Here is a 131,061-nt window from a genome sequence, read left to right as displayed (position 1 = left end):
AGTTCACCTCGCCTCAAGCTCAAAAAACACATTTACTGTTGCAGGCAGTGATTATATGCAGCAGCAGCAGGTTGGATCCTGCACCAGAATTGGGACTAAACGGCTGAGCATAGCCTAGGATCCGTTTGAGCTGAGAGTGGATCCTTGCCTGTATTCCTGGAAGAAGTCGATAAGGGGAAAGCTTTCAGAGTGCTACACCAGCAGCCTATGTCTGCGCTGGCGGCACCAGTACTGGTCTAGGGGACATCCCATCTAGGGATACCTGCCTAATGCAATTGAATTGGTCTCCAGAACCAAAATAGCAGCTTTTAATCCTCCCCCAAATCAATTTTAAAGGTTTCTAGCACACACAAAAATCCTGAACCTATTTGTCTGAAATTTGGCAGGTTTCTTACCCAGTGGCATCTGTCTCATGCCTGTTATTTTCAGACCAATTGTTTACAAAACACTAGGGGAGATTAAGTGATTCACTTTTGTCTCCTCTCCAGTACTGGAAAGATTGAAATTCTGGGGAAATCACTGCATCCCTCCTCCTGGAATTTGTCAGAATTCACCTTCAGATTTAATCCAAACCTGCCCTCAAAATGAAAAAGTTTCTTTAAAATTTTATATCAAAATGTAAAGTTATCTAGCAGGAAAACCCCCGCACCAATCTGCCTATAATTTGGCAGGTTTCATACACTCTGTAAGGGCCACACATTTCATTCACTTCTGTCAAAAGAAAAGAGGGAGTGGGAGGAGGGGAAACGAACCCTCTTTCTTTCTGAAATTGACTTGGACCCAGATCCTGAGTCTAACCAAGAAGCCTCTGAACGTCTTCAGATGAAGTTGAGCTGTTTCCCAAGCACCAATGCAGTCCAAACCAAATATTGTGATTGGTACACATCCCTAGACTGGAGGTCACTTCATAAAAGCTTGATTTGGCTTGTCAGGGAAACAAACAAAAATTAAATATACCCCAAACGAAATATTATTTTAAAAAATGCAAATCAAAGGAGCAATCCAAAAATGGCTGTACTAACAGTAAATTGTAGGAGAATGTGTTTGTATGCATGCATGTATTTTAATAAAAAGATGAGAAACCTCAACCTAGAAAGTGTTTTATGTGCAGTGAAAACTGAAATTAAAACTTGCTACATTTTCTGTTATGTGATATTATATTGAATTATATGACACTTCCCCTTATCCCACTGCACATGTTGGCTTAGTTCTAAACTCTTTACTCACACAACTATGATTTGCAAGGTGGATGACATTGTCTTGGCAGTACAGAGTCCTTCTTAGATAGGAGAGCCCATGAGAAAAAGAACCAAAAGCAAGGATTAGTGAGGAGTGATCTTGCCTGCCTTTAGCCATCAATACTCACCATTCCAAAACTAGTTCTACACCATTAACAATCCTTTTGGCACTGAAATTTAAGGCTCAGAGACTCCTTCTGCATTGACTCTTTGTGCTCTCACATATGTTTAAATGGTTGTTATCAGAAAACAAATATGCTGCACATTGAAACTGCTAAATTATTTCTGTTGGATGAGTTAATTGTCAAAATGTTAATTTGTCAGATGGATATGGTGAAGACTTCTGCAGCTTGGGAGTCCCAGTTGCTATGCATATCACCTCTTTGCCTGTTGACCAGCACAAACATTAAAGCCCTTCAGGTAATTATCTGGAATTTCATCATCAGGGGGTTGAAAGGCATTTGTTATGAAGAGAGAAAGTGGTGCAGTGGTACCTCGGGTTACATATGCTTCAGGTTACATATGCTTCAGGTTACACACTCTGCTAACCCAGAAATAGTGCTTCAGGTTAAGAACTTTGCTTCAGGATAAGAACAGAAATTGGGCTCCAGTGGCGCAGCAGCAGCAGGAGGCCCCATTAGCTAAAGTGGTGCTTCAGGTTAAGAACAGTTTCAGGTTAAGAACAGACCTCCGGAACGAATTAAGTACTTAACCCGAGGTACCACTGTATTTAAATATCTACTTCCTCTAACCCATCAGACTCCAGATATCCTTCTATTAAAACCCTGAATTCCTAAATTAGAATTAAATGTAAAACTATGAGAAGCGAAAGCTTTCATGTTCAAGTTCTGAACAAAAGAGCTGCTATGGAGCTGCCACAGCATGGAATGTCAACAATTATCTGATCAGCAATAAGTTTCTTTAAAGGAACCCCCAACAATGATGATGGGAAAAGACCCTCCAACATACCTCAGGTCAGCCAGCTAATTTAGGTTGCACAGTGCAGGCCGCATAGCAAACAGCGCTTTGCCGTCCATTGCCTTAGTGCTACCGCCCTTAGCAGAATCTGCCACGCAAGGCAGCGACCTCACTCTGCCCAATGGTAGGGCCAGCCTTGGTTCATAGAGTTCAGTACTGTCTACTGTCAGGGAATGGTCCAAACAGGAGGATTGGGAAGGGTATCTGCAGTCAGATCAGCTTCTCTCCGAAGGTGGGGGGGGGGGAGAGAGAGGCTCACCCCCCTTCTCCCCAGTAGTTTCAGTAGGAGAGAGAGAGGAGAATACTGCATAGCCTCCACAGGAGTTACCGAGCTATGAGATAGTGGAAGGAGAGAGGGGAGGGAGAGAACAGCCAGCAGAGACATCCCTAGAGAGCCTGGGCGACCCCTCCTCCCCTCAGGCTCGTAGGTCTCTCCATATTAGGGAACAGAGAGCGCGGAGAGGCGGAACTTCCTGTTGGTGCCCAGGATGTTGCTGGGGGCGGAAGGGGAAGGGATCAGAGTATCCAACACCTCTCTTTGCGAAGAGATATGAATTCTTGCTTTGCAACCAGATGACTGAATAAAAACGACTATAAAATACAAACTGCTTGTGATTCTCGCCTATGAAGTTACCGGGGGAGGACAGGACTCTCCACACATGACACCTACACTGACAGGCAGCAGCTGTCCAGGGTTTCAGACAAGGGACATTTGCAGCTCTACCTGGACATTCCAGGGACTGAACCCAGGACCCTTTGCAAGGAAAGCAGTTGCTCTGCTGCTGACCACAGCCCTTTCTTTAAACGTGGCACCAATTCAATGAGGCTTTCAACCTCTGAAAGCAATAAATATAATAAGAGAGAAAGCAAATGTACTAATTGCTCCAAAACCACCTAGTGTGGGTTTTCTATGCATAAGTAATCATGTCACAACTTTTTTCAAAGTTAGGTATTTTTCAATTTTACAGAGCTAAAACACCTGTGTGTTCATGTGGGATTTAAAAAAAAAAATCTAGTTGCTTAACTTTACTATTCCTAAATCACCATGCAGTGGGGGGGGGGGGGGAAGAGTCACAGCTGCTATTCAAGGTGCAAGACAGTAATATTGTTTAGTTTTGGCTTCAGAGCAATGAAAATTTGGCAGCTTCAGAGGTAGGAATGGGAGGAGATGGGTGTGCGAGAGAGCCAGGGCTTGGCATGAAGATTTCATCACTGGGCTAAGAAAACATCAGACAGAATGGGGTCTTCTGCATGCGAATTAGACTGCAGAAATGTATAAAGCTGATTAAGGTATGCATTAAAAACTGCAAACCCGAGCCTCTCAGTTTTGACATACTGATTTTGCACCTAATCCTAACACTGTGGTGGCAGCAGAGCCATCTTTCCTATTGGGCTTAGTGGCGCATTGCGCCAGGGCGCTGGCCTCTCAGGGGTGCCCCAGCAAGTGGGGGAGCTGCGTGGCTTTGCTGGCGGCCTCCCCTTTCCCTGCACACCCACCAGCTGTGCCCCGTCAACCATATGACTGGCGGGCATGCAGCTTGCCTCCAAAGCCTCTGTGGGAGGAGAGTGTTCCCTGCAGAGGCTTAGGATGGAAGCTGTGCCCTGCCAACTATATGGCTGGCAGCAGCAGGAGCAGTAGCAGCAGCTAGGCGCTCGCTCGTGGATGCACGCGCTCTCCTGTCCATCCATTGGTGCCCGCAGGAGCCTCTGTGCGCTCGCCATGGTGGACAGCATCTACCGGACCCGCTCACTGGGCGTGGCAGCCGAGGGGCTGCCGGACCAGTATGCCAATGGCCATGCAGCACAGGTCTGGCAAATCTACATCGGTGACACGTGGAGCCGCACTGCCGAGTACAAGAACTGGCTGGTGTCACTGCTGCATGCCCAGCGCTGCAATACGGTGCTCGACTTGGCCTGCGGCACTGGGTGAGTCACACGGCAGGAGGAGGACGCAGTGCTGGGTGCTGGATCATGACCCAGCTTGAAGGCCTGGGCTCCCTTCTCCCCAGGGGGGTTTGTGGCTCTAATCCAGATCTACGCATGCGGCAGCTGATCAGGACCTCCCCCCTCATTGAAAGCACATGGCTCCACACCCCGCACCCAAGATTTCTGGAAACTACAATTCCCAGCGCCCTCTAACAAACCACCACTTCTCAGGATTCTTTGAAGGCGTGTGCTTCAAACGAGTCGGGTGTGATTTAAATGAAAGGAAAGGGCCCCCGTCGCTTTGTTGTGGGAGAGGCTCCCCCCCCCCCCGGTTAGGAATATGACACGTGGGCAGGAGGAGAGCGATCCCCACACAGAGGCTTGGGTAAAGGTCGACAATTCTGGGAAATGGGGGGGGGGGGAGAGGGATCTTTGCACCACAGCACCTGATATGCTTAAGATGGCCCTGGGTGGCAGGAAGTTCTCCTTGCTTGCCAGTAGGTGGCAACATCCACAGAGCTCCACTTTATTATCATCATTCACCCCTTCTAAACGCTGCAGTCATTTGACTAAGGGCCCCGAAGAAATTGCCATTTAGAAATGGTGTGCAGTGGCTAAGTGTGTTTGGTGGGAGCCTAGAGGTCCCTGGTTCAGATCTCACAGCAGCCACAAGCTTGCTATGTCACTTTATGTCACTGGGGAACATGTTGCAGTCTGAGGGGTGCATTATTCCCTTTGCAGCAATATTCCGAGACCAAATGCCAGTCAGCTGCAGGCATGGCGACACTCTTAGGTTTAAGGGTACAGAGAAACAGTACACAAATAAAGTGACTATGACCCATGAGGCAAGGTGAGGCAACCATCTCAGGTGGCAGGATCCACAGAGGCAGCAGATCCCATTGTAGATCTTTATGCTCAGCTTCTCGCTATAATGTATGTCTTCACTCACCCCCTTCTTCCCTGCTGGGGAAGGGGGGCACTGTTTTGTGGTACGCTTCAGCATACCCTCCAAGCGTACCCCCTGTGCCGCCACCAAGGAGGATGAGCAGTGGCAGCGACACTGAGCAGTGGCAAGGGAGCACCCCTTTGCCTCTCCATGGCCACAACTGTCAGCTTCCTCCCTTGAACAGCTTGTAGCAGCTGCTGGAGTGCAAGTGAGGAGCAAGAGAGAGTTGGCAGAAGGCAGGGCCACTCTGGGCAGGAAGAAAGGAGGAATGGAACCCAAGAAGTTTTGATTATTTTTTTCTGCATCCACATCTACTCTTGCCCTCTTGTATAATTTATTTATTGTTGCATGTTTTTCTTTTTGTAAATCTACCAAACAATAGAACAAAACAAAAATTTACTGAGCCAACCAAAAGAAAAATGTGTATAATTTGAGGAGAAAGAAAGAGGCTAGTTCTTTCTTAGGTCATGCCTTGAACATAGCAGGTTGCCACCTTCACCCTCCCCTGTCTTGGCTTAATTATTATTATTTATTATTATTATTATTATTATTATTATTATTATTATTATCATCATCATTATTATTATTAATTTATTTATTCCCAGCCACTCTGGGCAGCTTCCAACAAAATATAAAAAATACAATTAAACATCAAACATTAAAAGCTTCCCTAAACAGGGCTGCCTCCAGATGTCTTCTGAAAGTCATATAGTTGTTTATTTCCTTGACGTCTGATGGGAGGGTGTTCCATGGGGCAGGTGCCACTACCAAGAAGGCCCTCTGTCTGGTTCCCTGTAGCTTCACGTCTCGCAGTGAGGGAAATGCCAGAAGGGCCTCAGAGCTGGATCTCAGTGTCCGGGCTGAACTATGGGGCTGGAGATGCTCCTTCAGGTATACTGAGCCTAACAGAATTAACCCATCGGTTATAGACTGAATGATCTCTGCTGTTGCACTCCCAACACTGGGCAGCCTGGTGATTGGAAATAATTGGTTTCACATTCTTGAGTTAAACTCAGATCATGAAGGCTGGCACTCATCTTTGGGAATGTTCGCATCTGGTGTTAGCAGCTCTTCTGGCCCTGATTCATGGAGCAAGTAGGTGGCTGGGTTCTCCATGATCAATGCCAAGAAAAGGGAGAAACAAAAGAGAAACAGTTTCATCTGTATTGTAAGCCTCACGGGTGGCAGACTCTGCAGCCAGAATGTGTGAATGAAAGGAAGGATGGAGGGGAAGGAAGGGGGTCCATCCGCACCGTTTTTACATTCGATGTCTATTATTCAAAATAAGGGAGGCAGTTTTATAAGGCCTGCGAGTGCAGATTTCCTAGCCTGCTTCTTCTAAAATTACCAAGAATGCAAAAAAGGAAAATAAAATAAAACCCCAATAGTTTGACCTCTTAAATCACAAATTGGATAGGTTTACTACTAAAGTGCATTGTAAATATGTTTCCCATTATTTAGCTCATTTAGCATGTTCAGCAGTGAGCATTCGGATGTTTTGCGTCTTATTATTATTATTATTATTTCATAGCAGGCATTTGATGATTTTCCAAGCCATGGGGATATTTAAAAGACCTGAACGCAACTGGCACAATGCTAATAGGTCATTGTAAGCCATCTGGATGCAGACAAAGAAAGATGAAAGATGTAATAGACTCAGATCAGGCTGCTTATATTGGAGCCCTGGATGCTAAGATACTTAACATACTCAGCATTATGTTTAAAGTATAAAAAAAAAGGCTGAATAGCTCTTACATATTTGTTCAAACCTTATGGAAATAGCCTTTCTGGTATTGTTTGTGACTGCAGGCCTCACTCTAATTAAGTAGAGATAAATCTTATGGACAATACCCAATGAAGTACCTCTTCTAGGGATTTCTGCCTGCACAAGGGAACTTTCCCTTCCTCTCCTGTTCCCATGTGCTCCTGTGCCCTCCCTCTTCAGGAGGGCTGGAGGAAACTCCAGAACAAATTTTGGGGTGAGTACAGGGTGAGTAGCAGAAGAGAAGTTCGACTGCACAATCAAAAGCTAGAGGAACTATTTATTTGGATACCACCTTAGCAAATTCTATGGTGCTGTGAGCAAGATTGTAGTCTTTGCCCAAATCCACAGAGAAGTCTTTATACGTTTGTGTGCGTGTGTGTGTGTGTTTATATGCATATGTGCAGCAGTGTGGTGCAGAGTGATCTACTACGACCTGGGAGACCAGTGTTCAGATCCCTGCTCAAGCAAGAAGCTCACTAGGTTACCTTATGTACCTTAGGTAGGCGAACCTACCTCACAGGGTTGTTGTGAGGATAAAATGGGGAGAGGGAGAACCATGTCAACCACCTAGAGCTCCTTGGAACAGAGGCAGAATGTAAATTTAATAAATGAATAAATAACAGTAATAGAACACAGTCATGCTATTTAACCCTTCCATATTGCAATACATCCATACTTTATACAGTCACAATTTTCTTGTTATACCATTAACATAATATAATGCATTTTTGCATGTTGTTCTGACTAATCTATGCATTTTTATGTACACTTTTCCCATATGTATGCTTTTTTTAAACACTTTATTTGCTTGGAGAATGGCATCATAAAATTCAGAAAAGCGAGGATTTCAAAGGATAGCTGTGTTCTGGATTGTGTATTTCAGGAAGCCGGAATTAGGTAGATTTGTGTTTTTAGCTAAATACCACCCCCATCCCTAGTCAGTACAGCAGGCAGATGATGGGATCAGAGAGAGAATCCAATGGGAGAAGCTGTCGCTGCCCCCCCCCACTACATTCAAAGTTCACTACATTCACACCTTCTCTAGGATGTAGCCTGATTCACATCTGGACAATATTTGGAGGACGTGAGATCACCTGGGAGCTCCATGTATGCCACTCTGGAGTCCTCAGAGAAAGACAGGAATGTAACAAACAAGGAAATGTGTGTAGCTGAAATCTGTAGCAAAGTGATGTCTCATTGCATGGCGTAAGAAGAAGAGAATGAATTTCTGTGACCAACTTTGAAGGAGTTTTTCAGAAGCATTTCCCCTTGTCCAAGAGGTCTACTTTTAGCACTTATTGGAAACCATATACCGTATTTTTCGCTCTATAAGACGCACCAGACCACAAGACGCACCTAGTTTTTGGAGGAGGAAAACAAGAAAAAAAATATTCTGAATCTCAGAAGCCAGAACAGCAAGAGGGATCGCTGCGCAGTGAAAGCAGCAATCCCTCTTGCTGTTCTGGCTTCTGGGATAGCTGCGCAGCCTGCATTCGCTCCATAAGACGCACACACATTTCCCCTTACTTTTTAGGAGGGAAAAAGTGAGTCTTATAGAGCAAAAAATACAGTATGTAATGGCACACCACAAAATAGTTATAATGCCTTCTGCCTGCATTGGATTACAGCCCAAGACTCTTGTAACACTGACGCATAGGAAGCTGACTTATACAGAGTGAGACCACTGGTCCATCTACCTCAGTACTGTTTGCACTGACTGGCAGTGCCTCTCCAAAATTTCAGATGGAGTTTCCCCCCCTGGCCTACCTGGAGATGCCAGGGATCAAAACTAGGACCTTCTGCACACAGAACAGATGCTCATCCACTGAGCTATGGCCCTTCCATGTGTTTTAGCAAGGGACTATGGGAATACTGTAATGCTAGATTCTACCGCTTTGGTTAAATAAGAATTACTTTCATTTGCTTTTATTCTTGATAACTAGAGTGGGCCTATTTCCAGATTTTCCAGTGGATTTATTCCTTTGCATTTTAATGTACATCAGACTTCCTTTGCACTGTACTTTTTACATATTTTAAGCTTGGAAAAAAATGTACTGGAACAATAAGGATAATGGAGCAAGGAGAAAGGAGTCCCAAAAGCTGCATTAAGGGAATATGCATGACTTTCAATGCAAAAGCCAGTGACTGCAATCCTGCTCCATTAATATCCATGGATTTTGCCACTGATTCCTAGACGTGCAGGATTGCACCCAGAATAAACTAGCTTAGCACAACCTGAATACCACATAAACCTTGCATTTAAACTGTCTTAGTCCCCCCTGGTTTAAGCGCAACGGTACTGCCTTTTGTCCTTTGCAGATGCCAGACCCGGGTCTCAAACGGAAACAGAATGAAAAGCCCTTTCACTAATGATCCATGGATGCTTACAAACTAATAGAGCATCATTGGCCAGCTGCATCCATACCTAAATGGCGCATATGGTGAGCAAGTTCATGCACTCTCCCAATTAGGCCCTGTGTCTTAAAACTGCAAACCTGTTTAACAGTTAGCCGGGGAGTAGCTCTGTGAATACAGTAAAATGACACTTATGCTGAAAGTGGATGCTAGACTTCGCAAAAGGGTGAATTTATTGATCTATGCTTCTAACTGGACACAAACTGGAAGAATTCCATTAAACCCAGGAATCATATTAGCCTTCAGATGGCACAAATGGCACTCCCCATTCTTTTTGTTCGGACGGAGAAACATTATATAGTTGTGATTGACCCCCCCTCACACGATTCTCCCTCATACACCAAGATGCTGTGGGCTAGTAGAAGATGCACAGGGACCATATAACTCGGAGGATATCAACATGGTGCCTTCCAGAGTCTAGCTCCCATTAGTCCTAGTTCAGTACAACTTTTAGTGAAGGATGCTGGGAGTTGTAGTCCAGCAGACACCATATTAGCTACCTCTGGTATAACTGCTGCCACAGGAGTACACAAAAAACAGGTGTCCATGCAGAGAGAACCAGGAAACTATCCTTAACTCTGGCCAAAACCTTGTCAAATGATTAGGGCTATACTAAATATTCCCTAATATCAGTGGTGTAGTAGTTAAGAGTGATAGTCTCACAATCTGGTGAACCGGGTTTGCGTCTCTGCTCCTCCACATGCAGCTGCTGGGGGACCTTGGGCTAGTCACACTTCCTTGAAGTCTCTCAGCTCCACTCACCTCACAGAGTGTTAGTTGTGGGGGAGGAAGGGAAAGGAGAATGTTAGCCGCTTTGAGACTCCTTCAAGTAGTGATAAAGCAGGATATCAAATCCAAGCTCCTCCTCCTCTTCTTCTTCTTCTTCTTCTTCTTCTTCTTCTTCTTCTTCTTCATCATCATATTTTCTTTGAAATTAGCCCAATATCTACAGCCAAACTAGTTGCTGGAAAAGGTAGTTACGTAACTTTAACTCTCTTGTTGTTTCAGTGCTGTTTGGCACCCCTTTCTTCCCGGGCTTTTTTACTGAAATTCTCCTACTTCACTGTCTGTGATCCCATTTGTCCTTACCACTGTTTAATCTGTAGTGATTTGTTCAAATCCATTGTACTAGCAGTTGCAACATCATCTGTTGTTGTTGTTGTTGTTGCTGCTGCTGCTGTTAAATTTATATACCACCCCTCATCTGAAAATGACAGCACAGTTTACAACATAAAAAACACAAAATCAAGAATACATAACATAATAATATGTACATATACATAATTTGGTACCATGACCTTGTCTGCAAAATGACATAGGTCACCACTGGAGATTAACTGCCAATGAGGGCAAATGAGGGAAAGGACAGAGAGGGCAAATAAGAATAATAATTGTGCTGAGATCGAGCAACAGGCAGGAGAACAAGTTGGAGCCAAGCGGCATTGAAACAACACAGTTTCCCAATGAATGAGAAATATCAGACAATGCTTCAATAATCTGACTGTAAAAGAATTGCTGTGGAAAAGTGTTTCCTCAAAAGCTGAGGTAATATCTCAAAGCTTGCCATATATACCAGAGGGTGGAGAAGGTGGATGGAGAGAGCTGACAGGTTGAGCTTGTAAACAGTGAAAATTATTTTACTTGAAAAGAAAATCCTTTTTAATTCTCATCCCACCCCCACCCCACGAAAAACTTTAGAGGTTTCTAGTATATAAGGCCCTGGACCTATTTGTAATTTAGTAGGTTCCTACCTAGGGGCACATCTCTCATCTCTACAGTTTTCAGACTACAGTACTTCTCCACAAAGCAATAAGAGAGATTAAGTGATTCCTTTCTTACTCACTGTAAGTCCAGTCAAAGGGTCATCTCGCTTCAGGCTGAGGGAACCAGCATTTGTCCACACACAGCTTTCTGGGTCATGTGGCCAGCAGGACTAAACCACTTCTGCCACAAGGGAACACTGTGATGAAAACCAAAGCACATGGAAATGCCATTTACCTTTCCACCACAGCGGTACCTATTTATCTACTTGCACTGGAGTGCTTTCGAACTGCTAGGTTGGCAGGAGCTGGGATAGAGCAATGGGAGCTCATCACCATCGTGCAGATTCGAACCACCGACCTTCCATTCAGTGGTTTAGACCACAATGCCACCCACTCTCTAGTGGTTTAGATCACAGCACCACCCGCTCTCTTTTAGCTTAACTAGACCCAAATCACGCAGTCCATGAAGTGCCTTGGACTAAGGAGCATTATTTTCCAAAGCATTAAATTGGGCTCTTGAATCATGTGGTGAGTGCATTCTCTCACCTCACTTCTTTCAAGCACACTTTGTACCTTTCATCCTCCTGCTTGGGAAATGGGAGGGTTATGGTTGTCCTGAGGAGGTTAAAGAATGTTCCACTGCATAGCAATCTATGAAAGCAGCAAACAGGATTTGATGTTCATTACTCCACGCCATTCTGACATCTGAGGTGCAAAGGGATTTTAGCAAGTGTGAAATGTCTTAAATTCCTTAAGCCTCACACAGTTAGAGAGCTACCAATATTAACTAAAAGAGCAACGGTGTGAAATTACTTTTGGTCACTTATAATCTATCCAGACTCTAATGCTGTGTTTAAAATTAAGCCCTGATTGCAAAGGATAAGAAATGTTCTCCTCTAATTTCTCATCTGGGGAGATATAAAGTGACTTACGGTTAACCAGAGGAAATGAAAGAGGGATGAGCCCTACAGTTAGAAGTCCAGGTGGTTCTACTGCTTTCTTATTTTTCTTCACTTTTAGATTTTTTTTCCTTCCCTCTCTTCCTTTTGTTTGCGTGTGTGTGTGTGTGTGTGATTTAAAAAAACCCCGCTTGTGATATTGTGAAGGGAAGAATGTAACCCTTCCATTTTATTTCTCCGCATATAAAGGCAAACGTGTTTCATTAAAACAAGATTCCAAACGTGTTTCATTAAAATAAGATTGCTGAAAAATGCTCTGCTGATGACTAGATCCTCAGCGGCAGATTAATGGAATGTATGCAGTTCTTTACAAACAGATAAAATGTTATCTGCAATTCTTAACCTATATTGCAGCAGCAGTACGCAGGATGGCTGTCCTTTAAAGTTCTCTTGGTTACGCATATGGGTTAATATAGTTACTGGGGGTTATTGTTCTAAGGGGAATTTGCCTGTGAAATGAAAGACATGAAAAGATAATGATAAATCTAAATTATGCAAGTCTGTTTAACAGAAATATGTGGTGAAACGCAGCCAATGGGACATTTCTAAACTGTGGGTTCAGTGTTATAAAATATGTGAGAGCTGCCCAGGCACTGCAGAGCTGATGGGAAACATGATCCAGCCTGCAGCACCAGTCCAAAGACCAAGGGTCCCTGAGAGTCGAAAGCACCTGCCTCCAAGGAAGAACATTGTGTCAAGGAGAAGTATATGCAGGTGCCAGGTGGCAGAAGAACCGACCGTCACGACAGGTTGCCAGGAACAGATAAGACAAGGAAAAGTCCTTGCCATCTGCTTTTATTCAATATTTACAGAGAGAGGCTTGAGAATGCAACCTCTTGGAATAATAGCGTTGTCCTGTCCCCTCTTTTCTCCTACTTCCTCATCCATCACCTTCTTCCCTATGGGTGGCGCTGAGGACCCTTTGCTTCTGAGCCCTTTGCTTTCAAGGCTCGCCAGGTTCTGGGGGTGGGTCTGGAATGCTTTCTAGACATTGTGTCTGTCAGCTGTTGCTCTCCTGGTGCTTCCTCTCCCATTATTTCCCAGCTTTCCCCGTCATCTGAGCTGTGACCTCCCTCAACCCCTGTTGCAATTCTGAACAGTCTTCTTCTCTGGAAGGGTCAAGCTTGGGAGGCGGTCTCCACCATTCCTCATCTGCCCAGTCCCTGACAGGAGGATACTTGGGCTCAAGTACCTGCAGAAGCATCTTCTCTGATACCAAGTGACTTGATCCATAAGATTCTGGTGTGTATGTGCTCTGCTCATGGTCTCTGTGGGGATTTCCAGTGAGAGGGTGGTTAAAAGAGCATTCTCCATAGCAGGGCCTCAATTTTCGAATGATCGCGCCCTGGAATTTGATCTGCATTCTTCATTGCTGGGATTTTGACAGCGACTGAAGGTGTTTTTCTTCACTCAGGTATTTTAATGTAAAGGTAAAGGGACCCCTAATCATTAGGTTCAGTCGTGGCCGACTCTGGGGTTCCAGTGCTCATCTCGCTTTATTGGCTAAGGGAGCCGGCGTACAGCTTCCAGGTCATGTGGCCAGCATGACTAAGCCACTTCTGGCGAAACCAGAGCAGCGCATGGAAATGCTGTTTACCTTCCCGCTGGAGCGGTACCTATTTATCTACTTGCACTTTGACGTGCTTTTGAACTGCTAGGTTGGCAGGAGCAGGAACCGAGCAATGGGAGATCACCCTGTCGCGGGGATTCGAACTGCCAACCTTCTGCTCGGCAAGCCCTAGGCTCTGTGGTTTAGACCACAGCGCCACCCGTGTCCTTGATAATGTAATGTTATCATTAATAGCATTTTCTGGATTGGGTGGTTTTTTTTAATGATTGCCATTTTAATCAGCGTTTTGGTGACTTATTTAGGGATGCATTTTGTTGGCTTATCTTGTGCTATACATGGTTTGGGGCTCTGAGGAGGAAGGTTGACTCATAAATATAATAAAATAAGTAAGAGCATAAGAACAGCCTTTTGGATCAGGCCAGCATCCTGTTCTCACAATGGCCAACCAGACGACTGTGGGACCTGAACACAAGAGCCCTCTCTCCTCCTGTGGTTTCTTGTTGCCTCTCACCATGGAGACAGAACATAGACATCAAAATCAGTAGCTCCTGGTCTCCTTATTTCCCAAGAATTGGGCCAATCCTCTTTTAAAGCTATCCAAGTGGTGAACATCACTGCTTCCTGGGAGAGCGAGGTCCATGGTTTAATTATGTGCTGTGTGGAGAAGAACTTTCATTTATCTTTCCTGAATCTTCCAGCATTCAGCTTCCTTGGATATTCTTGAGTTCTAGCATCTCATCACTCTTCCCATGCCATGCATCATTTTATAAACTTCTGTCATGTCAGCTCTTGCTCACCAGTTCTCTAAACTAAAAAGTCCCAAATGCTGCAACCATAGCTGTCAACTTTTCCCTTTTCTTGCAAGGAATCCTATTCAGAATAAGGGAATTCCCCTTTAAAAAGGGGAATGACAGCTATGGCTGCAACCGTACTCCATAGAGGACCATCCTTGCCCTATCTATAGGGTCGAGAAAAAGCAGCAGGAGGGTAGATAATATCTCTCCCCCCTGCCCTTTCTCTGCCAAAAAATGAACACTCCATTCCAACAGTCAGTTGCCCTGGGGCTGTGGAGCAGAGGAGAAACATATGCTGCCCCCATCCATGTGGCACACACAAACACATACAGATTTAATGATCATTTTAAACAAACACATGGGCTTGCAAATGTCTAATATATTTTCCCCTCCTTTGAGATGTCAAACTTCACTCCCCCCCCCCACCCCTTTTTGAAAAAAACAAATGTGTGTGTTTTGAATACAGTGCCAAAGAGGCTTGGTGCTCGAACACACAATTCCACTTGTCTATATGGGACTGATAATGTGTAATAAGATACAATGCCATCTTAAGCAACTTGCACAATGGACAAGAAAGGATTCTGCCACCTCAGCTTCAAGATCCCTGCCTCCATCTGACACTTTCGACCGTCCATAGTAATGATGCTCACTCAGCAAGCAAAATCTTCCCGTAATCCTTTTACCAGCCAGTGTTTTGCGAGTGATGACAGCTGCCTGCTCTTTCTGGGTTACTAATGGCCTCGGATACAGAACAGGCTTTTGGAGCGCTCCAGTCCCAATGATATATACATAAGAGTATCCCTAGCAGACAGTTTCTGCATCGGTAGGTGTCTCAGGTATCTCGCAAGTGTCTCAGGAGGGATGCAGGAATTCGGAGATGGAAAGATCCTTCTGTAAGCAAGGTGAAGTCCTGACAATCTGTGCCCTTTAGGGAACAACCAGAATATATCTGTTTACTTTGAAAAAGAAACCAGCCACCTTCTGTAGTTGCTGGCCTGCAGTGGCTATCCTTGTCCTCTCACTGCCACAGTGCTCTCGTAACCTCTGCACCTTCTCTTCTCTTCTCCTTTCTTTTTTTAAAAAAATATTTTGTTTTACATTTAAATCAAGGAACAATGAACATCGCATTTCCAAAACAGGAGCTGTGCTTTTGATGTACTGTATGCTGCAAGGTGTTCTCGCATGGAGTCTTATATATGTCCATATATTTCCTCTTCACAGAAACCCTTAAATGCCACCCAACCTCTGTTTGTTTCTGGGCGTCCTGAACACTCCAGACTCCAGATTCACATCAATATGGCCTCTGGTACCTTTAGCAGCAACTGTTGTAGGTAGAATCAGCCAGGGCTCCATCCTCCCAAGCTAGATGGAAATAGGTGGCAAAGCTGAGGGTACGTCTTGCAGAAATCACATCAGTGTCTGTGTGTGTCTGTGTAAAACTCTTTGCGAGGGATATCAAATGCATGGATGTCTGCTGGCGAAATACTGAGGGGGGGGGGCAGACACAGCCCCATGTGCCCTGCAGCTCCCTCCATGTAGTGTCTGGATGGGCCTTTGTGAAGCCCCTTCTACTGTACCAGTCTCAGTGTGCAAAGCTGTTTCTTTTCTTATTAGTGCTTCATATCAGGCACAAAGGGCTTAAAGGGTTTAAATTTATCTGGGGAACCAGCTCATTTGTCTGAAAGCTCTTCCTCTAATTTGTGATGTGTGGGGTCTGAATGCTGTGTACAGTAGCACTTTCAGCTATTTTTATTTCTCATACTCCAGTTATAAGACCTGGCACCGGACACAAATGAAAAGGCTGGATTTGGATTAGCTCTAGAACAAATAAAACTCAGATTCTTCTGCAAATAAGCCTTAAATTTCCAGGTCATCTGAGACATCAAACGAAGCAGGCTGGAGCCTACAAAATCTTTTGGCACAATGTGCTTCATAGTCTTTAAAGTGCCACAAGTGTCTCAAATATTGACCCAGTCCTTAAGGCTGAACCAAATGTGATTCTCTCTCTCTGTGTGCGTCTGTGCAGGCCCCCAGGATTATCCTTAAGACCTTAGCAAGCAGGAAAGGGGAAGATTAACCCTTTCCTTTCCCATCATGGCCCTGAGGAAAAATACCCCCTTTGTGGTTCTGATGAAATCAGTATATGAGGAAAGGCCCAAGCTCCATAGTGGAACACCTGCTTTGTAAGGTTCAATCCCTGGCATTTCTATATAGGGCTGGGAATGCCCTCTGTTTGGAAATCTACAGAGCTGCTGAAAGTCAGTGCAGACAATACTAGCCTAGACAAACCAATGGTGCAACTCAGCTTCCTATGTGTCCTGCACCTGCTATTCACTTTTTAAAAAAAAAATAAAAAATGGATGTGAGTGTAAGTTATACATTATGGAGGTGTGAACACTCATTTACTTAGCTCCAATGTGCTCCCACTCCTGGTTTGGGAAGTGGCATACATACAACATTACCCACAAGTTCCACTGTGTCCCATGTAGATGTGTTTAGGATTGCAGGCTTGGCCTTCTAACGTCAAGTCTTCGGGGAATTACGATTCCTCCCCCGGTGGCAGTCAAAAGGCAGATAACCGAAAGAGTTCTTACCACATGATTTATTCAGTATTCACAGAGAGAGACAAAAGAACGCTGTCTCTAAAATGATGGCGCTGCTCCAACTGAGCTCCTCCCCCCTCCCTTCCTAGCAACAGGACATCCCCTTATGGTGGCCACCAGGGGCTAATTGTCTTGGAGTCCCTCACTCTTCCACTTTCAATGCACGTTGAATTCTGGGAGGAGGGGGGCCAGAAATGCTCTCCAGTGATAATGTGTCAGCTGGCTGCCCTGTCTCTGTCTCCCCCTTCTCTTCTCCCAACACCTCTAACTCTTCTGTTCACCTGTCTCTGAGCTGTGACCTTCCTCAAACCACTGCTGTAATTCAATACTGCCTTCCTCTTCCCTGGGAAGTTCAGGAGGAGGGGGCGGTCTCCACCATTCCACCTCAGTCTCGTCCCTCTCAGTCCAGTCCCTGACATATAATCACATCACCTGGTAGAGTTGATGTGTCACTTAGCGGATCTGGGTAGGAAGCTGCATCCCTGTTTGCATTAGAAGTCACATCCCTCCAGTTCAGTGTGATCTTCGTGAGCATCATGGTGCACATGCAAACCCAGACGTCCACCTGCACCTTTCTTGCACATGCAGTAGCTGTGTCACACACCTTTTCTGAAAATATATGAGACTTGGTTGTAGTTTCTTTTGATGTTGTTGTCCCCCCCAAAAAAGTCAATAGAATAACACGTTAGATGTTGCACGCAAGGCCCAAGAGGTCGTTTCGCATAATTGCATAAGGAGATGAAAACCCCACACCTGTTTCTGCTCGCTGCGGAAGTGGCATCAAGTACAATGGATTGCAAGTGAGCTCTGAAAAAAGGTAAATGGTCAAAAATCACCAAACATGCTGAAAAGTGGAAATATTGAATTTCCAAAGGTGGCTTTTAAAACTGAATGTTTCCCGTTTTGTTTTGTTTTTAAATGCCATGAATGAAAAGATGTCATGCAACCAGACTTCAGTAAAACAACCTTGTGTTGGGGCAAAGCTAGTTGATGGAAGTTCTACCTCTGTCAACAAAACAGAATCCAGGTGAAGCTTTGTTGACATTAATGTTAGTTGATTTGCTCATTCTTGTGGGTAAGAGCTAATAATGGATTTCCACATATTCAAGGAATGCATTTGGATTTTAAAGACAAACTCTTCAGCAATTCCCTTTATAGCCAAATAGCACATTAATGCAGAGAGTAATAGTGTAATCAAATCCTGCTATGAGACAAAGGAAAGTCATTTTTCTTTCCTTTCCTTTTTTTTAACCGTAGGAATTTAGCAGCCTCCAGTAATCACACTGATATACTCTAGACTCATACTTACTCCCAGAGAGAGAAGTCAAGGGAATAATAACAGATGCAAGGCTGGGTATCAGTCTCATGTGAAATTAAAAACAACATTGACAGTTTCGAGTGGGGAAGGTTTAAATTCAGAAAGTGTTGGAAGATCTAGTTGAAGATTAGTATTAAACCTCATGTGGGGGAAAGGGAGGTGAAGTCTTTTCCATAAATCATCCAGATACTTAATTTGATATCAAACATGAACCTTAACATGTGTCATATAATCTGGCTTAATACACCCGGGGCTTATTAAAATGGTGTGAGCCAAAGAGTACAGTTATTTAGACAAGTTTGAACAACTCCAATGCAAGGCAGAAAATCTACCTTAATTTGAAATCATCTTGGAATTGTCTTATGTAAGGAAAAAGAGGGAGGGAGGGAAAGAAAATGTTTACCAGTTCTGCTGCTATGAATTTTGATCCAAAAAGCAACAATCTTGAGACCAGCAAGATTATTCTAAGAAAAGGTCATGAAATAAGCTTTCAGAGGTAGAAAATGTTTTGCGGTTGCCCTGCATGTCAATTTTGGAGAGAGAATAGATGAGGGCTGAGAACCATCCATGCCACCATTTGGTAAATCATTTCAGTGGTAAATTCTGAAATATAGGAGTTCATTCTCTTCTGAAAGTGCTCTGGGGCTGAAGTGATCCTGAAGGATATTTTCTTGAAATGATATCACTTCAATGGAGTCACTCTAGACTAGACCAATGTACTGGTGTTGTCCCAGATCTAATTTAAAGTATATTCATGGCAAAATTACGATTGAATGGTGAACAGGGGTGAAGTTTGGCATGGAGTGTTACAAAACTATTCTATTTGCCCAGCATCCACTCAGTGTGTATTTACTGCTATGATTTTCAAAATAAGTTTGCTGGAAACCTTGAGAATTCCTTGAAAAATCCACCAGGGCTGCCTCCCTCAACCTAGTGCCCTCCAGATGTTTTGAACTACATCTCTCATCAGCCCTTGTCAACATGTACACCTGAAGGAGCATCTCTACCCCCATCTTTCAGCCCAGACTCTGCGGTCCAGTTCTGAGGGCCTTTTGGCAGTTCCTTCACTACAAGAAGTGAAGTTACAGGGAACTAGCAGAGGGCATTCCCAGTAGGGGCACCAGCCCTGTAGAACACATCAGATGTCAGAGAGATGAACAATTATACGACTTCCAGAAGACATCTGAGTGCAGACCTGTATTGGGAAGTTTTTAATGCCTGCTGTTTCATTACAGACACACACACACACACACACACACACACACACACACACACAAGCCACCCAGAGTGGCTGGGGCAAGCCAGTCAGATAGGTGGCTTAATAGTAAATTATTATTATTATTATTATTATTATTATTATTATTATCACTTTGTAGTTCAAGCCTTTGCAAGTGCTTGACTCCAGCAAATTACTGTGCTTTGAAACACTGCCCTGAGTTACCAGCTGCTTTTATCTTTTATGGTTTGAGTGTTGGATATGTATTTTTAAATGGGCTGTATATTGCCTTGGAGCTGGTGTAGGAGGCGGCATAGTAGTGTTAACATAATAAAATAAGACATTATTGCTAATTTGTCCTAAGCTGATCAAGATGCAACGAAGAACCTTGTGGTGCAATTATGTCTTGTTTGAGGAGAACAAGTGGAATTTTGAATCGCATTAAACAGTCACCAAACAGCGGTAAGGCAATCAAGTTTAATCACATTTCCAGAAACTCATACCGACGTTCCTTTTCCTTTTGGGAAGCCAAATTCAGTCACAATTGCATTCTTCTCCATATAATTCTTTCAAACCTCTCTGCATCAATGGATACTGGCAGCTCTACAGTTTCGGCATTGCACCCTCCCAAATGATAACAGCAGACATTCAACAAGTTTTGTAATGACCAGTGATGACAGATGTAGATGCATCTCAGGTGCATATGGAGAGGGCAAAGTAAAGAATGAAGATGTCTTATAAGGTCTATTATAACTACAAAGAAATGTAGAAACCAGAACCAAATATGAGTTTTATTTGCATGGGGGGTGGAATCCATTATCTCCATGAATGTTAATTAAGCAATATACCTTTTAAGTATTGGTTGACATTACATGTATTCCAGGAGAAAATTCCACTAGATATGAACCATGATTCCTAGTTGTGTCCTGTTGTCCTGTTGTTCAAGCCATTTTTATTTTTTTCCGTATATAGTGAATGTATTTTGCATTATGACATAATACGTTTATGTTGCTATGGAAGCACACAGAAATGTTGTCCTAGTTGTCCTAGGAAACACACAGAAACAGTTTCTGATAATGGCTGTCACACTGTAGCTCAATCCAAACTTTTTCGTTCTTTGTTCTTCTAAAAGCCAGGATGTCGTACTGAACCTTGAGCTACAGTACTGAAGTCTTAGTGCAGACCACACACAGCTTAATCATGAGGGAGTTGGGTGCAATGTTTCCATGAATCCAGTGCCTGCAGCCTACCTTTGTCCCATCCGCTATAATCACCTGAGGGGATCATTGGAAGACCAGAATTTCATGGCTGGCTTCTTGCTTTGAGCATGGAAGAAGGGTATACTCATGGTGTATTCATATTTTCCCTTGTTTCCCACCCAGTTGCTCTTGTTGGTCTTCTTGGCTTGGATATGAATGCTGTCCCAGTGTTGGGAAGGTTCAACGAGCTATAGTGTTGCTTTGTGCGTGAGCAAGAAGAACAGCTTTTGTCCAGCTCTTGTGGCTCTTCTGGGCGTGGTACCTATTCCTGGCTGAAGCTTTCCGTGGACTCGGCATTGGGAGTCAATAGCGCAAAGCCCAGCACATCTGCATTTTCTGGCATGGGATGGTTGACTTCATTACTGGTAGTTTGCTACATCCATTTGGGGAGAACAGGGAATCTGCTCATTAGGGGAGGAAATCCAGTGAAGTGATTGTGCCAAATTGAATCATCCAATTAACTGCGCAAGATTTAACAGTCTCAGTGGTACCAGTTCATTTTCATACTAGACAGCAATTAAGGATTGCTATTATTATTACTATTATTTACCTTCCCTTCACTAGAAAGTCCCAGGGTGGGTTACAGCGATATAAAACACATCATTAAAACATTTTAAAACAAACTACGCTCGCAACTAGAGTGGGTCCTAAAAAATATATAACTCAGGTGTCCAAGCCCAGGTTAAAGAGGTGTGTCTTCAGTATATGATGAAAGCAGTACAATGAAGGGGCCAGACACACCTTTGTGGGGAGGGAATTCCATAACGTAGCAGCTGCTACAGAAAATGTTCACCCAGACTTCTGAGGATGAATGGAATACTATGTGCTTCCTCGGGTGTATGGCTCAGCCTACCGAATTCAATGGAGCAAAAAGTCGGGCTATACATGCATTTGTTCATGCTGCAGAATATATTTATTTCCACAACACATTTTTCTCCACTTGTTTCGACTGCAACTTTTGAAAATCCGAAAGTTAATAAAGAACATTTTTAAAAATAGTTAACAGAATAAAGCATAAAAGCAATTGCATTTTTAAAAGCCATAAAAGGAGTGTAAAGCAAACAATTTAAGCAAAAATACTGCTTTACCCACTATCTCCAGAGCTCTAAAACTGAACTTACTTAATTCCCACTTGAATACATGAACTAACTGCAGCCATCTTGCTATAAAGAATGCATAGAAAGCATATGTGGCAAAAATAATATACTAACATCCAAGGTATCATTATAATTTATTACATGTGTAATAAATTATACTTGTAGGTCTTGGGGCAGTTCACAACAAAAAGTTGCAATATACAAAGCACAAAATAAAAATAATAAAAACTTAATCAAAAATAATCAAAACAATTAACAATACTAATGTATAGACACCACTAAACAAAACACTCCCCAACAAAAGGCCCTAAACAGTACTCCAGCCTGCAAATACAAATACAAGAATCCGAATTAACATGTAACATTTAACAGCAATTTAAAACAACCCCACCCTCTGAATAAAATGGCTGGCAATGCCCCAGCAGCAACTTCAGATGGTCCCCTTGGTGGGGGAGATGGCAGTCTCCAGGAAAACTGTTTTGCAAAACTGTGTATGTTGGGCAAAATTGCAAGCAAAATGTTCATGTTAGGAGAACTGAAATACTGGTGTGTTCTCATGAGGACTTTTTTTTTTAAATTAAAAAATTGCAAACTAATGTGGAAATGTGACTGGAAATGGGCGGATTGGCCCATCCCTAGCTAGCAGTAGGTTCTTCTTCCTTTTTCCTTTTCCAGAGGTTGCTATTGCTGGAAGGCCAGAGCCATAGAAAGCAGAGAGGCTCAGATCGTCTCAGGTAAGCTTACATTCCAAGGCAGGGCGCCGCTGAGAAGCTATTTCAGACAAAGAAAAATGCTCCAAACTTCCTTACATGAAGCTTCTTGATGGATGTGCAGTGATTTCAGATGTTTTTGATTACTTGTTCAATAAATGCCAGCTCCGTTGTAAATTCCTTCACAAGGGAAAGATTGTTTCCACTGCCTTCAGTGAAAAATCACTAAGCCTTTTTATGCTTGGTGCCCTGCCGTTTTAAAGTTTGGTTAGTTTTATACTGCTGATTGCTTTTGAATTTTTCATAAACACATATAACTGGAACTGAGGGGCAGAGAGACAGCCCCTGTTGCACATGCAAGTATTCAGGCTGCAAAAATTGGTGGGTTGTTTCAGCTGGTTTCAGGGGTGGCAGCAAAACTCATCAGTGAGTTTTGGCCACTATTATTGTTTCAAAGAAAAATGCCCAGCATGATATTTACATCATGACATAACACTGCTCCAAAGAGCATTATTTGGGGGGGGGGAATGTTGTCCCTCACTGGCAGGTGCCATTAATATTTTGCTTACTTGAAGTCATGGCTCTCTGTGTGGTATCTGATTCAAATAGTTTTTAAGATGAGAAATCTCACACAAGTCTTTACAAACTTCGAAGCGGTATGACAGAAAGAAAGAAAGAAAGAAAGAAAGAAAGGAAGGAAGGAAGGAGGGAAGGAAGGAAGGAAGGAAGGAAGGAAGGAAGGAAGGAAGGAAGGAAGGAAGGAAGAAAGCCAGACTTCCCTCACCTAAGAGAACACAACTTTCAGTATGAACAAGGTTTGAAGGCAAACTCTGAAAACAGATTAACCATCTAGTCCCCTAGACAAAAAGTTGAGAGTAGAGACAAAACCTTGTGCTAATGCATTCCTTTCACAGAATAAGTCAGTAACTAAGGATGCAACTGCAGCAATCACAGACTAATGCAAAACACGGGATTGGCTGCAGTTTAGCACACTTTTAAGTAATGGGCAAATGTGTCGCCGTCCCCCATTTATGTACTTACGGTTTTCTGTACTTACACAGAGAGTTTGTGCTTTGGGTCGAAGACAAAATCTGGGTTTATGCTGGAGGAGAAACAGCCAATTCCCCTTTTCTCTAGTGAGGCATTGCTGTTCACAAAAGCTCGTTTCGAAAATTCATTTAGGAAATCAAGAAGAGGCAAAAGAAACTGCTTGGGGAAGGGTCAAATCTCAGCGGTAGAGAATCTGCCTTGCATGCAGAAGATCCCAGGGTCATTTCTCAGCAACTCCAGGTAGGCTAGGAGAGACTCCCTGCTTGAAACCCTGGAGAGCAGCTGCCAGTCAGTACAGGCAACACTAAGTGAGATGGACCATTGGTGTGACTAGGTATATGGCAGCTTTCTCCAGTCCTAACTTTCTGAAAAGCAATATGCTCAAATTGTGCATTTTAATATATTTCTTTAGAATAATGTAATGGTAAACACGAAACAAAATGGGTGCCCCCTAGTGGCCATATACTAGCTCTAAATCCTTGTAACATTTAATCAAAGATCAACAATTGGCCGGTGGAATATAAAAATCACTCAATAAACTGCCAAGTAACAATGTTTCACACAGGATGATGTTTCAAATGTATTTCACACACAAACACACACCCAGTCTCTCCCACTATACTGTCTGCTTTTGGCTTTGATTGTTACGTCTTTATTATCCGACACACAGCTAAATCATTGCCTTCCTGTTGTGTTGTTTATTTTTATCACTTCCACCCCATACAAACTGTGTGTGTGTGTGTGTGTGTGTGTGTGTGAGAGAGAGAGAGAGAGAGAGAGAGAGAGAGGTGTTCATGGTTTCTTTCTCTGATATGCATGATTAAACAATGCTCCTACAACCCGTTACCTTATAGCATTTGTTTTCCTTTTACAACGGAAGTGTAGAATCTGTGGCCCTCCACAGATCTTGAACTCCAGCCCCCCTCAGCCCCAGTCAGCGTGACACTGGATGATGGGAGCTGGAGTCCAGCCACACTTGCAGAGCCACAGGTTTTACAGATTGCTAGAGGGTGAAACCACGTGAAAACCACGTGGGAGAAAACCAGAGAAAAACCACGTGAGACACCAGACCTTCTTGTACAATTCTTTGTCAGAGCAGCCATGGGAGAGAGTGAAAATGGGAATTATCAGACCATACCATTTTCCATATTTAGATCATTTCCCCACACTGCTGTTTGTCCCTCTCTAGTCTGAATCAAATTATCTCAGCTTCTTTTGAAAGAAATTGAAATAGACATGGGGTCCAATTATGAATCCTCGTCTCATTTGAATTTAGTTGTCAGGGAGTCAAAAATCCATGCCAAGACTAACGGGTTTTTCTTTCATGTCAGGGTAAGTGATTATATACATAAAAGATGACTGTGTTGTTGTTGTTTTTTTCTGATAAATGAAGATGTCAGTTCTGCGGAGAAACATAAGGCAGCTTCAGACATTTTTACCTGCACCAAAGATCCTGGACTATAACTGCCTCCATTATGTTCATGATGTGATTTGTGAGAGGGGCACTTTATGCGGAAAGCATGTGTCCTCCTTTTCTTCCCACTTTTTAGATGAGAAGAAAGTTAAACAATTCAGTATCTGCATGGAGTGTCCTTGTCACAGTCACACATCTTTGTCACAAGCATGGAAGGAGAGGGATGAATGGGAAGAGGATGGTGGGTCATAGTGTGTGTGTATATATACAAAATAGTCTGCAGGTGGAGTACAATTGGGGGAGGCAATTAAAGTTCCAGCATACAAAAGATGAACAGGTTAAATCTGTAATGATACACTGGTACCGGTACTGTGTGTGCTTGAGTAGCCCCAGAATAAAAGCACTGACTGTACCCATTGCATTATTGGAATACGTTAATGGAGCTGCGTTTTCAGGTGGAATAAATGAGCAATGCTGCTTAACTTCTGCTAATGCTCAAATTACTGAACAAATAGAACAACAACAACAAAAGGAGGATGCATTTGTGTGGAGGGAAGCGTGTCTCTAAGTGGCCAGAAAGGATGTGCTCTCAATAACAAACATCTCTAAAAGAAGATTTCCGTTTCTTAAAAGCATTTGATGGTGTGACGTGCAGCCCGAAAGTGGAGTTTCTGTGCATTTCATCACAAGGAAGACAAATTTCGTTGACGGAAAGACAAACATCTTTGAGCAAGTCCTTTAAAATGAAAGAACATATGTTATGATTTGTACATATATGGCAATCCTGCGTGACAGACGGCCTGAGAATGTGAAAGGAGCTTTTGGAGAGGTCTGCTGCTGAGAGAACATTAAACAAACACTTAGACCAAGACAACGATATCTCAAGTCTGCTACTGACAGGATGAGAAGCCTGAAGTTTTCACTGCCTGTCTTCATTCCTTTCACAAGCTCGGGTCTTCTGCGATCCTCCCTAGAAAGAGGGAGTTAGAGATGCAAGTGTTAGGTCTCTCTCGAGAGAAGAAACTTGAGATAATCTGAAATGAAGAAGGGATGGACTCCGGTGAATTCGCAGTGATGAGTTGAAGGCACAGTGCACCTACAGATGAGTTTAACAGTTGAGCTCCTCAGGAGTGCAAGCAACTTATTTATGGCAATGCAGCTGGAGGCTAGAAAACCTAGGGATTTAGTAGGCTTTAGTAATGGAAGTTTGCACTGACAAAAAGTTGGCCAGCAATTATCTTACAGGTAATTCAGACTGTCACAAGACTGACTTATTGGACTGGAAATGGCCAAAGCTATTAATTGTAAAGGAAACTCAAGGTATGGTTAAAAGCTTGACAACACAGGTCTACTATTTGACCAGTTTGGGGCTTTGCCACCCAAAAGCCGTTTTGTGGTCACTTAACATCTCTCAAGGCCCTCTGTGGTTAAGTTGCCCCACAATGAGTCAATGCATCCCATTCTGCTTTCCTCAAGTCACCCGCCAGCAATAAGCTATTAGCTTAACCTCGTAACTGAAATTAATATAGAATAAGGAGAAGCAAGACACTGGGGGAGTTATTATCTGTCTTCCAGATGCGGAGGGTGAGGAAAATATGGGAGGAACTGTGCTTTTTAAATAAATAATAATAAAAAATCATATTCCGATGGCCACAATCCAGGACCTGACTAATGACTTTGAAATGCTGTGGACAGAAGTTAAACAGCCATCTCGATCTGGATGCACAAGGGAGCTCTTGATCAAGGACTGGAGAGGGCCAAAAGCAAGGGAAGCTCTGCAATTTGAAGTCCTGCCAGAAGCATAAAAACCCACCAGGTCTGTGCCTGTTGCAGGTACTAACAAAGGGAAAGTAGCCCTATGAGAGTAGGAGGTACAGTTTGAGGACAGAGAAATCAAGAAACAAGGAGACTGAGAAGGTACCAAATGGCCTTGTATAGATCAACAGGATGCTTTAGCTGTGGTGTCAAATGCTTCGCACCACAAAGCTTCATTCTTGATCAAACCTATCTAAGAGGGATATAGAGATACATGCAGTGCTTTCCCCCCCTAAAAAGATGTTTAGGAGTACTCTCATTTTGACTCAAGAAAATCACCATTCTATAGTTCAAATCAGGGAAAATAAATACAGTAAGAGGACAAAAGTACAAAGATTCACAAAATGTTTAGGGGTATGTGTACCCCTGTATACCCCCAGAAAAAAGCACTGGATACATGTTAAGTTTCTTCCCAACACAATGACAGAAGGTCATATCATATGGAAAGTGGGGTGGGAGAATCTAAAATGGCTTCCCCTGAGAATTTGCTCTCAGCATTGGGTGTTTAAGAACTCCTGGCTCAGTTGAGTAAGGTAGAAAGTGGTAGGAAGTTGGAAAGCAAAATATAAGTGGAGGAATATGGGATTAAACATATTGAAAGTTGGGATTAAAGGTGACTCTTGATTCTGAAAAAGTTTAAGACCACGGCACTATACCCTATAGCCTGATCCTGTTTTATACAAATTATTGGGCATTGTAAAATGTCTTCGTATTATATTGCGAAAAATCATTTGGATGTATTAATAATTAATCTGATGCGAAAGGTTGTTATTAGAGATGTTCTACAAATTGGCATGTCAGGTCATTTGTCCTCTGTTTTGATCACTCAAATGCTTAGCCAGAAAGTCAATTGCTTAGCACAACTAGTCATGGCATTGAGAGAATGGCATGTTACCTGTTCATTTTCATCATAGCAACTGGGGGGGGGGGATTTTTAATTGGGAAAAGGTGGAGCTGGAAAGCAGAAAATCTGATCACTAATCTCATGATTTTTTTTTTTTTTTTTTGCATCCTTAGATAATGCAATAAAGATTAATTGTAAACTAATTGTTAAAATACTTTTAAAAAAGAAAATTAAAGCCTTCTGTGGAATCTTCTGCTGCAAACTAATATTAAGAATTGTTATCATGCAAAAAAAAAAAAAAATACACATTCATTTGGGAAGTGTTATAAAAATTACAAAAAAATCCCCATTTGCAGTAAATGGCATAATCAGAGAGTTAAAGTCCCAGAATTTCCCTGTCTGTCTAAAAATGTGCAGGTGTGCAGTTTCTAATCGGCATTGCAACTGGCTCACTGTTCCCCACAATGCAAAGTCAACAGGTCTGTAAAACAGAATGTCTCAGCTTATTCATCACATCTCCTTGTGGACTGTGTTGTAGGGGTCATAAATGAAATCATTCTGCTCTACCGAGTGATAAATGTTCTGTTCATGAGAGCCTGCTTTTCAACTTTGATAAGCCTGGGAGGCTAGGAGTCCTTTTTTCCATTTGCAGGTTGACCCACAATTCCTTGAAGGCTTCTTCATACTGGGGCACCAGTTCCCCCATAGCAGTACTTTCAAATTTCTACGGGGCTCATCCTGTCTCCATGTCTGCCTGTTTCTCTCTCTCTCTCTCTCTCTCTCTCTCTCTCTCTCTCTCTCTCTGTCTCATCTTCTCAACCCAAAATCTGGTATCTCAAATCCAGAGAAAGTTAGGAGTCCTTAAACCTTATTGGAATCAGTTGCACAAGCTGTGACTCATTTATGTCTTATTCATTTCAATAGGACTTTAGGAGAACTTTATTAGTAGTATTATTTCAGCCAATATGTGTGTTCTTCTTGAGCCCCCACCCACCCACCCATTTTTGACCTCCTCACCCCGTCCAATAAAATAAAAGTCTGCCATTTGGACCAAAGTTGACTTGTGCGGGAAGTTTTATTTTTTCTGGCAGTATGGCTTGGGCCATTGAGCATCATACAAGCTGAATATTTTACCATCACATCATCAAATTAAGTTCTAGTCTCTTTGACTGAGGCTGGATTCAAACCAGGATGATTTGAGTGAAAAGCCACCCATTCTCTTTGTAAAGCACTCCATTACTTTTCCATTTCTTAATGGATGATCGCAATGTGGTCTGGGCTGCTTCTTTGCAAGCATTGAACTTGCTCTGTCTGCAGCTGGCAGGTCAAGATTGCACCTGTCTTCACCCTTTGACAACTGACGGCAGTTTAATTCACAAGCTCTTGGTCTTCATTCAACAGGGCGAGTGGTGGATTGCTCACTTTTTCCAGACAATGGCTTGAAAGTGATATTCCAAACCATATTTAGCATATGACTATCATGCATCATTTCTTTTGAAATATGGGGACTGGAAGTCCCATCTACAGCATATCCACCTTCCTTGCCGGGTCCGGCAAATGCAATTTAAATCATGGCAGCACTTTAGGAGCATTTTAGAATCCCAGCTATATTAAATGCATCTGGTGTCATGTGGTGGGAATGGAGGCTGCTAAGAACTGGGCAAGCATTCCGCTTGATCCTCAAAGCTCTCAACTGGTGCCAGAACTTTTAAACTGAGCCAGGGTGGTATACGGCACATGACCACAAATTGCACCTTTGGGACAGTGCAATCTGCAGCTGTGGCCAACAGCAGCTTGTGAGTTTTGCTGAAGGCTTGGCAGACTGACTAAACCTGTGAGAAGGTTGAAATCCACAATGGATAACCACATAGACTCACCTTTGAATTGCTCGGTCATATTCTGAAAAGCATCTTTGCCCATTTGTCATGCTTATTTTCCAGTATATTGCACCATCTTGTCCTCTAGAGGGCAAGCATTCGCCAGGGGGTCCAGTTTGACCAAGAAATGAAGGGAGACCATTGCCATCTTCATACAATTTGATAAATGCCGGTTGTGTGGAAGCACAGCACACCCACTGTCCTGTCTCCTGTCTTCTATGCTCATTCAGCATAACCTCAGAAAGCAGTTCGTAGAATCTGCCCACGCAGCTGATAAATCCTGAAAAGGGTATGTTCTCTAACCAAGAGAAAACATCACATGAGAGTAGAATTTGTCTGCATGTAGGAGGTGGAAGAAAGGTTGAAGGCTTCAATCTCACCCCCTACCTCTATGGGTACTCTTGGTAATCTGTGAAGAGACTGTTGTATCTCTGTCAGGAGTTTGGCCTACACTCGAGTAGGACCCTGACAGAGACACATGCCCCTACTGACATGTTCCCTCTCACCTGGTTGATTGTTTGGGAGCTTCATAAGCTTCCTTCAGCCAGAACATCACAGCGACCGATGCCAACTGACACCGGCACACTTAGGGATCCGCAGAGTTTGCACACCTGCGTGCAGACCTCAGCAACTCAGCGTTTTGGCTAATCTACTTTACAGTCATGCCTCAGGTTAAATATGCTTCAGGTTGAGCATTTTCGGGTTGCGCTATGCGGCGACCTGGAAGTAATGGAACGCATTACTTCTGGGTTTCGCCGCTCGCGCATGTGCAGACGCTCAAAATGACGTCACACGCATGCGCGGAAGCAGCGAATCACGACCTGCGCATGCAGAGACGTGGGTTGCATTCGCTTCAGGATGTGAACGGGGCTCTGGAACGGATCCTGTTCGCATCCAGAGGTACCACTGTATTTACATATAAACACACACGGAGCACTGCAACATGGCTCCCTCTCTCTCTAGCATCAGACAGCAAAGATAAAAAGAACAAAGGACAATAGTCCCACTTCATGGAACACAGTAACACAAACATCCTGTCTCCGTCACTTCCCACTCTGTGGAGTCAAAACATATACCGTCATGTGATAGACAACAATCCTATGACTGCAATCATGGAGCAGGAATTCTAACAGGAATGCCCCTGGATGCTCCAATGAATTGCAGCTGATAGGAACATAAGGAACAGGATCATAAGGAACATATTGCATTAGACCTCCTGTCCTCCTTCTCCCCTCCTTCTGTATGCAACCCCCCATATGCTCTGGAGAGTGGGAGAACCCCTCAAAGTAGATTTGGGGAGGGGTGCATGCAGGGAGGAGAGGGAGGGGACATTCTGTGCCACAAGCAGACATCATCCCATGAGTGCAATGATTTCATTGGCTTCAACCATTGGACTTTTTTTTTTTTTTTTGCCAAGGAGTTCCCGACAGTAGCTCTCCATGGTCTTCCCCCATTTTGATACCTTTGAACTTGAGATGCCAAGGACTGAAACTGTGAATGTTCTCTGTCCCTGAGCTGTGGCTTCTCTCTGGGACTGCTCATCTCTGTTTAACACACTTCAGGCAGGGTCAATAGAAGACACCAAGGGTGTCCTTCCAACTGCTGGGTAACACTAGGATTACTGGCCTGTCTTTGCTATAGGTACATTCATTCTGTGTGTTCTCTCCCCCTAACTGTAGAAGGTGTGTGGGATGCAAATGCTAAACAACTTTTTCATACCTGTGGGCACAATTGCAATTTTTTTAGGGAGTGCCATGGGTTCAACCACTTCTAGCCACCTCTAGTAGAATACAGTGGTACCTCGGGTTAAGAACTTAATTCGTTCTGGAGGTCCGTTCTTAACCTGAAACTGTTCTTAACCTGAAGCACCACTTTAGCTAATGGGGCCTCCTGCTGCCGCTGCGCCGCCGGAGCACGATTTCTGTTCTCATCCTGAAGCAAAGTTCTTAACCTGAAGCACTATTTCTGGGTTAGCAGAGTCTGTAACCTGAAGTGTCTGTAACCTGAAGCGTCTGTAACCCGAGGTACCACTATAAGTCCAAACCTGGAAAAGTACATAGAGCTGAAAGAGGAAGTGGGAAAATGTCACTCTTCTAATTTCCTCCTTCAGCTCTATGTACTGTTCATGGGAGAAGAAAGCAGCAGCCCACACCATCTCATGGCCAAGGAGACATTAGGGGGATCAGAGGTTTTGTGGGCACCAGGGGAAGACCTCCAGGGTGCCATTTTGACAATCCCTGTGCTAAGCTGTCAGGTACAGCACCCCTGCTCTGCAGTCACAGTCCCCAAGGTAATTGCAGATGAATTCTTCCCCGTGGAGAGTAGCATGGATGATTCGGTTGTTGCTGATAGAACAACAATGGAAGGAGCAGAAATATGGAAGAAGCAAGCCTATAGACTAGCTGACTGCCGCTTGTAAACATTAACAACACATTGCACATTGCTACCAGGGGTGATGCCAGATTCAAAAAGGGAGAGAGGGAGAGAGAGATTCAGCACAGAGCAGCAATTTGAACACTGAAGTGCTATATAAATGATAAGCATTATTATGATGGATGTGGTCAATTTCTTTCCCTTCCTGCAGTAGTCTCTTGCATGTGTTCTAGGAGGGATCTGCACACAGAAGCCTATTTCCGGGCACTGATCTCGTCTCTCTGGACCAGGGCCAATGCGTTTAGGCCTGGGAATGTTAGAAGTTTAGGCCAAACTGTCTGTATTCAGTAATCCAAGAATGCATCTAGCAAACACTGCTCTCTTGGCTCCCCCCTTTTTTTTTGTTTCAGTGACTTTGATTCAGCTCTTGCAGGTTTCTTGGTCAGACAGATTGGGTTGCAGTCCTGCCGTGGTCAGGAGTGTCTCATGAAACCATAAACCAGAAAAGGGAACCTGAACTGGGACTGAGAAAATGTTGATTAGATTTGAAGCGCTGGATGGATGCCTCTTATTTGTGTTGCTTTCCTGACATGTACAATTATGATGATGACATTTGAATTGTCCAGTCCAAGAGTTCAGAAAACACAAGGTTAGCTATATATGAACTTAGATTTCAAGCCACTGCGAAGAAGAATGAAAGGGCTTACTGAATGCAAGATTATTCTTTTTTCAAATGACTCCAAGTCAGCTTCCATTTTGTACAGGGGAGATACAGAAGATCATGTTGCACATGGTTGCCTTTGCTCTGACTGAAACTCTTGCCCTGAGTTCCTCTTTGCACTCTGGACTTCCCTTAATTTAGCCCAATGCAAATTTCTAGGTCACAACCTCAGGAAAAATGATAGGAAGTGTTAGATGTAGTGCTGGACTTGAGAAATGATAGGATCAGATAAACTAATGGGGAGAGAGGTTCTGGAGGTTGCCAGAAAACCAATAACACAAGTTTCTGGCTTTCAGTTTTGGCCACAAACTCCACAGTATCATTTCAGATCTTTGTCTAACTGACAGATATCCTGTGATTTTTGCAGCCAGCTGTTCACATAGTACTAGCGGCAACTTGAAGTTACCTCTTAATGTGTTTTTATTTGACTTCTGTTAAGTTATTCTACCCATTGCTTAAAGGTGATGAACCAGACGAACCATAGCACTATCTATTGGTACAGTGGTAAAACTAAAGCTATATGTGACATGAACTATGTAAATATAATTGGCAGGAGTAATGAGAAGTTCCCCTTGATGCCTTGGTGCCAATAGAAGCTTCCCTTGAGATAGAAGTAGCTGGTCCAGAGAGGAGATTGTTGTCAGGACTGTAGCAGAGAGAGAAAGAGTTAAACTCCCCCTTGCTACCCCCCATGGTATCGAAGCTGCCTGGGCTTCCTCATGGCTGTTATTAACAAAAAAATGCAATAACATCATGTCTCATTTGGAGCTAAAACAAGAGCCCCAGAGTTTATCTGCGTATTGGTCAATGTGTTGATCTATTTGTAGAATCAGTGACTTTCACCAGTGAGCTCCCAGCAGTTGATAAACTCAGCTGTTTAATCAAGGTGCTTGAGCACAACCTTTTGCACAAGAGATGGGATACTTAGAGCTGATTCTTAGTTTTGGTGCTGCCCTGGGTACCTTGGTGTTAGCCAAGGAGAATGCATAAATTGTGAAGAATACATCTAGGTATCTATACATGGAGTGGGTGTGCAGCAGGAATGTGTAGCCAATCACAGCTGCCAATACATGAGCAAGGAATGAAGCCATGCTAAGCAGCCACACCTTTGATGTCACTAGCCTCAACCCCTGGCATCTGCACACACAGCTGCACACAGTGCAAACATCTGCAGGCAGATGGAGGCTTGCATGTGATCTGGAACCCCAGTTGCTCAGGGATTCAAATTGTGTGGAAGCCTCTGTAAACGTGAAAGCTCTCTCCCTGCTGATGTGTTGACTGAATGAATAAACATTGGGGGATGTGGCTAGTCAGCACAATGACATTAGAGGTGCATGTTTCCAAGCACAATTCAAAGTGTTGGTGCTGACTTATAGAGCCCTAAATGGCCTCGGCCCAGTATACCTGAAGGAGCATCTCCACCTCCATCGTTCAGCCTGGACACTGAGGTCCACCTCTGCGAGCCTTCTGGCAATTCCCTCACTGCGAGAAGTGAGGTTGCAGGGAACCAGACAGAGGGCCTTCTCAGCAGTGGTGCCATCCCTGTGGAACGCCCTCCCATCAGATGTCAAAGAAATAAACAACTCTCTGACTTTTAGAAGACATCTGAAGGCAACCCTGTTTTGGGAAGATTTTAACATCTTATTATGTTTTTATATGTTTGGAAGCCACCCAGAGTGGCTGGGGAAACCCAGCCAGATTGGCGGGGTATAAATAATAAAATTGTTGTTGTTGTTGTTGTTGTTGTTGTTGTTGTTGTTGTTGTTGTTATTCTTATACATGGCACAATGCATGAGTAAATCACCTGTGTAGGACTAAATCAGGGAAGAGAAACCTGTAGTCTTCCAGATGTTGCTACACTCCCAACTCCCAGTAGCCCAAGCCATCATAGTCCGTGGTCAGGGATTATGGCAGTTCTTGTCCAGAAACATCTGGAGGGCCACAGGTTCTCCATCCCTGGACTCAACCATTTATATGAATCCTTCTAAGATTCATCTTCAGTTTGGAAATTTTTATCTTTCTATCCGACTGGAAATACTATGAAGAGACAGAGTTCCCTGAGCTGTTTTGGCACACCTACAGCTTTGGCTCGAACTGGAAAGTCCAGAGGTGCAGTGAAATGAAAACAATGTGGTAAAGAATATATCATAACTGTCAGTGCTAGGCATTCAATGGCCCATCAATACTTCATGGTAGCAGCAGGACAGGATGAAAGCTTCCCTAGTCTGTTCTGTAAAACAACAGGTCCATTTCTGAAGAGAAACCACTGATCATTAATGCATGCATGCATACCGACAGAAAAATACATATGTTTCAGCAATTTCTAGAAAATGAAGCTTTAGGGGATCGGGAGACAATGTTCATTGGGACCATGACGCAGGGGGCAGGGCTTCCCTTTGGGTGCTGTTTAAGAAATTAAACACATACATAAACACACATGGAATATAATCACACAGTTCACATATCATCTGGAACAGTGATGGGGAACCTGTGGCCTTCTGGGTATTAACTCCCACCAGTACTAGCTAACATGGCCTATAGTCAGGGATGATGGAAGTTGCAATCAAGTGAATTGTCCCTCTGGCCTTTTGTGAAGAGATCTGGAGCTGCTCTCAGAGCTTTTCTGAAACCCTTTGGTAAACTGAACTTTGTTTTGGGAGTCTTAGCCCATCAAGCCCATGTTCAGCCCACGTCTTCAGAGCCTGCATGGGCTGGGCGACGGGAGCACCTTCTCTGACCTTCCGATCACAGGAACGCAGGAACAGCAACACACCATTCCTGAGGAATAGGTCCTCGTTCTGTGGACTCACATCTGCTCATGTGAGCACCCAAATGCTGCAGAGTAAACGGAAGCAAAGCTGTGGAGGTTTTGTAGCATACCTAATTTATTTCTCCTAATTAAGCAGATAAAAGAACATAACAAACATGTACGAGAGAAGCAGCTCTCATACAGCCATCCTGTCTCTAGACAGATCAAAGGAAAAGTCTTGCATTACTAGAGATAGAAGTCTCGAAGAGTAGCTTCTGCCCCATCCTTTCTCATAGAATGAAAGTAAAACAACATGATCAGGTATCCTTGCAATGGGAAGGATGAAAATACTGACACAAGGATGGGGCATGAAGCTTAATAGCACTTGTACATTATGCACTTGTACAATGGTACTTGTACAATCAATGGGGAAATGAGCTTTGAAGCTGACTGTACCAGGTATGGGTGTTGATTGCTAAAGTCATCTGTGCTAAAAGGAAGATCTCTCCCTATAAGAGATGGCGATGTCCTTTAACAATATTCACTTAACCAGTCCAGGCTCAGATGCTTATTGTTTTTGGGGAAATTGTGGATGTGAGAAAGTTATGTTGATATGATTAAGTCCAGAGCGCTTGAGCTTCTGGCACCATGGGATCTGTTTTGATATTCAGATAAATGATATATAGAAATTAAGGGTGTGCATCAGATACCAGAATCCAAAATCAGAAGTCAAAGAGGGACACTTGGGAACGAATCAGTGCTAGTTTAAGCCAAAGCAGGATCTTTCTGAAGTGCCCTGAATTGAATCATTGAACACTGCATCAATTCAGTCAACTTCTGAGACTAGAACTTGGTGTGTGTGTGTGTGTGTGTGTGTGTGTGTGTGTGTGGAGAGGAGGCAGGATGACATCTATCCTTCTGAAACATTGCAAATTTCTTACCTAGGGGCGTCTCTCTGATGTGTGCTCACAAAACAATATGTTTTAGTCTTTAGTCTTTTTTAAAAATCACCTCAAAACTGTAAATGCTGCCATTGCAGGAAAATTGCTGTGACTATCCTTCTGCAATATGGCAGAATTCATTCCCATGTAGGAGGCCTGCAAATGTAATCTAATTTGGTCCGGTTTTTTGTTTTAAAGACAAATTAAAGTTGGCTATTTTTTTTAAAAAAAATAATGTTTGGATTTAGCAGGCTTCATCCACCCTAGAGAAGCTAAAATGCCTACATTCCCCCCACCCCAAATTTCATCCAATCTTGTCAAACAGTGAAAAAATAGACGTTAAAAAAATTCCCCATGATGGTGAATGCGGAGTCATGCAATTGGAATTTTCTGAATTGTGATTTGGATTTGGATCTGAACCAAATCACTCATCTTCTGAACTGGCCTGAACCAAATCAAGCTGTTTTCCAAAGCACCAAATTGGGTTCCAAACCAAATCTTGTGGTTTGTTATAAATCTTTTAAAAAGGGGAACTATCCATCAGAACAGTTCATGCCCTCCTTCTCTTGACAATAAAAATTTAAAGCTCAGCTGTGGTATTTTATATTGTGCTGCAAGCCAGTGTAAATTCACATGTTGCTATTATGATGCTGCAAAAATATAGCAATAAAATTGCCTTCTCTGGCTGTTCCAGCAACTACCCATTTTCTCTGGCAACATCCGTGTTTCGTAACACTTTTAAGATCAATAGGAAATATGAAGAGCTGTCCAGAAAAGAGTAGATGAACTTTTAAAAACTACTGTTTATTTTCCTGTTGCCTGCTATTACTTTTTCTGTCATCTTTTTTTATCCATGTGGGTCCTCCTCTATTTACTTAAAAAGTAGTCTCTCTGATTCAAGATCATATTCTCTTTCAGGAGAAACTGTATGCAACAGTCAATTCTCCACAACTAATAGTGGGCTTGTATTTAGTGACACAGACATTTATTTCTAGGAGGGCGTTGCAAGTAATTACACTCATGCAACAGTGACAAACTCTCTAAATAACTGAAACTTCCAGAACAGGGGGAATAAGCTCTAATTTATCAATAATGAGAATATGCACTCTCCCCATGCTCAGAGGAACCTTTTCTCACATACTCCAGGAGTCAGTACTGGAAACAGATTCCACATTTTATCCCTTTTTTAAAGGGAAATTCCCTTATTCCAAATAGGATTCCTAAAGGGAAAAGTTGACAGCTATGTGGGTAGCCCTGACACAAAGGAAGCCATGGTGGTGGCAATGCTCAACCCCACCACAGTTTGGTTTGGTTTTCTTTCTTTTTCTTCTTAGGAAGTCTCTCTCTCTCTCTCTCTCTCTCTCTCTCTCTCTCTCTCTGTGTGTGTGTGTGTGTGTGAGGGTGTGTGAGTGTGCATGTGAGTCCCTTGGTTTGTATCTTAAAGGAAATGATCACTGAATGGCACCTTTCTCCTGTGTGAAGACCCAACTGCATGCAACATGGAATAGCTCCTGCTGTTTATACTTTTAAAATAGCTATGCAACAGGGATGGGATGCAAAGGCTGAATTGGTAAAAGTCTATGTTGCCAGAGATTTGTTTATCCCCCCCCCTTTTTTGATATTTTCCCAATCAGCCCCCACTGCCCTGCTAAGATTCTGTATTTTCCCCTCATTTCATTTATAGTTTGGTCCCAAGTTTCTATACCAGCTGGTTTAACTCGTGAAGCAAGGCTGGTGGAACTTTTCTTTGTTGATAGCCACGTTCCTTTTCGGGTTAATCTGTCAGGGCCATAGATGGCCACCACTCTTATCTTCTTTTTCAAGCAGATATGAGGGCTTGGTCACTAGCCAGGCACACAAAAGATTCCACCTGTACTTCATACCCCTGTGATTTCTGCTCCCCCACCCCACAACAATGCCCTGAGCCTCGAATCATGTTATGTATTAAAGTTCTCACCCTGGCCACCAGGGGTATCGTGTATATAGTTTTCACTCAGGTCCACATCAGTTAATTTAGGCAGGAAACCCTGGGTTGTTGCTGTTACAATGTTGACAGCTGGCTGCCTATAAAAGCAGGCCGGCTGAGCTGTTTGCTGTTCAGTTCAGTTCCAACTTACTTATAAAGAACTACTTGGAGAAATCTCTGTGTCGTCTGCTATGTCCACCCACTATTTAATAAATCATATATCACACAAGAAACTACTCCTGGGTTTCAAAAGTGGTTAGGTGGTTAAGGAGAAGAAGGAACAGCTGCAGAAACTGGGTTTGCCATATTTCAAACAGAAGCAAAATAAACAAACATGGTGTGCAGGCAGATGCAGTAATTTTGCAACCTGTCCCTCAGGCAGCCAGTGCTGCTGACCCCTCTGCCATTGAAGAAGAAGCGTTTGGATTTGATATCCCGCTTTATCACTACCTTAAGGAGTCTCAAAGCGGCTAACATTCTCCTTTCCCTTCCTCCCCCACAACAAACACTCTATGAGGTGAGTGAGGCTGAGAGTCTTCAAAGAAGTGTGACTAGCCCAAGGTCACCCAGCAGCTGCATGTGGAGCGGGGAAGCAAACCCGGTTCACCAGATTACGAGTCCACCGCTCTTAACCACTACACCACACTGGCTCTCACATTGCCCCCATATCTGCCTCTGGGAACACCATGTGGTTTTCTGCATATATGCGACATGCTCAAACCTAGTGGTGGTTAGTAACAGGAGTGTGACTGTGTGAGGGTGAGATACCACCAGCAAGGGAGCCAGGTTTAAAGCTACATTTCCTGCTTTTATCAAATTTCCTGCTTGGCCATTCATCTGTATTGCTTCTTGGATTCCGTTCCCTGATTGCAGTCGAAAGTGGTAGGATGTTGGGTTCCTCAGACTAAATGTTGAGAAGTACCGGTAGCTTTTTATAGCAGGAATAGAGAATGTGTGGCCCCTCAGATATCATTGGGCATTAGCCATGCTGACTGAGGCTGGTGGGAGCAGGCCATCATTTCTTCAACCCTTTATAGAAAATGCAGTGGCTACTCACTCCAAGGAACAAAGGACAACTGCAAGTTCGTGGCTGTTTCAGAAGTCATTTGGTATTAAATGTTAGCAATTTCCTATTATCATCTTTACCTCCGATTGTTTCAAAGATATGTGCCAGCACGGCGTCTAAAAATACATATCAATTTCATGTCAATTTCGTGCCATTTTCTTAGCCTTCTCCAGAGGTCAAGCCACAGGAAATGGATACACAGCATTCCAAGGTGATAAAAGCAACAGAATGGGGCTATGTGGTCCAATCCTTTTCATGCTTAGCCAAAGCTGTTATTATTTGAATTATTTGGAACTTACACCACAATAAGTAAGCACAGAATTGCAGCCTTACAGTGCAATGCTGCTCATGTCTACTCAGAATTAACCCCATTGAATTCATTGAGGCTTATTCCCAACTAAGTGTTTATAGGTTTGCAGCCTAAGCCACAATTTTAGAACTGATTTTGCAATGCTGTTCTTAAGTTTAGTCCTGTTGACCATAGCAGGACCTCAGAGTAAATATGCATATAATCTGGTTGTAATGTAGATTATAGAGCGCAAGTTGGGTTGCTTAAAGCATTAAAACAAGGACAGCGGTTTGGGGGGTCAGTTCATACAGAGCAAGAATCAGAAATCCCCACACATATATCATCAGGTTTTACATATTTATAAAGTGTTATGTGCTCATGTAGTAATTAATATGACTATCACATTTGATGATTTACATATGGCAGTTGTGAAATGTCCTACACAGAACTGACTTTTCACATAAGATTTTCATAATGTGTGGGGCAATTATTGTTCACAAAGCACTTAGTGTTCAGACAGAAAATATATTAACCACTTGAGGGCTAACAGTCTGTTGTAATGATTAAAGGAACCCAAGGCTTCTGTTTTCTCTGCAATAAGGTTGTAAGTTCAAATGTTCAAGTCAAAATATTTTCATTTTAAATGTGTTTTATAGGTTGCATTTCAGGACCAGAACCAAGATATTGGGGGGGAGGTGTTGCTCTCTTCTAAATCTTCCTTGCAATTGATATAATTTGAACTGCTTAAAAAACTGTGACAAAATTTGAATCCCACCTCCCACCCCCCAGCCACTGAGCTGAAAATGAGCAGAGACATATTGCTGGAAACATATTTATTTATGAAAATATTTATATTTCCAGCCCCATTCCAACATGGCTCACAAAAGCCAGTTAAAACAACATACAATTGGTAAAGCGATTAAAACAAAGAACCCAGATGAAAACCAACAACCAAATGTTAAGATTGCAGAAGGGGAGAAAGAAACGAAGAACACTGAATGAGTCAACACAGCAAAATGCCAGTAAATAATGAGTCGGTTGGGCTTCTTGCGGAGCATACCGTAATTCCGCAATCTGGGTGCCCAAACTGAAAAGGTCCTGTCCCACTTTCCACCCATCTGAGAAATGGCAATAGGACAAAGCCTCTGATAATGATTGTACTTTTTGACCAAACTTATGTGGGAGAAGGCAATTCTTCCAAGTTGCCCACTCCCAGAGTTTATGACTTTATATAGCTAGGGACTCAATTCACTGAATTGTGATTGGAAATGCCAGTGCAATTTGAATGGTGTCAGTTACACCCTCTGAAAAACAGGCCCCAGACAAAACGTATCTGCATTTAGTTTTATAAATTTGATGAATATTGTTTGCACAGTCTATTGCTCACCATACAGCTGTCTTGTAATATTTCCCTTTGTCTCATCTTCATCAAATTAGTTACTGTAGAAATCAGTCCGTGTCGGGGATGATCTTCCCAAACCAAATAGTATATGTTTTGGATTTTGGATTTTTTTTTAAAGTTAAACACAGCTTTTATGAAACTTGGGGGTTCAGTTTGAGGGAGGGAGGATGATGCCTGACATAGAGAGAAGATAAGTCTCAATGATCTGATTGTGAGTTGTTTGAAGTGTGCAGCCTGTGGGCTAAATCCTGATGGGTCTTGCTCTTGTGGGTTGAAGTCAGAAAGAAATAAGGCCCCTTTTTCTTCAGAATCAGATGCATTCCATATGGCAATACTGGGAGGTGCAAAGATAAGGGTGGTTGTTTGTACAAATATTTTGCACAAATATTTCCCTGGCCTTGATGTTAAAACATGCTTAAATTCTGAGCCCAGGGGTACACTTAAAAAGATGGTAAACAATAAATGATGTTTTCTTATTTGCAGTGCAACTGGGGTTATCTGAAGGAAGTCCATGTTTGTTTGGGAATTAACAACAGCAGTAGGAAGCGTATTACTCCTGTCCACTCTTCTCTGTTGGCAAGAGGAATTTCACAAGCAACGAAAGCTTCAGCCTTCCAGCTCAGACTTCCTATTTAGATGGGGCGGCCACATTTCTAGGTGGGGCATTTGAGGGAGGGAGGTGGGAAGGATGTGAGGGCCAGATCAGAGAAAGGAAAAGGCGCTCACTCCTCCTCCATGCAGAGAGTATGTTAAAAATCTGCTGACTGGCATAATTTGCTCCTCAGTGGGAGAGAAATTGGATTAAAACAAAAGCAAACCAGAAAAGGACAGAGGAGAGGAAGGCTGTTCCTATCATTTCACTTCCACCCTGCCAAAACCAGCTCAGTAAGTCATTGGATTTGTCCACTTTCGGTTCTTCCTCCCCAACCGGCAATAATAATAATAATAATAATAATAATAATAATAAATTTTATTTATATCCCGCCCTCCCCAGCCAAAGCCGGGCTCAGGGCGGCTAACAACAATCAAATAATCAAACAATCAAATAATCCAACATTCTAAAAACATTTCATTATAAAAATTAATTAAAATCAAATTAATGGCAACCGTTAAGCAAAATTCTGTGCAGGTTGCCAGAGGAGGGAGTCAGGCTGGGCCCTGACCAAAGGCCTGGTGGAACAACTCTGTCTTGCAGGCCTTGCGGAAAGATGTCAGATCCCGCAGGGCCCTAGTCTCTTGTGACAGAGCGTTCCACCAGATTGGAGCCGCAGCCGAGAAAGCCCTGGCTCTAGTTGAAGCCAGCCTAACCTCTCTGAGGCCTGGGACCTTCAGAATGTTTTTATTTGCAGACCGTAGGTTCCTCTGTGGAGCATACCAGGAGAGGCGGTCCTGTAGGTACGAGGGTCCTAGGCCGTATAGGGCTTTAAAGGTTAAAACCAGCACCTTAAACCTGATCCTGTACTCCACCGGGAGCCAGTGCAGCTGGTATAGTACTGGATGAATGTGATCTCGCAGCGAAGACCCCATAAGGAGTCTCGCCGCGACATTCTGCACCCACTGGAGTTTCTGAGTCAGTCTCAAGGGCAGCCCCACATAGAGCGAGTTACAATAATCCAGTCTGGAGGTGACCGTCGCGTGGATCACAGTGGCTAGGTCAGGGCGAGAGAGACAAGGGGCCAACTGCTTAGCTTGGCGGAGATGAAAAAATGCCGCCTTTGTTATAGCTGTAATCTGCGCCTCCATAGAGAGGGAGGTATCGAAGATTACACCCAAATTCTTAACGGACGGTGCTGGCACTAATTGCACCCCCGCAAGAGATGGGAGTTGCCCCCCCAATCCCATATCATCCCGTCCCAGCCAGAGGACCTCTGTCTTCGAAGGATTTAACTTCAACCGGCTTCCACGTAACCATCCAGCCACAGCTTCCAAACATCTGGTCAGTGTGTCTGGGGCCGAGTCAGGATGGCCATCCATCAACAGATAGAGTTGGGTGTCATCGGCATACTGATGGCAACCCAGCCCAAAACTCCGGACAAGCTGGGCGAGGGGGCGCATAAAGATGTTAAAAAGCATCGGGGAGAGAATCGCACCCTGAGGCACTCCACACACCAAGGAGTGGCGCGATGACAATTCCCCCCCAAGCGCCACCCTCTGTCCCCGACCAGAGAGAAACGAGTGCAGCCATTGAAGGACTGTGCCCTGGATCCCCACGTCGGCAAGGCGGTGGTCCAGGAGTTCGTGATCGACCATGTCGAAGGCTGCTGACAGGTCTAGAAGAATCAGCAGCCCCGACCCGCCTCGATCCAGCTGCCTGCGGAGATCATCTGTTAGGGTGACCAGAGCCGTCTCAGTCCCATGACCAGCGCGGAAGCCGGACTGGAATGGATCCAGAGCCAATGTTTCATCCAGAAACCTACCAAGCTGTTCAGCAACCGCTCTCTCAATCACCTTACCCAGGAATGGAAGATTCGAAACCGGGCGGTGATTGGATAGATCTAAGGGTTCTAATGATGTTTTCTTTAAGAGCGGGCGCACCACTGCCTCCTTCAGTTCCCCTGGGAATATCCCGGTGCCAAGGGACAAATTGATGATATCCCCCAGGGGGGCCCGCACCTCGTCTGGACACGCTCTAATCAGCCAAGACGGGCACGGGTCGAGAGGACAGGTGGTGGGCTTTCCAGCTCGGAGAAGTCTGTCCACATCGGCTGGGGAAATCCGGTCAAAGTGGTCCAATACTGGACGCAACCCCATTTTAGGGTGACAGCTCAAGTGATCTTTGTTTTTTAATTGTTTCAGCAGTGGAAGAGGACTCTGTGGGTACAGGGAGGGCCTCAGGTGCTGCATTGGCAACGCCCCGAATGTGAGGAAATGAGCAAAAAATACAAAGACAAATGTGGGCAAAGGGACATTTTAATATATTTAATCTTTTTATACATTTCTTTCTAAATTACAAAGTCGACAAGTTGCAAGTATAGTTTGCTGCAAAAAGCTTTCTGTACGAAATATCTTCTATAAGAAAATACATCTCATTAAACATTTCCTGTAAATAAATTACTTCAAATGCTAGTTCTTGCAGGAGAGTTATGGGAAGGGCATGCAGAAGCCATCAGATAATGCTTAAATGAGTGGGAGCTTTACTTTGGCTGCGCTGAGGGACACCAACTCCTTCCTGTAGTCTCACAGAGGCAAAAGGATTTCAGATACGCACTTCCATCCCTTAAGGGCGGTCAGAAATGAAAATGTCTTATTGAAACTGTACATTTTTCCAGCCTTAGTCTTGTTTTCATTGCAGTAGAGCCATGGCGGAAACCTGTAGTTCTCCATGTGATGCAGTGGGGAGGAAACTGGGGCTCTCTACCCCTAGACAGCACAGAGACAATGGTAAGAGAGGCGGAAGAGGTTTCCCACCTCTCCACTAAAGTAAGCCAATTACAGTTTCCTGTACTCAGCCTTAAAATAAGTCCCAGTGAGATACAGAATTAAGCCTTTGCTTTTTGGAGTTTACATAGTCCTTTCTAAATAATATTATTATTTAGAAAAATATAACCATGGGCATAATCCCTCTGGCCTAATCTTAGTTAGTTTGCTTCTGTTCTTAGCTACTGATATGTTGCTATCAACAGGCAAACTACATGTTGTACACAAATGCTAGAAATGAAGACCTAGCTGTTTTTCAATGAAAAAGAACCAGAAGGCTGAATTTTCGAATGAAGTTGTGCATGGAAAGAGAGAGGTCAGTCTGCCATTTTCCCACCACTGTTTTCTCACTCAATATGCTCCCCAAGCCGCTGGTCCTCCAAATGTTGCTGGACTTCAACACTCATCAGCCCAGACAGCATGGCCAAGGGTCAAGGAGGATAGCCATTGGTAGTCCAGTAGCACTAGGCAGGCCACAGGTTCCATGCCCTATCCTGAATATTGTTCAGTGGTGTTGAGGTCAAAGGGCTGGACCCAGGATATATATGCACTATGCTCTTAAAACTATTTCATTGTCATGGCTTTCTTTGAAGTCCATCAAAGTAGAATCTTAGAATAATTTTCAGCACTCTCCCTAAAGGACAGTTAGTAAAGAAGCCTTGGCAAATGGACTGGTTCAAATCCAGTTTCTATTTGTAGTGTAGACACATGCTCCTAGATAATTTTAGGTACCTTCCAACCCTGTGGTTTGATAATGACATGATAAATCATTCTCCTTATTCACAAATATATGAGAGTTACTTTTTAAAAAAATAGAGATAAAGAAAATGTAGCATAAGGCTTGCGTTTACTGAGAAATTTCGATACTGGTTACAAATAGACCATAATTTTAATGGCACATTGTCATAAGGTGGCTATGGGAAGCGGGGAAAATATGGCTTGTGGAAAATGAGATAGCCAGGGAACCCCTTTTTCATTAGACTGCTTCAGATGCGTCATTTTCACATAGATACGATCACACTGCTGTTGCAAATGGCACATGGTAGCAGGAAAAAACTCAGTCTAACACACACACACACACACACACACACACACACACACACACCCCGCCTCTGAGTAGCATTTAAAAAAGGAATACCCTTCTCTTCTCCAATCAACAATATTTCCTGGAGAGTGATCCTACCCCTTTTCAAGGCTCCAATGCTTACACAAATAACACATTTGAAAAATAAGTGAGTATAGTAAAAGAAAATGCAAGAATGTTAGAAGGGTGGTGGTAGAATGATTGAACAGGTCACCATTCATCTTTGTCAGTCCATTAATACTGTGGCGGTGATAGTGAACACTGGTATCCACTACAGTCAATGGGAATCCAGTATCTAGTGATAATATCCACATTCCAAATATTTGCAAGTCTGAGTTGTTATATTGTATCATGTGATGTCATTTGCTGATCACACTTTGGGCCTCCATGTCCATCTTGTTTTCTTTTCATTCCACCCCTGTTGCTGCTGGCATAGGATGCTTCCATTTTAAGTTCTCCAAACCACAGAAGATCTGTACTGAAAGCCCTGTTGATGCTGTTATTTAGTAGTACACACAGTCAATGGACGCTGGATGCCTCCGCCAGAGGCAAAGCTGAAAAACAGTTCACAATACAACCCACAATTCCCCACTATTTACAGCTAGCAGCTCAGCATACAATTCTGCTCAGAATGCATTCATGGACACTTTGCTTTTTTCTTTGTTAGCCCCCTGTGTGCTAGCAGTAAACTGAGACAAAAAGAAGCCATTGGCTATGAAGATAAAATTATTTGGGTGTTGTGGTCCAAATGCTTAACAGTATGCAAATCAAAAACATCATGCCTGCTTTATTACCTCTGTTCAAGGCAGATTTTGCCAGGCACGTGTGTTGTGTGTGTTTGTGTGTGTTTGTGTGTGTTTGTGAAATGAGTGAGATTTTTCTATTTGCACTGCAGTCTTCCATATGTAGCCCTTGTTTGGCAGGAAAAGATTTCTCATTCAGGTGACAGCCTTTGGTTGTTCATGGGTAATGTTAACAGATAAAGACATGTATGGTAATTTTCCCCTTGGCCTCTGATAGCTTCAGTTTACTAACATGGTTTTTTGTTCAGTACCCAAGAAGGTGCCGATAGAAAAGTCATTTGGCAAAGCACTGCTTTGTGTTGTAAATATGTCATATAGCAATATTTTACAATCATAATGGGGGGGGGGGACCTAACCACAACCAATGTGGAGAATTCACAAAGCCATACGTCAAACATGAGTTAAATGTCAAATGTCATTGGCGCGGCGCTTTTCCACAAATGTCTGGCAGCATTGGCAGAGAGGCACCACGTCACAAATCAAAGGCCAGCTGCCACCGTATTCACCTCCAGGGCAGAAATATAATTCAGTTTGGGGTGTTGTTTCTTCTCACGACAATGGACACTTTGGCAATTTGTTTCTTATTTACAATCCTTGCATTCTACGATGCTGCAATGTGTACATTTTGCCAGTTCTTCACGGCCTGTGAATGACAGTCTCCCAGTCCACCATCAGATCTTCTGGCACACGTGAAGCCTCGCTTTGGAAGAGTAAGTGGCGTCTTTCCAGATTTTGCATGACAGCCCTTTGGCACAGTCACATCGCTGGAAAATCTCCAAGCCGTGGGACCCCTTCTTGCGTTGCTTGGTGCACACCTCCCCCTGGTGCAAGACGGGCTTGCAAATTTTGGTCCAGAAATGGCGAGCACAACAAAAGCCCTCAGTGCAGTCGGAAGACCTTAAGCAGGAGTCTCCTTCATGGCCTAAAGAAAGCAATTGCATAGTTAATATACAGGGAAGAAGAGCACGGAAAGGAATCAAACATGGGCTTTCTAAAAACAAAACTCGCAACACAATACAATTTAGGGAGAAACAATGCCAGAAGTGGGACCTGCGATGAAATTTTGTGCTATAGGCTTACCCACCAGCTGGAAGGATCCAGTTTGGATGACTTTAAAGAGGATTAGACAAATTCATGACTCCTGGCCATTATGGTTATGGTGAGAGTGTGCTCTTGTGCTCAGATCCTGCTTGCAGGTTTCCCACAAGCATCTGTTTGACCACTGTGAGAACAGGATGCTGGACTAGATAGGCCATTGGCCTGATCCAGCAGCCTCTTTTTATGTTCTTTAGCACCTTTTCCAGGCAATTTTACTCAAAGGTGACACAGACTTTAATGCTGGTAAGTGTGTCTAAGACTGCAACCTACTAGTCCAGTCCTATGCATGTAGGTTGCTAATTATTATTATTATTATTAATTATTATTATTATTGTTATTATTATTTATACCCCACCCATCTGGCTGGGTTTCCCCAGCCACTCTGGGCATCTACCAACCAAATATTAAAAATAGAATCAAACATTAAAAACTTCCCTAAACAGGGCTGCCTTCAGATGTCTTCTAAAAGTCAGATAGTTGTTTATTTCCTTGACATCTGGTGGAAGGGTGTTCCACAGGATGGGTACCACTACCGAGAAGGCCCGCTGCCTGGTTCCCTGTAACCTCACTTCTCGCAGTGAGGGAACTGACAGAAGGCCCTTGGCACTGGACCTCAGTGTCCAGGAAGAATGATGGGGGTGGAGACGCTCTTTCAGGTATACTGGGCCGAAGCTGTTTAGGGCTTTAAAGGTCAACACCAATACTTTGAATTGTGTTCGGAAACGTACTGGGAGCCAATGTAGGTCTTTCATGACCGGTATTATATGGCCTCGGCGGCCGCCCCCAATCACCAGTCTACCTGCCACATTCTGGATTAATTGTAGTTTCTGGGTCACCTTCAAAGGTAGCCCCATGTAGAGCACATTGCAGTAGTACAAGTGGGAGATAACTAGAGCATGCACCATGCTGGTGAGACAGTCTGCGGGCAGGTAGGGTCTCAGCCTGCGTACCAGATGGAGCTGGTAGACAGCTGCCCTGGATACAGAACTGACCTGCACCTCCATGGACAGCTGTGAGTCCAAAATGACTCCCAGGCTGCACACCTGGTCCTTAGGGGCACAGTTACCCCATTCAGGACCAGGGAGTCCTCCATACCCACCCACCTCCTGTCCCCCAAAACAGTACTTCTGTCTTGTCAGGATTTAACCTCAATCTGTTAGCCGCCATGCATCCTCCAACTGCCTCCAGACACTCACACAGGACATTCACTGCCTTCACTGGTTCTGATTCGAAAGAGAGGTAGAACTTTCTTCAGTGGGGCCTATCCAGGTAAGTGTGCTTAGGACTGCAGCTTTGATCAATTAAAAAAGACCTCATTCTTTCCCGTCATATTTATGAAGGAAACTCATTGCTGAATGTATGTATCGCTATCGCTGTATACAAGCAACTGATTAATTCAGTACGCTAGAATGGAGTAGTTCTGCATCTTGTGAAACTAAAGATTACGAAATGCACATTGCAAAACACTCACATGGCATTTTGGGGTTTTGAGAAATACGTTATAACCCACCCCGAACATTGTTTTTGCCATGGAAGTATGGGATATAAAGAGTTGTAGCCAAAGTTAGTTCTACTGAGAGATGACGCATTGAAACTACTAGACGTGACTGAGGTTCACTAATTTCAATGAATCTTCTTGGAATTGGATTATCGTTGGATGCAACACTCATAAACAAACAAACAAGCTTCCCTTGCCAAGGCACGAGACATCACAAAAGTGGGGATGATTCTTCTTTCAAATCAGGTGGCCACAGAAAGTTAAGATATGTCTCTGCAGCGGCACTCCTTGGGCTGTTCCAAGTCATCGCTCGCTTGCTTGGTGTGGGTGTCTTGTTTATGTACCAAAGAGGTGCATTACAAATGTGTCATTTGATCCTTTCAAGCAATGTGCTGCACGACTTTTCCACAGTAAATACCATTTACTGAAAAGGGGGGAGTGGGAGCATGCTGTTTTAATTCTTAAAAGTACACAGAGGAACAGAACGAAAACATGGGGAAATGGGAAGGGAGAGAGAGAGAGAGAGAAATCCTAGCCTAAACAAAAGGCTGCAAATAGTTACATAGGTGGCTATAACTGCAATCATATGCTCACTTTTCAGGGCATAAGCCCCGTAGGATGCAGCAGGGCTTTCTTCTGAGTAAATGCACTTGCATTGCAGGACTGCACTTTTAGGTCATTGTGGACACAGTTCCAACCACCCAAATTCTGTGGTGTGCACACACCCTTCCTTGGCTCCTCTTAGACACTAACCAGTTTATTACAGTATGAGCTTTCATACGCAAAAGGTTGCATGCTTAAGAGGGTTCACATCAGTACAACACAAGCTGTTACTAAGCTGGCTTTGGGGGCAGGTGTCTCTTTTTGGCTTGGCTAACCCCTAAACAGCATCTTAAAAAGCAGAGAAATCACCTTGCCAACAAAGGTCCGTATAGCTAAAGCTATGGTATTCCCAGTAGTGATGTCTGGAAGTGAGAGCTGGACCATAAAGAAGGCTGATCGCTGAGGAATTAATGCTTTTGAATTATGGTGCTGGAGGAGACTCTTGAGAGTCCCATGGACTGCAAGAAGATCAAACCTATCCATTCTGAAGGAAATCAGCCCTGAGTGCTCACTGGAAGGACAGATCCTGAAGCTGAGGCTCCAGTACTTTGGCCACCTCATGAGAAGAGAAGACTCCCTGGAAAAGACCCTGATGTTGGGAAAGATGGAGGGCACAAGGAGAAGGGGATGACAGAGGACAAGATGGCTGGACAGTGTTCTTGAAGCTACCAGCATGAGTTTGACCGAACTGTGGGAGGCAGTGGAATACAGAAGTGCCTGGCGTGCTCTGGTCCATGGGGTCACAAAGAGTCGGACATGACTAAACGACTAAACAACAACCACCCCTAAAAAGTAGTTCACCATTGTTCGTGTTCTTCCAATGGCATTTTTTTTATCCCCTTCTTTAAATTGATTTGTTTCTAACCTGCTTTCGGTCTTACCATGCAATATAGTTTTTACTAATCTTTGAATTATTGCTTGTCATTGCATTCATTGTCTTTAATAATTTCGTAAGCAGCTAGAATTTTTTTGATAAATGATAGAAATGCTTCAAATAATTAAGTAGAATATATGAGCATGTGCCCAAGACCATTCATGGAGTTTGATTTGAACTCAAAGCTACGCTGGTTCACCTGCTCAAGGGAACTCATTGCCAACTGATGTCATGCCCTCACCCTGATGCTCCTCCTCCATGTTTACTTGTTTGTTTACCTGCTGTCTCTGAGTGAGTAAACAGTGGCAGGAGAAAGGTAGAAGAGGGGCAGCCAATGTTTGCCTTCCCTTTCTCCTTTCAGAGGAAGAGGCTGCAGCTCAGTGGTAGAGCTGGAAATGGCTTAGGTTGGAAACCTTGCAGACCCGCTACTAGATAGGACAACACTGAGCTCAGTGGACCAGTGATCTGACTTGGTATGAGTCCCAGAGGATTAGTCCCAGAGGAAGAGGGCAAACAAAATGGGAAGCCAGGTACAGCCATACTGCACTCTCTCTCTCTAATGACAATGTTAAACATTTCACAGCAAAAAGCTTTTCAGAAGACCATCTCCTCAAGGCAGTTTATGGACAACAGGGCCTTACCCTTTGTGTGTGTCAGCTTGGTCTGCCCTTTCCCAAGATTTTGCCATCCCAAGTCCTTAGTGGGATAATGATTATTTTTCTTGTTGCGAGGTACTTCCAAGGCTGGGATGTGGGGAGTAAGAATGCTCTCAGTTACTGGTATACAAATACCTAGAAAGATGAACAGAATGAGTTACAATGGACGGGCTCTTGGGGGAATAGTATGGCAGAGGGCAATTTTCACAGAATGACACAGAGAAGAGCCTCTTTGCTGAAAGAAAGTACACTTACTTACTTATTTATTCATTTATTTATTTTCCTATATTGTCATTTATTTATTTGTTTGTTTGTTTGTTTGTTTGTTTGTTTATATGACAGTATAGGAATCATGAAATATCAGGGTTACACCATTAAAATCCTACAGATAACCATTAAAGTGGCTGGCTGGCTAAATAAATAAATAGCTAGCTAGCTAGCTGCAAAGGCATAAAAAAGTCCTCAAGAGACGCCTGAAAGTCAAAAGTGAGGATGCCCATTGAATCTCTGCTGGAAGAGTATTCCACAGCATGAGACAGGTGGCACTAAATCCCCAAGGTAAGTCCAGTTTAAGTTAAGTCCAGTCAGGTCTCTTTAACATGGCAGACAACTTAGCATTTTTTAGTATTAATGTGGTCTGAAACACCTGGAGGGCACCACCTTGACTACCCTTGGTATGGTAGATCGTTTTGTATTCGGTATCTCCGCAGTGCTTCACCCAGTCTTGTAAACGCTGGCCAGTATTAAATTTTCCCATCTAGCAGTTGGGGGTATTGAGAGGCTTGCCTAAATCAACCTCATGAGTTTGTGACTGAGATGAGATTATAATTGTTAATAATAATAATTCATTTAAATGCTGCCCATCTGACTGGGTTTCCCCAGCCACTCTGGGAGGCTTCTAACAATTATAAAACTACAGTAAAGCAACAAACATTAGGTCTACAGGATCTGTCTATTGATTCACCTAACAATCAGTACATAGGTACTTAAATTTGGTATTTCAAATTTGACAAGCTAACCTTTCTTTAATTTTTTTAAAAAGTTAATTTTACTTTGTTTTACCATTGGCAAATCAACAGGGCTCGTCCCTTCACTAAGTCTGTCTCCAGTTTGAGAGAACATGCTTTTATGCCTCCTTGCCTCTGAGAACCCTGCCTTAACGGGGTTTCTAATATGGAGGAGATTAGCCAAATGTGCTTCCAAGTCCATTTCAGATCTTCATGTTAAATAAGCGAAGGTCAGGGATGAAGGAGACTCACTTGTCAGTACTGGGGGCAGGTTTGATGCATTCACCCCATCCCTTCCCACTTTAGCCCTCACATGAGCAGGTTGAGCACCCGAAGAGGGCTTATATCTATGATTGTTAGATGAATCCACAGACAGATCCTGTAGACACATGTATTTCAAGTACACTTAATTAGTATATTGATTGTAAAACCCCATATTGATTGTTTTTATTGTTTATGTAGAGAGTTATGCAGAAATTCTGGTTTAATATGCTGGCTGTTTGCCATAATCAACAGTGACTGCCCAATCGATCCTGTAGACATCAGTTTTTGTGATTCTAGACTTCCCTACTTATTGACTGCGCAGTTCTAGAGTATGTGGGCTGAGCGTTGACGGAGAGTTAATACATTGAGCCATTCATGTTGTTAAAAGGGCATCAAAGTGGTGCATATAGTAGATACCATTGTTGCAGCGGTTCCCAGGGCAGCACATGCCGTCTCTGTGACAACGCTTCTTTTTCCTCCTACAAATCATGCAGGCAGACGTCGCTTGATGGGGACTGTGGCAGTATTTCCCAACTTCACACTCCTTGTCATTGGTGCAAGGGTAAGCCTGGGTGGTAGGAAGAAAAGAATGCAGTGATTCATTAAGAATACCTTGCCAAATATAAAATGGAACAAATGAAGAAACAAGTTAGAGTACAACCCAGGGTAATTCCAGATGTGAAACTTGAATGGCATTCAAACTGTAAAAGTTTAATGACACTCCAAGTCCTCGATTTATGACCCTGTAATCTTTATTGGTCATAACTGATGGCACAAAAACTTGCAGTCCAAAAGTATCCTATGTATTAGAAGACTATCAGAGATATGGAAGTTGCATTGGATCAGAAAGCCATTCAGGGTCAGATGGATTGCTGTTTTACTGAAAATATGTACCCACAAATATTTTTGGTGCCCCTTTGTGTTTCTCCAACCAATGGAAGGCAGACAACTTGGGCTGAAAGCATCTTGTCAAGTGGCAAGACTCATTTGCTCTCAGAATTAGTCACCAGTTAATAAATTCATATGAACCAGAACATGACAGCAGGAAATTCAGAGTCCAATCCTTAAACACACACACACACACACACACACACACACACACAGACACCATGCTCTTCAAATTGAATAAACAGTGCAAATTTCACATGTTTCTAACTATTTGATTCAAACTCAAATCACATGGCTTGCTTTGATAATTTGTACATGGAGGGTAAACAGAGAGTGTCAAGTGGTTTTTCAGAGAATAAGACATATAAGGAAGAAAATCATTCCAGGTTACATACATGGACAGGTGTTGCAAATGTAAGTTGTATTGGTCATTTCATATTGCTTATATTTTACAGATAAAACATTACCCCTATGTATAGTACATTTGAACAGATTTCTTTGTATGCATGAAGGCATGGCATGCACATGCAATACACAGCAGGATCAAAGTGATTCCCACTACATTGGCCCTAAAGGCAGGAAAAAAGAAAGTTAATTGTACATGTCCCACTGAAACTAAGTTGTGGTGACAAGAGACTTTAGAATGATATGCCACACTTTCCTAGCAACTATGAAGCCTTATACTGTATGTAGTCCTCAGAAGCAAGTCCTAATGCCTTCAACCAGGATTACTCCAAGGAAAGTGTGTGTGAATTTTCAGCCTTTGTTCAGCTTGTAGAGCATTTGGCTTCCAGCAATAATTGTATCCCAAAGACTCCTGGCCACTTATGATATCTAGCTTTCCAGGAACAAAGCAGGATCCAGGAGAACCTCAGGATTTGAACCTGCTGTGACAGAGGGAGCAACCCCAGCGGTGGAGCAAGCCGATTGGGCGCCTGGGGTGGTATGCATCCAGGGGCGGGGCCAGCCACCCCTGGGGTGGGGTGAGCTGGGGCAGGACACTCCGTGGGGCCTCCAAGGAGTCTGCCTGCCTCCTCCCACTCAGCCGCCCTACAGCTGGGAGGGAGGCAGTGGGTGGACCGTTTGGGGCAGCGCGGAATCTGCGGGCACCCATGCCACGCGTCACTCCCAGGAGAGACGTGTGGCTTGGGCGTGTTGCAGGCTCTACGGTGAGTGCCACCTGGCATTTTGTCACCCCCCTCAGTGGTGACACCCGGGGTGGACCGTCCCCACCGCACCCCCTTCCTCTGCCCCTGAGCACCCCACCCTGTGCAAGCATAACAACAATACATTCACAGGCTTTAGAATTTCCTTTTTTTAAAAAAATAATTTTTATTAAAGTTTTAAACAACAAAGAAAGAAAAGAAAAACATACACAATACATATAACAAAAACACAAAAAAAGAAAAAAAAAGCAAGATTCAACAATAAAAGTACAAAGAACATAACAATTAAAAACAGTATCTCTTTTCCATTTCCGTTTTTTAGTTACTTATTTTCTGGACTTCCTCATACCTCCCTCTTTTGTATTCCAATCCAAATTATTTGTCCAGCAATTTCTTTTCCACTTTTTTAATCCCAATCTTTAACTTTAATAAAATATTGAAATATATAACTTCAATTTCTTTAAACCTGATCTTTAGTCTTGGTATCATATAACGTTAAAATTTTCCCTCTTAATGTCAAATTTCCATTTCTTTAAACATCTTTAATCCTAATCTTTAATCTTAGTCTATCATTAACTTTAACCTGTACAGCACGAAACCGCTTATTTTCAGTCCAACATCACTCTAACATTCTTTAATTTTGCAATGTTTCTGAAGATAGTCTTTAAATTTCTTCCAATCTTCCTCCATCGACTCTTCTCCCTGGTCACGGATTCTACCAGTCATTTCCGCCAATTCCATATAGTCCATGAGTTTCATCTGCCATTCCTCCAGCGTGGGAAGTTCTTGTGTCTTCCAATACTTTGCGATGAGTATTCTTGCTGCTGTTGCTGCATACATAAAGAAAGTTCTATCCTCTTTTAACACCATTTGGCCGACTATGCCCAGGAGAAAGGCCTCTGGTTTCTTAGGGAAGGTATACTTAAATACCTTTTTTAATTCATTATATATCATTTCCCAGAAAGCCTTAATCTTTGGGCACGTCCACCAAAGGTGAAAAAATGTACCTTCAGTTTCTTTACATTTCCAACATTTATTATCGGGCAAGTGATAAATTTTTGCAAGCTTGACTGGGGTTATGTACCACCTCACAGGCTTTAGAATTTCCCATCAGTTTCATTTGTGTCATGATTCAGCTTCAGATCATTTAGCCTCGTCTATTCATCATCATTTTCAGACAGAGGATTAAGATAACAATACCTGAGTATTCAGATAAAGCAATACAGAGCAACTGGTGACTAAACTATTTTATGGCAATATCCACACGCATGGAATGTGAAATTTACTATTTATTTGCCAGCAGGAAGTTAGCAAGAAGCCATCTTACAGTTTTCCCACAAATCTTTAATATCTGGATAAATTAACAGAGCTCCCATTATACAGCATGCCTATCATTCAAAAGACCATAAGTAATCAGATTTCTCTTTCGTGTATTTGACATGGTTGAGCCTAGCTGGCCCTGATCTACGTTTAGAAACAAATGACAAACCACAAAAGCTTTGCATTCATAGATGAGTACTTAAAAGCTATTAACGTTGCATAGAAAATGTTATTAATCAGTTAAGTTCCAGCGTTTTACCCTCTTCGGTTTCTGTACATGGAAATGCCTCCTAATGTTCTCACATAAATCTCCTCCTCTACCAACGAGCCCCATTTTGGCAAAACATTATAAAGTTAAAACACTTATCTGAATTTATTACAGTGTCTTTGATCTAGAAAATTTGGCAATGAGAACCAGTGGGCTTGTGAGAATCCCAGCAGGGTGCTTCTTAATTTGAAGAGAGCAGGAAACACTATGAGGAGAGTGTAAGAGACACCCAGAAGATTCATTTTTAAGAATATATACATTAAAAATAGAGTGTTTTAAAAAGATAATTACCGTAACTTCTTGGGTTGTTGGCAAGGTCTTGTCATTAACTCAAGAAGCTGAAAAGACTAGATGGATAGATTTTTTAAAAAAAATGTGTGTGTGAATGAAAGAAAAATATCGGGGAGGGAGCCTTAACTTTACATTACAGATTTCATTGGTTTGTGTCACTTTATGATCCCCCCCCCTCTCTTAACAGGGTGGAGTTTGATCTATATTCCAACAATCTGCCTGGAGATGCTGGATTTAAGAGAACCAGCTGTTCTTTGGTGGTGTCTCAAACTACTGGGAATATATTAATTTCTCAAGAAGCATCTTGATATTCTCATGCAGCAAAAGAAACCAGTCCATATACAAGAGCTCAGCCATCAAAAGCTATATATCGTGAAACATTCTGTCCGTCTGTCCATCCCCCAATAACCATAAATGAGCAAGCTCTGCCCTGTTATTGTCTGCTGGGTTCACATAACTAACTTTATGGCTGGAAATGTACCAAAGAGAAAGCCCCACTGAATTTGAGAAGATTTTCTTCTTACTAGGATCGCACTGCAAATTGTGTGGCAATATTGGGAAAGGGCTCTCTGTGACTATATAAACTTAATTCTATCGAATATTTAGCACCGTCCTGTTGTTTGGGTTTTTGTCGTGCTCTTTAAACTCTATTCCTGTATTACTCACATGTAGGGCATTTCCACGGTGACTATGGAGCAAGACAGCACTTTGAGCCCTGTCCCCAATATAGAAACTTCTTTCTGCCAGTGGAGTGTGCTTGTCTGCTGAGAAATGCCAACACATGAACACACACTTGCTCCTGTATAGGGACTCCACACAAACAAGACACCCATGCCATACCTTTCAACACAGGTGTCAACGAGGTGACAAACCAGGGCACTGTCTTCCGGGACTGTGCTCCCATGTGAGCCACATGACCTGGGTGAGATTGTGGGGGGGCCCCTGAGCAGGTTTGTGAGAAACTGCAGCTTTGAAGTGGACAGTTAGTGAGTTGGCAAGAAGGCAAGTTAAGCAAGGCTACGTGAGAAAGTCTGCTTGGAGACAGGGGAGCCTAGCAACAGGTGATGATTGGCTAAAAGTTTTCCCTTATAAGCAGCATGACACAGTAGTTTGGTGTTGGAGTTCAGAGGTTGGTGTGTCGAGTTTGAATCGAGTCTGTGTATATAGTAACTTGTACAAAGCTGTGCTATACTCTGTATATAATAAAAGCAAATACAAATCAAGTTACCGGTCAGCAAGTTATGTTCCTGAGTCATCATCCTGGACTACACAGACTAAGCAGCAGGTAGCAGAGAGTTTTGGTTGAGATCCATCAACAGGTGAGATGGGGGGGCTGAGCAGCCGTGGAGGAAGCTGCTTGGGTGTCTGGGGTGGGGCAAGGGTGGGGTGAGCCACCCATAGAGGCGGGGTGCACCGTGGGGCCTCCGAGGGGTCTGCCTGCCTCCTCCCACTCAGTTGCCCTACGGCTGGGCAGCGGGCGGACCGTTTGGGCAGTGTGGAACCTGCGCGTGCCCAAGCCACCATGTCTCTCCCAAGAGAAACGCGTGGCTCGGGTGCGCTGCAGGCCCCACGGTGACTGCCGCCCAGTATTTTGTCACCCCCCTCTGTGGTGACACATGGGGTGGACAGCACCCACCGCACACCCCCTTCCTCCACCCCTGCCCCTAAGATGGAAAGAAGATAAAGTCCCTACCAGAGAAGAATGGCAAATTAAATTGTTGGACTATGCCGAAATGGCAAAACTGACCAGAAAGCTCAGGAACCAGGAAGACCAAAACTTTAAGAAATGGGGGGGGGGATATAATTTATCTTGGAGACCGCTGTAAGCAGTTGAAAACACTAGCAGTATTGCAACAACACTTGTACTGTAATGAGAGATAAGACTATAAAGGAGTATGGATTATTGAAAAAAGATGCAGTAGAAAAGGTTTAACAACAGAAACCATGGAGGGGAAGGTGGGAAGTCCAGAGATTCGGAGGGATCTTTTAATTGTGGATGTGTTGTGGTATTATTATAATTTTAATTTTGTATATAATAATAATAATAATAATAATAATAATAATAATAATAATTTGTGCCCCCCCCCCCAAAAAAGCACTTTTTTGGAGCGAGTTTGTGGTGCCCAAAATGGCTGCCATGCTCTCACGTGAAAAAGAGAGAGGATGTCCCGGTTTTCCTGGGACAGTTGAGCAATATGCCATGCAACCAGATAAGACCATAAGAAGGGCCATGCTACATTGCCTTGCTGGTCCTGTGTTGCACCTTCCTTGAATGTTTCTGACTAGCTGGATGAATTCTGATCACATCACTTGATTGCCTGAATGGAGCACAGAGACAGGATGTAAGTGTGGATAAGAACTAGCCTTCTGTACAAGGGTAAAATTCACATTTATTTATCCACCCATTTTTCCTCTTGTCCACCACTGTCATGTGGACCCCAGAAGGTTACCCAGAAGAGTGCATGGCCCCCTTGGGCAGAAAGAGGTTTCCCACCACTGCTGTGCAGTCAGAATTAGAAAGATCAGAAAGATGGCAGGCCTGTTCTTGACATGGCAAGACTATCCCCTGTGGCAGACCTTTCCCGTTCAGGTCACTTGACATAAACCTTCTGAAAATATCTATGGAAAGATAAAGACACCAGGCAGAAAGATAAATATTTGTGAGGGAGATGTGTTAGGAAATCAACTCTCTTAAAGTGGTGGGTTACAAGTTCTGCTAGTGGGAACACATAAGCTTTTGAGCTTCGTGGAGATCTTTTCCAACAAATCCAACTGTTGTTATTGCTAGTATTTGGAAATGGAAAATAGATTGGTTCATTTTACCACAGACTGGCTGCTGCTTGCATCCAGGACTTCTGGCTTTGCCTTATGACTTTATAATTTCCCTGGGGTATCCTTATGGTTCATTCAAAGCCCTTGATATTGCAAGCACAACTTAAGATGCTATTGCTAGAGGCCCCTTCTTCATTTCATGTCTAGGTCTCTTCATGACTTGGCTGGCACACAATATTCCTTGAGGAATGATCCAAAAAGTACATGCCATGGCACAGAATGAGAGAAAAACTCCCCAGAGACTCCCTGGAAAGCTTTTACTTCGTATCTGTATTTTAAAACAATCAGATGTTGGAGTCTTGTCTCCCTTGCTAGAACACAAGGAGTGTTTGCGACATACTTCAATTATAAAGAGCTTGCAGTGAAAGAAAGCGTATTTGCAAGAACAGTGAATTCAGGGTGAAGTCACAGAGCTCCCCACCCACCCATTCACCATAACCCAGCCAAAAAGTCAGAATCATGTGAGCTGTGTAAAGGCTTCCTCATGGATTAGATTACAAGTTATCCCCATAGGGACAGACTTTGGTCTTTCAAATTTCAGCGGCGCCCCGTGTGAGGCCAAAATTTGACGCCCCCTGCCTCTTACATTCTGTTCTGCTCAATCCACTACATCATAGTTGCAATGCCCAGTGCAGCAGAACTGGTCACACTGCCCTAAATTTGCCTCTGATCCCCACTTAGCTCACCATCCTATACTCATGGAGTAAGTCCCAATGAGAAGACAGGAGTGCCTGGCGTGCTCTGGTCCATGGGGTCACGAAGAGTCGGACACGACTAAACGACTAAACAACAACAAGTCCCAATGAATTATAATAATAATAATAATAATAATTTATTATTTATACCCCGCCCATCTGGCTGGGTTTCCCCAGCCACTCTGGGCGGCTTCCAAAAGAATATTAAAATACTATGATACATCAAACATTAAAAGCTTCCCTAAAGAGGGCTGCCTTCAGATGTCTTCTAAAAGTCTGGAATTCAATGCTATTTATTTCAGAGTAGACATACAGTCATACCTTGGATCCCAAATGCCTTGTGAGTCGAACTTTTTGGTTCCCGAATGCCGCAAACCCAGAAGTGAGTGTTCTGATTTGCGAATGTTCTCTGGAACCCGAACGTCCGCCACAGCTTCCGCAGCTTCCGATTGGTTGTAAGAGCTTCCTGCAGCCAATCAGAAGCCGCACCTTGGTTTCTGAACGTTTTGGAAGTCAAACAGACTTCTGGAACGGATTCCGTTCGACTTCCGAGATACCACTGTATGGGACTGCACTCTTACCCCAAGACAGCCATGTACACATCGCTAAAAAAGAGGAAATGTGTCACCAAAAACAATAAGAAGAAAGAGGACACAGATTCATTTTGGAGGTCCGTTCTTAACCTGAAACTGTTCTTAACCTGAGGTACAACTTTAGCTAATGGGGCCTCCCGCTGCTGCTGCCGCACGATTTCTGTTCTCATCCTGAAGCAAAGTTCTTAACCCGAGGTACTGTTTCTGGGTTAGCGGAGTCTGTAACCTGAAGTGTCTGTAATCCGAGGTACGACTGTACAGGATTGCCTTCAGACGGCTCAGGGGTCAGATAACTCCATACCCTCCAACATTTCTCCAATGAAAATAGGGATATCCTAAGGAAAAGTGGGACATTTTGGGATCAAATCAGAAACTGTGGTGGTTTCTCTAAATCAGGGATGCCCCTGGAAAATAGGGACACTTGGAAGATCTGGCAGCTTATTAATCCGTTTTCTTAAAGGAATATAAAGTAATAATGAATTTGCCTCTTATTATAGGAAAAAGTAGGGAGTGTGCTTAATGGTTTCTGGAGACTGGAGGTGACATGTTGACAAAGTACCAAGTGAAAATGAGTCTGATGATCTCAGTTTTGCCTGTGGTGGACATTTATTCCTCTCACAAGACCACATTGCTTCTGATAAAACGCAGCTATTTCCTGGTTTTCGTACAGGGAAATAACATAGTTACTGAGCCACAAAAGAACTGACTGGAAACCACTGTGGTTTGTCTAACTCTTATTAGCGGTACGTGATAATTACTTGAATGCCTATGTCTAGTACTATGACTTAATTCCAAAGGACAATCAGGATGACAATCAAGAGAAGTGCTCCTCTTGCAGTGGGTTGCCTAAATAAATCCTCCCAGGAGATAATTCATGGCCAGGAGAAAAATGAGAGAAAAAGCAAACAGGAGCGAAATTATGTGTCCCTTAGATTCTGCGGAGCTGATCACAATTTTTGGGATGCATTTTCAGAGTATGTCTGTACAGCGCATGTTGTTAGAAGCATCAACTACCACCACCATCATTGTCACCGACAGTCACATAATGCTCTGTTAATACCCACTGTGACAAGAAGACTTTATCACTTAATTTTATGTCATGTCTGAGTGCTTCACCAAAGAGTCACTGAAAGATGAAGCTTGTCTGTGCACTTTGTTCCCCATCCAGGTTTTGTTTCTTTTAATAATCTTACTGGTCTTTCATCTCTGCTTTCCCCCTCTCCCACCCATCCCCCATCTGCTAGTTAGCTTTTTAGTTTAATCTCTGAGTGGTTATTTATCATCTGGCCTAGAGTTAGATCTGGCATTTTGAACAGTCAGCATGCCGCTTTGGGAGAACATAAGAATGAAAGGACAGCTCTGCTGGATCAAACCAAAGACCTACCTAGTTCAGCATTCTGTTTCCCACAGTGTCAGCCAGATGCCTCTGGGGAACCCATAAGCAGGGCTCAAAGTCAGTAGCCCTGATGTTGTTCCCCAGTGACTAGCATTGGAGAAGTATACAAAATGAGGACTAATAGTCACGGAACAGTAGTAAGGTAAAGGTAAAGGGACCCCTGACCATTAGGTCCAGTCATGGCCGACTCTGGGGTTGCGGCGCTCATCTCGCTTTACTGCCTGAGGTAGCCGGTGTACAGTTTCCGGATCATGTGGCCAGCATGACTAAGCCGCTTCTGGCGAACCAGAGCAGCGCACGGAAACGCCGTTTACCTTCCCGCTGGAGTGGTACCTATTTATCTACTTGCACTTTGACATGCTTTCGAACTGCTAGGTGGGCAGGAACAGGGACCGAGCAATGGGAGCTCACCCCGTCACGGGGATTCGAACTGCCGACCTTCTGATCGGCAAGTCCTAGGCTCTGTGGTTTAACCCACAACACCACCCGCGTCCCTACGGAACAGTAGAACTCCCCTGAAATATCAGGTCAAGCCATCAAGTCAGCATCAGTTCCAGGTTTTGCAGAATACAGTGGTACCTCGGGTTACATATGCTTCAGGTTACATACGCTTCAGGTTACAGACTCCGCTAACCCAGAAATAGTACCTCGGGTTAAGAACTTTGCTTCAGGATGAGAACAGAAATTGTGCTCCGGCAGAGCGGCGGCAGCGGGAGGCCCCACTAGCTAAAGTGGTGCTTCAGATTAAGAACAGTTTCAGGTTAAGAACAGACCTCCGGAACGAATTAAGTACTTAGCCCGAGGTACCACTGTACTTAGGCAAGATGCTCTCAATGGGGCTCAAGCCCTGTATACCCCCATCCACCTGTCTTTACAATGAAAGCTGGGACAGCTCAGTTGGTAGAGCATGAGATTCCTGCATTGCAGAGCATTAGACTAGGTGGCCCTTGCAATCCCTTCCAACTCTACAATTCTATGTTTGACATAATTTGTTATTTGGCTACTTTGTCCAGTTCTGAGTGCCTCACTTTAAAAAGGATATAGCAACATGGAATGGATCCTGAAGATGGCGATGAAGATAGCAGAACTGAAAACAAATCCTATGAGGAAAAATGTGGGGTTTTTGTTTTTTAAGGAACACAGTGTCCTTAGTCTGGAAAGGAGAAGCTAGAGAAAGGATATGATAGCACAAAGACCTGTCCTCATTTACCTCCAGAAGGCAATACTCAGTGTTTGCTGTTGAGCTCAGGTTCCGCTTACAGGCTTCTCATAGGTATCTGAGGACTCAGCTACATTAGTCAAAAAACAGCATTTTAAATGCTTTATAAACATGCAACGCCAGATGGTGCTGTAGAGCACAAAATTTTTCTATGCAATTTCACATAGGGGTTTTTTTTCTTTTGTTATAAAGATCTAATTTATGACATATTTGTAGTCCCCCCGCCCCCGTGTATAGATCTGTCCTGGGTGGCCACTATGCGTACAGAATGCTGGACAAGATGGGTCACTGCCTTCATCCAGCAGGCTCTTCTTATGATCATATGTAATGGGCTTAAAGTTACACAAGGGTAAATTTCAGCTGAATATTTGGAGAAATGGCTTGACAATAAGAGGGGATGGAACCTGTGGTGGAACCTATTACCTAAAGGGGTGATGGGCTCACCCTTGCACAAGGCTCTCAAGCAGAGGCAAGGCCACAGTCTGCTGGAGATGCTTTAGTTCCGGATTTCCTGCAATGAGCAGACTGCTGCAGTGGTGGCTGGTGCCCATGGAGACTGGTGGGGTGGAGGGCAAGGAGGGCAACACTAATTCAGTTTTTTTCCACCATCCTCCCTGCTGAATTCTACAAGGAGCAACACTGAGACTTAGGGAAGGAAGCTGCTAGGCATGGCCACCTCCCCCCCCCACACACACACCTTGGCTGATTGTAAGAAGGCAGGAAAGTAGGTACTGGCTGAGGGCAGACTGAAGTCAGTAGGGCAGTGCCCCATTTCCCCTCATGGGCCAGCCTCTACTGGACTCTTGGACAAGATTGCCTAAAAGGCCTTGGACGGCTCAAAGTTTTTATAATGTGAAATCTTTTTCAGCCTGGGGCCCATATTTCTCTCTAGACAACCTCCCAGTAATAGTAATAGTAATAATAGTAATAGTAATAGTAATTTATTATTTGTACCCCACCTATCTGGCTGGGTTTCCCCAGCCACTCTGGGCGGCTTCCAACAAAGATTAAAAATACATTAAAATGTCACACATTAAAAACTTCTCTGAATAGGGCTGCCTTCAGATGTCTTCTAAATGTCAGGTAGTTGTTTATCTCTTTGACATCTGATGGGAGGGTGTTCCACAAGGCAGGTGCCACTACCAAGAAGGCCCTCTGCCTGGTTCCCTGTGGCTTAGCTTCTCGCAGTGCTGGAACTGCCAGAAGGCCCTCGGCGCTGGACCTCAATGTCCGGGCAGAAAGATGGGGGTGGAGACACTACTTCAGGTATACTGGGCCCAGGGTTGCATGGTAGTGGTGGGCAGAACCAGAGGCAAAAGCAGGTGGAACAACAAATGTGAATTTTCTGTGTGTGTGCAGTAGCTAGTATCGTACATGCCTGGACACACCCATCTACATCCACCATCCAGACAAGCAAGCAGCATGATCAAAGGGCATATTCCAGTCAGGCAAAAACTCTTGGGGTGCAAACCAGCAGTAATGAGAGGTGTGGCCTGGGGAGATTTCATGCCCTCCAACATCCCATTGATTAAATTGGGATGCTCGTTTTTGTGTGTTCCTTAGATCTTGTGGGAGCACGCAAGAACAAAAAACAACCATATTTTGGTCCAATGCTCTGGTGTGAGCCAGCTGATTCACACAAAAGTATGAGACCAAGAAATGAGCATTGTTTGGTCCGGCACTCTGGTGTGAGCCAGCTGACTTGCGACAGAGCAGCAGACCAAAATTAGGACATTCCAGGATCCAATCAGAAGCCGGGATGGCTTCTGTAATTCTGGGGTGTCCTGCTCAAATCAGGGAGGTTGAGGGGTATGAGATTTCCGAGGGGCAGCTAGAAAGGCTTCGTGAGCCGCACTCAACCCCTGGCCTGAGGTTCCCTAGCCTTCCTAAACCCTTTTAAGGAAAAGGTGAAGCTCAACAATCTTCTACAGCAAAACGAAGAATAGCAAGATCACAATGTTGATGTTACACTATACTGGCACTGCTTATGTTCTCCCACTCTGTAGTCTGCAGCGCTGCATTTCACTTTTCAACACTACGAAATCTTTCCTCAGACACCTTTATTTAGCTAGGCATAGATAGATGGAAGAAACAGAAATCTAAATGAAACCACAACGGCCTTTGTCCCTGCTTCTCAACAAGAGGAACTCACAAAATGCATTCCAGGCTAGTTGTACACATGGGAGATTGTTGTCACATAATCAAGTCTGGTGGTGAAGCTTTTTGGCAAGGTAATGAAGGTGGAATGGGAACATGAGAAAGTAGTTTGGAGAAATCACAGCTAGATAAGTGAAACTCTGAAATTAAAGAGCAGCAAAACTGACACACACATGTTTATCGGCGCTCTGTGCAGCATACTACACAATTCTACCCATTGATTCCTATTGCAGCCCTGCTAGGCTGGGAGATGGTGACTGGCTCATAGTTCACTGTGCTTCATGGCTGAGAGTCGGACACTAGACCAGGGGTAGGAAACCTTTTTCACCCCAAGGGCCTCATTCCCTTCTGAACGACATACCAGGGGCCAGTGCTGGGTGGGGCCAGAGACAGAAGTGAATGGAGCAATAAATATATATTTTACGTCTGTACAAGTTGGAATACTGGTCTGTCTGCCTCAGTTTCTTTACTGGCTAGAAGTGGCTTATCTAGGGTTTCAGAAATGAGTTTTTCAAAGCCTTACATGCAGAGGTTGGGGACATTCTGTCTGCAGAACATGTGTTCTGCTGCTGAGCTACAGCCCTTCTTAGCCCAAGGTAGCCCACATTGGGATATAAATGCAATAATTAAAAGCAGGTCATTTTAATTTTATGTTAATAATGCTAATTATAATAATTATTTTTGCATTTCAATTGCCATGGTTTTATTAGATATTGTCTTGGGTTTTTTTTAATTAGTGTTTTTAAGTGCAAAATTTTACTGGGTTGCTTTAAGTATTACTGCCTGTCCTTAGGCGCCAGGGTGTTTCAAATACATTCAATGAATTAAAATGTGGAAATACTGCCTGATGTCGCATTCTGATCTCGACTGCAATGGCTCTTTTTTCAGTACACTTCAGCCTCTGCTCTTTTACAATAGCCTTTTGATCTGCTTCAGCCTACTGGCTTCCTCAAAACAATATTCCTTGAAAGTTTCGTTTGGGAACCTCGTCTTCCCTCTTGGATGTCTTTGAAACTAGTCAACGTTCAGTCATTTCTTCTTTAAAAAAGCACAAAATCCTCTGGGTTTGGCACAACATCAGACCAAGGGTTGTTCCTTTGTAGAATAAATATCCGTTGTTGTTTTTTTGTTTTCACACTGGTCACTCTTATTGTCCGGTGGGTGGCCCAGTTGTCCATTCATCCTTTTGTGCTTATTTACCACCCCTCAGACAACACTGCCTGAAAGAACTCAACTGCCGCATTTTTCAAAACCAAGGAAAGGTTATTGTGATGCAATTTCATTCAAATGTGCTGCTTTATGGATCCCCAAGGAAACAACAGATCAGAGAAGGCGAGATCAGCCTCTTTCCATTCTGTGCCAGTTTTATGTAGCTCCATAAGTCCATTCCATCTACTTCTTTTTCAGATTGTTAAAAAAAACCACCCCACAACACCACCTTAAATTTTATTAGCCTTTCTCTAATTTTTGCATTCTTTCCTTAAATATGTATTTTTGTATGCTTTTCAGTTTGCCCATAAAAGACGTCTTACTGTATGCATTTTTCTGTAAAATATATGTGTTGTATCCAATGCCAGTAATACTCAGAGCAGACCCACTGAAATGAATGACTTACTTAGGTTTGGTCATTTCGGTTGGTTTACTTGGACTGGACTTAGTTGGGTAAAAACCCTAGAATTTTATGTGCATTTCCTTAAACTAAAAATGCCCTGTAGAATTCACAAAGTAATTGACAGCTGGCTTCTGATCCACATACAAGCCCAGAACCTGTGAATTTGGTCACTCGCTTTTAAATGCAGAGTGAACCATATTTCTCCCTCCATTTCTTACAACAATCTCTTGTGAGGGAAAGTGTACAGTGGTACCCCAGGTTAAGTACTTAATTCATTCCGGAGGTCCGTTCTTAACCTGAAACTGTTCTTAACCTGAAGCACCACTTTAGCTAATGGGGCCTCCTGCTGCCGCTGCGCCGCCAGAGCCCGATTTCTGTTCTTATCCTGAAGCAAAGTTCTTAACCTGAAGCACTATTTCTGGGTTAGTGGAGTCTGTAACCTGAAGCGTATGTAACCCGAGGTACCACTGTATATAGATCACCTGTGTAAGGTAATTAATAAAAGATTTGGCTGGATCCCTAGATCCAAAGTGCAGGGCTAAGCACACTTTCCAGCAAGAGAGAGACCCCAGCTGAGTTTTAACATCACAAAAGCAAGCAGTAGTATAGCATGAGGAAAGTAGGCTGTTAGGCCTTTTAAATATCCTGTTTAGTCGGCAACCAGAGCTTCCCCATTTCTACTCCTCTTAACACTGAATAGACCAATTTTAAAATGCTTACTGTGAATCCTGCCACCTGCAGAGGCTCCTGTGAGTGGACGTGTATGGAGAGGCAGGAATTTTTTTATCAATTTCCCCTTGCCCTGAAGCCCCTCATAACTATCTGTTTTGGATGATTCCTCAACACTCTAGAGGAGCTTTTCAGAAGATCCAACCTAATATCCTTTCCTCTGAACCATCAGCTCACACAAATTGTACTTTTTCGTACTATATGCAGCATTGCACATTCTATAAATGACCACACTGTATTGCAGTATCTGCACCAACAGTAGATGTTCAATGAAATTATCTGTTAATAGAAAGGGACTAGGCTGTACATCTGTGATAGTGTACACTATAACATACATCTAATACACCTCTTTGTCCTGGCTTTTGACACTTGAGATGTATATTTTTTTAGAAACCACCTTATTTCTGTAAGTTGTTTTAAACTGTTTTTAATATTGTGTTGCAAAGTTGTGTTTTAATGTCATAACCTGCCTGGGACCTCAGGGTGAAAGGCAGGTAATAAATTAAATCATCATCATCCTCTACATTATTCATGGGTTTTTGTGCAAATGTCTATATTCCCATGGTCTGAAAATCTACTGAATATAAAAATGATAATTATCATGGACTAAATGACTTGGATCAGCAAAAGTGTTGAGCTGGAACCCATGTGGTTTTCAACAATTTCAGTAAGAAGCGAATTGAAGATATTCATTGTATTATTATTATTTATGTAATCCTGACCATATGGAGGGGGGGAAGAAGCCAGTGACCAAATTCCAGTCTCTTTCCAACCCTTCCTCTGCTGACTATTAATTCTGCATTACAAAAGGGGCAAAAGGTCATAAAAGTTGATGCAACTGATTATGAACTCTCTTGCCAGTTCTGAAAATTGTCAAGGAACGCAAACCCCAGAGACACATTGACTTCTCGCTTTCAGTGCCCAAGGCACAAGTGCAGCCGATAGCTTCCTTCCAAACTCTGCTAATTCCAAATTTCACACTCTTGGGATAGTTGAATGAACGGGAATGCCTGCTACAAAGTCAGACTTCCTAATACAGGAAACGGCTGCTGCTGAGAGGCACGTCTGTAAATCCTTCTTCGGCACTGAGTGTCAGATATCACGATTCATTAGTAATGATTTGTTATATTGTAAGACATCCGTCTCACTTTGTATGTGTAACAAAGCGAGTGAAACACTGATTGCTCTGGGGGCAGGGGGGCAGAACTCACATTCGCTTCATTGATAAAGTACCTGAAGGTCTCTGCGCTTTGATATTCAGGGAAGGTCCTCAAAACTCAACGCTCTTAACACAACCACAGGCTACGGCAGCACATGGTACAAAGGCTTAGAAGCATAGAAGCATTATAACTGTACATTTAGAAGGGACCCCTCTTCCAACCCCCTGAAAAGCAAGAATCTCAACTAAAGTATCCATGACTGATGTCCATCCAACCTTTAGCTGATTAACAATCTATGGCCTTAGGTATGTGTTTGTGGGAGAGAGGAGTTATTGTTTTTGTTTTGACTATTTATTTGTGCCTTTACCTTGTATTTTTATGATATGAAGTACCCTGAGATCTTGCAATGAAGGGTAGTATATATATCTAATCAATAAAAACAATAAACATAAATAAAACCTCTGCTTAAAAACCTCCGTCTTGCTCCTTCTTCCACATGACAGCCCTTTAGATATTTGGCTATCACTCTCCTCTCAGTCTCATCTTTTCCAGGCTAGACAAACCCAACTCCTTCAAGCATTCATCATAGGGCTTGGTTTCAAGACCCTTCATCATCTTGGTCACCCTCCTCTGCACACATTCCAGCTTGTCAATATCCTTCTTAAATTGTGGTCACAGTATTCCAGGTGTGGGCTGACCAAGGCAGAATAGAGTGGAACTATTACTTCTCTGAAGATCAAACCTATCCATTCTGAAGGAAATCAGCCCTGAGTGCTCACTGGAAGGACAGATCCTGAAGCTGAGACTCCAATACTTTGGCCACATCTTGAGAAGAGAAGACTCCCTGGAAAAGACCCTGATGTTGGGAAAGATGGAGGGCACAAGGAGAAGGGGACAACAAAGGATGAGATGGTTGGATAGTGTTCTCGAAGCTACCAGCATGAGTTTGACTAAACTTCGGGAGGCAGTGGAAGACAGGAGTGCCTAGTGTGCTCTGGTCCATGGGGTCACAAAGAGTCGGACACGACTAAACAACTAAACAACAACAACATCACTTCTCTAGATCTGGACACTATACAGGACACTTACTGTTGATGCAGCCTAGAATAGCTGTTGACTTGTGTTAAGCTTGTGGTCCACAAAGACCCCTAGGTCCTTTTTGCATGTACTACTAGCAAGCCAGGTGTCCCTCATTTGTCTAAGTGTCACCTTTCACTGCTTTCATACATCAACCAGCTTGCAAGCTAGATGTTCCAAAGGGATGGGACAGTCAGAGAGCTCAGTAGTAGAACATCTGCTTTGCATGCGGAAGGTCTTAGGTTCAATTCCTGGCAGTGATAGAGAATTATCCCACCCCACATCCATGATACAGTGGGGGAACCCATAACAAACCAGTGAGAACTGAACAGGATCAGTGGACATAGAATGGTGGCTGATAAATTGTAGAAAAATTGTATAAGCTAATGTATATGTATAGGGACAAACTTAAAGTTTTGCATCCTCTTCCCTCTAACGGTTCATTATATTTAAATCAGATTTGGAACAGGCAGCCTTTCAAAAAGAAGGCACTTTGAATAGAGGACAGTCCTCTGCAGAATAGGACTAATAATAATAATAATAATAATAATAATAATAATAATAATAATAATTTATTATTTATAACCCAGGCACTCTGGGCAGCTTCCAACAAAATATTAAAATACAATAGTCTATTAGACATTAAAAGCTTCCCTAAAAAGGGCTGCCTTTACTCTGTTTGGTCATTGTTTCTGGTCACTCTTTTCACTGTACTGTGAAGACATGTACCATATCTCATTTCCTGATGCAGAATCTCTTTGTTTAGATCTAGAGACCCATTACAACAATCTAGTTGGTGTAAAGAACATTCCTCTAAGATATTTTCACTTTGGCCTCATATTTTATGCACACAGAGACACTGAAAATGTTCGTTGGTTACACATTCATTGAGGAATGCACAGTAGTGTCCTTATCTGTTATATCACATACAGTTTAAGAAGAGCTTTGGGAAAGCTCAAAAGAAAAGCAACAAACAATGGCTTTCATGAGAATCCATTAGACTCAAATCTTGCTTCCAAACAATGATGAGGCTATCCACAGCTGTTGGATACTTGCAGAAACTCTGGGAAATAATTTGTTCTATAGAGTCAGGCCAGCACTTATATTGCCTATCCTGGTGGGAGGGAAATGATACAAATGAATGGAAAAGTTGTAGTGGACCAACAAAAGGACCTCACCTTGCCAAAATCAAAACTATGTTATTAACTGACTTAGCCCTGGAAAAAGAGTCATGGTCTGGACCTAACATAGCCAGTTGCATTGGCTTCCATAGGGTAAGTTAATGAGTTCTAGCAATACAAGCAAAGCCCATTCGTGTGGATAACAGCTTACAGCCCTAAAAATGTAAAGAACACCAACCATATTTCAAACTTGGAAGCATTAATTTGCTAGAAAGGGATAGACTTGGAAATGTTCAGTTCAAAAGCAAGCATAGTCATTTGGGGGCTTAGAATCATTGGGAGTCTTTTTAATTAACAAAAATGGGCAGTGAATTACATCTAAGGGGTGGGGGGGGGACAATGGTCAGTGATTAAATCTTCCAGAATAAAGTATCTCTTGCTCTGTCCTGTTACATAGAGCAGTTCTGATAGAGAATAAAGCAGTAACAATTATATATTTTTATGATACTTCATGATCTCACACTCCTTTATATGCTTATTCGCTCCCCTCATGTTGTGATGGTGTTAGATATATATGAAAGGAAAAGAGGTAGTGTTTAAGGTTCAGCTATGCTCAGATCCTGAACCCAAAGTCTCCTGAGATGAGAAGCAAGCGTAGATGCACCCTGCCACAGAGCTCCACATTGCTAGTTACTCGGACAATCCAATAGATCTGAATATTTTGGTCCCAGGTCTGGAGGTCTTGGGTTCCTGGGTTCTTGGGTTCTTAGACCAACCCCAGGCTGCAGGAGCAAGAGGAGATGACAAGCCAGGTAGGAATGCCAGAGCTGCCACTGAAGTGCCTTAGCTGCTCCTCAGGCTACTCAGGAGGAAATGGAAACACATGGAAACACCTGCATAGATAAGAGCCTGAGAGAGAGCAGGGAAGCAGGTGGAGGCTCCACCAATATAAGGGTGAGCTGCATCATTATTGAAGCAACAGCTCTCATCATAGATCCAAGCTTCTGCTTGACCTGTGGAAATGGATAGGTGGCAATTGTATTCCAGCCTAGATGACAGCTGACATGGGTCCAACTTTACAGAGGACACCTCTCTCTCTCACTGAACGATTTCCAGTCCAAGCCTGGTTTCCAAATAAAGACCCTAAGAACCCAATGAATGGAGAGCAGGGGCACTGAAGTTGCCTATCAACTTGGCAGCAGACTAAGCTGATGGACAGGATACCAGAACACCATTGTATTTCTGATTAAAGTATAGTAATCATTTCTACATTTGCATCTATATATACACAAATTAACATATGCAAATTATTATGCAAATATGTGTCCTTTGGTCCCCCTCATTTTGGATGATGCATTTCTTCATTGGTGACTAAGTGGTCACCTAATCTGGATATAAATACCTGCAAATCCAGGCCAGTCTCCTATGGCTCTGCTTGATCAGATCTACTTTGCTATCTCTCTAGTTTTGCTCAAAGTTGTTACACTATTTTTAATGAAATTTGCCAAACTCTACACTTCCGACATGGGTGGCCATACGTCCAAATTTTCCCGGACTTTTAAGCAATTTTCGCCCAGAAACTGTTTACAAGGGTCAAATAACGGCTATGTCCAAGGAATTCTAGACGTATGGCAACCCTACTAGTGTCTTTTCAAGCCCTGATACTTTGTAGGTGAGGACACCACAGACTAATACTGTGACTTGATCCACAGGGAAAATGGAATCCATGAGCCATTGAAAACTATTCTCTTGCATGTTCTCCACAGCTTGGCTTGAATGGATTAACAACGTTGTTGTTGCCAGATATGTTGTAATGGCAGCTCTAAATTTTGGTGTGGGACAACTTCTATGTCCTTGTTATCCAGGAGGTGTAAAAGCTTAGGGGGTTTCCCCAGGAAATATATAATGTACATATTGCACATGAAGTGAAGGAAAATACCCTTCTTCTATTTGCCATAACAGCTTCCTTTCTGGGTTTGTTCACTAGGGGTGCACATCAGATTTGGACAAATCTTGAATCTTCAGACAGATTAAGGGCTGGTCCAAACCAAAGCAGGCTTTTCCCAAGCACCCTGCAGGGGTCTGCGAAGCAATTTGGGATGCTTCAGAGGATTAGACATCGAAAAGACTGCTGCCAGAACAGAAATCTTTCTCCCCAAGGATGCCATATAAGAAAAATGGCAGGGTTAGGAGAGAAAGAACAGGGAGCTCTTTTGTGACTGGTGCCAAATCAGGGTCTGAACTGAATTTTGTGGTCTGTGCACACCCCTGCTGCTTAGCACATATCCCAAAAGAGCTTGTGCTGAATGGAGGTGGGGAAGCTGAGTAGGGCAGAATCTCAACCTTATGTGCACCATGTCAAATTGGCAATACATTCTTCCATCCATGCCCTGCATATTAAATGCAGATTTTATTTCATCATCGCCCCAACCACATGTGCTTGGAAATAATCCCCATTGACTTGAATAGGATTTACTTCCAAGTAAGTGGGATGAGGATCACAGCCGTAGGATTTTTTCCCCCCATTTCATTTCCTTCTCTCTGTTCGAAGCCATTTTCTATGTATTTTTTCCCTTTTATGAGCTACCAAATTACATAAGACCAAATGTACCTATTTAGTGAAAATGGTTTCCATTAGTTTGTAACTTTAGCCAAACATTGTTTTCTTTTGAAGGAAGATAATGGAGAACAGGTGGGGATGTTTAGCATCAGGCTGCTGTTTCTAGTATTACATATCATCTGGGAGTCACCGGCAATCTCTGAAAGCTGTCAGGGCTGCTCGAGAACAAGTATGATCCAGAGCACATTCCATACATAAAAAGCCTTTTTGAAAATTTAAGTAGGTGAGACAGGAGAAAACTAGCTGGTTGGCAAAAGGATTTTAAAGTGTCCTTGGTCAAGGTCAGACCTTCCTTCTGTACTTAAACTGGTCTCCAGTTCTGCAGAAGCATCTCAACATCCTTTCAGAGATGTAACTAAAATAGATCACTTCATCTTTTGCAGCCTTGAATTTAGAATTTAGAAACGTGAGCAATATCCATGCTACCAATGTGAATGTAGCTAGATTGATGGTCTCCGAAGAGGAAGATCATTTGAAAAAGGTGACTGCAAATAAAATCATCTCCTTGAATGCTTTAAGAAGACTAATCCATCAAGCCCAGGGAGAAGTGTGTGTGCCATTTCAGCCATCAATGGCATCTTTGTTTTCACTATGCTGCTAGTATCCCTTGCTGTCAGCTTTTGGCAGCTTCAAGTAATTGTCCAGCATAACCCATTTTTCATTTCACTTTTAACTTATATACTTACTGTCTTTCTGTATTGCTATACACAAGACAGTTTACAAGTGGGAGGTACCGTATTTTTCGCCCTATAGGACGCACTTTTTCCCCTCCAAAAATGAAGGGGAAATGTGTGTGTGTCCTATGGGGCGAATGCAGGCTTTCGCTGAAGCCTGGAGAGCGAGAGGGGTCGGTGCGCACCGACCCCTCTCGCTCTCCAGGCTTCAGGAAGCTCTCCGCAAGCCTTGGGAGCCCGCGGGAGTTCCCGCCGGGCTCCCTAGGCTTGCGGATAGCAGCCTGCATCTCGCCACCATCCTGCTGTTCCCTGACCTGGTTTGGGCTTCAGGCAGATATCCGCAAGGTGTGGGAGCCCGGCGGGAAGTCACGCCGGTCTCCCAAGGCTTGCGGAGAGCTGCCTGTTCTGGGGGCTGGGGTCGGGGGAAGCTCGGGCTTCCCCCACCCCAGCCCCGCGCCTGGGGGGGGGAATAATTTTTTTCCCTTTATTTCCCCCCCCCCAAAAAAAACCTAGGTGCGTCCTATGGGCTGGTGCGCCCTATGGGGCAAAAAATATGGTATGCAACAAAGATCGCACACCTTATAACAATCTGATCAAATACAAATATGTCATAATAAAAAATATGAATTGAAAATAAGCAACTTATATTGAACAGAGTAATATTCAACAACCCAATGGACTATAATAGTACACAATAAAAAATAACCCTCAAAATATCAGCAAATACAAATTAAACAGAAATTCATTCTCAGCCACTTCAATAAATCATTACTAAACTATAACCATTTAAAAAAACAAGTCACAATACATAAAATCTGTAGGGGGGGGACACCACCCACCAGGGCTAACACCTGCCCTAGATCCCACCCACTCACCATAAGATGGCCAGGTCTTTGAGCCATGTTTTAATTTTTTCCACAATTCCCCCAGTGTAGCATAACTCCAAGGCACTGTGAGGAATAAGAAGGTGGCTTGTAGCCATTTGCTGCTGACTCCTTGCTGCTAAGATCTGAATGGCACAGCTGATAGGACCCGGGATACTAGTCAGTTTGCAGAGCCCAAGCAATTCCATATATTAAAGTGTTGTGCTGGTGCTGGAATAGTTACACCCCATCGGAAATGCTTCTATGCTGGCTCAACGTACTATTTAACCTGCTTGCCTAAAAATGCATTGTGCTAAGAAGATTGGAAACTGCCTTATTCCAGAGCAGCCCATTTCTGAATGGAGCCCAGTGTTGCCATCCTGACTGACGGTGGATCTGCAGAGACTTGGGTTGAAACCTTTCTCATCAGCTGCTACTTGATCCTCTTCACTGGAGATGCCAGGCGTTGAATCTAGGGTTTTTGCCATACAAGACATGTATTTTATGACTGATCTCCAAAAAAACTTGAAAGTCCGTCTGACTTTCCTGGTGTTTCTGGGAATTATTTCTGAAAACAACAACTTTAGGACCATTACTTTTCAAGCTATAGCACGATGTCTTTTTAAAAAGATTTTTTCTGTGTCAGTGTTGTAAACTGCAAAGCCGCAGTTGTGACAAATATTTTGAGTGTTGGTAGAACATGAGGCTATGGAAAATTACAACCCTGATGTTTAATCTACAGATCATCCATCATGAAAAGTGGGCCATCAATATATATACAATGCATAGGGATGATTATACCTCTTTAGCCTCAATACTGTAAAGTGGTACCTCAGGTTAAGAACTCAATTCGTTCTGGAGGTCTGTTCTTAACCTGAAACTGTTCTTAACCTGAAGCACCACTTTAGCTAATGGGGCCTCCTGCTGCTGTCACGCTGCCACCACACGATTTCTGTTCTCATCCTGAAGCAAAGTTCTTAACCTGAGGTACTATTTCTGAGTTAGCAGAGTCTGTAACCTGAAGCGTATGTAACCTGAAGCGTATGTAACCTGAGGTACCACTGTATAAAGATTTAGTTCAGCTGGTTTTGTTCAACGTGTCATACGATTAATCATAAAAAAGCAAAATATGCACATGCAACTTCCTTTCCTCCATGTTGCCAGCAGCCTAGCATGTGAGGATCCTACACAGAGCTAAAGAAAAAATTAAAAATACTTGGTTGCTACCATTATTTGATGAAAAGTCAGCATGAAAATGGAGGTGGGAGTTAAATATTAGGCAAAATGTCTTGTGAAATCTATAAACCAGTGATTCCCTGTGTGCTGGGGCACTCTAGCCATAAGAGGGACTGAAATGTGCTTTAGGTACTTTTAATTACCATGTTAAATATGCCCACCACTTTCTGCTCCTTGGAGTAGGGAGATCTCCTGCACAACTGATGCCCTGCATGCCCTTTCTCATGACCAAGACAGGAAATTCCAAGGAGGAACTGGTGATGCAGCCCTGGTGCCCTGATACTCTGTAACAGTCAAGTTCTGGTTGCTGAAAAGCTTCAGAAAAGGTCAACCAAAATGATCAAGGCGTTGCACCAAATACCCATATATGAGGAAATGGTTTAGAATGCTTGGGGCTTTTCAGTTCAGAAAATAAAGGTTAAGTGGAGGGACAGACATAATACAGGTATATAAAAGTATGTATGGTAGTGAGGAATTAGACTAGGAGACATTTAGTTCCCTCCCTCACAATACTAGAACCTCAGGCCATCCAAGAAAGACTGAATGGTGGGAGATTCAAGACAATTAATGGGAAGTACAGTTTTTCATATAATGCATAGTGAACCTGTGGAGTTGGCTACCATGACATGTGGTGATAGCCACCAGATTAGATGGCGTTTGAAGAGAATGAGGCATGTTTGGGGAAGATAAAGGCTATATACTACCTCAAGGATTGGAAATAGCATGTCTCTGAATACCAGTTGTGGAGAACAAGTTCAGGAGAGCTGTTTTGCCCTTGTGTTCTGCTTGCAAGACTTCCCAGAGGCATCTTGTTAGCTTATACCACCCCATCCTCAACACTTGCAGGCTGTAATTCAAAGATCCCTACACAAACAAGCCTGCTGTGTGCATTAGTGCATGTGAGAACCTCAGAAATGGTTGGTGCTACCAGATGGGTTGGAGCCCATCAGCTCTTAAAGAGGGGTGAGAAGAAAGAGGGCTGAATTCAGTCTTTCCACCCTCTAAAGATGGTATTGATGCTACAGAAGTTGACAGCACTGACCACCAGGTTCGTGTATGTATGTGCATCCATTTATGAGGCACTGGCCTGCCATTAAACAAAGTGAGGTGACGACTTCGGGAGACAGATTTCAAGGGCAGTGGAAGCCACAACCAAGCTGTTCTCCCTAATCCTCTCTGTTGGAGGACAGAAGTGTCCTGTCCCTCTGCCCTCCAAAAGCTAGCCTGCTGCCCCAGGTGTTGTGAAGGATGCTGCCAGTGTCATATGATTAGACTCCCCATCTGGTCAGCTTCTGTATGTGGACTGGGAAGGGAACACCATCTTATCCTTTGCCTCAGGGAGTAAAAAGTCTCAGGCTAGCCCTGATGATCGAGGGACTGCATGAACAATATCCAGATGTTGGGTGCAAGCAACTGAATCATCTGAAACATATGCACAGCACTGTTCTGTGTGATCAGTTACCAACCCAGCATGGAAGTTGCATGCAAAAGCTTGCTTCACTTACTCAGGGAGACCAACTTTAGCAATTGCTTCCACCGGTGCACTGATTATTATTCCACAACTTCTCATGAGTGCTTTCACAAAGGCAATTTTAGAACAATGCTAGTCTCACCACATTTCCTTTTAATCAAGCAGAATTACTAATGGCAGGAATGCCAATATTAAACGCTAAGACCACAGTCCAGCCAATGTTAACCTTTTACATGGCAGGTCTATGAGTAGAGAAGTCCTACTGTGTTCAATGGGACTTACTCTCAAGTAATGGGGTATAGGATTGTGCTATTGATTACCTTTACCTGTTTCTATTTTAGTTATAAGCTGCATGACAGTGCACCCTGACAGTTCACCCTGACAGTGAAAAGGGTGGGATATAAATAATTACAATTCTAATTATATTTATACCTGGGTATGAGAGAGATTCGAGAGCCTCGGACGTAAGGTCACCAGGCTAAAAAGATGGACTAATTGGACTTTGGTTTGGGATTGAAACCGGGAAGAGAAGGGTGGGGTTTAGAAGTCCAAAGGGGGCCTGATTTTTATTTTGCAGTGTAAAACTATATGCTCTTTATTATTATAAGAATGGGGAATCTGTGGAGGGGAATTAGGGACAATCTTAGGGAAGGTATTTTATTATTTGTTTTTATATCTCTTTTTTTTTTCTCTTTTTATGTATGATTAAGGTATATATTTTAAAAATTGCTAAATAATCTAAATTAATGGATAATAATGAATTAAGGTTTAAAATTATTATAAAGAATCATATTAATAATTTATGGTTAAGTAAATTAATAAATTATGATTAGGACATTAAGGATAAAAACTTGCTTGAATAAACAATCGGAGTTGGAATACAATAAGGGGAGGCGTGGGGAAGTCATGAAAAGAAGTTATTGAAAATGAGACTTAAAAGGTGGAATTTTTTATGTTGTGTTTTGTGTTTTTTTTGTGTGTGTTTTTGTTTTGTTTTTTGTAACCTTTTGAAACTTTAATAAAGATTATTTAAAAATATATATATATTTATACCTGGGTAGCATTTTCCGCCATTGCTTGAAAACTGTGAGAGGCTGGGCACCATCCATATTTTGAGGGAGGCTGTAGCCCTGGGTTTCCTGCAGAGAGCATCCTAGATATTCTTCAAAGCTCCCTACAACTCCAACAATTCTATGGTTGCAAGCCCAGTCACCTTCAATGGCATACATGTGCTTTACTCTCCCATTTTATTTTATTTTATTTTATTTTAGCTGGAAGCAGCAACTCAGCTGCCTCCAGCAATCCAGCAGCATTCCTGGAACAGAATGTCCCATGTGAACAATACTGCATCACAGAAAAAAGGTCAACTTTGCCAAGGCAAAATAGAGTTCTTGTGATAGTTAATCGCACAACATGGGACAAAGCCATGGCTAGAGAAGGTCGATGCCATAACAAAGCTGATAGCACCACTTAACACAACAGAACTAAAATGCTTTCTGGACAAGGTGAACTATCTAGGTAAGGGATGATGAGCATCAGGCCCAGGGGGGAAACATAGTTCTCTATCTGGCCCTTGGTACTTTCCCCAGGTCATATCCAGAGGTGGATTTAGGGCAGTGCAACCAGTTCCACCACATTGAGTGCCAAGTCTAGGGGGTGCCACAAGGCATCACAACTATGACGTTAGCAGTGGCATAGCAAGGTCAGGTGGTATCCGGTGCAGAAAATTTCTTGCCACCCCCCCCCCCCCACACACATTGAAATTACAGTGGTACCTCAGGCTACAAACTTAATTCGTTCCAGAGGTCCGTTCTTAACCTGAATCTGTTCTTAACCTGAGGTACCACTTTAGATAATGGGGTCTCCTGCTGCCACCGACGCGCAATTTCTGTTCTCATCTTGAGGTAAAGTTCTTAACCCGAGGTACTACATCCAGGTTAGCAGAGTCCGTAACCCAAAATTTTTGTAACCTGAGGTGTTTGTAACCCAAGGTACCACTGTATTAAAAGAAGGAAAAATAAGATACATACAGGTGCAAGTATTGTTTTCTGGTTTATTTACTTAACATATTGTCATGAGAATTTCTTATTTTAAAAACACATATTTTTGCCATTTTGTCACCCCCCCCCCTCAGTGATGACACCCAGGGCAGCCTGCACCCACTACACCACACTTCCTACACCACTGGACATAGAGAACTGAGCAGAACAGAAGGTGAGAGGCGGGAGGGGCAGGGTGCCAAATTCTGTCCTTGCATAGGGTGTGCCTGAAATTTGAAGGACCAAAGTCTGCCCCTGCCATACCCCTTCCCCAGCCACTCTCCCTCCCCTAGACTGCACATCTCACGGGCCTTGCTTCACACCCTCCTTGGGTGGCTTTGCATGGCTGGTATTTGCCCTGGAATCCTGGTAGTGACTCTAGCTTGTCTAAATGGCAGGTCGAGTGCGGGGGGCGGGGACTAGCCTTCTGTACAACAGTAAAATTTCAATCCATTGAAATGCCACTTTTGCCTCTATCGCTGGCATGCATTCCCTAGAAAGAGGCCCAGAAGGGAATGTGGTCCATGTCAATATGTGCAAGAAAACGCCATGAGTTGTGTCTATATTAAGATGCTGGCATTAACCTTCTCTGACATTACCTGCTGCAGCACAACCTTTCTTCTCTTTGGCCATCTAGATGAATTAATGACTAACAGATTTTCAGTAACTGCAACCATTTTACCACTTTTGCCATATTACTGCTGCGGCGGAGAAGGCAGTACAGACTGCAAAGAAAATCCCGAGGCAGAACGAGCTACATATTGGTCTTCTAAGCTACGGGCCAACACCACTGATAACAACAGGATGTATCCCAGCAGAAATGAGAACAGGAAGTCAAATCAGAACAATCCTGGAAAAGAATTTGATTCCAAAGTGACCTGGTCTAGAAGCTGTCAGCTTACCGAGTTAAGAGAGGTGATTAACATTTCTATGACTGGTGCCATTCAGTGTGAGAGCTACCATGTTTAGAGCCAGCAGATAGTTTCTTTCAAAGGACATAGACAAAAAGATATGGAAAACCCAGCTCATATTCTGTTGAGACTGAACATGGAATACTTAACAGAAACTGTAGATATTGTCTTATTGCAAGAGGAGGCAATCACTAAATGCAAAAGCATCACCTGAAAACCCAAGTCCATCATCTGGGCCTGCTTGCACCATCTTATAAGGCTAACCACAATGATACTACTCAGAGTGACACGCACTCTGTATGAGTTATTTACCAACCTTTGAGATAAGTTACTACCTGGACTACCAAACATTTCAGCATGGTCAATGGTGGTTTCTGCATGTGCTGTAGAAGATTATGAGAGGCATATGGGGGTCGTCAACCTGGGAAGGTAGCCCATCTATGAGAAGGAAAACTCTGATCCTAAACCTCAGCTGCCTGGCGGGATATCTTTGGGAGAAGAAAAGGCTAAGGAGTAAACCCTACACAAAGCTAGAGTCCCTAAGACAGTTGGATGTGCCTTGTCTGCCTCCTTCCAGCAACTCATGCAGCCAAGCTGGTGCCAAATGTATTGCTCTGCTCCCAGTACGTTTCCGAGCACAATTCAAAGTCTTAGTGCTGACCTTTAAAGCCCTAAACGGCCTTGGTCCAGTATACCTGAAGGAGCGTCTCCACCCCCATCGTTCAGCCCGGACACTGAGATCCAGCGCCGAGGGCCTTCTGGCGGTTACCTCATTGCGAGAAGTAAGGTTACAGGGAACCAGACAGAGGGCCTTCTCGGTAGTGGCGCCCACCCTGTGGAACACCCTCCCTTCAGATGTGAAGGAAATAAGTAGCTATCCTATCTTTAAAAGACATCTGAAGGCAGCCCTGCTCAGGGAAGTTTTTAATATTTAACGCTGTATTGTTTTTAATACTGGATTGGGAGCCGCCCAGAGTGGCTGGGGAAACTCAGCCAGATGGGTGGGGTATAAATAATAAATTATTATTATTATTATTATTATTATTATTATTATTATTATTACCTTTGGACCACATCAGTGAAACCATTAGTGGGGTCTTGTTGTCTAGGCAGCCCAGGACCTCAATACACTTTGCCCAGGCTTGTACCCCAAGGAGGTCACTTTAGTGCTGCTAACATAGCAGTTAGACTTCATCCATTGCCTCTTGATAGATTAACACCAACAACATTATTACTGTTAACTATCCTCAGCAGCAGCATTTGGTGGAAAGGCAGGATACAAATTTAACTGATAAATAGATAAACTAGGTGGAAGAAATTAGCCTCTCCCAATCCACAATTTTGTTGAGGTTCCAATAGACATACACAAATAGTGTTATTGCTATTTTGGAGTTCAAATGCATTGCACCAATTACTATTAATTTATTAGACTTAGTAATTACTTTATCTGACTTTTGGATCTCAAGGCAAAAATAACACTATTCAAATACAAGACGAATAAGATCTAAACTTTAAAACACAGTTAGTAAGTAGTACTAGCTTGAGGTTATTGCTTTTTGCAAAGGCTGTCCCTGAATCTGACATGGAACTTTTAGTCCACTTGGCAGACAAAAATCTGGATTCAATTTTCAAATGCAAGACCACTTAATTAGGCACTTCAGACAACAAAACAACAACAAACAAACAAACAAACAAACAAACAACTTTAGAATGCCTTTGCTGACGTTGGGGTAGAAGCCTTTTTTCAGCTTTGGCCATTGTTATTTATTTTGATGTTGGTTTTAGTTCTAAGCTGGTGATGGAAAATGTTTGGGGTCTGATTTATAAGCTGTCTTATTTGTAAGACAAAGAAAGCAATCAATTCAGGAAAAACTAATCTTCTGTTCACAGAGATACTATCTGGAATGACAGTTCCTTGTTCTGACCCAAGCAGATGGATAACATTTTAAGGAGAACACATCGATTCAGATGTTCCAGGCAAGTTCCACCCCACCGAAATTCCAATACACAATTTATGCTGGTCTCAGATAAAAGTCCATGTATCAGGAGTTTCCTGATACAGGTTTCCATAATAATAAAATGAAACAAAACTGTGTTGGCTGAATACTACCTTTCTACAGAAGGTAGGGACAGAAGCCTTATTCTCTTTAGAAAAATGAAAAGCCTTTTTGCTCACTGTGTGTGTTCTAGCTGGTGTTTGTTTCCCTGTTATTTTCAGCATGTGTGCCCCCTAGCTGACATAGTAAAAATGTGCAAGTACTAGACAAGAATTTTAAATCCCACAAGGATTTGAACCACGCTGGTCACTGTCATTAAAACAAAAACAAGACTAGCTTCTTCTGTACATTCAGTCAAGGGGATATTAGAAAACACGCCTCTTCCATGCAGCGATTTGTTAGTGGACATGATTGAAATTTAGAAAAATAAGACTGCCTGCTCATTTTTATAGGACACTATTAAAATCCACAAAGAGCACTGCTAACATTTTCATTGATGGAACAATTTGTCGTGATTAGTTTCCCTTGATTTTTAAACAGACCAAGTGACGCCAGTACATTCCTCTTCCTCAACCCTGAGATGATCTTACCTTCTTCCCAGTTCTCTGCTAATATTTTTTTCTATTTCCGCAGCCAGAAGCAGGCCAGCAACACTCCACTATGATCTACATCAGGAGTGGACAAGCTGTGGCCCTAGGATTGCTGGCAACTATTGGCTTAACTTCATGCAGCAGAGAGGAAGCAAAAAAGGTGGATCTGTCGGGCCCCTCCCATTGTTGAATTCAGCCTCCATCAGATGATCCCTTAAGAAATGTGACCATCAACAGAAAGCAGGAATACATTGTGCACATCAAGAGAAGAGCAGATTGTTCATTTTTGTACATCTTTGCATCATGCCTGCATATGAACTGGGTTGGAGGAGGCAGACCCAGAAGGAACTTAATAACCTGGACACAGTCCTTCCCCACTATGATGTGATACATTGGCTTTGCATTTCTATTTAAACCATTATTTCTAAATTTGCATCTATGGGTATAAATCAGCACATGCAAATTTTATGCAAATTGGCATCCTCTTTTTAATGGTGCATTTTCTTTCTTGATATAAGCAGTTATCTAGCCTGAATATAGTTCTGACTTATACTGCATTGGACCCAGTATTGTCCACTCAGATGATGTATTCGTTGCCACCCTAATGGAACTGCACCTCTGTGGGAAAAGCCTATTGCGTGTAAGAACTTCTGCAACACATTTCCCTTTGGGTATCTATGAGCAAAACCAGGACAGGTCATTAATAAAACTAGCAATCCCAACAGTGCCCAACCAGGTGAGTAAAAACAAAACAATAATTTAAATAACTACTGAAGGTGTTCCCACTGAATGGTGTCTAGGCCTGTCTTTGGGATGCTGGTCTTAAGCCAGAACATTTGTTATGGTTTAAAGCATTTAATTGAATAATAACTGCATTTTAATGGGTATTTTCTGTTTGTTCCTTAATCCGTTGTTACCATAAGGCTCTTGGGTTATGAATTCAAATGTATTTCCCATACTTCCACATGAATATTTATTTCTGGCTCGGAAAACGAAGCAACCCTCAGAGATCAGCCATTGAACACATTTTAACAGGCAGAAGGAGGCTAGTGATCAAATCCTTGGCTATACCCCAGGCAGCGTTGCGGAACTCCCTGCTTGTACAGACACACAGAGAGGTCAGCCTAAGATGAGAAGTTCTTTTTGTACTCTGGGACAGAGGAACCCAAAGCCCAGCAGGAACCTTCAAAGCAACGTAGGAGGCATGGTGTATTGTATGTGTGTGATAGAAACCATGAGCTACAATCATCAAACGCAGTCAAAAGCTGTGGGTCTTGCCACATTTGTTACAATTTGCAACACTATTATTGTCTATCTCACCAGGGGACTGTTTCTACCATCCAAGAAGGTCCCCTTAGGGGATTTTTTTGACTCCCCCGACTGTTCTGCCCTGTTTTGGAAGCAGTTAGAAGCAGTGTAAGAAAGCAACAGAGGAAGCCTTGGGAGAGATGCTTGGAGAGTTTGGGTTTTTCCTTTTTTTCAATGAAGTATTTCTGTAAATAAAAGCTGGAAGGAAAAATGCCATGGGGCTGGAAATCTGCAGCTGGGATGTTGGCGGGGGGAGGGGGAGAGGGATTCTAGGGTGGAATGGCGATTATTAGTTTCTTTTGGGAGGGGGAGAAGAAGAAATTAACATATGTATTTATCGTGACTCCAGCTGGAAGGGAAGGGCATTGTAGAAAATGATTTTTTTAAAAGAAAAATCATTATTAAATATATTTATTAAATCACAACTTGTAACAGGAAACTGCAGCTGTGGGAGGGAATGAAAAGAATGGGTTTTTTCCTTCTTCTTCAGACCATATGCAAGCATTTGCTTTCACCCGGCATAGGAAGCCAGACCTTTCTGATTCAACATCAAAGTGGACAAAAGGTCTACTTCAAATCTATAGTAACCTTTTATTAGCATTCTTAAACTTCCTGCATGCTTGCTCTAGCAGCTTTAAGTAAAAAAACATGGAATAATAGGCCTGAAAGGGAACTCGGACCATTTAGTCCTGGCTCAAGACAGCAACGCCTCCTCCCCCAGAATCCCCTTGTCTCCCACAAGGAACCCATGTAATCCAGGCCATAATGAACCGTAAGCAGAGAACAGGGATAAACTTGGTGCACACAACATAGAGGATCCCTGATGAATTGGACCAAAGGTCCAGTGACCCCAACATCCTTCTTCCCACAGATGCCTATGTGAAGCTTGCAAGCAGGACTTGCATAGGAACTTAGAACTTGCAAAGTACTGTATTTTTTGCTCTATAAGATGCACTTTTCCCCTCCTAAAAAGTAAGGGGAAATGTGTGTGCATCTTATGGAGCGAATGCAGGCTGTGCAGCTATCCCAGAAGCCAGAACAGCAAGAGGGATCGCTGCGCAGTGAAAGCAGCGATCCCTCTTGCTGTTCTGGCTTCTGGGATTCAGAATATTTTTTTTTTCTTGTTTTCCTCCTCCAAAAACTAGGTGCATCTTATGGTCTGGTGCGTCTTATGAAAAATACCGTAAGTCCTTATCAAAGTCAGACCATTAGTTGCCCCAGCTTACCACTGTCTGTGCTGACTGGGAGAGGCTCTCCAGGGTTTTGGACAGAGCACATTCCCAGTCTGACCTGGAGATGTAGGGAATGGAACATGGGACCTTCATCATGCAATGCATGTGGCTTCCCCACTGAGCTACAGCTTGCAAGGTATCTGAGAAGTGGCCTCTCTCCCTACATCCCATCTTGGTTCTTCAGATATGTGGCTATAGATCTGTTGGCAATGCCACATGCCTCTGTGGTAAAGCATGCGGCGACTCAACCTCATGCTTTTATTGCTGTGCCACCAGTTCTCCGGAATTCACTTCCCTTACTACTGAAGCAAGCCCCAACGTTGTCACATTTTCAACATTTGCTAAAAACCTTCACAATCATAGAATCACAGAGCTGTGGAGTTATCTGATTTCTCATTTTCATATATATGTATGGTTCCTATTGTATGGTTTTATGCACCACTTTGATATTGTTTTATGAATTGATATATAAATATTGCTACAAATAAATAAATTAGCCATTGATCCTCTATGAAGTTGTCTGATCCCTCTTTTATAAAGCCAATCAAGATGGTGGGCACCGCCACATCTCGTGGCAGCAGACCCAGTAGTTTAACTGTCTGAAAAAGTACTTCTTCTCGTCTGTCCTGAATTTCTCATCACTGGATAACCCTGGGTTATATAATACTGGAGTATTATATGAGAGAGGGAGAATATGCAGGGTCATTCAATGAAGCTGAATCCTGAGTCTGCTCCCAAGGCAGTCGTGATGAGGTCAACTATGCCTTTCTGATTTCGAGCGTGTTTCATTGGTGTGGTTGAAATTGCTGTATCCCCGTCAAGAGTCTCTTTAAACAAAGAACTCTGTCCCCACAGATGTGTTGTTAAGAGACTACCCAGCACAAAATAAACATATTACTCAGGCTCTAATCTCTTCAAGGCTCCCTAAGCTTGTATTAAAAATAGAGAAGAGGCCCTCCCCACCTAACTTTTTGGCTCTGGGGATCATTTTGGGCAACATTCCCCATGAAGCAGACATACTTCCACATGAGTTGAGATTGGGAACAATACTGAGTCCTGCATGCTTCCTTCACACCCCATTCCTCCCACATATCATTCCTCATGCATGGAAGATAATTCCCAAATCCCTCAATAATGTGAGAGCTGTCCTCATGCACTGAAACCTCAATAGCCCCATTCATACGCAAGGCCAGTGCTACTGTGAGGCAAACTGAGGCAATTTCCTCAAACAGTGGAGACAGAAGGCAGCCAGTTAGCACCCTACACACCCCAACTCACCGGCCAATGCCCTTGTCAGCCATTTGCCTTGCTGCCACTCCTACCCTACAAGGTTCCAGTGGGTCAGAGCTGCAGCAACAGCCTTTCATGATAGCAACACAACTGCTGCTTACCAGGAGGACAAATTGCGGCCTGGTGGTGCATTTACAGCTGTGCAGAAATGTTGTTGGAGTGCCAGATTGGTTCCACTGGTGCGAGCCCTCACTTTGCCTCCTCATCTGTCTTGGGAAGTGACCATGACACTGCTGCCAGAAGCTCTGGCTGTGGCTCAGTCCCACCAGGTGAGCCACTCCTTTTGTATATGGAAGCATAGATTGGCAGGAGCCAATTTGGATGAAGATATGAAGCATGGAAGGGGAAAAGTTCTCTGTTAGTGGGCAGTCCAGGTCTATAACAAGAGCAACTTGTTCCTTCCAAACAAGCCTACTTGGTTGGAGAAGAAGAAAGAGAGAGAGAAAAGAGAATGGCACTGGCTTCGACCCTACCCACTACTGGCCCTCAGAATTTATTCCTGGGCTGAGGAACGCAGCCCTTGACAGAGAAACGGTTCCATACCCCTAGCCTGATGCACACACGCTGTAGCTTTTGCACATAATATTTGCCCAACTGAGCTCCATGTAAAATGCTTCTATAACTTGTATACATATAGGCTCTGTTCAGAACTTCCAATCCACCTGTGAAGGTTGGGGATAGAGATTCCTTTCATTCATATCCATGTAGATGTTGAGTGAACTGGTTCTCTCTCTACCAGAGTTGATCTGGATAACATGGGTGTCCTGCATCAAGTGTTGCCCATGTTGTGATGCCCATGACAGTTACTGGGTATTCCAGATGTGGCACAAGAAGGTTGGAAACCCCTGATGTATTGTATTGTTTGGGGAAACCCAGCCAGATGGGCAGGGTAGAAATAAATTATTATTATTATTATTATTATTATTATTATTATTATTATTATTTGCTTTTCGTTTTATTTTCCAATGTTTAGTTTGACTTGTAGATTCAGTCCACTGCTTGGTGAATTGCTAAGTTCTGCTTTTTATCTCAATTTTTTTTATCCTATTTGTTTTGTTTCTGGGTTCCATTCAGCAGAAAGCCCAGGCGTACATGCAAAAATGAATGAATGAATGACATTATTAATGCATGTACTGAGACCAATGACTCCCAGTGGCCTAAAGCAAGATTTTGGTTTTAACCCCCCCCCCAAAAAAAAAATGTAGGGGAGGAACAAGTGTGCTCACAATTGTGGATCCAGCATCTCTGGCACCTCATACTAACCCCACTGGATTTGTTCTACTCTGGAACTTCTGAATGGAACCCCTGAGTAGAGTTGATCTCTGCCAAAGTAGATTTGCACATTAAATTCAATGCAGACTGCAAGCCCCATTTGGGGCAAGAATCTGCGTCTTGAATTCAATCCATGGCCGCCAGGAACCTTCCTCGGCTGCCCCAGCTAAAGTCAGGGCTGTAAAGAAAGAAGGAGAGAATTGGGAATACACTTAGAATTCTGCCCGTTATTATGGAGAAAGCCTCACATTGCAGATATTCAACAGAGGATGTAAAAATGTTCCATTTTTAGACTTTTGCATCAAAGCAGCAGTGTTTCAGAGTGCATGTGTGCCAAATTACAGCTTTCTGTCTGATGGGGAAATGCTCCAGCAATTTACTGATACCCTCTGGGTCAGTAAGTGAGTGAGGCTCAAATGTCTTAATAATACATGATATACCAGGTTCATCTGACAGCCGTTGTTTTCTATAGAGAGGATCCCTCTGTATTTTACTGCTGACCTTCTGCCCTTCCTATCAGGCAGCCAAAATGCTGATTGCTGAAAGGTGAGCGGCAGAAATGCCGCGCAACAAAAGAGGGAAAATCAAAACCAGAATTTTGGCCCTAGTTAAGTCTGCATCTAACACACAAACACACACACACACACACACACACAGAGAGAGAGAGAGAGAGAGAGAGAGAGAGCTCTTCTCATTCTGAATTTAGGGAGTCTCACCTCACACACTGCAACTACCACTAGCACCATATTCCTGGTCAATGGGAAATCGCTTAGATGCTTTTCTGGGGAACAACGCAGTGCCTGAGCTTCTGGAAGGGCAAAATCAAAACAGACACGCAGAGCTGCCGGTCTGAATTGGCACGGCTCTCCCAGCTGCAGAACACATGGGGCACCAGTTTGTCTTCTAAACGTCGGCGAGGCCAGGAAGGGATTCATTAAAGAAAAGAAAAAGGCACAATTCTGCTTGTAACATCCTTGCATCCCTGTCCAGTTTTATATAGAAAGCATTAGATCAGTGTAGGAATAAAGGATTATGGGTTGCTGGTGAAAGGGTTGTTTCATGCAGATGAAATGCTTCCTGCCCAGCAGTTGTCTCTCAGATTGTCAGTGCAGTGCTGATCTCATTGCTACTGAATGATGGCTACAGGCCTCAGACTGGCAATCGTCTAGAATACACGTATAAAGCATCACAGTAATCTATATAAAAATTCCTGGGAATGTATGAATGACTCTGCATAAAGTGACACAGAATGGAGAGCTTAAGGAAAGCACGGCACAGAGACAGACAGGTTGTAAGTAGCAATCCCTTCTCATAGCGCAGCACTGGAACAGTAACAGCACATTGCAATGGGGGAAATGCCATAGGTCAGTGGTAAAGCCTCTACATTTTATGCAGAAGGTTCCAGGTTCAAGCCCCGGCATCTCCAGGTAGGGCTGGGAATGGCCCTCACCTAGAGAGCCTCTGCCAGTATTGAGTAGACAATATGGAGCTAGATGGATCAATGGGTCTAGCTGAATGTAAGGCAGGTTTCTATGTTCCTAATGGAGTCAAAAGAGCTTGTGAAAGCACCCCGAGTGGCAGGGTCGTGTCTCAGAAGGAAACTTTTCTCAAAACCCCTACTCTGCTTTTTATGTATGCTTGCTGCTTTTTGTTTTGTTTGTATTACCTGCTTTATTTTGATAGAATCTGGGGTGTTTTTTTGTTTTTTTAAAAAAGATCCAGTTCCCAATAAGTTGTCTTGCAGGTTATAAGAATCATAATTACTTGGTCACTCATACTTTTAAATCTGAAACACCAATTGAGACTAAAGTTCACTTTCAATTTGTTGCAGCTGCTGTGGTGAGGACCCCTTTGGAAGAAAAAATATTATAATTTCAAGAGGATTCTTCTGGTTAAAAAGCCATTTCCTTACAAGGGAAGTTCTGGAAGATAGCAAAGGTGGGGGGGAAACAAGCCCAGAATTTTACAAGCACTCCTAAAAAGCATTTTGGAAGCATTATATTAATTCAAACAATTGCAAAAAAACACACACCCAAAAAAACATTTTTACTGAGTTAAGAAGCCCTTCCAATGAAACTTTTAATATTGAGTGAATTTTTAACTTAGCTTTTGACAGACAGCTGTTCTGCTTCAGTGAACACTTTACCCTTAACAAAACGCACATGAGGTAAAATGTATCACTCGGATTTGCTCTGGGAACCATAGAAAGGAAGGCTGGTGGCCAGTTTTGCTTTGTAGCTGTCTGGAAGCCACTTCAGTGGGGGGTGGGGGACAACCCATGGTTTCCCTACAAATGCACACCCTATACATAGCCCAGCACAAGCTCTCTCTGAACAGTGCTATGCTAATTGAACTGTTTCTTTGTAAATAATGCTTGTTACAAATGGAGTCCCCAGATCCTTCGTGACCAGATCCTGATCTCTACTGTTTCATTTGTTATTGGCACGCATCCCCCAAAAACCTTGGATGAAAAAGCATTCAGCCCATGAGTGAATAGTAAACTGTTGTATGTCATCTACTTGAGGCTCAGCATCTGGGGGCTTCCCATTGGTTACTGCAGTCATGTGGTGTAACATCTGCTCCCAGACTGGCTGAAGAACTTCCAGCACACTAAATAAATACTCATGCCAAAATGTGTGCGTGTGGTGGGAGAGAGCTTCTTCTTCTTCTTTTGCAAGACATCTGGGATTTCTGTACACCTGAAGGCCTCCTTCCATATGTTCACACATAACTAATAATATTATCCTACAATAATGGTACAGTGCATATATTTATGAAATGATTTCTCAGGGCTTGCAGAGTTGCTTTGTTTCCTAGGAGAGTCATCTGCCTGCCATGCCTGCTTAATGTCCCATACAAAACCCTCATCTCATTTATACACTTTCTCCTCCACCACCACCACAAAATATACATTTTCCCTCTTTTTGCAAGATCTCTTTATTCAGTACTCCATAAACCCTCATTTCCTCAGTTGGGTACTAATTCTCTAAAAGAAATAGCAGGAGCTGAGCAGTTTCTTTAACATGTTGTCTTCTTCTTAGATGTGAATTCTCAAATCAGTTTTGTCATAATAATTTTCTGGAGAACCTTTAGCAAGAACAAAGTATTTTCTGGATGGATAACTGTTTGCAAAAGAGCTAGAGACAGGACAACAGATTGTTGGGAAAGATTGAGGGCACAAGGAGAAGGGGATGACAGAGGACGAGATGGTTGGACAGTGTTCTCGAAGCTACCAGCATGAGTTTGACCAAACTGCGGGAGGCAGTAGAAGACAAGAGTGCCTGGCGTGCTCTGGTCCATGGGGTCACAAAGAGTCGGTCACAACTAAACAACTAAACAACAACAACATGGCTATCTATACTTTGGTCACCATGCATCTACTCAGTGTTGCAAGCTCTAGATGTTGCCAGTTCTGGAACACTATGGACAGTGCAAATGAGTGCTTACATCACAACTGGGGAATGTTGTTTGTGCTGAGGGCCATATTCCCTTCCAGGGGCCATATGCTGGTGGTGGGTGGAGTTAGAATCAAAAGTTGGTTGAGAAACCAATGTTTATTTGCTTGCACATCTCTCTCCCTCTCAGGCAAGAGGCATTATCGGAGTTCAAAGACACATTTTAGCCAAAACACTGGATGCAAAGCAAGGCAGGTCAGGGGTATGGCTGAAGATAGGCTGCGAGCTAAGGAGAATCCTAGGGGTCAGATAGAGAGGCCTAGAGGGCCACATTTGGCTCTTAGACCTGAGATGCCCCATCCCTGGTTTATATGATCCATAATGGTGGTGCTGCCAAAGCACTTTCAGCTCCTGGGAGGGGGTGGGAAACTCCAACCAAATATATGTTGACCCATCAACCTCCAGCATTAGGAGGCATCTGCATGTGCAAGTCAAGAGGTGCACCTTAGGAGGTGCTGCAACAATGCTTACCAGCAAGACCAGCATCCATATCTGACATCATAGGGCAGTTGTCATTGCTGCCCTTTGATTTCTTTTTCCTGCCTGGAAGTCAAAACAGAAAAGACAGCTGGACCTAGACACCCTTTTAATGTATGCAATGTTCCTAGCCTAGCAATATTTCTGGGGCATTGTGGGAAATTAGAAAGGGTAGCCAGAGACCCAGCTAAGAGCTGACTTACTCCATCATCCTGTTTTGCTGAATGGCCAACCAGATGGCTCTGGCCTGTTCTCCCTAAACTAGTATTCAGAGGCATGTTGCCTGGAATGCTCCCACCACAGCCACATAAGAACATCAGAGGAGCAGGCTCACCATAGGACACCTTGCCCAGTGCCCTCTTCATAGTGAACAGAGGAAGCTGCCTTATATTGGGTCAGACCATTGGCCCATCTAGCTCAATATTGCCTAGACTAAGTATTGTAGATGCTGCACAGCATCTTTCAAAGAAGGATCTCTCCCAGTCATACTCGGAGATGCTGAGGAATGGACCTTTTACCTGCAAAGCAGATGCTCTACGATGGAGCTGTGGTCCCTCAATCAGGTGTCAATTCTGGAAGCAACATTCTACTAGAGAGAGATGTACAGGGAACTTTCTCCCTACAAAACACTATTGACCCATGGGAAAAGTCAATCAGTGCCACGGCCAATGGGTGGGCAAAGTGGGTGGGGTTTGCACCATGGCAGGATTCTATAGGGCTCTCTCTCTCCCCCTCCCTCTGCTATCTATCTCTCCCTCTTTCCTTGTCTGTAGCTCCCCCTCTCTCACTCAGCATTATAAGATATGAGGAACAGTCACAAAACTAATCTATGCAATCAAAGCTTGAAGGCTGTGGTTGTCTATGCCTGTCCCATCACCCGCCCACCCATCCCATTGTGGAATTGCATTCTAAATACGAAGGGCCGTTATACAGGGAAAATCATTATCATACCAATGCTTTCCTAGCTTCTCTGTATTACTGGTTTGAATTACAAGATCGTCCAATCAAGGATGCTCTTATCCTGGTGGGTTTTTGTAAATGGCTCAGCCAAGTAGGACTCTGATCTCGACTACAGGCTGGGGCTTATTATAGTAGAGATAATAAAATACATTATGGTATTTTCCCCTCTTTCAAGTTGCCATATTAAAAATGCAGTAAATCAAAGGAGCCTCCACATGACAAGATGAAATCCCTGGAAGGAAAAGCGAATAGGAACACCAACAGTAAGCAAGGAAGCTTCATCGTAATAAACACTTAAGACTTTATAAAGCAAAGCACAATGGCAAACAGCTCTCACTGCTCGTCCAGAACTACAATTGCTTCTGGTTTGAATAGTGAAATTTTGCTGAGGTCCCATGGTTAAGGATTTGGAATTCTCTGGGTTACTAATTATTTAAGATACTGTGGTTACATGTTTGGTGTTCAAGAGGGCCTATTATGGCTGTGCCTTCAGGATACTGTGGTCAATTATTCAGTGTTGTACAGTTTTATTTGACCACTGGTATGAAACTTCAGCTAGGGATTCTTCTCGGGATGTGACAAGCTCAGTTTTAATGGTATGCTCCAGCCCAGGGGGGAAATTGTACACAAAGGACCCAAACAGAAATGTTCTGGTTTGGATTTAAATTCTTCACCCACGGAGCTTCCTTAGAAATCCGAGTGAATAAATAATAATTGCAAAGATAATCAAGTGATTGATAAATGTAAAAGAAGATCTCAGATTATACCCCATCAAAAAACTGCATCACATATTTTCTTGGTTTTTACCTAACACTGTCAATGTCTACAGAGAACTAGCTCTAAGAAGCCAAGATGGGCAAGGGACAGGTGAGTGGTTTCATTTCTTCAAGGAGCTTGTCTGCCTCCTCATGCCACAATCATTGAAAGTGATCCAGTACAGATGGAACAGACAATACTTTGGATGGTTCTGCTGGTTGCCTCCAAAGCTGTCCAAATCTGACCTCCAAGGGTGTCAGAGCAATGTTCTCTTCGCCAGGTGACAAAAGCCCATTCACCACTCAGAAATGCTCTTCTGGACAACTACTTGCAGATATAATGGCTGTGAAGAAGTTAGTTTTCTCTGCCACCAACACATGGTAGGCACACTGGTGCAATCTCATCCATATTTGGTCAGTTTTTGGACCAAGATTTACACCACCTGTGCTCTAACTGCTGATCCTACTGTCTTATCTCACATAGGACACTAGAGTACCAAGGTGACTTACATGCTCCAAAGCAATGACAAGGGCACTCAGGACCAATTATGTCAATGGCTCTTCCCATCTCACCCTTCCAGAGTGAGAGAAGAGGCTCAATGGGAACACCAGGCAGGTCATACCTCCAGAGGAAATACCTCCAGAGCATTCAGGAATCCGTTGGATTCCATCATTCTCCCGGGGTGGAGTGTCTCAATAAATGTCCCACCATTGAAGAGTGAAATAGCTGCGTTCAGCCCAGATCTCAAATTTAGAATTGATTGCTATAATTTAAATAGAAATACGATGTGTATCACTCTAGTGAGGGATACTGTGATCAGGTGATCTGTGAGCCTGTTCAGTCTGCTGTCCAGGTGCTGATCTTAAGACCGCTGCTCTCCCATCTTCTGGTTCTGTATTATTAAACCAGGCCTAAATCAGACTGTTGTCTGTAAAGAAAAACAGGTACCTGACTTCAAATGCAGTCCTCCATAATATCAGAAGATGGGGATGTGATTTAATGCACATAATGAATGTACAAGCAGAAGTTCTGGTCCCTTCCCACCAGGACTGCCTGAGGTGAAGCGGTTGCAATGAGACAGTGTCCTCAACTGTATCCAAGCTTCGAGAGTGAAGGGCATGGCAGGTGGCATGCACACACTCTCAACGACCTGAAGCAAATGCCTCATTTGCCAGCATTTCTCTCCCAGCTTGGGTAGCGTCCGCTATCAAACTTGGTAGCATGAAAAGGGACTTTTGAGGACAGGTGGCAGAGGTAACAGAAGCAAACCAGGGGGTGCAACACTCTCCACCCTTTGGGCATATTAATCGTATCCTGCACACTCTGGTTGTGGAAGGACACAGGAAGTTGCCGCAAGCCACATCAGTCCATTGGTCCAGCTTACTCTAACCAGCTTTGGCTCTGCAGGGTTTCAGAAAGGAGTCTCTCTCCTGGGACCTCGTACCACTGAGCAATGGCCATTCCCCAGAGTGACTGGGACAGAGTTACACTGGAACACATTATGCTATCCTGCTGACACACAAGTTTCAGGCATTGCAGGGGGTTGGAATAGATGACCCTTTGAGTCCCTTTCAACTCTATGATTCTAAGTTTTGTGACTAAGGAATCAGTGCCCAGGCTGGCACTTCCTTCAGGACAACCTGATGGTTCTCTGTTGTCAGGAATCAGGAGGGGTACGCTTTGAAAACCTTAACCGGATTCTGGCAAAAAATTCAAAGCACTGTGTAATGGAGCACACCGCTTGCCAGGAAAAAGAAGAACCACAAGTCCAGTCTCTAGACCAGCTGTGCAAAAACTCAGGCCTTTCCCCCCCCCAAAAAAAAATAGGCATGGCCGAAGCACATGTTATTTTTCAAGGTGTATGCCTGGATTGCAAAGTTTACACCTAAAAATGTAACGTATGGATATGACAAGCAGGAGTTTGAAAACTCTTGCATCATACAGATACACCTTCTAGAAAGCCACAGTTGAGTGCAGCCCCTGGTTGTGTATACACTTGGTGGGAAACCCATTTGTTTCATTGCACACAGTATGAAATGGCCCCCACACGTTTGTGTGCAAGAGGAATGCAAAAGGTAATGGAATGCACTACAGACTTTGGCCTGCTCTGATGTGGATTAGCAGCAGCAAATCACATGGAAAAACTGCTGTTCTGGACACACTCTTTCCATGTCTACTCAGAAGGAAGCCCCATTGAGTTCAATGGGGCTTACTTCCAAGAAGTGTGCACATAAGATTGAATCCTTTATTTATTTATGAGGTATTTTGAAGGCAAATTGATTAATCGGCTTAACCCAACACACATTGAACACTGTTCTTTTGTGTAGCCTAGAATCATTTTTAGTGTGCAGGGCAGAATCATTTCAACAGCACTCCATTAATTTACAATGGGATCGCTTTTGGTAGCTTTCTAATAGCTCCAAGTAGCAAACAAAGCCACTTTATCTCATTCATTTTGTGCATTTGCCTCTTTTTCCCAAGTCTCTCTCTCTCTCTCTCTCTCTTTATGAAAGGAGGCAACCATCTTAGAAACTAATCATATCAAAGAAATAAAATGTCATGAAGGAAAAGGAAAAGAAAGCAGGCAGAGAGAGAGAATGAAAAAAAAAGGAAGCCTTGTTCTTTTAACAAACAGAGTTTTGTGTTCCTCCAAACAATATTTTGTAGTCTAAACAAGTCAGGGAGAAGTACTAATCTAATAAAGGTTCATTTAAAACAAAAAATATTTGACTGTTATGTGCTAATTATTTAGGATATATGAAACCACTCTTCTTAAAGGCAAGACTTCTAGCTTTGAAATCGTTAATGCCATCAAAGCAAATGATCAGCTGAAGAAGAAAACCATTATCAGTTCATAAAAGGATAATGACTGCAGATACTTGCAGGGCTAAACATACTGGCCACAATTTGAAGGATTGTCAAGCCATACAAGGATGGCACCCAGGAATACTTAAGGCTGCACCCCCAAAACACAGATCCCAGCCACAGTATATTAAGATCTGGTCTTTATAGCAGAGATTAAATAGTTGCTCGTATAATAAACACTTTTGCTACTCCTTGGCTCCTCCAAACTAGTCTTTTTAGTCTGTCTATAAAACTTACTTCCCATAACTCTGTAGGTGACAATGAATTTCCTGTGTCCCACCACAGGCTCTCCCTCTTGCCATGGGCAACTCTGGAAATGTCATTTGCATAAGAGCCTGCTGGATGGCTCACCTAGTCTAGCATCCTGTTCTCACAGTAGCTGTGAGAAACCCACATGCAAGATTTCAGCACAAGAAAACTTCATGCTCCTGTGGTTTCCAGCAACTGGTATTCAGACGTATTGCTGCCCCAACTGTGGAGACAGAGCATAACCATCATGGCTAATAGCCTTTGATAGCCCTCTCCACCAATTTCTCTAATCCTTGTTTAAATCCTTCTAGGTTTGTGTGCATCACTCCCTCTGCGGGAGCAAGTTCATAGTTTTAACTATGCGATGTGTAAAGACATATTTTCTTTTCACTGTCCTGAACAGGCCCAAGCAGAGTTTGCCTGAGGCCCGGGGCAGGAGTCTTGTTAGAATAAGGTTATAAACTCTTGGCATGATGGTGTAAGTCCAAAAGGCTCCTGGCAGGAGCCCCCACCCAGTTTAACTCTCCAAGGCCTGGGGGCAAGTGTACCTGGCTGCCCCTGGCACACACACTGCATGGGCCTGGCCCTGAATCTTCCAACATTCAACTACTTTGAATGCCCATGATTTCTAGTGTTATGAGAGAGGAAGAAAAACTCTTCTCTACTCACTTTCTTCATGCCATGCAGAATTTTAAAAACTTCCATCACGTCACCTCCTAACTAAAAGAAATCCCAAATGGTGCAACCTTTCTTCATAGAGTTGCTCCATCCCATTGACAGTTTTGTCCGCCTTTTTCTGAACCTTCCAGGCTTCAGAACTATGACTTCGAGGAAATAAACCCAACTGATTTCAGCAGAACTTACTTTCAAGTAAGTGGTCTGTGTGATTAGGCAAGTCATGTTAACAAGGCATAATAAAATTGATGCATTGTCTAATCATTCTAGGCCCCTACTGCTTTCCACTCTGTTGCTATAAGTTGCTTCGTAGCAGAGATAAAGGGATAGCTTACATATTTAGCAGAAAGAAATGGTTATGTTCTTTCCGGACTGTGTGGTTTCAGGCTTCAGGATAATGTCTAAATGCTCTCTCTGCACACTGAAAAGCAGCATATCAAGGAAAAAATTCCCTGCACACAGAAAGACAGGAAAGCAAGGAGAAAGTGGAATGAGATTTCTACTGGCATGCTAGGTTTGTAGGTACGGGGGGGGGGAGTATTCATTGGAGGAGAAGCTTTCAAGCTTTTCCATTGTGCCTTCAGAGAATAAAATTTTGCTTGTGCTACACCAACTTTTTCATTGATAAGAAATACTCAGGAAAACCAAAAGAAACAGCTCCTAGCCATGCTTGATTTACAACACAGAACACAACTACTTTAGAATAAGATCATGGGACATCCAGGAAGGATAAAAAAATGCAGCTATATAAGAAGATGAATCATTCCCAAAATATAAACGAGCCACTTAGATATGTACCGTAAGTATATAAGAACTCAATGTGTTTGACTGTCCTTGAATCTTCCCGCCATGCTTGCCATCCTCTCCTGCCACACCAGAGTGATGCGCCACACCCAGCGGCAGATGTTGGGCTTTCAAATTTCAGCAGCGCCCTTGGAGGTGTCAAAATTTGGTGCCCTCTTGCCTTCCATTCTAAGTCATTGTTGCAGTGCCTCCTGCAGCACCCTCTCGCCTCAGCGCCCAATGCAAGCGTTCCAGTCGTGCTCCCCAAATCTGCATCTGCCACACCCTCTGAGAACCACTGATCTTTGGAATGCCTTGCCAAATGAGGCTTATCAGTCTCCATCACCCTATCGCTTCAGGCAGCATAACTGCCTAATTGTGCTGGCTCAGTTCTGTTGCATTTGGGCTGTGCTGGGATTGGATACTATTCATTTTTTAAAAAAATTGAATGTATACATTTTAGTGATTATATCTGTTTCTATTACTCTTTCCTAACCTCACTGAGTCTCCCTTGAGAAATAGGCAATACAGATATAAAATAAATTAAAAAATGAAATAAATCCTACCCCACCTGAAGCCTTTTGTGGAAGAGTCCAGACTTTGCCACTTGCTTTTGTTGGGTGAACTGACCCCAGTTTATATCAATGATAGGGAGATTCAATACCATTTGCTAGAATCTTTGTTCATTGCGTGAAACCCCAGTTCCAGAACAGCTGCATAAAAACCTTCTTAGGCAATTGTACACAGTGGTGAAGTTGTGAGATGATAAAAATATCAGTAACTGCAACAAGCAAGGAATCTCAACTTGAAAGGAAAAGATGCTACAGTACCACGGTTTTCACTTATCATCTAAATGGAAGCCCTTCAAGGACATAGCTGTCAACCTTCCCTTTTTTTGTGGGAAATTCCCTTATTCCAGCGTCGTTTCCTGCTGCTTCCTGCTGCTATACCAGATTGTTAGATATCCCATAGACTGTCTCCGGGACAGGTGAGGCTGCTGATCCCTTATTTTCAGATCTGAAAGTTGATAGCTATATTCAAGGATCTATCAAGTAGATCAAGGGTGTTTGTATATTTCCCCCACCCTGTGATTCAGCTACTTAGCTTACACATTAAAACTCTCTAGATAGTTAATCAGCTTCTCCTCAGGCTGTTTTACACTCACCGTCCCATGATAGACTAAGGAGTGCAATCAGTCAATTTCCCTTAATTTAGTGGACCTCTTGCATTGTTAAATGCATTCTTCCTTTCCATTGTCTGCATTTATAACTATTTCAAAATAAAATTCCAGGCAAAAGCAAATGGAAAAGGGTTTACAGGAGTTCATTGAAGGCAAGGCTTTTGCCATCCTCATTTTTAGTAGCAAATGAGTTTTCCACTACTATTGTGGAACTTCATCAAACTGCATGTCATGTCGTTCTAGGTCTTTTTATTTGACCCTTTAAAATCGTGTTCAATGGCATCCCAGACACTGACTTTCAGAGAATGAAAAGTCAGTGAATAAACAGAATGAAAAGCAACCTTGGCCTTAGCTCTTACTTCTGTCCCAACTACTGTGCTGTACTGGGTATTTATTTGTTATTATGCACACTGTAAATAATGTACAGGGTGCATAACATTTCTTCATTGAAGGGGATTGGAATAGAGGACCCTCATGGTACCTTCCAACCTTACAGTTCTATGATTCTAAGTGAGGCTAAGGCTAAGATGGAACTTTAGAGAGGGCTTGGCTCAAAATTAATTATCAGTGAAGAGCTTAAAGGGAACGAGCGATATTTTAGGTAGACTTCGAATGGCAGGATTTTCAGGTAGAATTTTCTTTTGTCTGGCCCTGAAGATTCTGGGCAGTCATGCTGGATCAATGGACTGACTCTGTATAATACCACTTACAATATTCATAAGTCATTTGCTGAATGTAAAGGAGATCGATCCAACCACATGGGGCAGCATGGTATAAGGCATGGAGTTGGAAATGGAAGAAGAAAAGGGAGGGGATGGCTCAATGACTTTGTGATGGAATAAGCAAGACCCTCTTTATTTTATTGGGTTTTTTATTTTTAAAAAACACACTTTATTGGAAACCCCACTGGGAGAAAATCCTATCAATATAGTGCATATTATTAGGTACAAGATCAAACTATTTTTGCACTACCTGTGTTTGCTACCTTATCCACCAATGAAGCAGAACCCTTGCAAAGCAAATGATCACAAATACATGGTGACAACTTCATTCACTGATCTAGTGTAACTGTCTATAGTCTGGGCTAAATTCCAGCATTGTTTTCTGACATTCTCAATGGGTAAAAACAAACAAACAAGCCAGAATGCTCGTTAATTCTCCCATTAGCTGGCATTGCAATCCCTCATGGCAGAATTGCCTGTCTCCACTTACTATCCATCTTAAATCCAAGGCTGGCAAAAGATTCCTTCCTTGAGGATGCCACTTTGTCAATTACACTCAGTTGTGAACGGCAGCACATGTTTCATACCATCCCATTAAAATGTAATCTGCTGTAACATCTTTTGTTAACATCTTTAACCAACAGGTTTGCAGTTAACAGAATGGAGGAAAGGGGTCAAGATTCAGACAATGAATCTGTGATTCACCCCCTCCCCAAATATTATAAATTTTCCTACCTGGTAACCACATCATAAACTGTTACCGTACATCCTATTAATCAGAAGGTACTGCTAAAATGTTAGGAGACCCGGTCACTTGGTCAGCAAATGAAGTGACTTAGCAAACTTTTCTTTTTAAAAGCCTGTTAAGGATAAAGAGGGACTGTACCCAGTGCCCCTTTCATTGTTGACTGAATCTTAGCGGTCCAGTTGCTGCACTGTCTGTCTCCTTGTGGCTCATATCAAACAGTCTTACCTTAGCAGCCAAATAATGTCTGGGCAGATCACCACCAATACACAAATTTCTATGCCCTTTGCTTTTTTTGTGGAATGCAGAACACCAAAGTTATTCAAGTCAGGAGGCAAGGAGAGAAATCCCATAACTCAATAAGAGTACAATGTCCCTAATAATCTGAGTATTGGGAAGATGGGACAGGAGGAAAAGAAACCTTATTATGGAGGGGAGCCGTTTCGGTAGATATGATCACAGATCTCCAGAGTTACCTTCGTTTTGACTCCCAAACCCTGGCTAGCAACTGATCTGGTGGTGTGGGGACACTTCAGTAGTGGAATGGAGGTTAGAGTTGCAGCTCCTGTCTCACCCACCCCCAAATAAACTAGAAACCAGTTTTCTTTCCACAGCCACTAATGTCTTTCTTACTGTGAGTGTATGTGGTGGAGATTTATTCTGTCAGGGAGCTGAATTTGATTCCTGGGCTCTCCAACTATTGACCTCTATTATGAGAGTGAGCATTGATGCCCTTACCCTCACTTAGGAGAGCAACAACTATTCCCCTATAATTGGAGACACATTTATATCCTGATCATTAAGCGCTTAGCAATCAGTACCACTGATTTCAATCAAGCCGGCTTAGGATCACTGTCTTACAATGTTCTGATTTCATGCTCAACTTTGCAATTTTGCCCCTCTGCCAACTGGACGCACTAATGTCACTCAACAAATAGCAAAACAATGAAAAATTATCATTCTTCCTAGTAGCGCCCACTGTTTCTACTACTGTGTAAAATGTAATACATCTCACATTTCCTCCATGGAGAATAAGGCAACATTCATGAGTCCCACTCGCCTCCATTTTATCTTCACAACACCCCTGCGAAGTGTTGTGTGCACACACACAACAGAGAGAAAACACTGTGATAGGGCTGGCAATCATTACTCTGTTGCCATGTTTTTATTTCTTTATCTTTGGGCTGCGTGCAGTGCAAGTCCTACGCAGAGTAGGCCCATTCAAATCAGCCAAGTACCTCAAGTCCATTAATTTCAGTGGGTCTACTCTGAGTAAGACCAGCATTTGGCTACAACCCACTGTTAGCTAGAGATCCCTAGACAAGAGACCCTCCATGTTCAGGAGCAGTCTATCTCTGAATGCTGTGGACGGACCTGAGAGGGGAAGGAGCTCCCCCTAATCCTGAAACTGGTGTTTGTTTGTTTTTAAGAAAAGAGGGTTAGAGTTAAGTTCCTGAAGCATCATGTGGGCTGATACAGAGCAGTTTGGTTGCAAGCAGAGGAGCGGGCTGCGCGAACCGGATGGGAAAGGAGGAAGGCAGGGATGGTATCCTACCGAGAGAAAGAAAGAAAGAAAGAAAGAAAGAAAGAAAGAAAGAAAGAAGTAGGCAGGGATGGCTTCCTACCTCGCCTTGCCGGTGATAATGCTTCAGCCCCTTGCCCCCCTGGCCCAAGATTTTGCCCTTCTTGCTGCTCCCGAGAGCCAATCCTTGGTGGAAGGTGGTCGACCTGTTGGTGGTCGCCTGCGTCGGCGTCTCGCCCATTAGGGTGGACTTGATAGAGTTCACCTTGGTGCCGTCTAGCTGGGAGCTCTCCACCACCAGGAGCGCAGCCAGGAAGAGTAGAGGGCGCGACGTGGAGAACTGATTCCAGCTCAGCATGATCATCTCCCCTCGCCCCAGAAAGGAAGGCTGACGCTTCTTTTCCGGGGTTTGGGGGTGGGGTGTGGGTCTTGTTCTTGGCTTGACTGGTGCGTTTTATATAGATATTTCAAAGCACCTTCTGCTTCTATTGCATCGCGATGTTCTTCTCATTCACGGAAGCGCAGGCGATGCACATCAAAGCCCCCCAGATGGCATTTTGGAAAAGACTCCGAGGAGACTGGCGCGAGAAGCGCTCCCTGGAGGGGGCGGGCTGGCGGGCGGCTCGGTCCTTGCGGCAGCGGCTGCGCTTCTGGAGAAGGAGGGAGCGAAAGGAAGGCAGTCCCTGCTCGCCGCCCGCCTGCTCCGCCTCTAGCTGCTGCCGGAGCAGCCCGCGGGGCGAACTCCAAGGCGACCCGCTCCCGGTCGAGGCAAGGCTGGATGGCTGGCCGGGCGGGCGGGCTTAGCGCCCTCTCGCTCGCGCTTCCGTCGGGGAAAAAGGGGCACACGCTCGCTTCCTTCGCGCTTGTAGTTAGCTGGTCCCGGACATCCCGAGGGAAGGCCAGGCGAAAGTCCTGGGTGGGTGCTGGGGGAGAAGGACCCAGCGCGCCTAGCTGGGCAGAAGCGGATTCAAGCGCCTCGTCCGTCCCGTCGGTCCGCGCTCCAGCCTGGTCCCCGGCAACTCGCCTAGCTCTCCTCCTACCCCCTTCGTTTTTATAGCTTCCCCCGGCGCAGTTTTCCCTCCGCCCCCCAAAAGCCGAGCCGAGTTGACAGGGAGGGAAGCTGACTCATACGCCCTCCTCTCTCCCACTCCCCACATCTCCTCCCAAGTCCCACCCGGCGCCTTCCTCCTGCTCCTCCTCCTCTCGAGCCCTCGGAGTACAGAAAGAATAAATAAAACGGTCTGCCCTGACTCTGTCCGGGTCTAAAGTACCTTCCCGCCTTCGCACTCATCTCTGATGCGGTCTTTCTTCCCCCTACCCCGGGGGAAAAAACCCTTCTTTTTATAGTAAAAGGGCTTTTGGGGAGCTTAGAGCCCTCGTTTTCTTTTGGAAATGGAACCCCCCGCCTCTAATAAATGTTGGGGACCGGTCAGGATTGCCAGGCGTCGGAAGGCACAGAACTCTTCCCCGCTTTGCGCTCAGAGCTCTGTGCGAGACCGGAAGCCTGCGAACCTTTGACACAAGGTTTTGTTCAATAGGGTTTTCTCGCCGGCGAACACACTGCACAGTTTGCTCCGGAATCCGAAACGCATGGGGTGGGGGTGAGGATTTTTCTAGTTGCGCTTAAACTGTTAGGCGTCTGGCGGCACCTGAGAAACTCATAAGTGTGCCTGGCGCATTTCATAGTATATATACCTTCTTCTTTGGCGATCACTCGCCATATATAGATATGGAGGAAGATGAGAGAGAGAGAGAGAGAGAGAGAGAGAGAGAGAGAGAGAGAGAGAGAGAGAGTTCTGTCTAAGTCAGACCAGACCTCCATGAAATACAAATGATATAAGTATATGCTATTATTCTGCAACCTTTAAAATATATCCAAGTTTAGGCAACGGGGCAGTTCACATCAGCAGGACTTGGCAGTATTGCTCGCATTACACCTGATATTTCAAAGGGCATATTTCGATATCAACCACCAACCGAGGCTCGCCAGTCATACATGCCGGGCAAAGTGCTCTCTGGCCCTGCGAAGCTGTAGCTGCGATCAAATCTGCTGGCCACCAAACTCCTTGTAGCTGTTTCCTGCTGCAACAGAACCGACGGGACTGGGTCTTGTCCCTGACGCCAGAGGAGACCCTTGGCTTTTATTGCTGGGTGGAGCCAAGCTGAGCCTCTCTCCTCACCCCCACCCGGTGCCTGAACAGAGCCCACCACCCATGATTTCGAATCCATCAAAATATTTCCCCTGTTCTTGGCTGAGTTGAAATTCAAAACGCTTCCATTCTTTGCTTCGGCGGGCTTGTATGGATCAGGTTGAGGAGCCCTTGTTAGAAAGTTATCTCACTGCCCCATGGGCATATATTTAATATATCCCCAACCTGCATTGCAGGGGGTTGGACTAGATTACCCTCGGATCCCTTTCACCGCTACAATTCTATGATTCTTTGAGCTCTTATTCAAGGGGAGCTCTCCAGTCCAGGCGGGGAGGGCTCTCAGCATGTGCTCAGAGAATCACATCTCTCTGACCATTTCATGCTACAGCACCCTTCTAATTTTGGTACTTAAAAAAATAAAATAAACCCCGGTCCCCTCCATCTCTTGCTTCGCGAAACTTCTTGTCTGATAAAGTTCTAGAAAGCTTGTCTCGCTTTCTGTGGCATCTTTGGCTGGTGAACTTCGGGTTTTGGAGTTCCCGCTTGTTTCAAGTGTACCACGGTTGGGTCCAAGGCAGCAAGAGATACTGGATCTCTGAAAGTCAGAAGGACCATTGGACTGACGTGTCTGCGTGCTGTTGCCATAAGTTCTTTCCTCTTCCTCTCTCTCAAAATATCTTTATAGGCAGCGATGGTGGAGTGGTTAAGAGGAGGATCTGGGAGACGAGGGTTCAAATCCCGCTGGGCCATAGAGCTCCCTGTGTGTCCTTGGGTTAGTCACTGCCTGTCAGGTCGACCTACCTCAAAGGGCTGTTGTGGGGATAAAATGCGGAGGAGGAGAACCATGTACACCACCTTGAGCTCCTTAGAGGAAAAGATGAGATAAAAACGCAATAAATCAATAAGAATATATGTTCTAAGAGATTAGGGTACTGTCCCTGAGATAAGGAGTGGGATGGGATCCGGAGGGGGGACAGACTTCAGCCTTCACCTGCTTTCTTTTTTACTAGATCCCCCAAATCGAGCCAGGTGCAAGACACATCCATTGGGACGAACGTATTCTGAGCCGAGGAATATGAGCTGCAGAACTGAGCTGAGTTCAAGTCCTTCTTCCACGCAAAGATCCGCTCCAGCTCTCTTCATTTCAGTCCTTTCTTTTAACGGGGTGTGTGTGTGTGTGTGTGTGTCATTTTGTCGTGGCCCTTTGTTAAACAACAAGGCTCATAAATCCTTCCCGGTCTACTTCAGATCACCCAGACAAGGAGCGGAGAGGCTGCATTTTCTGGTCAATTTCTTTCCTCCCTGCGTAAAGAGGCGCCAAGGGTGCAACCTTATAGATGTCTTGCTCAGAAGTGAGTGGGTATCCTCCTAACCCCACTTACCTGAGAGTAAGCCTCATTTTCAACAGGACTTACTTCTGAGTAGGCACAGCCAGGACTGGGCTGTAAACCACGGGCATTGGAGGTCTCCTCTGGATTCGCCTGGTTCAGAAAAGTGACAGCATAGGAATCCTCTTGATCCAGGAAATGTCGATCTAAGGAGGATATGAGGACACACACAAAAAACCTCGCAGGACGGTGCTTTTGAGGCGGCTCCATGGTCCTGAACATTAGCTTTCTACGGTTTTCCCCCATTCCTGGGCGCAAGAAATTCCCATTTGTTTCAACCAGAAGCAGCGAATCTGAATCAAGTTTCTTCTCCCCATGGGATCTGCCCGGGATGGATCTGCTTCTGAGTAAACACGCATGGGATCGGGATACAAGCCCTTGTCCAGAGAAGGGTGAGAGCATACCTACTCAGAAAGATGGTGCACGGAGTTCAACGGGGCTTACTCCCAAGAAAATGGGTATTGGTTTGCAGCATAAAAGCAGCGAGAAGAAAGTTCTATTAAATTTACGCAGGAGATACGCAGGGGGTTGGACTAGAGGAACCCTGAGATCCCTCCCAACTCTATCATTCTTTGATTCTATGAAAAAGACCTAGGTGCCAATCCCCCTTTTGGGAGGGTGGCATTTAGACACCCTTTGAGGTAGTCCCATGGACTGGTGGTTTACACGTTTCAGACAGACTAGGTTTAAGTGCATATATGGTCATAGTCATACTCCCAGGAAAGAGGACTGAGGGGCGCGATCCTTCTGCAGAGATTTCTGCAGAAACGTGGCGCTCCGGAGTTCCTGCCCCGAAACACAATCAAAAATTTCTACTTATCTGGGAGTTTATGCTTCTCTTGTGTGTAGGCGCCTCTCACACAACCAGCACCTTGTGAAGACGAAAAGGAAATGTTTCATCTGCCTAGAGGAGGACTGATAACTTGACGGGCTCTTTCCAGCTGACACCGGCAGGAAGGAAGATAGCCAGGCAGAGAATCGAGCGCTGGTGTACAAACAAGGGACATCTCGACGTTTTTCTTTGATGGGGTTTCGGAGTAAATTCCGCTGAAGTCGCTGGGATTTACTTCCAAGTCTTCCTGCTGTGATCGAGTGGAAAAGATTTCGACTGGCAGAAAACGTTCACATGGAGGGCCTGGGGAAATGTAATCTTCCTCAAGGCGGGGGTGGGAGATTTCCCAGCAGCCTTTGCCAACCTGGTGCCCTCCAGATGTTTGGCACTGCAGCTTTCATCAGTCCCAGCTAGCACAGCTAGGAGGTACTGAGATCATGCGTCCCCACTCCCTCCTGCATTCTGAAGTAGTACAAATCCATACACTCTCCTTGAAACCAAGAAATCTGATGCCCCCATACTGCCATTATTCTGCTCCCTGTGTAAACCAGAAGAATAATAGATTTGTCCAGTAGGAAGGGACCCTGAGGGATCAACTCCTGCCTGGAAACCACTGTGGAAGGATATGTGGATCCAGAATTGGACTCCACAGTCACTTACGGACTCACTGTTAAAACCGTGTTTATGGAAGACAATCTTACTTGGCTACCAGTGATCGCCAAAGAAAGAAAGAAAGAAAGAATCTCAACTCGATCATACATGACAGATGGCCATCCAACCTCTGCTTGAAAACCTCCAAGGAAGGAGAATCCACAACATCCAGAGGGAGTCTGTTCCACTGTTGAACAGCTCTTACTTTCAGAAAATTATTCCTGATGTTTCTCTTGACTTTCCTTTTTTGTAACTTGAATTGATTGGTTCAGATGCTAGCCTCTGGAGCAGGAGCAACCAAGTTTGCTCCATCCTCCATGAGACAGCCCTTCAGGCTATCAGATCTCTTCTCAGTCTCCTCTTTACCAGGCGAAAGATAGCCAATTCCTTGCCCCAGAAAGTGTACTAATGGCCAGTCATCATTCCAGCGACATCTGGAAGATCAAATGTTCCCTACACCTTTGCATATATTTCATCTCCCACTCCACACACACCCCGCCAAAAAAAAAAGGTTCTTTGATACCGTTGCTAAAAAAACAACAACCCTATGCTATGGGTATCAATAACAGCATAGTAGTATCAATGACAGCTGCAAACGAAACAACACTACAGCCCAACAGTCTGTTCAGCGTCCTCAGCTTTTGCAGCTGGAGTCAGGGCCCTGCCCTTCCAGACCAGCTGCAGAAAGTCCTGCAACGCAAGGGAGCAGGTCTTCCAGGACACACAGCCAAGATGGCCTCTGAAGCCCTGCAGAGCTGCAGCCAATCAGTGTAGCAGACTGAGTGGCGTAAGGCAACTTCCTCTAATTATTCAAAGTTCCTTGGCTTCATAGTGAAGGACAAGGCTGTTTGATTCATATTTGACAGATGTATTTATTTACAGAAAAGGGAGTATCAGCTAAAGTTTGCTTAGTTAGTAGTAAACAGTGTACTTGGCCTGGGAAGACCGAGAAACATTTTCATAACAACTTGGCTTAGATATATGCAAATCTATTCACTAGTTTTAGGCTTTTGTGAAATCTAAACCACACCAAAATGTGAGTGATGGTTTCAATATTCTACATGGTTGCTGTTGCTGTTCTCATCATTCTTATATTCTGCATGGAGATGTTAAATTTCAAAAATACCTTTTTGGCATCACGGAATCACAGCAGGGGGCACATGGAAGTGATCAATAAAATATTTAAAATTTAAAAAGAAATTGGAAAATTGGGGGAGAAACCCCTTTGGGCATCATTGTTTTAACTTATTGCTATGACAGCAGCAATTCAATTTAATTAAATACTTCTTTTTTTAATGGACAGATTTGAGGAGGGCCTCAGAGGGTCACAGGAAAAAGTCCACAGGATCACAGACCTCTGGGATACAGCAAGTTCCCAGATATGGAGAAATAGTGACGGCCATGGACACTGTCTAAGAACTGAGGGTAGTGGGTTGGGTGTTAAGAAAAGATGAAAGTTGGCTGTCAGCAGTGGCAAACGCTCCATAGCTATCCATAATATCACCTAGTGTCTCATATATGTTGAGTGGAAGTGAGTGAAACTGGAGTGGAGCTCCTGAAAGGAAGGCAGGCTGACCCACTTTCCACCACCAAAGGAGCCTTCTCATCAAAACTGAGCAAAGCCACTCAAAAGATGCCTTGCAAATAGGAAATAAGAGTACCATTATATTCTGCTTTGGTCAGACCACACCTGAAACACTGTGTCCAATTCTGAGCACCACAATTTCTGGGCACAAGGATGCTGACAAGCTGAAACGTGTGCAGAGGAGGGTAACCAAGATGATCAAGGGTCTGAGAAACCAAGCCTTGTGAAGAACGGTTGAAGGATCTGGATATGTTTAGCCTCGAAAAGAGAAGACAGAGAAGAGATATGATAGCCATCCTCAAATATCTCAAAGGCTGTCACATGGAAGAGGGGAAAAGTTTGTTTTCTCCTGCTCTGGTGGGTAGAACTCAAACCAATGGATTCAATCTACAAGAAAGGAGATTCCGACTAAACATCAGGAATAATTTCCTGACAATAAGAGACACTGATTGACAGTGGAACGGTCTCCTTTGGGAGGTTGTGGACTGTCCTTCCTTGGAGGTTTTTAAGCAAAGGTTGGATGGCCACCTGTCATGGATGCTTTAGCTGAGACTTCTGCATTGCAGGGAATTGGACTAGATGCCTCTTGGGGTCCCTTCCAGCTCTACAATTCTGTGATTCTATTAAATATCTGCCGGAAGAGGTTGTCCATAAAGCAAGTGTCCAAAACACGCTATCCCATTTTATTTACACTGTTTCTGGACTTAAAGACTGTGACTTCCTTTTATCTCATTGACTCTGTCTACTCTCTTCAGACAAAGACTTCAGCTCCGAGAAGCTGTGGAAGTGGAACCCCAATAGTGAATTTTAATCACTTGCCCTAGTGCCCTCCATAGGCACCTGCGTTCTTCTGCACTCAGATCTAAACGATGCGGCAGATTAAGTAGCTTCCCAAGAGTCCTTGAGCCTTAAAATTCCTTTTCCTCCAGAAAGGATTTCCTGCTCTGGAGGGTGAATTCCTCTGAAGAGCATCTGACCATCTGTAAGAAACATCTTACAAAGTAATGCTTTCTAAGTATTTCTGAATGTGGGGTGGCATTCTAATTTTCTAAGACACTGTGAGGGATTGGATCAGAAAGAAGGCCAACATTATTGCATGCTACATGGAAACAGTTGAAAACTTTAGCAGCAAATCCTAGCCAGATGCAGGCTGTGCTGAGAAGGAGGTGGAATGGGGTCAGAAAAGGCCTCCGAGCTGAGTACTGGTAAATTGACATTTGTCACACACATAAGGGACACGGGTGGTGCAGTGATCTAAACCACAGAGCCTAGGGCTTGCTGATCAGAAGGTCGGTGGTTTGAATCCCCACGACGGGGTGAGCTCCCATTGTTCAGTCCCAGCTCCTGCCCACCTTGCAGTTTGAAAGCACATCAAAGTGCAAGTAGATAAATAGGTACCACTCCAGCAGGAAGGTAAACAGTGTTTCTTTGAGCTGCTCTAGTTCGCCAGAAGTGGCTTAGTCATGTTGGCCACATGACCCGGAAGCTGTCTGTGGACAAATGCCGGTTCCCTCGGCCTATAGAGCGAGATGAGCACCGCAACCTCAGAGTCGTCCGCGACTGGACCTAATGGTCAGGGGTACCTTCACCTTTACACACACATATAGTGTAGAAAGAGTTGGACTCAGGCCTGAAAGGATCTAGGTTCTAATCCCTGTGCAATCATCGCATTCTCCTCCTGCATGTGCAGGCCAGGCTCAGGTGAGACAGAGATAGTCTCTGAACTATAGGCTGCACTTCAGGCTGCAGATGGGAAATACCATTTCTGAATTATAGATACATTAAACAACTTCCTGCATGTAGGAAATGAGCATGTCAGGGAGAAGAATTCAGTATAGTCTTCCCCTTGATATGTTATATTTTTACTTATAAAGAGTTGCATTGGGGTATTTTTCCTCCCTGGGGGAGCGTTCAAAAATTGAATGCCTCCTACGCAGCCTGAAGTCTGTTGCAGGGGTGAGGAAACTTCTTCAGCCCAAGAGAACTTTGCAAGGGCCACATGTCTGTGGTCACATGGGACATGTCTTTTATTATAATAGGCTTTGCTTTAGCAACACAGATGCTTCTGTACATGTACAACAACATACATCTCTTTATCTTCTATCTAGGCAAGTAAGATGCAACATCTCAGTTCAAGGACACATTTCAGATGGGGATGGGCAAATCTGCCAATTTCAACTTATCTCAATGTCTCATTTTTCCACTCCCCAACGTAAAGTGTGTGTTTTTATATGTTATTTTCACTAATATATGCTTTATATGCACACGTTAGGGACGCGGGTGGTGCTGTGGGTTAAACCACAGAGCCTAGGACTTCCCGATCAGAAGGTTGGCGGTTTGAATCCCCGCGACGGGGTGAGCTCCTGTTGCTCAGTCCCAGCTCCTGCCAACCTAGGAGTTCGAAAGCACCAGTGGCATAGCGTGGGTTGTCAGCACCCGGGGCAAGGCAAGTAATTTGCGCCCCCTAACCCGTGGATTTGCGCCCCCTAACCCTAACCCCCAGATGTTGCGCCCGGTGCGGCCGGCCCCCCCTGCACCCCCCAGGTACCGCTCTGGTGGGAAGGTAAACGGAGTTTCCGTGCACTGCTCTGGTTCACCAGAAGCGGCTTAGTCATGCTGGCCACATGACCCGGAAGCTGTACGCCGGCTCCCTCGGCCAATAAAGCGAGATGAGCACCGCAACCCCGGAGTCGGCCACGACTAGACCTAATGGTCAGGGGTCCCTTTACCTTTACCTTATGCACAAGTTACTCATGTATATGTATATGTGTTTTTGCTCACGTTAGCGGGCCTGAGAACTGTGAATCTCAAAGGATGGCTGTGTTTTGGTTCATGGATGGTCTCAAAAAAAATTGTGAATTAGATCAGTGAACTGAATCAAATCCTTCCCCTAATTCCAGGCAGGCAAATACTAGGGGAGGATGAAAAGCAGGACTGGTTAGGAGTGTGGCCTTGGAGAGAGAGGGTGTTGTCCTGGAAAGTTCTGAGGGCCAGATACAGTGGACAGTCCCCTACCCCAGGTCTGAAGTTCCCTGCCCCTGCCCAGCATACCACCATAGGACTTCAGCATCTCACTCATCTTCATGGGAGGGTGTATCCAAACATCATAGTCATAATAGACTTATTGAAATCAATGGTCCAGTCATTTAAGTGGGCCAACTCAGAGTATGACTAATGTTGGTGATCACACTGTTGATTCACTCTGGTTTAGGCTGCATTACCATTAGGAAGTCAAATCATTTAAATGCAACCATACCTGACTTACACAAGCATGAGGTCATTTTTTTCCTTCAGATCCTGCATATTTCCCCCTTTAAATAAACAACATTACCTGCTCTTAAAAAATGAAATCTGTTTTTCATTCTCTGTGAAGTTTCAGAGACAATGACTGAATGAAAGACGTTGTATAAAAAAATAAAGGTGTATTGTTCAGTGATTCTGAAGCTTTTTTTTTACAATTTTCCTTTCCAGCTGCAATGAATTTCTGACATCCCATTCAGCAACTCTTATAAGCCATATATAGTAAGAGCTCATCCCTTGACGTATTCTCCCCAAAGTGCTCCCTTCGCAGTTTTATTTAATTACCAATTGAAAAATATATTGTAGGTCATAAAGACATTCCCCGGTTGTCCATAATAACAGTGGACCAAGCAAAGTGTGTGAAGAGAGTATGAAGTCCTGGTTACTTATAGGGAAGAGGAAGGAAATTTCTATGTGACTAGCAAAGCTGGAATGAAGTTTGGGGAAGGGGGATGCCCAGTTCCATCACCTGTGCCTCCTTGCTGAGCCTCATTGCCTCTGCAGCCAGACCAAACTACCATTAGGACTCCCACTTCTTTATTCGCATTCTGAGATGCAGAGTATTTAACAGCAGCCCAAGAAACATCTCCTTTTGGATCTGTTGTGCTTGCCTCCCCATTTTTCCTACTGTACCCATGTCAGATACGTTTCCATTTATGGCTCATACGAAATGGCTTCCTTAACCAACAGCCTTCTGAATCAGGCCACATTACTCACTCTGCAGTCTATGAAAAAGATTGTCAATTTCCTGATTCTCCCTGATGTGTGTCACATGGTTACGGGCATGGATATTGATTTGTCATTAGGAACTTCCACAACTCCCACAAAAAATGGGATGATTAGGACAGTTGAGGCAGCATTGTTCTCTTGCCATCATTCCTGCTCACAAACCAGGAATTTCTGACAAATACAATCAATGACACTTGTCCCCCACACAAAAGCAATTATTTGAATCAAAGATGTTGTGTCTAACAAAACAGTAACATTACTTCAAACATTTAAAGGCAAGGCTTCATGATGTCATTCTACTAGCAGGAGTAATGCATTGACTGACTATGCATCATAACCATAGTGCAATCCATAAGCAATTTAGGCTGCCATACTTATGCTGAAGTTTGTCCATTCTATAAGCCAGCTAAGCATGAGTGCACTAAACATTAGTTTTAAATGCTAACTTGGAAATGGAAGCTTTGTTGTTGCTGCTGTTGGGACTCATTTAGGATCACAGTGTTTTCAAGAGTGGGTAATCTTTTTTTCACTTTTAGGGTAGTGTACCCTCAAGGGAAAGTGGCCAGGAGACGCAAAGTAGTGGTGGGTCTGTCAAAAGTTGGCAAGCACCCCATGTCTCCTTCATCCAGCCATTACGTGCACTCATATTCACAGTCCCATCCATCCATCCATCCATGGGTGATGCGGGTGGCACTGAGCCTCTTGGGCTTGCCGATCAGAAAGTCAGTGGTTCAAATCCCCATGACGGGGTGAGCTCCTGTTGCTCTGTCCCAGGTCCTGCCAACCTAGCAGTTTGAAAGCACACCAGTGCAAGTCAATAAATAGGTACCACTGTGGCTGGAAGGTAAATGGCATTTCCATGTACTCTGGTTTCTGTCATGGTGTTCCATTGTGCCAGAAGCGTTTTAGTCATGCTGGCCACATGACCCGGAAAGCTGTCTGTGGACAAATGCCAGCTCCCTTGGCCTGAAAGCAAGTTGAGAGCCACACCCCATAGTTGCCTTTGACTGGACGTAACTGGCCAGGGGTCCTTTACCTTTTTACCATCCATCCATCCATCCATCTATCCATCCATCTACACTCACACAAATACAGAGCCATATATACAAACTCCCCAGTTCATCATCATCACACAAAGCACAGTAAAAGAAAGAAAGGAAGGGAGCATCTTCTCTCTTTTTCTCCCTCAGTCTCTCTCTTCACCACCCGCTTCCATTTCTCGTTTTCATACTAATTCATACACACATTCATAGAATCATAGAATTGTAGAGTTGGAAGGGACCATGAGAGTTATCTAGCTCAATCCCCTGCAATGCAGGAACCTGGGGATTGAATGCACACCCCTGAGATTAAGAGTCTCATGCTCTATTGACTGAGCATCATCCATTTCCATCCAACGCTTGCTTTCTTTCTTTCTTTCTTTCTTTCTTTCTTTCTTTCTTTCTTTCTTTCCTTCCCATTCACATAATACATAATTCCCATTCTCTTTTCCTTCCATGATGGGTGAGGAAATCAATGCTTCATTTCCCCCCAGCCTAGCAAGGAAATAAAGTGAGATGCTAGGGCAAGAACAGAATGATCTGTTTCTCCACTGGCATCCTAGGAGCAGAAAAAGAGGCTTCTCTTTCTCTGAGCTTAGCAGGGAAGAAAAGTGATCTGCTGGAGCAAGAACAAGGCATTCTATTTATCCATAGGCAGCTCAGTTGCCATGTTGGCTGGTACTTGATCAAAGGGAGATTTGGAAGATGCTGGAAGGGGGGAGCATTGGGGGCACACAGAGTAAGTCAATGGCTGAATGTGGCACATGGTGTGCTGTTGCCCACCCTGAGTCTTTATTGTATTGAAGGGAATGGACTGAACCGAACCATGGAGTTTTCTGAATCGAGTTGCTTATGGATTTCAATTCCTACACACTTACTTGACTTAATAAACATGCATAGCATCAGGCCATTAGCCACTTCTGACTTCAATACAACTAGAAGGCTGTAGTGCAAGTAAAGTGTCTACCAGAGTAGCTCTTCTTCAGATACCACCCAACCTACAGAGTAGGTGGATTGCATTAGCAGAACCTTCACACATATTAAATATGGACTCCAATTCATATTAAAGGTGCAGGGTGACAGCAGAAATATAGATGAGCTGAAGGTTTTCTTCAGTGCCTACCACATGTTAAGAAACATGTTGGGGCTGTGTGTGAATGAGACCTGTATCATGGCATAACCTGGCCAAGCAAGAAGATGGGTCAGGTCTCCTAACATCATTCAGCCAACAACCTGAGAGTAATGAACATTAAAGATCTAGGCATGAGGCCTAAAGAGACAAGCAGTGATTTGGGTCCTGAGAGGACAATATTATTGCAATATCTCTCTTGTGTTCTCCCTTTACACTTTCTTCGCCTTTTCCGCATTTCTGCATGCTTTCTTCTAGTACATCTTTCCATGTTTTCTTGCTCATTGCTCTTCACAGTCCTCTGAAAGAATAAAATGAATGAGACATTGGGGAAGGCTGTCTGAATTGCCTGTTTGGGGAAATGACCCATATGAGCTGGGAGAAAGGGACCAATTTACATCAGTCTAGAAAGATGTGGTTTAGGAGCAAATTGAAGTGTTACTAGAAGTTTTAGAGCAAATTATATATATATATATATATATATATATATATATATCCTGGAAGTCAAGTCCAAATGAAGAAAACAGAAGGGAACATAAACTCTGGCAAGTTAAATGAAGGGGTGGGGGAAAACCTATAAAAAAGCTGGTCAAGAGGGATTTTTTTGGTGTAACCAGCTAAAAAAAGACATAAAAATGAACAATACGATTTTTTCTTCTTAAATAAAAGAAAGCTGAATGCAGGAAACTTGCCAGAGAGTCAACGAGACTAGTAGACCACTCAAACACTGAAGAAAAGGAAAACAAGTTGTTTCTGCATAGGATACCAGTATGTTTATATCCTATTTTTCTGTTATATTTACAGAACTTATGCCTGATCATTTCCATGTCTGTGCTAATCACCATGCTAATTTAAGAGGAGTTAACTAAACTTGTCACCAAAATGAAATATTAAATATTATGAGTGGTATCCAAGGCTTGCACAAGCTGCCTTCCCTTTATTTTCCCAAATTCTTTGCTCCGATGGTACTATACCTCCCACACATCCATCTTCTTTCTTTAGGATCCCTGTGTAGGTTGTTGTGAGGATAAAAATGGTGGGAGACAACTACATATGCTACCTTGAGCAACTTGGGGGTGGGGTGGGGGGGAATGTGAATGCAATAGATAAATAAATAATAAAACCCTGCTACCTTGGATAACTGAGCTTGCACTTGGCAGAGACTATTCACTTGATACTCTGCAACTTCATATCAGTAAGCTTGACTTCTGCCGCAGGCACCAAACAAACCATTATGGATTTTGGGAAATGCAAAGGCTAACAGCAAAGAAACTGCAAAGCAATACCCTTGCAATATACACCTGATGTGATTTTCACAATGCTTCCCAACCAGTTAAACCAACGTTCCCCAACCTGGTAGATACTGTCCAGATGTTTTGAACTACAACTCCCATGATCCCTGACCATTGACCCTGGTGGTGATGGCATCTGGAGTCCAAAACCTTTGCAAGGCCCCAGGATGGAAGGCTTAAGTTGAACACTTACATCTCTAAAACCCAGAAGCCCCAAAAAGAACAAGAGAAGTTTTCAATGTCAACTTTTAAAAGAGAAAACAACAACCAAGAGTCCCATGGCCTCCGATTCAACCAAGTGGGCTTTAGTCCACAAACTCTTATGCCTCAATGAATATGTTAGTCTTTAAGATGTCAAAGGACTCTATTGTTTTTGCTATAATAGACTAACATAGCTATGCTTCTGTAAATCATGTTAAAGTTGTTTCATGGAAGTCTAACTTCTTATGGCAAATAAAGACATCCAGTAATTCATTTCAGTGGAAGACCGGGGGAAGGGAAGCCTGTAAGTAAGGTATCATACCTTGATATATGCCAACATTATGAAATACAAATGAGGAAATATGCTTTCTGCTCCGCCTACACTATGGCAATTGCCCCTAAACCAAGCAAAGCAAATGCTTATTAGCTCTCTGTTTCCACCCAACACCACAGTATGTTGAAAACACAAATTCTAGGCAGGAGAACTGTCATAAAAAAATGGTCTCCAGCCCAAACCCAGAGATTTGGTCAGTTTTTGCCTGTCATCCCTGGAAAATGCTGATTCATTATGATGGTTGGTTCTGATAGCTTCAATTCCAACTGCCAACAAACACCTCTTCTGATATGAAAGAAACTGAGGTCAGTGAACAAAGAAAGGAGTGTGAGCAGCAACTCAGCAAATTATTATCATCAATATTATAAGCAATAACTATACATTTATGGATCACCTTGTGATCCATGCATCAAAACGATTTACAAATATAGAAGTTGGGTGCCACGCCACTCTCTGCCAAGCGATAGCAAGGTTTCACGGGGTTCCAGGTGAATACCTAGAGTTTGTGCACCTTTGGAGAATTGAAGGTGTGGTGTGAAGGCTGTCATAACTTTAAGAAATAGGATTTATTCACATATTTGTACCTTCAGTCTGCATGGAGGGAGTCCAGATCTTACAGCATGGTCATTTCAAGAGGGACTTGCTCTCCACAGCAGTTCTGCACTGGAATGCAAGGCATCTCTCCCAGCCAGCCTTCAGCCGGTCTGCCCAAGATGGATCCCTTCCTTCTGTTCTCCCCCTTTCCTTTCCTTCCCAACACACCTTGCTCTAAAGACTCTCTTTTCCCACATGCCCCATCACCATGGCAACTTCTGTCTGCCCAGGCCCAAGATTCCTCTTAGATGGGGCGTCAACACCTTTTGTCATGTTAATGTCTCTATCCAGGACTTTTAAAAAGCCAGAACTTGCCAGAACTCAGTACTGGCACCTCTCAGGTGGGTGCTATTGCAATTCTAAGAGAATGAGGGTGGTAAGTTTCAGCACCACTTTTTCTATAAAAATAGCACTGCCTTTATCCCAGGTGGGGCACTCGCTTGGAAAGAAGCTCAGCTTGTATTTTTCCACTGGCCTCCAATCTTCCCTTCAATACTCCAAATAATCAAAATCCTACCATTTACTAATTTCTAGGATTTATGGAGGTTCCCCCATCTATAACTCTCTCTCCCCCCCTCTCTCCCCCTCCCTCCCTCCCTCCCTCCCTCTCTCTCTCTCTCTCTCTATATATATATATATATATATCTGAAGACAGGTTTTAAAACAATACAAAATGAACATCTAAGGCAGAGACCTTTTCATCCAGCTGGAAAAGCTTGTTGAAACACAAAAATGTCCTCGATTGTTTCCAGAGTATATATCCATATATTCATCATATTTCAGAACACCTCCTCACTTTTCTACAAACATGCACTCTTGTAACAAAGACAGCAATTGTCTTCCTCTTTCTGCGCTGCTGTTTGAAAGCACATCCTCTATGAATCCAATCCACTGTGTTTTTAATTCCCTTTCAGAAATGCCTAAAGAAACCTGAATTTACTTTCCAAGATTTAATTAGCCAGTTCCTCTGTATTGTATGTGTGTGTGTATACACACACACACACACACACACACACAAGCTCAAAAAAGGCTGGGAAACACAAATGAAGAATGCGTGGGTTTTGGCTGAGAGATTAGCCATGCTTTAGTAATCTAGTGTGCCAAACTGTTTCTTATTAATGGATCATGCAAGCTCTCCCCAGCAGCCCCCACCCCGCCCCACCCCACCAAGTCTGCCACTTTCCCAACATATCAATAGCAAATGTTCTGAGAAACGCAACTTTTTCTGATGGAGCCCACCCTGACTTTTATTGTGTGATCTTAAGCCGCCATCAAACGTTAATATCAGACGGAGAGGAGGCTTTCTGTTGCTGTTAAAGGAAACAATTCTCTTTCTTTTATAAAACACACACACACACACACACACACACACACACACACACTTAGAACATACAGTTTAACTAGTGCTTCCCCCCCCGGGGGGTACTCGCGGGTATGCAGTACCAGCACCTTTTTTTTCTAGAAGAAAAGCACTGAGTTTAACACAAAAAGTAGTTAGATTTATTCTGGGAAAGAGCACAAAAGGACATTGTGCAAGGCCTGGGGACAAGCCCCTCATTGCTGCAGCACTTTGCCGTAGAAGGTTGTTGTCTTCATTGAAACACATACAGTTTTTCCCCAGTATAAGCCAAGGAGGTTTTATTCAAGTTCTACTCAGAGGAGACCTACTGCAATCAGTGAACCTAATCTAATACAGTGGACACTCGGGTTGCGAACGTCATCCGTGCGGGATGCACGTTCGCAACCCGCAGCGGCGCATCTGCACACACACGGGTTGCGATTCGGTACTTCTGCGCATGCACAAAGCATGATTTAGCGCTTCTGCACATGCGCAACTGCCGAAACCTGGAAGTAACCCGTTCCGGTACTTCCGGGTTTCGGCAGGCTTGTAACCCGAAAAAACGCAACCTGAAGTGTCTGTAACCCGAGGTATGACTGTAATGTGCATTAGCTTCACTTAGTCTCCTCTGAGTAGGACTACAGTTGAATACCACACACATTGATACTGAAATGTTTGGAGGTGGCATGCAGAAGGGGCATCTAGAAGCACTTAGCACTGGCTACTAATTTACTCTTGTGTTAAACAACTTGGTTCCTTAAGGACTGCTTGATTCCTTATGTCCTGCCTTGATTGCTAAGGTCTTCTGGTGGGGCACTTTTGGTAGTCTCACTTGACTCTGTAGTTCAGCTGGCCTTTACTAGGGCCAAGCTTTCAGTGTGGCATGCTCTGCCCTGTGGAACTCCTTGCCAATAGAAGCTTTGCTGTCTGATAACACATTGCCATCTCATAGAATCATAGAATCATAGAATCATAGAGTTGGAAGAGACCACAAGGGCCATCGAGTCCAACCCCCTGCCAAGCAGGAAACACCATCAGAGCACTCCTGACATATGGTTGTCAAGCCTCTGCTTAAAGACCTCCAAAGAAGGAGACTCCACCACACTCCTTGGCAGCAAATTCCACTGTCGAACAGCTCTTACTGTCAGGAAGTTCTTCCTAATGTTTAGGTGGAATCTTCTTTCTTGTAGTTTGGATCCATTGCTCCGTGTCCGCTTCTCTGGAGCAGCAGAAAACAACCTTTCTCCCTCCTCTATGTGACATCCTTTGATATATTTGAACATGGCTATCATATCACCCCTTAACCTCCTCTTCTCCAGGCTAAACATGCCCAGCTCTCTTTTGTGTTAAAGCAAGAGTGGGGAAGCTTTGGCCCTCCAGGTGCTCTTGGACTACAAATCGAACTACTAATTTGCCTCAGTCGTTGGCTATAGTTGCTAGGGCTGATGAGAATTATACTTCAGTGATATCTGGACAGCCAAAGGTCTCCAGCATAAAATAATAAGTACCCATTTTCACTATACATTTAAAGGAGCATCATACCACTTTAAAAGGTCATGGCTTCTCCCAAAGAATCCTGGGAACTGTAGTTTTTTCAGGATGCTAAGAGTCATGGTTGTTTTTATTAATATGCATTTATTATAGTTTTTTAACATACTGATTTTAATAAACTTGTATTTTAGTTGGCTGTAAATCACATTAATGTTCTTGAATAATTGGTGGTAAATATATATGGATAGATTGCTTTCACAGTGCAATTAAGAGGAACAGAAAATGTGGAAATCTTACCCATTTCCTTTTCCTTGTTCAGATAGCTAGGTAATACATCAGACAGGAATTAGCTGCCGACATCCCACTGAAAAACAAATTAGGAATGTCTGCCTACTATGATAAATCCAGACCGCCTCCTTGAGAAATGTTAACTGAAATGTTTGTGACAAGTGCAGGGGAAACGGATTCCAAGGTATAACATCCAAGCAACTGTCAAAGACCATGGTTAATCAGACTGGCAACTTTAAAGTAAAATGGGGTTCAAAAGGGATTTGCTTAGCAGAGGCTAATGGTTTTTCTAAAGGAATGATCTGAATGACATGGTGTACCCTGACATTCCCAGTAGGAGGGCCGTCATGTGTTCTACTTTACAGAGGCCATCATCTATTTTGAGGACTGTTTGAGGATGGTGTCCTGCGTAAAAGGCTTCCTAGCCCAGGTTCAGTTTAAAGATAGGTTAAGGGAGACCAGAAGATGCCCATGAACAGCAGAATGAGGAGGCACTCAGATCACCAGGTCAGTCTTCCGGTCTACGCCATTTTATTCCTATTTAAATTACAGGAATTATTTCAGAAATTGCACCCATCGATATAAATTAGCACATGTAGAAGGCATGCAAAACTGTGTCCATTTTTGCCCTCTTTTATATCATGTATTTCCTCTTTTTTGCCCTAATCGTCCATCAGACCTGTCCAGTTGAACAACCATTTTTCATAGCATCCCCTCTTAACTATCTTCTGGCAGGTCCATTGATGTTGACTGTTTTTATGAATGGCTTGGCTCTGAGAGAGCTGACTTCCCAAGCCTGGAAGAAAACATAATTTAGTATCCAGCTGCTTATGGCGTCTTCATTCATGCTCCCAGAAAGAGATGGCAGGAGTGGTACCCTAGCGGGTTGGAATCATTCCATTAAGGACTCACGAAAGAGGTTATTGCTGCAGAACAATGGTTGCCAACATGTGACCATCCATATGTTGTTGGGGTGCAACTCCCATAATCCCTGAGCATTTGCCATGCTGGCTGGGGCTGATGGCAGTAAGAGTTCAACAGCGAAGGGCACCATATTGGCCACCCTTGTTGATGGAGGAGGAAACAGCTTATAATCATGGAATGAAAATGGTGCTATGAAACACCTCCCAGGGACCAGGACAAATCATTTTGTGGACAAATATGACCCATTAGCTAGCCATGCTTTATTTGGATTGGGTTATACTTGTCAGATTTCTTAACTTTATTCATTTTGTTTTACAAGGAAGCAACAGAACACTACAATGTAGCATTTTAAAAAAACACCCCAGGCTCCTTATTTAAAAGTGACTAAAATCATCTAAAATTCTGTCATTAAACAAATTACTAAATCTCTCTACATACTGTAAGAGGGTTCTTCAAATTTGCTTATTATTTTATTAGTTGGTTGGCTGGTTGGTTGTGTATTTATAATATGGTGCCTCAGTGAAAGTCATTCCACTCTGCTTGGTTGCTCAGCAGCACTTCTGCCCCTATGGGCTAGTTTTTAACATTAACAAAAATAACCCTTAAGTTGCAGACTGAATGATCTCTGCTGTGGCACTTCCAACAATCCTGTGGAGCTTCAGTGAGACTGGGGAAATGTTTGCTGGAAAGGAAAAAAAAACACCACCAGCTTTTTCCTTGTGAATGATAAAGTAAGTGAAACCCTGAATCCATTGGAAATTTAAAGAAATCCTCAATTGTCCTGAGAATGAGGCAGGATAATGGAAGCCCTTTTCCTGGAGTAGAGGGAACCTTTTGAGAAAATGATAGGATAGATTTCAGCACAGCAGTAGCCCTAGCCAGTATGGCCAATGGTCAGGGATGAATGGAGCTGAAGTCCAATAGCATTTGGAGGCCCAAAGGTTCCCCTGTCCTGAGATAGAGCCTATATAGCTCAGTCGGTAGAGCATGAGACTCTTAATCTCAGGGTGATGGGTTTGAGCCCCACATTGGGCAAAAACATTCCTGCATTGCAGGGGGTTGGACTCGATAACCCTTGTAGCCCCTTCCAAATCTACAATTCTATGAGTCTATGACTGTAAACAATTAGTGCTTTCTCCCCACTAGCAGAGAGGAAAAACTATGAACATACAGTTGCATATTTTTAGACTGCACACACATGAAGATGCTGGCACATGTTGGATATGGGGGGGGCAGCTATGTCTGATTGACTCAAGATGTTCCTTTCTCCCTTCTTTATTACCTGTTGGTATATAACAATATTTCCTAAAAGTTATCTATGAGCTGCATATGCTTGGACTGCTAGCAGAAGTTTTGAGCCAGAGCCCACATTCCAAACACCCCAGAGCAGAAACGATCTGATAGAAGCAATCTAATGGGGTTGTTTAGATCTTGTTCTTGCATTTCATCCATCACTGCTGGCTGCCTTACAAATGCATCTCGGCCCAGGAAGACACATCCCATGCATGCATAATTAACACGGACTTTCAGACAAATGAGTCGAAGTCTACCTGGTTGGAAGTACCCATCCATTTCCATCTGAAGCCCATTATCTCCCATTTTCAAAGCATCTCATCATATGGAGGAACTGTGGAATGATCTTGAGCATCTGAGCAGAGCAGCTGCCCGGTCATTCCTCAAAGTTAAATGTGCAACTGCCCTGATTGTATAGACAAGAAAAGAAATTGGGGTCCAATTTCCACAGAGGAAGAGGTGTGAAGGTAGATCGCTGCCATCAGGTAACCAGTGTAAACCTCCAAAATCATGGAAGTGGAGAGGGGGCGGACCTGGTCCAGCCAAGGATCTGCTGGCTCCTAAGCCTGTCCAGGTACTGGCAATGGGCCTGATCTAGGTTCATCGGCTGCACAAGCCTGGAGATGGCACAGCAAAGAATGAAGGGGAAAACATTCTGGTTGGCACTAGCAACAGAGTTTTGAATGTGGTGGTAGCTCTGCCACTTCACTCCACTTCTCCCAGATGGAAGTTAGAACTGCTTCTAAAGTGACCTAATTGCTCCATTAGCAGAGACGAAGCAAAATAAGCTGCAACAATGGATGTATGGAGGATTCTTACCCATCACGCTTTCTGCTGCTACTCATTGTGTGTAAACAGAGGGAATTGCCACCCTCATATCTAGTTTGACTTTCAGTATCATTAATATAGAGTATTTATTTTCTGATGAATTGGTTGTACCCATTGTGACACCAACAAAAGTGCTTTTTATAAGGAGGTGTGCAGCTGCAAGGATAGTAGATCTACTCTAAAGTTGAAAATCATAAGACGGTGCCTGAGAATTATGCGACAGCTTTTGAAAACACATCAAAATAATGTGATTCAGCTTTGCTCTACAGCCATGAAGACCAAAGACTAAAAGAAAGAAATGAAATGACATTTTACAGGATTGTAATTTAAAGCAGGCTTAGGGGGTCTTTTTCCTAACAAGGGCCATTAAGCCACATTAAAATCAATTGGGGGCCACACAGTCAGTCAGGGCCTGGCTGGCTTTGATGTACACCATTGACAGGGTCAGCTGGTTCATTTTGCATCTTCAAAGCTCTCCTCAGGCTTTCACTGCCCTCCCTCCCTATCATCACATCCACCTTGTTCCCTCTCTCTCCTTCCCACCTCAAGCAGGACTCGGGGCAATCCAGGCATTTGAACGAGCAAATTGGGCTGGCTGACATTGGACCAACCCACATTTTCAAAGGCATTTCCATCCTCCCACCCAGCCTTTTATTTGGATTTCAGTCATGGAGGGGGAGTACACATGGTTGGGTGTTGTTACCCATTGGAGAGGTGAGTGTCTTTAAGCAGTGGTGACCAATATGCCCTCCTCTAGCCAAGCCTTTCCAGGTTGAAAGGTTGGTGGGGGAGGGAGCCAACATTGGCTTCTCCAAGAAGAGTTCGAATTTGATATCCCGCTTTATCACTACCCGAAGTGGCTAACAATCTCCTTTCCCTTCCTCCCCTACAACAAACACTCTGTGAGGTGAGTGAGGCTGAGAGACTTCAAGAAGTGTGACTAGCCCAAGGTCACCCAGCAGCTGCATGTGGAGGAGCGGAGACATGAACCCACTTCACCAGATAACAAGACTACTGCTCTTAAGCCCTACACCACACTGGCTCTCAAAGAACACACGGAGCATGTTTAGACAACAGGAACCAACACACCCTCCCCCCACCCAGCCTTCCTATGGGTTGAGGCTGGATGAGCAGACGAAGCATGTGGTGTGACATTGGGTTCTGCTGAACACCAAAAGCCAAATGGAATTAGCTGGATAGGACCCATGCAGAACCAGCTCCGCTATTGGGCAGACTGAGGAGTTTGCCTCAGTTGGCAGAAGCCCTCATGTGGCAGCTCTGCCTGTCTTGCCACCTTTCACCTGAAATTGGTGCCAAAGCCAGACCATTTCTCCACCAGTAGCAGAGGTGGCAGGGTGGGCAGAAAAGGTGGCAGTAGCAGCAAGTACAGTGGTACCTCAGGTTACATACGCTTCAGGTTACAGACTCCGCTAACCCAGAAATAGTGCTTCATGTTAAGAACTTTGCTTCAGGATGAGAACAGAAATCGTGCTCCGGCGGCGCGGCAGCAGCAGGAGGCCCCATTAGCTAAAGTGGTGCTTCAGGTTAAGAACAGTTTCAGGTTAAGAACGGAGCTCCGGAATGAATTAAGTACTTAACCTGAGGTACCACTGTATGGGGGCAAATATGGAAGTATGGTGGCAAGTATGGAAAAGGTGGTGGCGGCAGCAGGACAAGGCAAGGCTCCAATTCGGGCCCCTGGGTTATAGGTTCACCACCCTTAGCCTAAAATCTCTATTGCGGAGAACCGAATCTGGTCAGCAGACTGAATCCTTGTCTCCCCTACCCACTAAAAAAAAATTCCTTCCAGTAGCACCTTAGAGACCAACTAAGTTTGTTATTGGTATGAGCTTTCGTGTGCATGCACACTTCTTCAGATATGTGTGCATGCACACAAAAGCTCATACCAATAACAAACTTAGTTGGTCTCTAAGATGATACTGGAAGGAATTTTTTTTACTTTGTTTCGACTATGGCAGACCAACACAGCTACCTACCTGTAATTCCCCTACCCACTGTGGGCCATGCTTGACAGGTGGGCAGAGTCACCCACCTGTAAATCACCAAAGATCATTGTCATGTCAGGCAACTCATTTTTGTCCACACAATTTGCGATCGAACTGTGCAGGCAAAGCTACAGCCCATGAAGTTAAGTGCTGTGCATGGGACTTTGCAGACTCCAGCCATCAGCCGATCATCAAATCTTGCATAGTCCCATGAACAGCACTCTGCAAGTGCCAAGGACCAGCTGGTCATTGCATTTCGCAAAGGCCCATTCACAGTGCTCCTCAGCACCCAGCAGTTATAGAGCTGTACAGAATCACCGCTAGGGCACCTCCACAAGGCAGTCAGTTCCACCATTCTGCTGCCCCAGATCAGTCCTAATTCTTTTCTGCTGTTATTGTTGGCCAGTGTGGTTTTCACTCAATTTTAGACACATTGAATTTATTCCGCTCTGGCTTCAATGTGCGACAATAACATGTGACTGAATCTCTGTACCTTCCCCCTAAAATAAACAAACTGTAGATGACTAGTCCAATATGATAATAATCAGTATGGCGTGTGTCTGGGCTTTGAGCATTTGTTTTCCATGTGCATTTCCTTTAAATGTCAAATATCACATTTCTTGTAAAAAAAAGAATGCTATTTCCCAGCCTTGGGATTCCCATGGTATTGTTGCCTAATTCCTCATCCCGGAAGACACAAATAGGTATAGGTTCAGCAAGCAGCTAAGTTGCTTTTAATGCTCAGTGATGGGTCACGTGTTGGGACTGAGCATTTGGTAGTGTACACATTACTGTTTACTCCAGCTCCAGTGCATTCCCACTGCTGGTGTCTGAGGCCAAGTGCACATGCTGTTAGCCACAATCCATATCTATCTTGCAATTTTCTGAGAAATGTTGAAGTTTGATGTGTTTTCTTTCAAAGCAGCATCCATCCAGTTTGAAAATGCAAGCTATGATTAAGCTGGGGTTTATACATTTCAGACAGCTGTTGCACATGTGCAGATGATGGCTTCATTGAATAGAAGTTCAGGGTGGTCAATTCAGGTGTAAAGAAACAAGTCATGTGAGAACACGATGCTGGACTAGATGGGCCATTGGCTTGAACCAGTATTAGGTTAGATCAAGGGTTGGGAAGCCTTTGGTCCTCCAGATATGTGACTCTCCAACTCCCATCAGCTCCAGCCAGCATGGCCAATGGTCAGGGATGATGGGAGCTGTAGTTTAACAATATCTGGAGTGGCATAGCTTCCCCAGCTCTGGACTCAGAAGATCAATATTCTGAGTCAGTACATGGCAGTTCTGCATATTCATTTCATATGGGAGGTCCTGCTATCAATCTGGTCAGGGCTATTCTCTTTTGGAAATGAAGGTGCTTCAGATATCTGCTGTTCAACAACAGCTAAAACAGTTCCAGTCTCAATGACAGTAACTCCATTACCTCACACTTCAGAATGTTTCTGCTACAGTTGAGGTCAAATGGCTACTTTTTCAAGGGAAGCCTTTAAGAATTAAAAATGGTTTGACAGTTCTTCCTTTCCCACTGCATATCCATGAGGCTGATGTCTGTTTTCCCTAAAAAAAGGGCTTCTGCAAGGGCCAGTTCAGAGAGACAGAGACAGAGAGAGTTCTTTGCTTCTCTGCAATATGTATATGGGAACCGATATCTAAATGTACTAACTCCCTTAAGTCATATAATTCATTTATACATGGGCCCTAAGCAGGCCATTTTAAATGGAAAGGGTTGCCTTAATGGTTCGATGCTCTCCATTTCTCGCATGTTTTCAGCATAACTAATTTCTGCTCCAACTCCTGCTTGTCTCCATAGTGAATGCAATCAGAGAGATATTTATCGTGGGGGGAGAGGAATGATCCATTACGTAGATTAAGTCCCCACTCCCCATTGACCACTGCCTCTGTGGATCACAGCCAAGGGATAAAGCCACAGGAATCTCCTATTTGTTTGTTTACCAGAAGCCAGATAAATTGCACACATGCACATGCAGCCTCGCTTTATGGGCCAATATCCACACATGTGTGAAACAAAGAGCCATAAATATGTCAGCGGTGTGGGGCTCCCAGCCCCTCTTTTTCACAGAAGGTAGTGAACATCTCCCGAAACATGCAGAAGTTTCCCATTCTTCTTCCTTCCTGATTGGTGAAGCAGTGATTGAGTAGCCTTCGTGTCAAAATCCATTACAGTCATTTGCTATGCTGACTGTGTAATTTTGGCACTATCTCTTTATGCTTGTAAGAACATCTTTTTGTAATTTCCGTGCTTTCGGTTGCCTGAAGATTTGGACTGAGTGACATTGGCAGGGTCTTAGTCTTAGACTCTAAGAATTCCCACCTTCCTCCTTTGGCCCTACTACCGACTCCTTGGAAATTGGACCCACGAATCGCACAAAAGAGAAGCAGCAGCTATTCACTCAGCTGACAGTAGAACAGGCTGACAGTCTGCTCCTGTGATCACTGAAATAGTCGTGCATGGGATGGGGTGAAAGAGCTCCTGCCTTGCATAAGGAGACTAATACTTTAAAATACCCAAAAACTAGTATCCAATTCAGCAGATAGCAGCATTGCTGAGTCAATGTTCCTTTGTCCAGCTCAATGGACCCAGTGCTAAAGGTTTTGCAGTAAGAAGCAACATTCTGCACTGCCTCACCTGTTTCCTCAAGAATAAGCTCTCAGATGCATATTCCCCCCCTATATTTGCCTTCCAATCTGGTGCTCTGGCGATTGTCTGCAGGGTCATCCCAGAGCACTGAAGGGAAGTGCTCTGGCGCAACCCTGCTGATGATCACCAGAGTGCTGGACTGGAAGGACCCACGCCAGAGCACTGGACCAAAACACCAGGACAATCTGGGATCCAAACAGAAGCTTATGTGATCTGTGATGTCCCACTTAAAATCAGACACTTGCGGTGTATGCTGTTGTGCCTAGGGGACTGTGCCTCCTTCATTCACAAGCAAAGTCTCAGCCAATCCATGAGGGTCTTACAAAGTGAAAGATCTCCCTCCCCTCCCAGGTGGTTCTGCAGTTTCAGGAGGGTTGAAAGCTACCTGGTCCCAAGGTGGAGTCACTCAGTCATCCACCTGACTGCCAGGCTCTCTCCTGGCTGAGGTTCTGCACAGGCTTCATTCTCTTGACAGTGATGGGTTGGTTGGGGTGGACACAAAAGGGAGAAAGTGCTTCGCTCATTCAGCTTCCATACAGGCTTCCTTCTCTTGGTGTTAGCAGTGGGATAATGATACTCACAGCACCAGGAGAATTAAGACTTCAGGTTTTTGTCCCATCCCCCTGATGCTTCTCGCCTTCCTCCAGTATACCATGGTGGAGTGGGTAAGTTTAATTCTAGAGAGCCAGTGTGGTGTAGTGGTTAAGAGCGGTAGACTCCTAATCTGGTGAACCGGGTTCGCGTCTCCGCTCCTCCACATGCAGCTGCTGGGTCACCTTGGGCCAGTCACACTTCTCTGAAGTCTCTCAGCCCCACTCACCTCACAGAGTGTTTGTTGTGGGGGAGGAAGCGAAAGGAGATTGTTAGCCGCTTTGAGACTCCTTCGGGTAGTGATAAAGCGGGATATCAAATCCAAACTCTTCTTCTTTCTCTCCCCATAAAAGTCTCATCTCTAAAATAGCTATGGCCATTTCATGGGAAGTTCTCAGCCCTGCTCACTCTACCCTTGCTGTCTTGAGGTTGCTCAGGCTGCCCCATCACTGCTTTTTCACATCACCAAAATGCATATGAACTAACTTCACTTCTAGCTTGATCCTCAATGTAAAGCTGATTCCTGAAAACATATCTGCATGGAAGATGGGCAAAGACTGAGGCACAAAGCATCTCCCTCCACTTGTGGGAAGGGACATAGCTCAGCGAGAGAGCATTTGCCTTTGCATGCAGAAGGTTCCAGGTTCAATCTCCAGAATCTTCAAGTAGGGCAGGGAGAGATCCTGACTGAAATCTGGCTGCCAGTTAGTGGACCCAATTCTGAGCTAGATGGACCAGTAGTCAGACTCAGTATATGTTAGCTTCCTATGTGCTGCCAAGCACAATATCCATGTTACTTATAGACTGCCAAGCACTGGAACAGTACTTGAATTATAGGGATGGGAGTGGGGAGAGATATCCCCATTTCTTTGGGGCTTGCTTCATAAACTCCTGTTTTTAGAAAGCTGCATGTCAGGGAACTGACATCGGAGCCAGAGGTGGAGGCTAGGCTCTCAAGCGATGCTGGAGAAGGGCCCAGCAGGGGGAGAGGCGGCTCACCAGCTGGGGAAAGAAATCAGCGTAACACCAGGGATAAAGGGGGGCAGATGGGGGAATCGGCGAGGGGGCTCCAGGACTCCTCGCTGGAGATCAGCGAGGAGAGCACGGATCCTCCGCTACCCACGCCCTCCCTGCGCAGAAGGCTTCCGCGCAGGGAGAGTAGGAGGAGACTTGGAGTCAAACAACTTTTATGCTGGAAAAGGTTTAAGAAACGCCCACTGACGGATTCTGCTAGCGACTGAACAGCCACGAAGTGCAGGGCTGTCCAGACAGAAAAGGTTTAACAAGGCAACCTAGCCAGGAGTTGCACCAACTTGCGCACGAGCAACCCCTACATTTATTACACTGGATGACTGGCAAAAATTGGCAGGGGGCGGGCACAAGGTAAAGCCTCTGGACCCTGTACTTTTTGTACTGGACCAAAGTAGCAATACTGATGATCTAGCTAAATGAGTCACTTGGTTTTGTCTTGCTGTGCTCTTTTCTTTTTCACAAGACACAGATGTTGAGACTGTGACCTGCAATGGAAAAGCAGCTAAAAATCACTGCCCGCCCTGCACAAGCTACTTGCCTCCCTTCATCTAAAATAATGGGTCCCCTGGTATTTTTGTCGCTTCGT

General features: G+C 43.7%; 1 protein-coding gene and 2 long non-coding RNA genes across 3 annotated transcripts; 1 reads left to right on the top strand and 2 right to left on the bottom strand.

Moving 5' to 3' along the window:
* Positions 1 to 43,956: 43,956 nt before the first annotated feature.
* On the bottom strand, positions 43,957 to 103,801 carry DKK2 (dickkopf WNT signaling pathway inhibitor 2). The gene is made up of 4 exons (XM_081020411.1): positions 102,888 to 103,801; positions 52,786 to 52,936; positions 51,083 to 51,232; positions 43,957 to 47,290 (listed from the first exon to the last, which is right to left on the bottom strand). Exons 1-4 carry the CDS (start codon positions 103,146 to 103,148, stop codon positions 47,040 to 47,042), a joined length of 813 nt encoding a protein of 270 aa, XP_080876537.1. The 5' UTR covers positions 103,149 to 103,801; the 3' UTR covers positions 43,957 to 47,039.
* Positions 103,802 to 105,541: 1,740 nt separating this feature from the next.
* LOC308485185 lies at positions 105,542 to 107,377 on the top strand. The gene is made up of 2 exons (XR_013990458.1): positions 105,542 to 105,706; positions 105,945 to 107,377. It is a non-coding gene; the product is annotated as an uncharacterized lncRNA (long non-coding RNA).
* Positions 107,378 to 115,745: 8,368 nt separating this feature from the next.
* LOC308485607 lies at positions 115,746 to 123,982 on the bottom strand. The gene is made up of 3 exons (XR_013990650.1): positions 123,602 to 123,982; positions 121,137 to 121,203; positions 115,746 to 115,889 (listed from the first exon to the last, which is right to left on the bottom strand). It is a non-coding gene; the product is annotated as an uncharacterized lncRNA (long non-coding RNA).
* Positions 123,983 to 131,061: the final 7,079 nt, after the last annotated feature.

Source organism: Podarcis pityusensis (genome assembly GCF_964106645.2).
Source record: "Podarcis pityusensis genome assembly, chromosome: 9".
In the NCBI taxonomy this organism is placed as follows: domain Eukaryota; kingdom Metazoa; phylum Chordata; class Lepidosauria; order Squamata; family Lacertidae; genus Podarcis; species Podarcis pityusensis.
This window is presented reverse-complemented; position numbering and strand designations above follow the sequence as displayed.

Excerpts from the sequence above, each read along its gene's own strand:
- DKK2 (XM_081020411.1), bottom strand. The coding sequence starts at position 103,148 with ATGATCATGCTGAGCTGGAATCAGTTCTCCACGTCGCGCCCTCTACTC. Across the intron at positions 52,937-102,887 it reads ATTATCACCGGCAAGGCGAG|GCTTACCCTTGCACCAATGA; the intron begins GTAGGAAGCCAT and ends CCTACCACCCAG. Across the intron at positions 47,291-51,082 it reads CAAGCTGACACACACAAAGG|GCCATGAAGGAGACTCCTGC; the intron begins GTAAGGCCCTGT and ends TGCTTTCTTTAG.